The 107,836-nt window shown below is 32.0% G+C and overlaps 4 protein-coding genes across 10 annotated transcripts in view; 2 read left to right on the top strand and 2 right to left on the bottom strand.

Annotated features, from left to right (window-relative positions):
- Positions 1 to 3,430, bottom strand: part of LOC143085519 (elongation factor Tu-like) — a 6,665-nt gene extending 3,235 nt beyond the window's left edge. The window contains exon 1 of the mRNA XM_076261908.1: positions 2,981 to 3,430. Within this exon, the coding sequence (XP_076118023.1) occupies positions 2,981 to 3,383 (403 nt within the window). The 5' untranslated portion in view covers positions 3,384 to 3,430. The remainder of the gene's footprint in view (positions 1 to 2,980) is intronic.
- Positions 3,431 to 5,198: 1,768 nt separating this feature from the next.
- LOC143085498 (uncharacterized) lies at positions 5,199 to 25,875 on the top strand. 3 transcript variants are annotated; one of them, XM_076261889.1, is made up of 3 exons: positions 5,199 to 5,453; positions 18,582 to 19,894; positions 23,940 to 25,875. In XM_076261889.1, exon 3 carries the CDS (start codon positions 23,969 to 23,971, stop codon positions 25,736 to 25,738), a length of 1,770 nt encoding a protein of 589 aa, XP_076118004.1. In that variant the 5' UTR covers positions 5,199 to 5,453; positions 18,582 to 19,894; positions 23,940 to 23,968; the 3' UTR covers positions 25,739 to 25,875. The 3 variants fall into 3 exon arrangements, with proteins under 3 accessions (XP_076118004.1, XP_076118014.1, XP_076117998.1); XM_076261899.1 differs by having other exon boundaries at positions 23,940 to 24,077; XM_076261883.1 differs by lacking the exon at positions 18,582 to 19,894.
- A 3,728-nt stretch (positions 25,876 to 29,603) lies between these two features.
- LOC143085492 (quinone oxidoreductase-like protein 2) lies at positions 29,604 to 38,201 on the bottom strand. Its single transcript, XM_076261874.1, has 9 exons — positions 38,114 to 38,201; positions 36,899 to 37,007; positions 35,600 to 35,696; positions 34,993 to 35,117; positions 34,492 to 34,601; positions 33,392 to 33,473; positions 32,908 to 33,092; positions 30,812 to 31,040; positions 29,604 to 30,152 (listed from the first exon to the last, which is right to left on the bottom strand). Exons 1-9 carry the CDS (start codon positions 38,146 to 38,148, stop codon positions 30,066 to 30,068), a joined length of 1,059 nt encoding a protein of 352 aa, XP_076117989.1. The 5' UTR covers positions 38,149 to 38,201; the 3' UTR covers positions 29,604 to 30,065.
- Positions 38,202 to 43,401: 5,200 nt separating this feature from the next.
- LOC143085466 (FYVE, RhoGEF and PH domain-containing protein 2-like) lies at positions 43,402 to 107,219 on the top strand. Of its 5 annotated transcripts, XM_076261826.1 has the most exons (21): positions 43,402 to 43,670; positions 45,785 to 45,979; positions 69,321 to 69,482; positions 74,129 to 75,369; positions 77,499 to 77,606; positions 81,768 to 81,916; positions 82,871 to 83,027; positions 86,302 to 86,389; positions 87,402 to 87,452; positions 88,260 to 88,318; positions 88,917 to 89,063; positions 89,906 to 89,989; positions 90,718 to 90,750; positions 92,529 to 92,608; positions 95,705 to 95,738; positions 96,180 to 96,257; positions 97,414 to 97,542; positions 98,170 to 98,334; positions 98,953 to 99,081; positions 101,481 to 101,632; positions 104,176 to 107,219. In XM_076261826.1, the coding sequence occupies exons 1-21, from the start codon at positions 43,598 to 43,600 to the stop codon at positions 104,312 to 104,314; spliced, it is 3,453 nt and encodes a 1,150-aa protein (XP_076117941.1). In that variant the 5' UTR covers positions 43,402 to 43,597; the 3' UTR covers positions 104,315 to 107,219. The 5 variants fall into 5 exon arrangements, with proteins under 5 accessions (XP_076117941.1, XP_076117950.1, XP_076117967.1 ...); XM_076261835.1 differs by lacking the exon at positions 90,718 to 90,750; XM_076261852.1 differs by lacking the exons at positions 43,402 to 43,670; positions 45,785 to 45,979 and adding an exon at positions 47,005 to 47,476.
- The last annotated feature ends 617 nt before the right edge of the window (positions 107,220 to 107,836 follow it).

Here is a 107,836-nt window from a genome sequence, read left to right as displayed (position 1 = left end):
TACAAAGTATTAAACCTCCAGGTCTTACACCTTCTAAAATATAAAGCTTTTAAAGTCATAAGAAACCTCAAATCAAAAAAAAATAATGCATATATGTTTTTTTATAACTCAATGGATAGTTTTCATTATTACATTTGTTGCAATGAATTACATTGATTTCCCAGTTAGATAAAAACCGATAATTTCACATGTGAAATAAACGTGGTTATTTCACTCTCTGACGTCATACAACAATAGGCGTTGTCAAGACGTCGATAACGTCGGATCAAAACAAATTGTCAATGCGTAGGAAAAAGATATAGTTCCTTACATTTTCTACATTAATTTCATAAAAAAAAAAGCCATTTGCCAATGTAATAAAAAGAATAACTAATCGCCGTATTTGAATATCAAAAATAAGACAACTTGTGACCGAACGCCGCTATGGATTAAACTCGTGCTGCGCACTCGTTTAATCCATGCGTCGTTCGGTCACGCGTTGTCTTATTTTTTATATTCAAATACGGCGATTAGTTATACTATAATTATAAAACTTATGTACATATACTTTTTTCTGAAGAAAATCAGGGGCGTAGCAGAGGCACGACAGCACGTGCATCCACTTCGTTTTCACCAACAAAAAAAAAAAAAAGCAGAAGAGAGAGAGATGTGTTGGTCAATCGGAATCGGAGACTGTTGGTGTCTTTTCCGTCTATCCCGGATATTAGTTTGACAACCTAGTTACAAGTGTTGATGAAGCTGTTCATTCAGAAAAAGATCGTAGCTCCGAAGTTGCGTGCACATTGATTCGGCATGCAAAAAAAGAAATGGCAAAATAAAAATTTATAAATTGAATGTTAAAGGAAACACCTATGTTGTCACTTTTTTTAATTGATGAAATATCATTAAATAACGACATTTGGTAATTCAAAATAAATTTTTTTTTGGAGATTATGACAAAATCGGAAGGTTACTTGCATCTTTTACAAGATTTTTACTTTTGAATTTGTAATACTCAGTCTAAGATATGTAGTTTTGGAGCACATTTTACAGTGTACAGTTCATCAGTTTGGAATGAGGTGTACCAATCGGCATTAGAATTATCAGATCCCTTCCATATTGTTGAAAATATGCCGAGGCGATGTGGTTGACAGACTACCGGAGCCAATCACCCTGCAACCACGCCAAAACAGTATTGGAAAGTCTCATTATTTTTTGCGTTCATAGACCATATGATAAGGCAACTGGAGAGTGGAGTCGCGTCAATTTATCAGAACATCGCTTCTTTGTGCTGTATCTGCTTCATCGTGTTGTAGGAAATATCACAAACGAACAAATCTCAATATTGTCTGAAACATACGAAACTGACCTAGCATGTAATTTTGACGAATTCAATTGGAAGGTCGCTCGATGCCGAACACGTACGCTAGTTTATAACATCTCGCGAGTGCTTGATGGCCCTGAGATCTATCAGTCACGGTACTCTGTATGTAATTGAAAACAAATGTACGATCAACAATGAACAACGAAAGTTACATAGCATTACTGCATATTCATCGGGATTTCAGTGTGAATGTTGACAAAGTAATAGAGAAGTTTGTTTCTGCCCAGACCCGAAGAGCAGATTTTGGACAATTTTGAGTAAATTCTGTATCACAAATATGTGTTGTTTATGTATAACTATATTCAGAAGATTTATTAATAGTTTTACATTCAAAATTTTTTATCAACATACAGCTCCTCTTTTAACCGTCCTATGACCGAAAACCGAAAAAAAAAATTCTGCATAATAGGGTCCCAAAAATTTTTCGGGAGTTGCTTCCACATCGTTTCTTTCTAGCTACGCCCCTGAAAATTCTTTAATTTATTCCAGGAAGCAATTCCCCCCGACATATTTTCTGTATGCAAAGTGACCTCAGTGTGACCCATCTCGTAAAAATCCGGTGATCACAATACGCATGGATGTCCTTAAATAAACTATTATCTGAATTTCAAGTTAAACATGTGTTTGGTCAAAATGCAGAAATCGATGGGTCTCTGTGAAAACTGTTAAAATATTGAAAAATAAAGGTTGGCAGGTAGGTGAAACTTACATAAATGAAAAGATAAATGAAAAATGAACAGATCGATGCCCAATTTATATAATTCCAAGGCCGTCAGTTGGAACCAGAAGTGACGAAGCAGGGCATCTATTTTGGGTGGGCAAATATCCACTTTTTGATATGGGACGACTTCGACGTCCCACTGCCCCAGCCTGTCTGGCAAAACAGCCATTGGAGTAATCTCGGACTATTAGCTACTATGTTATCGAGACTGGACAGCGAGAACACAGAAGAGACAAAAGACAAACTACAAACAGTGGCACATTACATTGACAGAACAGGCAGATTTAATACTGCTGTTCCACAATCCCAATCTTAACCAGCGCATTTAATGAATGGCTATTATTTATTTTGAATTTATTGAACCATAAAACTAATTTTTGACTCTTCACATTGAATAATCCGCGAAGCGGATTATGTAAAACATGTAAAATGTGAAGAGTCAAAAATTAATTTTATGGGTCAATAAATTCAAAATAAGTTATTGCCATTCATTATATATAAATTTCTATGAAAATAAGGCTCAAAGAACTTTTTATATTTTTTATATTAGCAATAACAACGTACGTACACACATGTTGGCGTATGAATACACAACGTCAGAGTGGGCTTGTCGCCATAAAAATTGACAACACTGAAAATAAAACTAATACTTTTAACCAATCAGAAGACAGTAAATACACCAAATTTATTTATTCCAATTTAAAGTACAGAGAAGAAAATATGTCGAGGAAAAAATGTACCAGAGAGGAAAACTGCACATTGGGACAATTCGTGCCAACAGGCCTTAAGATTGAGGATTGAGGAATTTGTGGTAGGAGTTATTAAAGTTGTAATGCAATGGTTTGGTTGGAATTGTCCCCGTTATAACGTACACTAGATATTGCCACGGATTATACCTGTTATCATATTTTTAATGAAGTCTGCATGACCAGGACAATCAACATGACCATAATGACGTTTGTCCGTCTGATATTCTACACAAGCTGCATTTATGGTGATCCCTCTTCTTTTCTCCTCTGGTGAATGGTCGATTTCTTCATATCTTTTAAAGTCTGCTTTCTTTTCAGATGATAATATTTTTGTTATAGCCGCTGTCAGTGTAGTTTTACCATGATCCACGTGCCCGATAGTGCCGACGTTCATGTGCGGTTTGTCTCTTAGATATGTTTTTTTCTGACCAGGCTTTGTTGGAGGTTGTGCACGACATGTTGCCGTAAGTGATAGTGCTCTTTTGTGAGCATGAAACAGTTCATTACGTAAACATTGCACTTGAGTTCCATAAAACATTCGAGAAAGCATGGTGCCGGCCTGTTTTGTAACCTTCAAAAAAGTTATTTCCGGTGTAAAATATAACATTCAGAACCCAAATCCGTCGCGAACAGAACAATTTTTACGGTAATAAACGAACTTGTTGGACTTATTTTGCTTTCAATAAGTGAATGATTGATTGTTGTCATGTTGATTGTTGGTTGTTTCGCGCCGCATGAGCACAAAAAGGCTATATCGAGGCAAGAGCTTATTCGAATATATTTTTTCAATAAGTGAAAGTGGGTGACTGTTCTGTTCTGTTCTGGTTGAGAAAATCCCTCCTTCAAAGGAGCACTTCGCACAATGACGAATAAATAAAATATATATACCTAAAAAGACATACTAGGTACGCCTCGTGAGATGACTGTGACTGAAACATAGAATAATTGGGTAATGAAATACTGATGACTGTAATAAAGAAACAAGCTATGGATTGTAATTTGAGCAAAAGGTTAAAAAAAAAAATATCCATGGATAAAGAAAACTTGCCCTTTTAATAATTTAAAGCCGAACCATCTATGGCCGAACACACTGAGAAATGAAGATGAACTTGAATACAAATCATATATTAGTTGCAAGTCGTTCATTTTATTTGTAAATCATTTAAAATGCAAGCGCTTAAATAAGATTATTTCAAATCCTAGTTAGTTAAACTAAAAGAGCCTGAGGGACGAAAGATACCAAAAGGGACAGTCAAACTCATAAATCTAAAACATCATGGACAACGTCATGGCTAAAAATAAAAAAAGACACTAAAACAGACAAACAATAGTACACATGACACAACATAGAAAACTAAAGAATAAACAACAGGAAGCCGGCCACCAAAAAACTAGGGTGATCTCAGGTGCTCCTGAAGGGTAAGCAGATCCTGCTCCATATGACCCGTCGCAGTTCACAATTGGAAAGCTGAAATCATCTCTTTTGTCGTAAAGTTTTGTTTTCAACCGACCCTCATTGTCAATTTCTAGATGTAAGTCAAGATATGAGGCCGACTTGACTGTATCTGTAGTATCCTTTATCTCTAGCTCGATGGGAGTTCTTGACTATGCGTTCCACATAGTCACCAAATTTTGAATTATCTAGTGAAAGAACATCATCTATATAGCGGAAAGTCTAAGGTAGAGTTAAAGGACATTGCTAACTTTTTATCTTTCTTCCTAAGAAGTTCCTGCATGAAGTCAGCCTCATAATAATAAAGAAACAAGTCGGCAAGTAGTGGGGCACAGTTTGTTCCCATTGGAATGCCGACAGTCTGTTGAAAAACACGTCCTCCGAACGTAACAAATATGTTGTCAATCAAGAAATCAAGCATCTTGATAATATCAGTTTCAGAGAATTTTTTGTTTGAATCAGAGTCACTGTGATCCTTTACAAAGTAGGATTTATCCCTCCCTAAGACAATTAAGATACTTGTATCTACGTTGGCCATTCTTTCAATCATTCATTCTAACCTGAGACTTAGGGAGGGATAAATCCTATTAACAGTAGTCTCAGAACTAACAAAATGCGCAACATCGAAATAGTATAACACGAGGTGACATATTATATATGACATACATGCATATAGCAAAGGAAGTACACATTTAACTTGTTATGTTTCAAGATTTTCTAAATTCTTTTCAGTCAAAATCTTTGTTTTGATTGTTTCTCTACCTCATTCAAACTTTCCATCAAATGATGCGCTCAATGATCTGTCTTGCCCATGTACATTTCAGTAAATGTATTCATGGTTCAAAAACTTGGAGGATTGTGGCGGGAACTTGTCTTGTTTTACTATTGTGACGCAAATGTAATCAAATGCAATGTCTGCAATGGCGACGTCCAGGCTGGTTTTTATCAAAATTTTGATACTCCAGCTTATATCCGATGTAGAATCTAATTGTCTACATGGACAAATTTACATTTGTGATGGATACAAGGCGATGTTCAAAGACATGATAGTTTTAACAAAGGATTCCTCAATTTGTAGCCATAACTGCTATATATCAAAATCCTGCACTGACACGTGGTCCAGCTGGTCAAGAATGGATATAAGAACAAATGATTTTAATACCTTAGGTGAGTTTGTAAATTAATAACTTTCTCAATACTAGATATTACAGTGAAGGAAGTCATCCGATTTAGCATTTATTTCTCAGGCATTGTCATAAAATGAACGAATAGTTAATTTGCGTAGGTGCGTAGGTGCGTTTAGCGACTCGCTATTAATAAAAAGGATAGAATAAGTTTTTATCAAACATTGCCGTGCTTAACTTTAAAATGTCGTATTTATTTGATTAAGTGTCTTCTTTTAGTTTAGGTGTCCTAACTTATATTGTATAGATATACTAAACTAGCAAAAACCTAGCGTCTATTTACGTAATCATTATATATCATGTACTGTAGTACGCCGCTAGATTAAAACTGACGAGGAAAGGTAACACACGGCAACCGAAAGCTTTATTATAGTGAAGCCCAGGTGGTCGTGTGGTCGTGTGGTCTAGCGGGACGGCTACAGTGCTGGCGATTTGGTGTTACGATATCTCAGAAGCATGGGTTCGAATCCCGGCAAGGGAAGACGGAAGAACAAAAATATTTGCGAAAACAAATTTACAGATCTAACATTGTTGGGTTGATGTTATTGTTTAGACGAGTTGTGTATATATATATATATATATATCCTCCAACAACACTGCGAAGGACATCTCAAAACTCTCACTGGCGAGTTTAACACCCTTTTGAATAGCTGCAAAAGAGATCTAACATTTGACAATTGTGATGCTATCAACACTCGCCTCAAGGACATAACTACTATACAATCCAACAATTTAAGTGAAAGACAAAAACGAAAATTCCACCGGGATGGCATGGAATACATCCACCCTTCCTTACCATCAGAGAGAAAGACTAAACTAATTAGACGCTTTAAACGTAGACCTCAAAAGACTGATTCACCCTCCAACATCGTGGTCAGTCTTTCTCAACACCAGTTAACGGAATCGGAAACATCTCTTCTCTCTAGAGGCCTTAATTTCTGTCCTCTACCTGCTCCTGTCAATGACACCAATTTGTCGGAAGACCTTGACAATTTTGCTAGAAGTCTACGTATTAAGGAATATTTCGCGTCGAAGGAGGATAACATAATAAGCTCGGATAGGGACTCAGAAATCTCAGAAGACGAGAACAACTACAAAGGAGTGATCCGGTAAGGATCAATTTTGGCCTCAAATTTCAAGTTCATCTGACGAATGAATTTGACCTCTTTTTAAACACTTAAGTGTCTATTTCATTTGAATCAATTAGTTTATGTGAAAGATTTTAACTGATTTAGTCATTGAAAACGATCCGACTCAAGCTCAAATATGAAAAATCTACCAAAAATGTCGAAAAATGTCACTTTTTAGATAGTTTTTGTCAAAAATGAAAGTGGCCGCATCCGTGTTCATCCAAAATCTTTATATATGTTATGTATTATCATAAAATACAACTTACATTTCAATATTAAGGATGAACACGAATGAGGCCACTTTCGTTTTACACGAAAACCGTCTAAAATTTAGCTAAAATGATAGAATTGTGAAGATTTCAGTAATTTAGCGTGACTTAATGGTGCTAGTACTCGATATATGTGCATTGTATTGCCAAAAACAACCAATATTTATGTAGCAGAAGCATTCTACTGTCCAATATATATTTAAAAGTTTACATTTTAACAATTTTGTAAAACTGCTATATTTTGGGGCCAAAAAGGGGTCTTACCGGACTTACTCCTTTATTAAAAAGAGTTCTTGGATCCCTAAACCGAGCAAAAACGCTACCCTGGAATCATTTATTGATAACTTTAAATCGGACATTATTAGAAATACTAAAAATAACAATAAACCTTTTGACAATCTTACCAATGAAGAACGGACTGCACTGAAAAACTTACAATCTAACAACAATATCGTCATTAAACCGGCAGACAAAGGCAGTGTAGTGGTTGTCATGGATAAATCTGCCTATATTCAAGAGACTGAACGACAACTTGGCGATGCAAGGTTCTACCAAAAACTAGACTCTGATCCTACAACATCTTTTAGCAGAGAAATTACTAATAGTTTGGTAGAAATGCATGACGATGGTTTCATCGATGACAAAACTCTTGAATATTTGAAACCAGAAAATTCAAAACCGGGCAGATTTTATCTTTTACCTAAAATTCATAAGGCCAATAACCCAGGAAGACCTATAGTTTCAGCGAACGGTCATCCGACAGCAAAAATATCGGAATTTGTTGACTTCCATCTTCGTCAACATGTTGAAGACTTACCACCTCACATCAAAGATACAACCGATTATCTAAGAAAAATACAGGCCTTAAATCCACTCCCCTCCGACACGACTCTTGTTTCCATGGATGTCACCTCCCTCTACACTAATATTCCACATGCAGATGGCATCGATGCATGTAAAGAAGTTTGGAATTCCAGACCAGTGAAATATCCACCTACTGAATGCCTGGTCAAAATGCTCACGCTGGTACTTAAGAAAAACAACTTCACTTTTGATGGAGATCATTATTTGCAAGTAAATGGAACTGCCATGGGCACCAAAATGGCTCCGTCATATGCCAACATATTCATGGGAAAATTAGAGAAACAACTCCTTGAAACTTCCATCGAAAAACCGCTTTCCTGGTTTAGATTTATAGATGATGTGGATATGAAATGGAATAAAAGCGACGAGGATTTAGATACTTTTATCACTCATGCCAACAACATACATCCTAGTATCAAATTTACTCATGAGAAGTCTAAATCCAAAATCGCCTTCCTCGATACTTCAAGTTCGCTCACAGAGGACATCATATCTACAGATTTATATTCTAAACCTACTGACACTCATCAATATTTGTCCCCTAAAAGTTGCCATCCTGCTCATCTTACCAAGAGCATCCCATACAGTCAGGCGCTTAGAGTCAAGCGAATATGTTCCAACACAGAAACAACTTAAAGACAACTACGTAAACTTGAAACTCGCTTGAAGCAAAGGGGCTACAAACACAGAAATATCAAAAAAAGCTTTCAGAAAGCGGAGTCAATTCCGAGGAGTGAACTTTTGGAATACAAAGTTAAAAATAAAAATAAAAGGACTCCATGTGTTTTTACTTACCACCCATCTCTCAAAAACAGCTTTCAAATTGGTGTCATTCGTGAGCATTGGAAATCAGTTGAAAAGAATTCCAAACTATCCAAGATTTTTCCCGAGCCTCCAATGATAGCTTTTAGGCAACCTAGTAGTCTGCGGAACCTGCTGGTGCGGGCTGAAGTGTCTGATAATAGAAGTACTTCTGGAGAATGTCGTTCGTGTGAAGAAAAACAGATGCAGCATTCATCAACATTTCACAGTCCTCAATGGCCATAGGAGTGATATCTCTAAGAAGCCACTTCTCCCAGTTTCTCAGCACTTCAGACAGTCCGGTCACAAACCTGATAACTTTAACCGCATGAAAATTCTAGTGATTGAACAGAACATTCACTGGAGTGATGCCCAGCGACAGGTTCGGGAAAGCTTTTGGATAAAGGAACTTAATGTACATCATCCAAACGGCATCAATAAGAAATACTAACAGTTTTGTTTTTCACTCATTTTTATTGTTAATATACACAGTCACGTATATTGAATTATAGTGTTTTGTTTATATTATGATATTCAGGATTTTGGATTAAAATCAATCGACGAAAACTTACCTGTATTATTACTGATCTATTTTTACACCTTATACATTATGTATCATGTATAGTTAAAACTTGTGACACTCGAAGAAGGCCATTTGTTGAGCCGAAATATTTGTCAACACGATTTAATAACAACATTTTCGTATAATAACATCTTATATCAGTACCGTTGTGCAAATCTTTAGACTGATATATTTTTTTCCTTATCTGCATAGTATCGCCTATTCTAGACGATCCGGTACATAGTAAATTTGCTGGTTGGTCTTTTTTATAGACTTTTATATATATATATATGTTAAGTCATATAAGACTTAACCCTTAATTAAAACACAAACCCTAACCCTAACAGAATCCTTATCCGAAAGTACAGGGACACTAAACAATAAAAGAAGACACAATCACCGATAAATAAAACTTTGAAAATGAAATCAGAGATCTATTACGTTTTTTATTGACTGGCTAATTTTTGGCGATCAATAGTTATTGGCGAAAGAAGCCGGAGTGCCTGGAGCCGTAGAACCACCGACCTCACGGTGGGTATGGTTGTCCTGCGAGAGAACGTTCTGTGCTGGTGATTCGGTCCTGACGGGTGCTGGTGATCAATGAAAAAATGTAAACAAAGACGAAAATGATGATTTTTGACGTTTTCACTCATAAAAAATGGAAGAAAACAGTTGAGATTTTTCAATTTTGTTTCTTATGGGTTCATATGTAAACCATTAAAAAGTTGACCCTCTAAACTGTTTCAGTAAGCGTAACACAAAAGTGCTCATTTTCAGAAAATCAAGAACTGAAAAAATAAAACAAAAATGCTCATAGAGTCCTCTTTCCATACCGCAATCCACACGGCAAAACTATTTTGTGAAAAAAACATTGCAATTTATTAGCATTTTCTCAATTTATTCATGTCCTGATACTGTGCTGGTGGGTCCTGATACGGTGCTGGTGATTTTGGATAAGAAGTTGGTCATATTTGTAACAAATGTTACAAAATCAATAAAATTGGGCAGATAATTGTTGTCAATAGGATCTATGACTCCTATTTTAGCTCTTGTGCATCCATTTGGCTGTTTAATATGTGTTTTCAAATGATCGTAACTTGTATTACATAATTACATAAAAGGGCAACATCTTTCGTCCAATATCAATATATAGTATCTAAATTAAGAATAGTTTTATTAAGATATTAAATGCCCCTTACATTGATGCTTCAACAATGATCAAAGCCCATGCCGCATAGACATGTTTGTTAGCGCTCCGCATACCCCTCCCCACTTCCACCCAACCAACCCTCCTCATTTCCTCCTTCATTGTTACAGTGGTGTACCAACACAACAATTTATCACATAAAATAATAACACAAAGACACAGATTATTGAACAACGAATGCTCGCAGGTACTGAAAGCTAGTTCAAAGCCGCATTTTCAACTAATAGATAAACCATGTTCTCATATACAAAAATTCCAATCGTGTCGATTAAAAAAGTCTCAAAACTTAAGTTCACATTTTAAATTTTGATGAAGCAGAACTTTAAAAGTGTGCAGTAAATCTTGTGCTCACAACAGTTATTGTCATAATTATGTATACATAAGACTTATAAAGGAATTAAGAAGGTACCAAGAAATATTTTACAGTTCAATTTAATGATCATGAATGGAAGGAAATGGTACGGAAGATTACATAGGACAAAAAGAAATTGATAGTATTTTTTGGCGAAAGACTTAAACGCTTCTTTGCATTATATAGTACAGCTCTTCTATAAAAGCATGCAAAAAAAAAACTTTGATTGACTTGCTTGCTATGTTTGCTTGGATGTTTTGAGGTAGGCGGAGTTTCAATACATACTGGGATTTGATTGGACAAATACAAACTGACAGGAATTATAGTTAATGTTTATTGTCCAAACAAATTCTAGTATATAGTAAACAGACTACTTACCTGTCGTTTACAAACATCCAAACAATCATAGCAAGCAATTTGATCAATGGTTTGCTTTGCATATATTTATAGAAGAGCTGTAAATTTAAAAACAAAATTATTGTTGTCGTAGATGGTTAAATCCTCAACAAAATCTCAATAACTTTGATGGAACGAATAAAGGTTTTAAATCAAATTTTCGTGGACTTTTTAGCTTCCACCCTGACGAGGCATGTTAGCTGTTAGTATGCTGTTGCACCTGACGCACGGAAACTTTCACATTTCCATCTTCTTTTCTGAAATATTTTTCCCATGTCATACTTGACAGGATTGTTATCCTAGTAAAAGGTGTAACCAATGAATTGAACACAAGTTAAAAACTCCACAATACTATATAATTCATTTTATGTGTCAATTTGTTCGAAAAAAGTCGAAAAGAAGAGAGTTTTTTTAATGTCATGATTATCTGTCGCTTTCTAGATCTATGCTTAGCATTTATTTCAGATGACATGGACTCCTCACCCTGGTGACCCTGCTGCCTTTCATAACTTTATCCGTATACATATATTAATAGATAAACAAAAGGCTGCAACTGGTATTTTTGTATTTAAAATGATTCGTTGTAACGAGAATATTTGTGGTGAATGGAAACTGTGAGGTTCAATTGCTTATAAATGTTGCTGGACCCAGTTTCGTTATCTGATCTGAATTTTCTGAAATGTGCAAGGTAGATAGACATTGGCCTTTTGATTTTTTTACTCGGTAAGTTTTGCCCTAATTGCTTGAACTTTTACAATATTAAAGCCGATTTCAATGAGTGTGTAGATAAAGGGCCATTTATTTCAGATGACATGGATTCCTCACCCTGGTGACCCTGCTGCCTTTCATAACTTTATCCGTATACATATATTAATAGATAAACAAAAGGCGGCAACTGGTATTTTTATATTTAAAATGATTCTTTGGTTATCTTGCTTGCTGAACAGAAAAGTCATTGTTAGGTTATGTAAACTACCCTACTTTAAGAGTAGACTAGTCCGACAAATGACACATCTTTCTGTCTGTAGGACCAGGCTTCTTCGAAAGGAGGGTAGTATACCTTACCTAACAATGACTTCACGGTTTAGCTAACAAGCAAGCTAACCAAAGATATTACCTTTGCCTACATACTCAATGGAATCGGCTGTAATTAAAAACTCGAATACATTTTAACAGACAGTGGTCATGTTTGTTGATGAATATTGTTTTTCCTAGATTCACTCTTGAAAAATCATTTGGTAACATTTGATCAAGTAATTTCAGAAAAGGTCTTTTTGTAATTGCGGACGCCAAGACAATACATGAACCTCACACGACCCCTCGACACAGGTGAGCTTATATATGATCTTATAGCGATTCGGGTTGATAACCAGTTGAAATTAAGCCAGTTTTTTGTGTGTGTAGATTTGTATTGTTTTAAACTGTTATGACCTTTTAAAGTTAAATGTAGGTGTTTAATCTAAGAATTTCTTTTTTAAACTTTTATACTTGTTTTATACTCAATGGTAGTATGAAGCTAGGAGATATTTTATTTTTTGAAATTGAAGGCACAATTAACAAAGCAAACGGTTGTTTCAAATACTTTTAAATAGATCTTTATTAAGGATAATGTACCCTTGTGTTGATCCCATGCTAAACATAACAAAAATCTCTGTACAAAGGTTATCTCGTCTTCATTCTCTGACATATTCTAGTCTGCCCTTTCATAAAATAGTGAATGTTTTTTAGCGTTCTATCGAACTTTTGAAAAAATATACCTGATAACCGTTCAGACAAAAAAATTATGTTGAAAAAATCTTACAGATACAGCAAGTGATTCTTAATAGCTATAAGATACATTTTTCTTTTAAAATACAACTTTTAAATCTTACGAGAAACTATGACAAGCTTAAAACTTTCACTGTAATCTCGCTCTAACTTACCCCCCATCCCCCCTCCAAAAAAAACCCAAATAAACAAACCCGCAATACTATTGTCATTCTTATAGTCAGCACTAAATTGTTCACAAACAAATGTGTTTTAAGCTGCTAAAGACATATGATTCAAACGCTCAGAAAGCCCTTTGTTCTATATTTTTGCTCTCCATTTTTATGCAAAACCTTTTACATTTTTATTTTATGGGTTATTGTTGAAGGTCGTACGATGACGTATGGTTGTTAACACATACTTCCTTTGGTTTCTTATGGAAATTTGTCCATTGACAACAAACATACCACATCATCTACTTTATATAAGTATTGTATAATTTACAACGTATTTTGGTGATCTTGCAAAATGATCGTAATCCCGAAAATCGTAAACATATTTTCTTATCTTAAAAGGGTGCAAGAAGGGTTCCATTAACAGGCCAATAAATAAGATTACAGTTAATTTAAAAAATAATAAAAATATAGGGGTATGTTTTCTCTCATAATAACAGTAAACAGATTCACAACAATGTCAATTTCAAGAAAGCAGACAACAGTTAATTAGCCAATAACAGTACAGCATCAATGATCTTGAATATATGCCACTTTTAACTAAAATATAAAGGCACAGAACCAGGACATTGGAGCACAGAACCAGAACCGTTTTTCTTATCACCAGCACAGCGTCAGGACAATTCCGTTTAACGAACTTGCACGACTTTTGCAATATAATATTGTTGTAATATACTTTGCATGGTACTTAGGACGCATCAGAGAAAAATTAAGCAGCAAAACAGTCGTTTTATTGCCGTTCTGATACAATGTAAACAAACCCACCAGCACAGATTCAGGACCCACCAGCACCTGACAGGACCAAATCACCAGCACAGAACGTTCTCTCGCAGGACAACCATACCCACCGTGGACCTTTGCCAGGTAACTGACTGGGCAATTTTAGTAAATTAAGGTTGGCGTCAAACGCACCTGTCGCGTGTGTGGTCAATTGTTGTGAGGATTCAAAGTTGAACCGATGGTAAAGGTCTAGTTTAAACTCATTTAAATATCTTGTTTCGAAAGTACATAACAGACTTAATACCGCAGTCCCACTAGGCCACGATCGCACTATGATCTGAAAAAAATGCAAATTTCAATGATCGTAGTACGATCGTGTAGATCGCAGTAAGGTCGTATCACGGTCATGGTGAGGTCTTCAAGATCGTGATGAGCGTGGCCAACTTTGAACATGTTAAAAACAATTCTGGTGCTGTTGTGCCGAAATTAGGTCGTGGTAGAATCGTAGTGACAGCGCACTAAGATCGTAGTAAGATCGCAAAGGTCGCTGTACGCGTACCATCGTAGCGAGAGCGTGATTCTATTCGAGAGACTGAGCGACGATCTCACATCGACGTTATTACGACCTCACTACGACCATCACGTTCTCACTGCGACACAACTACGCTTCTACTACGACTATACCACGTTTACCCCACGCTGTTCAAGACCATAGTACGATTCTAGTACGACCGTGCCGTCCTCATCACGCCCTTCTTACGACATGACTACGTTTATACTACGACCATCATTTTCATTGTCATTTTCAAAAAAAATATCTCTCCAAGTTTTGTTTGTCTGTATGTAATTAGACTTTTTCCATTTTCTCTAACGGCTCAACCATGTTTCTCGTTTTTATATAGATTGGACCGTTGGCAGTTTTCCCGTTTGAATGGTTTTACACTAGTAATTTTTGGGGGTCTTTATAGCTTGCTGTTCGGTGTGATCCAAGGCTCCGTATTGAAAGCCGTACCTTGTCCTATAATGGTTTACTTTTATAAATTGTTTCTTGGATGGAAAGTTGTCTCATTGGCACTCATACCACATCTTCCTATATCTATTGGCACATTTGTGTCATCTCTGCTATCGTTCACTAAAATATCGTCGTTTGAGCTTTATGGACCAGCAATAGGTTTATAAAAAAAAATAGAAGATGTGATATGCCTGCAAATGAGACAACTCTTCACACGAGATCAAAATAACACACAAATTAACAACTATATGTCACCGTACGACCTTAAACAATAAGCAAAGCCAATAACGCATAGTCAGCTATAAAAGGACCCGAAATGACAATGTAAAACAATTCAAACGAGAAAACAAACGGCCTTATTTATGTACAAAAAAGAACGAAAAACAAAAAGGTAACACACATATAAACAAACGACAACCACTGAATTACAGGCTCCTGACTTGGGACAGGCACATAGATATTTACGTTGGATTGGTCGGTCCAACATCTCTGCTGGATCAGGATTCGTTACTATCAGAGCTCCCTTTGCCTCTACATCAACCCCATACCACCACGCCCACGTGTTCTAGTAGATTTTGGTGGCATGACTATTGTGTCCGCATAATCTACGTATTAATCAGAAATAGAAGGAATGGAACTGTATTGTTATGGAACACGATGGTGACGTTTTTGCTGAGAACGTTGTAAGATCGCGGTATGAACGTAGTATAATCGTGGTAAGAACGTGCTAAATCGCAGTAAAAGCGTGGTAAGATCGTGTTGCAATCGGATAACTCGTGGTATGGTTGTAGTGAGAACGTGATGAGTGTAGGAAGATCTTCGATAAGCGTAGTGAGGTCGCAGAATAAGCGCGGTGAGAACGTGGTATAATCGTAGCGGGGTCGTTGTAGAAGCGTGATAACGACGTAGCAGCATCGTGAAAGCAACGAAAATTTACATTTTCATGCCGCTCATACCGCGACCTCACCACGATCTGAATTTATTTTAGATCGCGTTAAGCGTGCCCGGTGCGATCGTGGTCTAGTGGGACTGGGGCTTTAGACATTAAATACGACGACTGAAAGGATATGTTTGATTTAGAGATTCAGAATATTGTATAAACGTTGAAAATATGTCAGTGATTTCGTCCATTGGTGTTTGGTGATAGAACCCTGTTTGAATCCCATGTGCAGTCCCCCGGAATGTAGAGCAATTCAAACGAGAAGACTAAAGTCCTAATTTATATAAAAAAAGAACGAAAAAGAAATATGTAACACATCAACAAATTAAACGGCAACGAATATATTAAAGTTATTTGTATCGTATGTATGCCAGGATGCCATATTGTCAGTGATTTCGTCCATTGGTGTTTGGTGATAGAACCCTGTTTTAATCCCATGTGCAGTCCCCCGGAATGTAGAGCAATTCAAACGAGAAGACTAAAGTCCTAATTTATATAAAAAAAGAACGAAAAAGAAATATGTAACACATCAACAAATTAAACGGCAACGAATATATTACAGTTATTTGTATCGTATGTATGCCAGGATGCCATATTGTCCTCTGAATATACATGTTTACTACAAGTCAATGATCAACTTGCCACTCGACTATAGAGCGATCTAGAGCGCTTTATCAGAGCAACACGAAATGTGTCAGATTTAGATTAGAATTCGCTAACCCTTCCGATGCATGCGCACCTCAGATCGTTGGAACGGTACAGGTTTAAATATGTTTGTTAGTTCGGGAGACTTTCAATCGGGGACAAAAAAAAAAAAAAAACCCAAAAAAAAACGTACAGTTCCGTTCCGCTACTGTGAAGATCGTCCACGGTTTCTGGTGGAGTTTGTGTTATTCAGTCTTAATTAATTTTCTTTGTTCTGTTTTTTGCCTTTTGGTCGTTTTCCGATTTTTGTCTTGGTATTTTCAAGGATTTGTATAGTAAGATGCCTATCTATGTTTATGATGATTGAAACCGGCTACAGTAACATGCAGAGGCGAGATTGATGGTTTCCGAAGATGCAAATTCGCATATAGCTATGATGACATAATTTGCAAGAATAAGATTTTTTTTAAATTTCTTTGACAATTGACTGAAAATAAAAAAATACAGAAGTTAACATACAAACACATTGTCAACTGTCGTTATACACATTGCTCAATTTAAGAATAAAGTCCTTAACCATTACAACATTGTCTATACGTGACAAAAATAAGAACAAAACTCGATGCATGTGTACAAAAAATCACGTTCCGATATCGTAAGTGACGAGTAGTAGTAGTAGTAATAGTAGCTAGTACCGAAGTCTCGCCGCGGAAGAGATATATACTGTTTTCACAAAAACGATGAAAATTCAGAATTTATGCAGTTTTCTATCTTTATTTCTGTTGTGGAAACATCGTGCGCAGCCAAGAAACAACAAAATAATTTAACTGAAGCTTTATCATTACTATTGACAAAATCTCACCAAATATAAAGTTGTTTCTTGGGTGCGCACATACTTTTCCAATCGAAAATATACTTAACAATTTGATGAAAAACAAGGAAAATCACAAAATTTTACAAAATATGCAAATTAAGGCATGATTTGTTGCCATGGTAACTTGTTTAATGTCCAAAATTATTTTGTTTTTCTGAATACCTTCTACCTGAGATACTTTTCAGTAATTTTAAAATATGTATGAAAACTTTTAAATTTGCAGTAATTTTTGGGCCACTGTGACTTGATTAAATGTGTGTTTTATTGACAATCATCCCACATCTGAAGATAGAGACTTAATCGCAAAAAAAAATACTTTTCTGTAAACTGTAATCAACTTGGATGTGTGTGTGTGTGTGTGTGTGTGTGTGTGTGTGTGTGTGTATGTTTCTCTCAAAAAATTGCAACTGCTTTGAAATTTGTCACGATTGCAATTAGTGTAATTAAATTAAACGGTTGTCTGTCAAACTTTTTACCAGATTGCTGTAGAAGAACCACAGTCAACTCATTAATAGTGTAAAGTGAGAGACAAAAACCCCCATATATATATTAAAATTAATAATGCGTGTATTTTTGAAAGAATTTTCCGTCTTCTTATCTTTAACTATTGGCGTTGCTTTGAGATAAAATGGGGTCTTAGTCAACGATACAGAAACTGATCGACAAAACATAATTTCCAATTACAAAATTGACATTGGTATGCCTTTAGGGACGACATCAAAAGTTCAATGAAGGATAAAAAACTTAATTCATATATTTTTTTCACTGACCCTCTATCCCTCTCTTAACTTAATTTAGGAAAAATTGATTTACCAAAAAGGATATATCGATGTCAATTTATACAAAACTTGCAGCAATTTGACCCCCACCCTTAACTATTTGAATTAAGTTTTTTTTTTTATCCTTCATTGTTTTTTTGATGTCGTCCCTTATTCGTTCAATTTTTTAAAAACAAAGAATTACAAATAAATCTTGCAAATAAAAATTTCGACACACAAACTACTAACTACTAATTATGCTTTGGCCATGGCCAAGTAATTATGAAATGAGCAATCGAAACTAAATGTGGTATCATCGACTGAAATTTAAAATGGTCTGAATGGGGTTTACAGAATAGAATACCATGGGCTTTATCTGCAGAAAAGTGTGACAGAACGAATAAAGAAAACAGAAAAAGGGAAAAGGGAAACACTGGAGAATAGCGAATAATGGGATGTTATAATATAAAGAATAGACAATAATGAGCAAAATTAATATAAGGAATTGAGAACAATACATAAAATGTAAAGGATACAGATATGTAGGACCATCCATTCACACCCATTTAAGATCTGATCACCAATTTTACTTTATAATATAGAAAGAAGATATCGAACTTGCCATAGTAAGACGATCGTTGAGCTTAGATTTCCAAGGAGAATACCAATCAGACAAAGAATTAAGAGAGGGATACGAAAGAAACTACAACAACAAAAAGGCGTTCCAATAAAAACTGCAATTATGATTAATCAGAGTCTAAAGAAGCTTGAAGATAAGTTTGTCTTAGCGATCGGAGAAAAGATAACTCTGTCTTGTGACACTCCTGAACTGGAGGCGATCAACAAGACATTTCCAAATTCAAAACATCAATGGATTTTCAATAATGTTGATCTTGAAATTGATAAGAAACGAATGAAACTTGAAGGACTCATGTTCGAAATAACACATTTTAATGCCAGTGACCAAGGACTATACGCCTGTCGAGTACATTATGCACCTAAACGGAGAAAGACAATTTATTTTGCAACAGTAGTATCTGAGAAGGTTGGTATACCAGTTCAGATCATGGAGACAAAAACTTTAAAACTTCATTGCCCAAGTTCTCCAATTGGTCGACTTTTTAAAAAATCTTTCCGCACTTGGTCGTTGAAAGGAAAAATGGTAAATGGGTATACCAGTATTCCAGCAAAGCGTAGAGCATTTGAAAGATTTCACAATGCCTCTGCTCTCAAACATGAAGGATCTTGGGTATGTCAGGTGACAGATCCGGCTACTGACAGACAGTGGGATCTTATTCGGTACGATGTAAGTGTTACAGCTCTTCCCCTACATGAAAGCGAAGTACATAAGTTTGTAATGACTCATCCAATATTAATAGCAACTCAGTCTCTTAGCGCTCTACTGTTTTTGGTGGCCATGTACATTTATTTTGTTCATGAGCCTAAGCAACCCGAAAAGCCTGACACAGATGAAGAGCAAGATGAAACCTCTAGTGAAACAGGATCAACTGATGAAAAGGATGGGAATGACAATGCGGAAGAAATTTATGGAAATAAAAGAGATTTTTCCGAAGAGGAAGACGAAGAGATGAATTTTGGTGAACAGAACTTCAACCATAATTACGTGGACAAAAATTTTGGAAATGGGACAGCCTTTCGTGATGATAGATATGGAGATAGCATTTCTGTTTACGAAGAGGATGAAAAAGAGATGAATTTCGGTGAACAGAACTTTGAAAATTATTATGTGGACGAAGAGTTTGGGGATTGTATACCCTTCCACGATGATAACAATGGAATCTGCATCGAAGAAATGTGGAATGAAGAAAGCGAAGATTCTGAATTAGATTTTGTCGAATCAGCAGAAATATATTCCGGTAGACGAGCCGCTCCGGAAAAGAAATTCTTTTAACTGGTGAGTGCTTCAAGTAAAGCCATATGTGTGCAGATTGTTCAATACGCAAGTTGCCACACAATATTTATTCAGTTCAGTAATCAAGCTCAAGGTCGTAACTGAGAAGACCAACACAATCAAAAACATTGCTTTTTGCGTTGAGATATACACCAAAAACCAACTGCATGGAATCTGATTAATAATTGAAGAAATTATGCTGTGCTTGCGCCAAGTATAAAAGCTCATTAGTTACTGTCCGCTTTAGTTCTAGTTTTAGAGCCTGACTTGTTGTATTTAGACTTTTTGCCAATTCTAAAAAAAAACAAAAAAAAAAACGTTTTGGTGACTTCAGATTGTAATTTATAGGTTTGCTGTCTAGTTGACCTTTACTTTACATCTCCGTTGGTTCATAATTTTATTTTTTATAGTTAACAAATGTGGCCACATATCAGTGCGGGTCATGAATAAATGGTTGTAATAAGATGGCATGTTTTTTTCCCCAGTGAGTTTATTCATGGTGGTCCCCTTCCAGATGATTTCTTAGCCTTTTCTATGTTTTTAAATTGGGTGCCATGTAGTCTGTGTTCCTTTATGACATACATATGGGATTTCAAATATGTGACAGAAGTTCAAAAAAGATATTGGTACTTCAATATTTTATTATCTAGTTTGGAAGAAGAATCTATTAAAATGTGAATACTTTTTCGTGTATTTTCAAAACTAAGATCCATACTAAAATATCAAACTTTATTTTATACTTTCAAATTTAAAGATTCCATCTTCGTTTGGTTCTAATTGGCTAGAATTTTGTTGTAAAAGATTGAAATATGAAAAGTTTACCAAAGATAAACTAAAAATTAAAACAGCAACTTATATAATTACATGACCCATTACGATAGATCAGCTAATATATGTAGAAACTGTGATATAACTTTAATTCTTATTGAGATGCGTATGTCTAGACTCACAAGGCCAGGTTGACGTCAAATGAAATAAACAGCTGCGCCATGAGCGCATGATACGCCCGACGTCTTGTGTGGAAGTTTTACGCAATAATCATAAATAGTTTCTGAGAAAGTTTTAAGCAATTACCATTTATTGCTTTTGAGACATGGCGGGACATGTGAACCCCCCCCCCCCCCCACCCCACCCTGTTCTTTTTTTACAAATATCACTAAAATAAAATTTTGAATCAAACCAAAAACTATACAGATCTTTAGATTAATATAACAAAGAAGTGTGTACAGTTTCAAGCAATAATCATAAATTGTTTTTGAGATACGGCGCGACATGTAAAAAAAACCCTCCCCTATTTTACAAAATACTCAATAACTCAAAAATAAAATTTTGAGTCATCACCAAAAAGTATACAGATCTTTAGATTAATATAACAAAGAAGTGTATAAAGTTTTAAGCAATAATCATAAATCGTTTTTGAGATACGGCAAGACATGTAAAAACCCCCTCCCCCTTTTTTACAAAATACTCAATAACTCAAAAAATGAAATTTTGAATCATCACCAAAAAGTATACAGATCTTTAGATTAATATAACAAAGAAGTGTGTAAAGTTTTAAGCAATAATCATAAATCGTTTTTTAGATACGGCGCGACATGTAAAAAACCCTCCCCCTTTTTTTACAAAATACTCAAGAACTCAAAAATGAAATTTTGAATCATCACCAAAAAGTATACAGATATAAAGATTAATATAACTAAGAAGTGTGTAAAGTTTTAAGCAATAATCAAGAATCGTTTTTTGAGATACGGTGCGACATGTGAAAAAAACACACCCCTGTTTTAGTTACAAAGTGCCGTAACTCGAAAAGTTTAAATCTTATTTTCACCAAAAAGTATACAGATCATTTGACCATCATAAAAAACAACTATATTAAGTTTCATGAAATTTAGATAAGTCGTTCTCAAGTTACGGTGCGGCATGTTTACGCCGGACAGACAGACGGACGGGCAGACGGACGGACGGACGGACACCGGACATTTGTATACCATAATACGTCCCGTCAAAATTTTGACGGGCGTATAAAAAGTAATAAAACTAGATTTGTAATTGTTAGCAATAACGGATGACACCCTTCCCCAATTGCCAGGTGAGCAGCAGCCATTTTGGAAATTCCTAAGTCAAAGACCCCATCTAAAGTTGTATATTAACATTTCTGTAAAGTTTCGTCAACTTTGGAGCATTTTGAAATTTTTGAAATTTTTGCAGTTTCCATGGTTACGGCGGCCATTTTGGAAATTCCAAAGACAAATACCATTTCTGTATATGCCAGTCAATATTTGTGTGAAGTATGAATCATTTTTGAGCATTTTAGTTTTTTTCATATTTTTGCTGTTTCCATGGCAACGTTGGCCATCTTGAAAATGCCATACCCCGATTGCAAATCTGCACATGCTGGTTAACATTCTGGTATAGTCCCATGACCATTGGTTCATCCAGTTCCAAGATATAAGCTGGACAAAAAAAGTGGAAGAATAAATAAAAATAATAAGAAAAAAAGAAACGTAGAATAACAATACGTCACCCCAACTCCGTTGAGGGTGCCATAATAAAAAGGTACATCTAATTGTTTGTCTACATGATTCTTGATTGATGAGAGAAGTCAATTACAATAGATTGTGTAGACTTAAAGACGAAAGAAACATGAAGCTCTGATATTTGACTGCATTTGAAGGGGATGATATTCCAGATGAATTTTTCTTTCCAAGTTTTTGTTTTGTAGAGAAACATATAAAACAATCACTTTTTGAACAATGGTGCAAATAGATGACATTGGGAGAATGTTTATTATAGTTCGTTTTTGTGTGTGTTACATTGTCGTTTGGTCTTTTGTTGCAATCTAGTGTTTCTGTTGTTTCGTTGTTTTCCTCTTGTATTTGATGTGTTTCCCTCAGTTTTGGTTTGTAGCCTGATTTTTTTTTCATTCGATTTGTAACTTACGAACAGCGGTATACTACTGTTGCCTTTATCTATAATTTTAGTATAATAATAAAAGACATAGCAGTGCTGTTATTTCCATGAACAGTAATTTAAAACTTGTTGACAGTTTATTTTATGAAGTACGTCAGAATAGGTAACGACAATTAATTCATTTTAAATTCACATTTACTTGCAGCCGGTACATATATAAATGCAAATAGTTTATTGTTCAGTGTATTTGGGTACTTCAAGGTGTTAAACTATCCATATAGACGGATTTGAACGTTGGTAGCTTATACTAAAAGATTTGTTTCAGTCTGATCGATAAATATAACTATTGAACAACGGTATATGCTAATATTAAACAAACACTTTAAACTATGCATACCATCAAAATATTTGAGAGTGAATAACATTCAGTAAAATGCTCATAAATTAAGGAGACGTCTTGATCTGTAAACTCTTTTATCAATCACGTATGATTCCAATGGTATATTTAAGTCGAATTTTTAAGATCATTGAGAAAACTTATTTTGGAAACCCTCCAATTGTAAAAAAATAAAAAATAAAAATTAACGACACCTCGACAAATTTCCAACAGACAATAATGTACCTGACGACACATTTTTTTTTAATCAAAAGGAGAACTGATATATGGCAACGATAGATCATTTTGTTTTGTCATATGAACATGCAATTAAAGTTTGGGCTTAGCTGAGTATACAGATTATATCTGGGAATAGTATATTAGTATATTATGTTCAAAACTAAATGAATGCAAATGTGAGAAATAATTTGATCTGCTAAGGTTTGTTTTAGTCGGATACAGTTTACGGATTTTGTTATTCGATGCGGGTTTATGCAGCATTATATGATTTGAAAGGGATTGCTCTATAAAACGGAATACTGAACATTTTATCACATTACCAAATAAAAAAAAAAAATCATCGTTAAAAAGCAGTAGAACCAAGGAATCTGAACATTCTGAGGTCCGCAAGTTTGACCAGGGTTTTGAAGGTAATTTATTTTAACTGTTTTAAGATCCGTTAGGAACTAAAAGTGGCAATGACATATGTAAGTAATTTACAACTTGTACATGAAAAATAAGATATGATTCTTATAATTTCAGAGAAAAGATTTAGATCATGCAACTCCGGTATGCAGCAAATTGTTGAATTACAGAGACACAACCAACTTAAAATTCCCTCTGAAACTATGAATCACACTGCAAGAAACAGAACTAAGAGATTCAAAATTAAAGACAAACTATCGAAGATTCATGCTGACATACCACTACCAAAGAAACTAAGAAAACTGATTAAAGCAGAGCTGAAAAATGCTACCCATGTTCGTTATAATAGAACTATTGGTGGCACTATGGAAATTACCTGCGAGAATGAAATAAGTAGGCAAATCAATAAATTTTATAAAAAATCGAAAGCTAAGTGGTTGCATAACAATGGAGCAATGAAAATAATAGCCGGTAGAATGTTCTTTCAGTTTGGTATATTACGCATAGAGCGGCTTGAACCTGAAGATCAGGGTACTTATGTCTGTCAGGTGGAGTATGAACCGGACGAATTTAAAACTGTGGCATTGTATACCTTAGTAACAGATCCTGGTATACAGGTTAGAGTCAAGGAGTCACTGGACTTCAGTGTACACTGTCCATCACAATCGCTTTATCACATGGTCAAACACACGAATAGAACATGGATTCATAACCATAATGTCACTGAGTACTCAACATCCATATTTAACAAATCAAGCGCACATTTTTACAATGCAAATAAAGAAATGGCGGGAAATTGGACTTGCGTAGTGTTTGATCCTATTAAAACTGTAGAATTTGACCTGATAACTTATCAAGTTCATGTTGATCCACCTCCAAGTACGTTTGAGGTATTGTATCAATATTTTAAAGATAATCCCACAATTTGCGGTGCCATAGGACTTCCTCTTTTATGCATCTTTTTAGTTTTTCTGGTAACCATTTTCTATTTTGTTGATAAACAGAAAGAAAAGAACAAAGAGAAACTTGACATGTTCAAGTCAAAATTGAAAGACATGGATTTGCAAAAACCAGGGGATGAAGTTGAACCTTATTACGACGATCCTGATGCAAGTCATCAATCATATAGGGATGACCCGAACATTGTTGGGGGTTATCCTTATCGCAACAAAGACCACGAGAACCCCATCGCAAGGTTGAGCGTGAAAACTCATACACATTATGGAGATGACTACATGAGGAATTTGCAAAATCCTGACGTTAATGGAAGTCGTATTTCATACCATAAGAACTCCAAAGCAGGATTACATATGAGAACTTTTTCACAATATCAAGATGATAACGTGAAACATTCACAGAATCCTGACGTTGATGCAAGTCCTAAATCATTCCATATGAACTCCATAGCAGGGTTAAACATAAGAACTCATTCACAATATCGAGATGACTACATGAATCATGTACAGGATCCTGATTTTGATGGAAGTCCCAAATCAATTCATAAGAACTCGATAGCGGGGTCAAACATGAAAACTCTTTCACAATATCGAGATGACTATATGAGAAATTTGCAGAATCCTGACGTTGATGCCATCCCTAAATCATACCACGATAACTTCATAGTAGGGTCAACTATGAGAACTATTTCGCAATATAGAAATGACTACACGAGACGTTTACAGAATCCTGATTTTGATACAAGCCGTAAATCATTTCACAAGAACTCGATAATAGCAGGATCAAACATGAGAACTCATTCTCAATATCGAGATGACTATATGAGACGTCCAGAAAATACCGATGTTGATTCAAGTCCAGAGACATACCATGACAATTTCATAGCAGGGTCAAACATGAGAACTTTTTCAGAATATCGGAATGACTACATGGAACATTTGCAGAATCCGGATGTTTAATGACTATACCGTCATAAAAATCAATCATCAGAACTATTGTGGCCTATAAGACAAGACGTTGGGCAATTTATTTCGTATTTATTAATGATTCAATTTGATGTACATCCATATGTTTAACACAGAAACATTTATTTCAATGTATTTTCTTTTTATACTAAACGGATTCTTCTATTTGGGGAGGGGTATTCAATAATAACTTTTACGGACACGATTTTTACTTACTTTTGTTATTTATACAAAATATGTAAATAATTGTGTGTAAATGTATGATCCTCATTTAATTTCTGCAAAAAAATGTTAAACAATTTAACAAAACCAGTGCCATATAAGTAAACATACATAAACATTGTGCTGATACAACAAAACCATTGCATCATTTTTTCAACCTGCAGTGTGTGGTGCTGATAGAACAAAACCAGTGTCATAAACATGCATTGTATGGTGCTGATAGTGATGCAACAAGACCAGTGCCGTATAGATAAACCTGCATTCGTTGTGCTGATAAAACAAAATTATTGTCAATTAAATGAACTCTTATTGCATGGTGCTTAAACAATAAGACCAGTGTATAATATATAAACCTTCATTACAAGGTGCTCAAAGAACAACACCAGTTCCATACATATAAACTATCATTATGTGATGCCGAAAGAACAATACCAGTGCAATACATATAAATACCTTCATTGCATGGTGCTGAAAGTATTAGACACGTGCCATTTATAAAAACCTTCTTCACAAGGTGTTCACAAGAACAATACAAGTGCCACATAATTATATAAACCTGCATTCGTGGTGCTAATAGAACAAGAACTGTACCATATATATAAACCTTCATTGTGTGGTGCTCAAAGATCAAGAACCACCAGTGACATGTATAGAGCTCTTTATTACATGGTGCTTATAGAACAAGAACAAGTGCAATACATAGAAATCGTAATTGCTTGGTGCTAATAGAACAAGAACCCATTGAAATATAAAAAACCTTCATTGCATGTTACTAATAAAACGAGAACAAGTGTCATATATAAAAATCTTCATTGAATGTTTTTTATAGAACGAGAATAAGTGCCATATATAGATTTTCATCTCATGGTTCAAATAGAAGAGCATATAACAAGAACCATTTGCCATATATAAAAATCTTCATTGCATGGTGCTAATAGAACAAGAACAAGTGCCATATATGGAAATTCTCACAGCAATGTGCTAGTAGAACAAGATCTTGAACCAGTAGCCATACATAGAAATCTTCATTGCATGGTGTTCATAGAACAAGAACAAGTGCCATATATAGAAAATCTTCATTGCATGGTGCTAATATAACAAAAAAGTGGCATATATAGAAATTCTCCTTGCAAAGTGCTAGTAGAACAAGATCTTGAACCAGTGCCATATATAGAAATATTCATTGCATGGTGCTAATAGAACAAGAACAAGCGCCATATATAGAAATCTTCATTGCATTGTATTAATAGAACAAGAACAAGTGCCATATATAGAAAATCTTCATTGCATGGTGCTAATAGAACAAGAACAAGTGCCATATATAGAAATCTTCATTGTATTGTATTAATAGAACAAGAACAAGTGCCATATATAGAAAATTTTCATTGCATGGTGCTAATAGAACAAGAACAAGTGCTATATATAGAAATATTCATTGCATGGTGCTAATAGACCAAGAACAAGTGCCATATACAGAAAATCTTCATTGCATGGTGCTAATAGAACAAGAACCATTGCCATATATAGAAATCTTCATTGTATGGTGCTTATAGAACAAGAACAAGTGCCTTATATAGAAATCGTCATGGCATGGTGCTAATAGAACAAGAACAAGTGCTTTGTATAGAAATCGCTATTGCATGGTGCTAATAGAACAAAGAAACAAAGTGCCATATATAGAAACATAGATTGCCTGATGGTCAAAGAACAAAAAACTGTCAAATATAAATAAATCTGCATTACATTGTGCTTACAAAAATAGACAAGTTCAGGGAAATAAACCTTCAATTCATGGTGAAAATAGAACATGATCAGTGCTATATAAATTGCCATGTATTACATTGTGCTGTTAGTCAAGAGACCCGTGCTGTATGAATAATTCTGAAAAGTACAAACAATAAATAGCATACACATGGTAGTTCCAAAGGGTCATGATTTAGAAATATATCAGATAAAAGAATGGTTTTGTCTGTATGTCTTCAGATTAAAGACTCGTTTAACTGGTATTATTTAATTATATCAGATTTTGACCATAAATGAAAAGTTTGAATACTGTTAGTTACAAAAAAAAGTTCACCAAGTTGAAATCATCCCTTCGTAAATTTTATGGACGCCATCATGAGTTGGTTGACCGTTATTAACAGTTTCACAAATGATATCGGATATGTTCTTTACGTCGTTACTACAATCCCCTTTCCTTTAATGAATGTGACCTACCGAATTAGACTATTTACCGGATTTGTTCACACAAGCAACACAACGGGTGCCACATGTGGTGCAGGATCTGCTTACCCTTCCGGAGCACCTGAGATCACCCCTAGATTTTCGTGGGGTTCGTGTTGTTTATTCTTTAGTTTTCAATGTTGTGTCATGTGTAGTATTGTTTGTCTGTTTGTCTTTTTCATTTTTAGCCATGGCGTTGTCAGTTTATTTTAGATTTATGAATTTGACTGTCCCTTTAGTATCTTTCGTCCCTCTTGTAGGTTTTACACAAGAAAAACTTACCGGTATATAAACTTAAATATAAACTTAAAAAAAAACCAAAATAGATGCACAATTTTTCAATCTATGTGCAAACACTGTGCAAAATTATAGAAGTTGAAGATATACTGCTTGGGTTTCATGGCAATTATACCACATCTTATTTTCATATAGCCATTTATAGGTATTGTCAATAGTATTCAATGACAACAATGACTAGATTCCATATATGGGGAAACTGTGAAAACTCATTCAAACTTGAAAATAGAAGGTCCATATCTTTGAGCTGTGTACCATCACTGAGCAAAGTTTGAAAAAATTGCAGAAAATCTGTTGGAGTTGCTTATGACAAATGAGATAACCTTGACAAAATTCAATGACAAACATGATTAAGTTCTACACATAAAAATCCTGAGCATTAAAAAAAACCAAATCTTTCCACAACAAAATTGGCACATCATCATTCTACATGCGATCACTGTGCAAAGACATGACAAAACTGGTACCATCTGCAGCATTAATGACAAAAAAAGTGTCGCAACGGGTAACCAAAGAAAATATAATTCAAATCTGTTCAAGATGAGAAGTGCATATCTTTTACGTGAGTGCAGTAAGATTGATACTGAAGGAAAACTAATGGAATTATGAATGATACAAACTAGAGACCCTCTATGTATTTGGATGGACAGATAGATCACCTGACAGATTGTAGGTAAAAAGAAAAACACTTTACTCATTTTTCTGATATTTTAATATGTAATAATCATAAAAAATCAACAAATTGTAAAAAATATATTTCTGTATATAATATATATATAAATCTATAACTGCATTATCATTCATTTTTCATTCAATGGGATCAAATGTATAATATCTATATTTCTCTAATTCTATGGCATTTCAAACAATCTGTTGTTTAAAAAAAATAATCAACGGGTGGTTGACAGTGATCTCAGAAGATGACTGGATGATTTTAAGGGTCATTACCTTTATCAGCTCACTGGATGAATCAAAATATGTCTTATTGAAATTGACATTTTTGTAGAATGAAGAAGGCACTTGAAGGGTATTTTCGTTTAACAAAAAATGATTTTTTTTTAATCATTAGAGAAACAGATTCTTATATAGTTACTCGTGTATTATCGTTTTTTTCCAATTTCGATAGATAAATTATAAATTTTTAAAGTCTTCACAAAGGCTCAGGCTCTATAATTAACAATTTAACTATCTCGATTGGATAAATCTGATAATCCACTGGTATCAATGTAAGAATCAATATTTATGTAATCTGGATCTATACAACAGCATACTATGATTCATAACAGTCTGAAAACAAGGCTTCCTACATTACATCAAAAAAGTTCTAGTAATGAATGACAAAGCTTGGAATAAAGCTAGTGTTACTTGTTTAAATTGTCTTTCATATTATTTTTATATAAAAAAGCATGATTTAGCGTAGATTCTGTTTACTGTGTTATACTTTGATTGATTAATTGATTGTTGGTTGTTTAACATCCAGTGGCAAATATTTCATGCATGTTCATGACAATGTTATACTTTAAAGATTTGCCACCAAGGACATAACATGACAAACTGTCCTTAATACATATAACATGTGTTATAAATTAGATTCTTGTCTGTCCATACTAATTACAACTTTTCCTGTCGATCCTCGTCCCATTACATACTGGAATGCCTCATTTATCTGTAAATATAATTGTAAAGACTTATAAATAAAGGCAACAGTAATATACCGTATTATCAGTCTTACCAAGCCTGTATCATTCTGCTCAGCTTTGTGAGGGTCAAATACTTTGACCTGGCCCTTACATCTATGAACAAGATTTATTACTAGCATTATAATGTTGAATCTTTGTTGATATGTTTAACTTGAATTTATCAAGTTCTCTTCTGGTTTGTTGGTGCAACAAAGGTGAATTATTGTTTCTGTCATGAAAAACACACAACTTTATATTGATAAATTTATTACCAGATTGCCTTCATATAAATAAAAGATCAGTTGATTGGCAAAATATACAAAATATAAATATGTTTACTGAAGTGTTGTCTACAGCAATTCAATATTTTTGTACTTCAATGTCACTAAAGCATGGCTAAAGGCAGGGCAGGTAGAAAGTTAACCCTTGGAATGAAACAAACGGACATGAATACAAAAGAAAACCAAATTTAAACAATCTTTTCAAAGTAGTTCTTTATAGCATACTGAATCAGAAAAATAACTCTTGAACACTATAACAATCTCAAAAAGCAATCTAGCTGAAACAAAATAATATTCAACAATACGTCGATCCCTGGTCATATACAATAATGGACTGATTTTTATCTAGTTCAATTATGCTATACCTTATTAAGTGGGAATTCTTTTCCAATATGTGGTGTTATATTTCCTAATCTTGTCTGTTCTAAAACATCTTCTACTGATTTTAGGAACACTGGTGTGTTCATAATTCTATATTCACCCCAAAACAAACCCATGGCTGATCCAGATTTCAACAGAAGAAGGTTGGCAGGAATACTGGGTATTTTTCCTGATGCATATCCTATAGTAAGAATTCTCCCTTCTCTAGCCAGACTGCAAATGAAATAATATCGTGAGGTATATATGTCTAATGTAATTCTCCATTCTCTAGTAAAACTATAAATAAAATAAAATATTGTGAAACATATCCAATAATTAGAATTCTTCCTTTCTCTAGTCAAAGTACAAATGAAATAAGACATTTTCTATTCTGTACCCTTACACTTAATAAGTTAAGAGTTTCATTAGTCCTGTTTAACTCTAGATCTAAAAGGTCTGTGTTTTTATGCCACATTTATGGGCATTATGTTTACTGGTTTGTGCGTCAATTTGTCTGTCCGTCCATCCATCCCTTCGTTTATTTGTTCATTTATTGATTTGTTTGTTCGTCCGTCCAATGGTCCGTCAGTCCCGTTTAAGATTTAAGTTTTTGGTCAAGGTAGTTTTTGATGAAGTTGAAGTCCGATCAACTTGAAACTTAGTACACATGTTCCTTGTGATATGATCTTTCTAATTTTAATGCTAAATGCGAGTTTTTACACCATTTTCACGGTCCATTGAACATAGAAAATGATAATGCAGATGGGACATCAGTGTACTAGGGACAAAGTCTTTTTTAATCTATTATACTTGATTTATAGAGTTATTTGCTTTTCTGAGCTAATTTTAAAAGTACTTATATGTATCATTTCCCCCCTCCTTTTCTAGAGCCAAAGAAGTTTGACCAAGTGCTTAAAAAACTAACCATTCCACATATGCATGTATATATCCAAAGGTAGGAACCCTTATAGTTATATGTTAACACCTTATATTATACTTGTCCTTATATCAATTTGGTATCTAGATTGTGGATCTTAAATAGTCTTATGAATTTTGTTTTTTTTTGTTCCTATAAGATGTAATAATTATTTTTCTCATACATCTATAATTTACCTTTTGACACAGTCTAAGAACATATCACCTCATACAGGATCAAAAACAACATCTACTCCATTTCAACCTGTAATATCTTTGACCATGTTCTGTAACTTCTCCTGTTTATAGTCTTTATATTTACCTTTTGACACAGTCTAAGAACATATCACCTCATACAGGATCAAACACAACATCTACTCCATCTCACCTGTGATATCTTTGATCCTGTTCCTAACTTCTCCTGTTTATAGTCTTTATATTTACCTTTTGACACAGTCTAAGAACATATCACCTCCTACAGGATCAAACACAACATCTACTCCATCTCCCCCTGTGATATCTTTGATCCTGTTCCGTAACTTCTCCTGTTTATAGTCTTTATATTTACTTTTTGACACAGTCTAAGAACATATCACCTCATACAGGATCAAACACAACATCTACTCCATTTCCACCTGTGATATCTTTGATCCTGTTCCTAACTTCTCCTGTTTATAGTCTTTATATTTACCTTATGACACAGTCTAAGAACATATCACCTCATACAGGATCAAAAACAACATCTACTCCATTTCCACCTGTGATATCTTTGATCCTGTTCCTAACTTCTCCTGTTTATAGTCTTTATATTTACCTTTTGACACAGTCTAAGAACATATCACCTTATACAGGATCAAAAACAACATCTACTCCATTTCCACCTGTAATATCTTTGATCATGTTCTGTAACTTCTCCTGTTTATAGTCTTTATATTTACCTTATGACACAGTCTAAGAACATATCACCTCATACAGGATCAAACACAACATCTACTCCATCTCCACCTGTGATATCTTTGAGCCTGTTCCTAACTTCTCCTGTTTATAGTCTTTTTTAGTTACCTTTTGACACAGTCTAAGAACATATCACCTCCTACAGGATCAAACACAACATCTACTCCATCTCCCCCTGTGATATCTTTGAGCCTGTTCCTAACTTCTCCTGTTTATAGTCTTTTTTAGTTACCTTTTGACACAGTCTAAGAACATATCACCTCCTACAGGATCAAACACAACATCTACTCCATCTCCCCCTGTGATATCTTTGATCCTGTTCCGTAACTTCTCCTGTTTATAGTCTATAACATCTGTAGCACCTTTAGATTTGGCAATATTTCCCTTCTCTGGGCCCCCACAGGCGGCTATAACATGCTACATGTAACGAGGAAAAACAATGTGTATGAAGAACAAGTATCGTTTTTTCATAAGTTATCAATACACTGTACTACTTTGATGGTCAGATCTTTTAGTATCTGTTTTGTGGAAACTGTCTGGAAAGTCCGACTTTCTTGTTTTAACTTGGTTAACTCAATAACTGTTTTTAAATAATCTTCAGAGCATAAGATATCAGATCAACATTTCAATGTTCCAAAATATCAGGTTGTGTGTCTCAGATTCTGGGAACAGGTCTTATTGTTTAGGTTTCATTAAACTACTGTAACTATGACTACCTTAGATTTGAAAACTTTACTGGCTATTTCTACTGCAGCTAAACCAGTTCCACCAGCTGCTGCTGTAACTAATACTGATTCTCTGAAAAAATTAAAGAAAAATAGGTTGGGGAGGATCATCATAAATAGGTACTTTCCTCATTTATGGGTTTTATACCCCAAAAGGAGTATCAATTTTTAGTGATAAAATATAAACTATGAATTAAACTAAAGATACGTAATTGTCTGATGGTGCAAATATTTAGGTAAAGGGGACCATTTTGCATAGACAGTATGACAGAAATATCATCAAGATAAAAGTGAACAGCCTTGAAAAAGTAAGAATTTTGGAGGTCATTATCTCTGTATTCAGTTCTCATTTGAACTATTGTTGTTAAGGGTAAAATGATGCCATTTATATGAATGTTTGCACCATGACAGCTATCATGACAAAACTTTATTTTTTATCACTACAAATTGATACCCAAGTTGTGGTATAATACCTATAAATGAAGATAGTACCTAGTCAACGTGTAAAATTCTGACCTTCTGCTCACTAATAATACCCCCTTAAGGAAATTTGTTAAAAGGAAGATACTGAGTGATTAATCTTGAAAATGTTGTTAGTCGAGAGCATTATCTCATAAGACTGAACACAAAATTTTAGGAAGCCACTTATTGCAGTTCCCTAGAGATGGTGGTAGAATATACATGTATAAGTATTTGGTAAACAGGAAGTTGATGACTGATGAATATGAAACTTCATTTTAGGGTATAGCAATATCAATCATTTTGTTCAGGAAGCTCTTTTAAAAGTTCTTAACTGTAGTTCCCTAGACGAATGTGAGGGAATTTTCATACATGGCAGTTATGTGGTAGAATATGCGTATTTGGTTAACAAGAAGTTGATGATCAATGAATCTGAAACTGCATTACACAGTATAGCATTATCACATGAAGATTGATCAAATTTTACAGGAAGCTCTTAATTGCATTTTCCTAGAAAAATTTGCTTGAAATGGGTCTAGATGTTACATAGAAAATTGTAGTTCAAAATTGACATATACAATAACAGATACCAAATGGAATGGCACTATGCAACTGAGCTAAAAGTGATTTACCCTTGTTGTAAATTTGCTTTCCTGGTAAGAGCTAAGTATGCTGTACCATAATTCACTACCAGGCCTGCCCCTGCCCTCAGATCTACTGAAGATGGTAGTTTCCATGTAAACTACAATTTTAAAAAACAAATGTTATTTTGCCATCTTCAATAAATTATTTAAAAAATTCTTTGGATTTTAATTCAGGCCTTTTGATCTAAACAACCAAGACAGAAAGGAATCAAAATTACTTCATTTTAAAATTATGTTTTATGTTTTTGATTAAAGAAAATATATGGATTTTCATTTTTAAAGTATACTTGAGAAAAGAAAAGTCGAAAAAAGAACTGCAATTTTATTTATTGTGCGGATGTACAGCTTAGTGATGATAAGAATTAACATGTTTAACGAGTTTCAAAAAATGATTTAAACAAAAAAAGGTAAATAACGGCAAACAAAAAGTAGTTTAACGGTTATAATGTCTCAAATGTCTTTAAATTAACCATAATACATTATACTAACAACTTCTGGTGCAATGCAATGTGTAGAAAATCCACCAGACATAATTAATGAAACCACTTTATCACCCTTCTTAAGTGTTTTCACATTTTTTCCAACCTCTTGAACAATACCAGTCACTTCAGTTCCTGAAATACAAATATAACAATATTTTCAACATTTCACAAATACTGCATGATTAAGCATTTTTCTATGTTCAATGAAAAAAAGAGTTTTCATTTTCTTTTGCAGAGGATCTAATTAAATCCCCTTAAATTTTTCACATACAAGAATAACATCTTAACATTTTTCACTATAATAGCTGTACAAAAGAATTAAAAAGTTAAAATCTTTTTCAAGTCTTCTATAAATAACATATGAAGTAGAACACTTTTGAAAGGAGAAATGAAACCAGTTCAATTATTTGATTATAACCCTAATTCAAAATGACCGTAAATTATGAGTGATATCCATTTTCATTTGTGAAATCATGTAAAATATTAGGGTATTTTGAAAAACCAATTTTCTTTCCTGAGCATAAGATAAATAATTTTAAATAATATTTCTTTTTTTATCTATTAACTCCTCAATCAATTATTAAGTTAGACATAGATTTCACTATGCTACGCACCTGGAGTAAATGGTACAGGAATACTGGACTGATATTTTCCTTGACACACGAGAATATCAGCAAAATTAATACCACAGTATTTTACAGAAAGCAACACCTATAAAATAGATATCTATATTATACAAGAGTCAAAGTCAAATCAACAATATGTGTCTTTTCATTTAACTGTGTCTTATGACTTTATCATACTTGTATCTGTGTTCTTTTCTCAGATCTGTGTCCCATGACGTCATAAAACCAATTTGTTATTATTCTAATATGACTCCTTTTTATCACGTACATTTTCACTCATGAGGTGGGACTTTGGACAGACAGACACATACAGAATAAGGTGGGTTTTTGTAAACATTCAACCCTCCTGCTTACCTGGGAATGTGGTGTAAAATCACAATTTAAGAACAAACTGTAAAAATCTGTTAGGAAGGGCTTGCCTCATAAAAAAGACACAGAGCAGAAATATTAACATACAAAACAAAAAGACAAATGAAAGAAAGTACAGATCTTAGACAGGGCATGACTTGTTAAAAAGGACACAAATTTGAGAATAAGAAGGGACATAGATTTTCCAGGTCTTTGACACAATAATAATATAGGATATGACACAGATCTGAGAAAAGGAAACAATTTGAGGCTGAATATAGACTTGATTAATCAGTTTAATTGAAGTCCGGAGCTGGCATGTCAGTTAACTGCTAGTAGTCTGATGTTATTTATGTATTATTGTCATTTTGTTTATTTTCTTTGGTTTCATTTTCTGACATCAGACTGGGACTTCTCTTGAACTGAATTTTAATGTGCGTATTGTTATGCGTTTACTTTTCTGCATTGGCTTGAGGTATAGGGGGAGGGTTGAGATCTCACAAACATGTTTAACCCCGCCACATTTTTGCGCCTGTCCCAAGTCAGGAGCCTTCGGCCTTTGTTAGTCTTGTATTATTTTAACTTTTAGTTTCTTGTGTACAATTTGGAGTTTAGTATGGCGTTCATTATCACTGAACCAGTATATATTTGTTAAGGGGCCAGCTGAACGACGCCTCCGGGTGCGAGAATTTCTCATTGCATTGAAGACCTGTTGGTGACCTTCTGCTGTTGTCTGCTCTATGGTCGGGTTGTTGTCTCTTTGGCACATTCCCCATTTCCATTCTCAATTTTATTTATTCTTCAATATATATATACAGTGATATATGTACAGGTACAAGATTTTTTATGATAATGATCAACATATCATTTCAAAAAGTACAAGATATAATCAATCGAATTGTTCTTTTCTTTTCTATGATGCCTTAACATCTTTATTACTTCATCATCAAAAGGAGATAACCCATGGTCTTTCTTCTGTTGGAATTCCAATGGTTTACAAATCTCTGTACAAACTGCTGCTGTAAACATTGTTCTTCTGGCTTCAGATCTAAATAAATATACATCAACATAAAATAGTGCTCACCTTGATATTTTCACAGATAATATACACAATATATTGATCTATTTTTACTTTATCTTATACATTTATGCCATGTCTAGTTATTTGCTTTCAAAACATTTGGAAACAGTTTTGAATTTTGAACAAAATATCAGCATGGAAATATTATAACTGTCAATGACTATGTTCAATATAAATTAAAATAAATGCAATGTCTCAATGCAATTGGTCATTTACACACAAGTTGACTACAAATAATCACATTAAGTTAGCTCAATAGAAGCTGCAAAATTACCATGGACATTTATACTTATAATTTTCATAATACAGTTTTTCTGCTGAGAATATACACATGTATATATCAAGGAACAAAAGGTTGTATATGTATTCATTACAATATTACAATTTTCATAGAATTATGAAACTGTTTGACCACAATACTGCATGTACTGTGAGTAAGTACGAATATAAAAAAGAAAATGTCATATGATTGCCAATGAGACAGACAACTCTTCACAAGAGACCAAATAACAAAAATAATTAACAACTGTAGGTCACCGTACAGTCATCATCTAAGCCCAGTATTGCATAGTCAGCTATTATAAAGGCCCAAAAATGACAAATTGTAAAACAATTTAATTCAAACAAGAAAACTAATAGCCTAATTCATGTACAAAAACAGAATGAAAAACAAATATGTATTACAGCAACAAACAACAACCACTAAATGACAGACTCCTGCCTTGGAACAGGAACATATACACCAAAAAATATGAAGGTGTTTCAGTATAACAATGTTAAAATGCAAAGCAGTTTCACATTATACACTTGGTTTAAATTCATTTGTGTTGCGCTTCTTATTTCCTCATATAACAAAAAATGTGCTAAAAGGAAAAACAAAAAAAAGAAGACCTGTAATACTGTTATCAGTTGTGTAGTTGGTCAAAGGTAATCAGGTTGTTAAAGTGAAAGTAGGTCACAAAATGACAATTATCTCTGATAGTGATCATAGTCATATCGAGTATTGCAAATGAATGAAATCGGGTGTTGTATGACCTCTTAAATTGGTTTAATATAACAAACATTATTCTTACATTATAACTTGGGTAAGACGAGCTAATCTCTGCATTTTAGATGTGATGTTAAAACAGCAATAGCAATGAACAGTCTAGAGGTATTCCGTCAACCGGAAATTCAAAAGAGAAAGTAGAAAACGTGGGAAAATAGAAAATAGAACTGTGTGTCTGTGCCTATAGAACTGTGTCTGTGCCTGTGGTTTCAAGTTGAATGTTATAAACATGATGATGAGAATATTCACTTATGAGGAACGAATATTTTCCGTCTGTAAACTGGTAAAAATCAGTGGGTAAATGCCTTAAACTGTTATATATATTTAAATCTATCGCTATTTCAGTGAATTTTTCCTTTGATAATTTATTGTGATAATTTTTCATATCATCTGATCATGCTACTCGCTTGAGATAGAAAATTATCACTAGAAACTAAGGAGGCACCAGGCTTTGCCAATGAAATTGACATGAAATTGAAAACGTCGTAATAGATAAAAAAGGGATAAACAGATTATCATTGGTCATCTCAACTCGAGAAATTGTCTAAAATGCAGGTTGCGGATTTAAGATATACCACTAGGGCATAAGCTTGAGAGAGTGATGTAATTTAATTTTATGATCAATGATAAAGGCAGGGTATCCAATTACAATACACAACATTCTTGTGTAAATAAACTTACACCTTAAAATAGAAATCTATCAATTTACATTAATCATAACATCTTGATAGGTTTATATAATACATACATTTTCCTATGAAAAGAGAAAGCTTACCAAACATTTGGATAAAACCTTCAATAAAACATAGATTCTCACCACTTACTCATACATGTACATATTAAGCATCAAGACTTGACACGGTTTTAATTTTAAGTGCCTTTTTCTTAGTTACACAATGTATATATGAACATCATTGTATATATTTTTGATTAACAGTATTTCTGGATTCTTTAGGTTAGTTCTATTGCATTTTTAGCAACTGGGTCCTTCTCAAAAGTCTAGTTTTTGATTGATGCTCCTTTAAATTTTTACTGCATTTATACGCTATGATATAAATATTTTTGAGTAACGTGTTGCGGGTGAAATAGGAATACCGAGCGTCTGTTGGTCCTTCGGTCATACCGTCTATCCGGCTTTTGTACAACTTTTGACAGTTTTTTTTATAAAACTTAAATCTATAAATAGGTTAAAAGGTTAATATCAGCAATATCTCTGACAAGTAAAAATGTGAACCTATTAAAACAAGTTTTGCCCCTTAGAAGTATTAATTTTTTAGAAAATGTCCTCATTATTTAGCGACCTCACGGATACAATTCTTATCAGATAAAGGGAAGCAAGTTATTTTGTAAATGTTTTTTGCACTAAATTATGTTCATGCAAGAAAAGGCATTATATACAATTATTTAAACCTTATAATTTCTTAATATAAGCCTCAAAGATGTTGAATGTCCACTGAAAGGAATTTAATTGTTTATGTAACTAGATTAATACAGAATAATATGTTCTATAGAACCTGTTCAGCCCATGTCAATACATTTTGTATTGCTTTCACTTAATTAGAATCAAAGTTTAGAACTATTAATAGCAATTAAGAAGTAGGATTAGCATTATAAGATACATGTATGTGTATTAAAATTATGATTATTAAGCAATATGATTTAATAAGAGTTCAACATAAAAAAAGGCAAGCAGGCTGGTTTGTCATGCTGAAGTTATGGGAATTGAAGCAGTCATATTTGACTCAAACCTCAGTGAAAAGATTATGATCATTATGAGTAGAGATAACTTGTATTTAGGCAAAAGGCTGAAAGTTGATCATCAGTGAAGAAGAGAGTTATTCATATCACATTGTTAACATGTTGTTTTGTTGTTCTGTTTTTCACCCTTCATGGCATTTAAATGAAAATTAACCAATATTATTTCATTTTACATGTAATGTTTCGCCCAATAGAATTGTTTTCTGAACAATTAAAAAAAGACTGCAATTTGTATAGAATAATTGTTCTGCATTTGATTAATACTCTCCATCACGAGAAATATCTTTTTTTTTATATTATACTTGAAACAGTAGGATTAGAGATTGAATTAAAAGTGGTATTTGGGTGGCCAGATACACTTAAACACACTAAGCTCAGACAATAACTGTTTATTAATTTGAACACAGATTTAACATGTGTATACATGATTTGCTGTTTTATTTCACAGGTTCTTGGTGGTTGTAATAACATTAACTGTTTTAAAGTCATCTGGTCTTCTATGTTGAGCACTTTACACAATCGTTGCACAACTGAACAAATAGTTACAAATTAACACTTGCACGGTATGAAAATGGCAGCCTTGATAATAGATTTTGCTTAAGACTAAATTAGATGGTACATGTACTTCTTGTACAATCAGCTTTCATTGTGTATGTTAAAATTGATTAATCATTTAAGATTATTTATTAAAAATTTTGCCCATTTATATACTCTTTTAATTTATTTTTTTACCTAATTTTCTCTATTCTTTATTTTTATGTTCCATTTATGGGCATTATGTTTTCTGGTCTGTGCATCCATCCTTTTGTTTGTCTGTCCGTCCATCTCTTCCTCTTCAGGTTAAAGTTTTTGGTTTAGGTAGTTTTGGATGAAGTAGAAGTCCAATCAACTTAAACTTTATATCTAATTTTAATGCCAAATTAGAGTTTTTACCCTATTTTCACAGTGTGATGAACATAGAAAATGATAGTGCGGATGGGGCATCCGTGTCTACTAGGGACACATTCTTGTGTCAGCCTTTTTTGATACGCCCTTTCATGGGACGTATTATGGTATACTATCTGTTCATCTGCTGTCAAAAATAACTCAAAAAAACTTTAACAAATTTACATTAAAGTTTGGTGACTTGTATACCTATTGACGTGAACTGTCCTTATAATTTTATAAAAAATTTTTTTTTTTTTCCCTAGTCATTGGATTTTATTTATGAAAAAAGAGGGATTTACAGTTTTTAGACATTAAATAAAAATGTTTGAGCAGCTTTTGTGAAACTTTTGGTGATTATTTTATTTCCATTTATTTATTTAGTTCCCTTGTGATTTAAAAAAAAAATTTTGGTTGTATTGCGCTATAAAGTTATGGAATGTAGTGGGGAAAAAAGGGGGGTCAACAGTTTTGAACAGAATCTCAAATGTGCTTTCAGTCTGCACGGTTAGCCACTAGTCCGATGCCCCAGACTAGTAAAATTTCATTTGCAAAACTTTGTTTGGACCAATAAGAAAAATGTCAGAATATTGGCCTTTGGACTAGAAGTTGACTGTGCTTTGAGCAGTTTTAATGAATCATTGATGACTGAATATATGTATATATATATATATATATATATATATCTATTAAAAAAACTCCCTTTAGTTTTTTTTTTTTTTTTTATAAATTTCTGATATGACATTGAGGAGTTATGGAACATTATTGTTTGAAAAAGCAACTGGCCTATCATGCGCTCATGGCACATTTCTTTATTCTGTAATATTGGCTCATAATTATCTATTCTGTAAACCCAACTCAGACCCAAATGCATTCCCCATATACATTTTAATTAGCTTATTGGGGAGTATACCACTCCTTAGCTAATACATGTAATACAAATATTCACTTTCATATATCCCCCAAATAAAATTGAATAAGCTTGTGTGGTAAAGATTTGGAATGAAAGGAGAAATTACTTCCATATACATGTACTGGTATCTGTGAAGTTTTCATTGAGTTTCAAATAGAATGGTATATTGATTAAAAACAGATAATTATATAATACTGTATAAATACTCAAAATTAAGAGACAAGTCAGAAGGCTTTTTAGAAAAATCAATCATACCAGTAAAACATTTGTCAGTTGTAAGGATTATAAATTAATCACAGTTGTTTATTAAGTAGAAGCCATCTGGATGTGCATATCAACAATGATAGCTTGAAGTATCTGCATAGAAGTACTATATTGTAAACAATGTTAACCACATCCTTCTATAAACAACATCAGCAGGCGGTCATGTAATTTGGTACCAAGGATTCAAAATAGTTTGAGTAGGACTAAAAACTGGTTTATTAATTACATGGTTATTTTATTTGTATATAAAGAATATTTCATCAAGAAGAAGTTTTAATTTTGATTTAAAAAAAAAAATACTTTCAATCAGTTTTACCTTCTCTACTATTCATTCAGCCATCTTGTTTGTAGCTCTTACCGACAAAAAAGAAAAAGGGATTTTTCTGTAACAAGGCCTATGTTTGGACATATTAAAACAGAATAAAAAGAAAATAATAGAGTTATTTCCCTTTAGAGGTAAATATTGTACACAACTCTGAGATTAAGCAGAAATGTAGGTATTTAACTTAAACCAACTCAGACAAACATAATGTATTAATTAAAAAAGGTGATATAGGTTTTGCAATCTTAACATACCATAGTAAATTTGTCTCTTTTTGCATATCATTTTGAATATTTAAGTAATCTTAGTAATTGCTAAATAAACAATTTCTGGCAGAGAACCAATAATTCTGGATCCCCCTCTTAGTTTTTATTGTTACATGTGGACAGATATTTGATGTTTTTTTTTAATATTAGCTAACACTAATTTCAAACAAGGTGTCAATAAAATCAATTAATCCAATAAAAGAAAAATGCTAGTTTTCAAAATTATTAGCAGGTATTTTCTTGAATCAAGATTCTGTCATAACTACAGTAGGCTATCTGATGGTTCTGTAGCCAATATCTTTCTCTTTCTGATTGGATAATTACACACATTATACTGTATTAATAACCTAATCAGTTTATGATATGATTGAAATATAATTGCTGCACGGGTGAAAAAAACATTTGGATGTTTTGCTGACTAATTATCGCTATCCTCTAACAAAAATAGATTGAAGAAAATAATGTGTTTTTCTAATTGAAGAAATATGGAAGAAAACTAAATCCTGTAAATAAAGAAACAAAATGCATTTAAGATAATTTTACAGATGATTGTAAAAGAGTGGAATATTTTCAAGTATTAGATTTTTAGACTCAAAAAGTTTGAAGAAAAGATGATTTCACCTGATAAGGATTTTATCTATTGATTCCCTTAATTAATTATGAGGATTATTTACTAAGGACTTTGAGGGTGTATGAAACTGATTTGTGTGTTACTATCATCGTTTCTCATCATGTTTATTTTTGCCCAACTTCCTTAATTTCCAAAACAACTTGACGTAAATCTAATGGAAACAGGAAGGCTTAAAATAAAAAAAAATAATAATCTAAAAAAAAGATCAAATGATGTCAAATAACTTAAACATTGGAATATCATAAAAAAGTGTTAGAAAATGAGAAAAGTGAATTTATAACACTTGTGATAAAAGTTTTATGGTTATATATTTGATTGAATCTAGTGGATTGAAATTTAAGCATTCCGAATTACGTAATGCATTAATAATAAGATTGTCAAATTTGATTCTTTGACCTTATTAAGTTAAGTTAAATCAAAACAAAATGTAAATGAATTGGATAATGGGCCAGAACATATCTTTATCTGATTTAGATGATCTGGACATAGGACTTGTCAAACAATGTAAGTACTTTAGTATTGTAATATTACATTTTTTTTACTTAAGAAATAATTCTATCATACCATGCTCTATGCTAATTTTAACATGGGTAGGCATTATATTTGTTAATATCTGAATTATTTCGATTCTAATAGGAATATTTTAAATTTGATTCTAATAGAAATATTTTGAACTTTTGTACTTCGAAGCAGACCTATAAGACGCTCGAAATGTCGTCATTTTTTTTGATAAACAAAAATGTTATAGAAAAATCAACAGTTTATCAATAAAAAAAGAACAAAAACTTATTTTAGAATGTTTTTATTTAATTTCCTAGCGAGCAACACCATAAAAAATGTCCATTTTGATCTCTGGCGTTGTCAAAATTCATCTTACGTTTGCAATTTCAATTGTGACGTGAATCACGTGCAGCCCATGTTCTATTCAAATTAGAACATGGCTTTGTACCCAAAGCTAAAGAATAACGTCATATTAGAATTCAAAATTTTTGTTAGTATACCTTTAAGTATAATGCATTCATTACCCTTAGCTTAAATGCAATATTTCTTGGATCAATGGTAACATATAATGACAAAAAAAACCTTATTGATTTTGAGGTCACTATTTTTTAAGGTCAATGTTAAAGTAACTAAATTGCAGGATATTGATTTCCTGATGCTAACCCAAATACTTTATAATATGATTTCAATACTACTTTGATTTATGGTCACATAGTATGACAGGAAGATACCTATTGATTTTGAGATCACTACATCTTCTGTCATGGTCAAAGTTACCAAAAATAAACTAAACTTAATGTAGAAAAGTGATTTTTTGATGGTAAATCAAATGTTGTTTTGGTTTTTTTTGGATTGCAAACTTACTTTTGTGTGGTCTCAGACTCTTGTTATGAGTGGAAGAGTTCTATTGATTGTGAGCTCACTACATCTAAGATCAACTAAAATTTTAAAATTTGTACATGAAAGTGTTTTTCTGGATGCCTTTTCAAGTATTAAAATTTGATAGTAATTTTACTGGGATATGTGGTCACATGCAATGAAAGAATTTTGATTTTTAAGGTGCTAGGTCTAAGGTCAAGGTCAAAAATACATTGTACTTTTAAAAACTATATTGTTTTTATACAATGTATGAAAGACCTAAATATTACTGTTTGAAATCATGATAATAAAGTCATAGGACTCATACCTATAAGTAAACAAAAATAAGTATACTACCACTTTAGACTCTTGCTGTTTGTATATGGTCCTTGAGTACCAGTATATGAGGTTGGTCACTTAAGGTTCTGTAGTTAGGATGTATTTCATACTGTTCAGGGACAGCAATGTTATTTTAACTAATACTCCCTGTCTTCCACTTTTCTTTATTTTTTACTCTAGTTCCACTTATATATATTATATTTTTCATATTTATAACTCAACATGTTTCCTTCGTTCATCAAATGATACAAGATTTATCTACTATACTGAAGGAGCCATGCAGCTGCTAGTTAAATGGTTAATTTGACTGATTTCTATGGAGCAGATCTCAACTAGCAAATTGCATCTTCAACAAATCACTCTCCCTTAGTAGATTGCTTGTAGTAGTGCTTCTGTTTAAAATGTTTTAATAAAAACAACTCGACTAAAAATGACAACTTGTCTTCCTATAGAATCTGTCATAAAAAAATATATACCTTAGTGTAAGCAGAAAGTGTGTATGGGGTTTACCCAGTTTGTAGTGAGCACAAACCCTCTTTACCAGTACCTATTGAAAATTAAATCGATTTCAAAACAGGGTTATTGTGTGCATTTTTGAAAGGAAAGACAAATATTTTGAGATTATTTATTGGGATTTCAGGAAAATCTACATTCATATGTATACTTTCTGAATTTCAAATTTATTCTTTTTTTCAGTGGCCTTCAGCAGATTAGACCAACATTCATTTATTTTTTAATCAGTATGACAGTTACCAATCACAGATCTTTTGAAGGTCATATTGCCACCTTTAACAATGAACTAAAACAAACATAATATAGTATTCTACTAAGAAATCTAATACAAAAGAATGGTGACAGTTTAAAATTTCCAATGTTGATTGTAAATTAATAAATTCTACATTATATATATTTTTTTTCAGATGAGGACCACATTATAGACATAAAGCCTGACGAAGAAAATCCAAGATGGAAGGTCAATATTGTTATATCTCAGGATATCTTGAAACCTTACATAAGACTTCGAACACGAAAAGGCGAACCTTTAGTCAAGGTCAAGGATTCTATATCATCTACCCTGGTAGACTTCACCGATTTTACAGAGTTATTCCTCACAGGTAAGTTTGATGGCAATTAGAACTAGATTTAAAAACTGAGATTTATTGAACTTGTTTGGAAGGAGTTTTCTTACTTCCCCTTCCCAAATATGAGTATAGCCATCTATACCTTTGGGTAGAAAAGCCTTTGAGTTTAGAAAAATACAACATTTTATAAACAGTAAATTTACACAAAAGGAGCATTATAACAAATGAATTTCATGTTAACCCAAAAGGGATGACGGCAAAAATCAATAGAATAGCTTTCTTTGAATTCCCTTTTGTTACATTTGAATTATGTATTTTCCTATCACTGTGTAAAAATTCATATTGCAACAAAATTCTCTACAGTCAAATAGTAATAAATTTAAAGATGTATTCATTATTAAGTCTTATATCTACACATGTATAGCTCTAACATGTCTCCAAAATGCATGTCCATGCATGTGACCAGTGTCCAATGAAGCAAAAATTATACAGCTTTCCCATTAACAAATTTTTCATTGATGGTGTGATGTCTTCCTATTGTTTTAAGGATAGCTTATGATTAAACAATAATTAAAAGGGGTGGGGGGGTAATAAAAAAGCCAAAAAAGTTTTTTTTTTTGTGATTTTAGGTAAAAATTATACCATTGATGTTCAGAAAAGTATGAATGTTCAAAAGTTGCATAAAATATATATGTATTTCATAAAAAAAACCAATTTGCATTTTAAAATTATTATACCTTTATAAGTTTGAAAAAATCCCTTTGATTGCATTTGTCTCTCTGCTTCTCTTGATAGTAAAAGTATTTTGAAATCTAGAAGATAGTGCTTAATTGATTATTTTTTTTAATTGATGAATTTTAATCAAATTGATTTAAAACAATCATTATAGAAGAATATTATTATTTTTCTCCTGGCCAGAATGATACTTCAACATACTTTATATGTTTACATAATAATTGCAATGACAATGGTGTGAAGAGAAGTGGCTATGGTTTATATATTCAATATATTTTCAATATATTTATATATATACCCTTGGGCATACTTCCTGGTTGCCTTTTATGTCCGGTGGAAATATATATATTAATCTCAAACCTCATTGTTTTGACTGGAACTATATCTAAACTAAAACTTATTATATTTGATGTTTTAATTAATAATGCGTAGAAAATTCAAAAGAAGAGTGCTTTTTTATTCTTTCAAATGACAGAACTTAGTGTTATTTTTTTTTTGAAACTTTCGCGTATTTTATATTCGTCCTAAGGATATTAGAGATGTTTGTGTATCATTCTAATGACATATTTATTTGACAATAATTACAACTCATTATGTCAACAGATTACAGTGTGTTTTGTAATATTTTTACATCATTTTTTGTTGACTAATTATTTTTTCTTGGCTTGTGGTTGTATGTCTTTTTTTTGAAAAATGTTGTGTTGGAGTAGACATTTTGTGAAAATGGACGTATATTTTATTCTGTCATGAAAAAAATGTGGAGGAAATTAAAACTTCGCAAGCACAAATCTGCAGGTAACATTTCTTAGAATATATTTATTTATTTATGTTAATTATGAAAAAGGAAATAGTTTTTAACTCCTGGAAATAAGAAGCGAAACAATTTAATCAGAGTTTCCTAGATTCTAGGAAAAAAGCTATGTTTGTTTGGTATATGTATTTTTGAATTTGATTACCTTCAGAAAGGAAATATTTCAGCAATGTTTTTTAGTAAATATGAGAACTTGGGTACCTTAACTACAATAAATTTTGCATAAATAATTCTCCTAAATGCATGACCTTCTTAAGGAAGAGTTTTAACAGAACAGTAGAATAAAAACAGACAGACCTGATTTATGAGAGTTTCTTTACGGGTAAAAATATGACTGGCATAAATGGTAAGAATGCTGAGATCTATCTACTGTCTGCATGGCTGGGTTTTTCATCAAATGACTCCTTATTGGAGTTATTGCTCTTTAATGCTGAATATCTTAAAAATTAAAATAAATAATATATTTAAACTTTAAAATGCAAAAATTATCAGAAATACAAGATCTACAATTAATTAAACATAGCAGTAGTTGTGGTTGGACTGCTTATTGGAATAATTTCTCTTCAATGACGATATTTACGATATATTTTTTTTGCATTTTTGTCTATTATCTTGAAAATTATAAAAGATATGTAGACATTTTAATAAGCAATAATGATATAAAGCAAGATCTACAAATAAGTCTTACTTTGAAGAAATTGCTAGTTGACTCGGTACAAGACATGTCTTAGTGTGTTTTGGGTAAAAACTAAAAAAGAAGAAGGATCTGTAAACAGGAAGAAATATCGACAACAAGAGATTTTTGTCATGTACATATATATATTACATTCGGTATCAGTCCTTTTGCGCCAATTACTGTTTTTCAGGGGTATCATTTGCACCAAATTTTGTTTTCCAAATGTATCAATTGTGCCAATATTCGGAACTCATTTGCGCCAATTTACCTGTACACATATCTATCATAAATATTAATGATTAATATATGTGTATTCTTATTTTTGGCTTAAAAAGTATCAAATGTTCGGAGATATATCACCATGAAGATGAGCATCTAGAGAGAAATGACTTAAAATGCATTAGACAGAATAATTAATAAACATATACCAATAGAAAAGAAAATAGAAGCTTTTGCTGATTATGTTTTAGCCACATATGTTGATGACACAGTGCTTTGTTCCCATTGTTCCCACCATGCGTATGGGCTTCATTATTATTAGGAATTATTATGAACTGTTTTATGCATTTCATCCTTCAATGTTTGTGTTTTTGGACAAAAAAGGGAAGTTACAAGCTACTACATACATTAAATTGGGAAGTACATATGCAGCAGCAGTAAGAAGATACGTTTTAGAAAAGGAAACATTTGCCATGTAAACTGCTTGTTCCAAGTCCCACCCTTACATTCTAGTCTGCTATGTTGGAAAGTGTCCATTATTGAAGATACATAAAGACCTTATTTGAGTGACACAATTAGCTCTTTAGAGTCTCTAGTTACACAAAACATTCACACATTTCAGCTTAAGCTTGTGTGTACATTTCTATTTTACTTAGAGTTGTTTCTAATCATTGTTGATGTGGTAGATTTTTAGCCCAGTATTTTTTGGTAATTACTGGTATTTTTTTTTTATGTATACATGTAGTTGGAAAACAGAATTTAAGCCCTGGGCTGCTATGTACAGCTTGTGATATGAGATTGTACATAATTTCATATCTCACTTTTTTGGTATATATTCTTGGGTTTACTTTGTAAAAGATTATCTATGTTTTTTTTAATCAGAGGTTTCTAAGTTTAAAAAGTACAATCTCAGTTAAGAGCAACTACCCTGAGATGTGGTGTATCCTAGAATCTTACTGGAGTTGAAAGACCATACTAGGATGATCTTTTGATCACTTTTAATTAGAAGTTTGAGATGGAAAAGATCAAGCCGCATAATCAAAGCAAAAGTTTACAAAATAGTCATAATATTGAATAATTCATAAATCAGGAACCACTGGATAAATAAGTTTCAACCTCATAATTCATTCTTTTTACCTCACATGGCCAGAAGGGCCAAGTGAGCTTTTCTCATCACTTGTCTTCCGTCCGTTGTCGTCGTCGTCGTCGTCCGTCGTGGTTGTTAACTTTTTACATTTTGAACTTCTTCTAATAACCACTGAATGGAATGAAACCAAACATAGCATGAATGTTCCTTATAAGGTGCTGACCAAGTGTTGTTACTTTGTAGCCAATCCATCATGCAAGATGGCTGCCAGCGAGGGACTTAGTTTAACATAGGACCCTATTGGAAATGCATACAAATGACTTCTTTTAGAGAACCACTGAATGGAATGAAACCAAACTTAGCATGAATGTTCCTTATGAAGTGCTGACCAAGTGTTGTTACTTTGTAGCCGATCCATCATCCAAGATGGCAGCCAGCGGGGGACTTAGTTTAACATAGGACACTATGGGAAATGCATACAAATGACTTCTTTTGGAGAACCACTGAATGGAATGAAACCAAACATAGTATGAATGTTCCTTATGAGGTGTTGACCAAGTGTTGTTACTTTGTAGCCAATCCATCATCCAAGATGGCCACCAAATGGGGACTTAGTTTAACATAGGACCCTATGGGAAATGCATACAAATGACTTCTTTTAGAGAACCACTGAATGGAATGAAACCAAACATAGCATGAATGTTCCTTATGAGGTGTTGACCAAGTGTTGTTACTTTGTAGCCAATCCATCATCCAAGATGGCCACCAACGGGGGACTTAGTTTAACATAGAACCCTATTGGAAATGCATACAAATGACTTCTTTTAGAGAACCACTGAATGGAATGAAACCAAACTTAGCATGAATGTTCCTTATGAAGTGCTGACCAAGTGTTGTTACTTTGTAGCCGATCCATCATCCAAGATGGCAGCCAGCGGGGGACTTAGTTTAACATAGGACACTATGGGAAATGCATACAAATGACTTCTTTTGGAGAACCACTGAATGGAATGAAACCAAACATAGTATGAATGTTCCTTATGAGGTGTTGACCAAGTGTTGTTACTTTGTAGCCAATCCATCATCCAAGATGGCCACCAAATGGGGACTTAGTTTAACATAGGACCCTATGGGAAATGCATACAAATGACTTCTTTTAGAGAACCACTGAATGGAATGAAACCAAACATAGCATGAATGTTCCTTATGAGGTGTTGACCAAGTGTTGTTACTTTGTAGCCAATCCATCATCCAAGATGGCCACCAACGGGGGACTTAGTTTAACATAGAACCCTATTGGAAATGCATACAAATGACTTCTTTTAGAGAACCACTGAATGGAATGAAACCAAACATAGCATGAATGTTCCTTATGAGGTGTTGACCAAGTGTTGTTACTTTGTAGCCAATCCATCATCCAAGATGGCCACCAACGGGGGACTTAGTTTAACATAGAACCCTATGGAAAATACATACAAATGACTTCTTTTAGAGAACCACTGAATGGAATGAAACCAAACATAGCATGAATGTTCCTTATGAGGTGTTGACCAAGTGTTGTTACTTTGTAGCCAATCCATCATCCAAGATGGCCACCAACGGGGGACTTAGTTTAACATAGAACCCTATGGAAAATACATACAAATTTCTTCTTTTAGCAATAGAGAACCACTGAATTGAATGAAACCAAACAGGATTGTTCCTTTCCTTTTGAGGTGCTGGCCAAGTGTTGTTGTAGCCAAATTTTATCTTTTTTTATATAATTTCAAAAACCCAAGAAAAGTCAGGTGAGCGATACAGGCTCTTGAGATCCTCTAGTTTTATTATGAGGTATATTCATGCTTATTTCAATTTTCAATATAAAAGTTTATATTAACTGTAATAAAAAATGAAGATTAAATATATACTTACATACTTGACAAATTATTTCAAGTGTATCAATTTTGTCAATTGAGGAACAATTGTTTTTTTGTTGATATTTTTTAAGAGTAATATTTGCTTTAAATACATATTTTAGTATAGAAAGTGAATACCTCATTGAACCCATTTATATTAGTGGTTTTCTTTTACAGACAAATAATTGGTATCTCACCAAAAATATTGAATACATAGTATAGATATAGGCTGATGCTGACCTAATTTAGATTTTTAATTAGGTTAGATGGGGTTGAGGAATTTGGCTTGTGTCTTCAAAATTATGAATTAAGAAAAATTGTATGATAACTTGAACAGACAATACCAATCATTAGACAGGGATGGTATATAAATATAAGTTGTTTGTTGATAGATTTGATATCTATAGATAATAATATAAACAACCTTCATTAAATATACAATACATAACGACTTTAATATCAGCTATTTCATATTTAGCAAAGTGCCATATAATCTGAAAATAAACTTCTGGTAGATAATGTTTATTATATTATATTGTAATTAATAGTGAAATCTTGTTGGAAAAGATTCGTGTTTTGAATATGTCCCTCAAGACCTCATAAGCCTCTGACTTACTGAGTTATCCAGTTTTATAATAATTTGAATTACCATGTTTTTTGGAATCTAAGACATCACACAAACTTCTGTAAGAAGAATTCATATGATTCTGAAGATAAGAATTAGGAGATGTGGTAATTAACTGCCAATGAGACAATTATATATTTTTAGTTCTGGGTATAGGTAGTTTACTTAAACACTGTTATAACATCAACTTGGAAATAGTGCCAAATTAGGGTTTTGACCTATATTTCATGGTTCACTGGACATGAAAATGTGAAAGTGCAAATGTGGCATTAGTGTTGCCTATGGACATTATATTCTTGTTTTAAATATTTTTGATGAAAGTAGAATTGACAATTTGTAAGAAAAAGGGATTTTACTAAAAGGTTTTGGGTATAATATACGAAGTACTTCATCAAGGGAACAAATACTCACTCTGGGCTAACACGATAGATTTTTAAATAGATAACTAGATTCTATAGATTGCATTACCTATTATGCAGTTCTCACATAATAGAATACTTGTAAAATGTTAATTCCATAATATATTTAAACTTATCTAAGTGTTGTAGATTTAGTGATAAGGAAGACATATATATTCAAGGACTTAATGAATTGTGATCTATATAACTTCCTGTTAAAATTTGTTTCTAAAGTTCTTTTAAATTGTTAAAAGTTAATGGATAGTTGGTTCTTTTTCCATATTGAAAATAAGAAATTTTATTGAAGTTGCAGATTTTTTTCTCAACAGGTTTGTCAATTATCTATTACATAGTACCCGGTATATATAACAGTTGTCATTGTTTATTTATTACTTTGGTTTTGTATCTAGGTCAGATTACAATATAATCTTATAAGGAAGTTTCACATGTTTAAGGCTCAGTGGGTCAGTTTTATGATCATATATTATTTGATGAGATTTTATATATATATAATTGATACGATTTTGAGAAAAATCCTGTTTAATTCATATAAAATATTTCAAAATGCGCATTAATTTCTGAATTTACAGTATTTTTTTTATAGTGGATTAGAAAACAAGTTATTGCAACTTATATTAATCCCTTTCCACTTTGCGGGTGCTATTGCTTCCTAATGTAGCGGCATTAGCCTGTGGATGTGGTATGACTGCAAATGAAACAACTGTTCACAAGAGACCAAATGACATTGAAATTAACAGCTTTAGGTCACAGTATGGCCTTCAACAATGAGCAAAGGTCATACCTCATTGAATTGTCAGCTATAAAAGGCCCCGAAGTGACAAATGCAAAACAATTCAAATGAGAAAACTAATGGCATGATAAGTTAATAATGTACTAAAAAACATAAGCTATGCATTTCAACAGATAGATTAAAATCAGATTCAGCTGGAACTGTTGAAGTGTGACGTTTCTGCAGTTTTTTCTGTTTGCCATATAGAAGTGCAATGATTTCAGAATAAATTATTGAAAATTTTAATTATTAGTACAATTCAATACAAACATTTTTCACTAAGTCACAAATTTTTGCGTGCCTTTATTATTGCGATTTTGTCATTTTAGACCAAAATACTATTTAAATTTTTGCGATGTTGAGGAAAATTCTGTTAAATTCACATATAAAAAATTTAAATGCAAGTTTAATTTATTGCGATTTTAACCCTGCCTCTTTTTTTTGCAATAATAAAAACATTGCAATAATTTGTGAATTTACAGTATTCTGTGGGAGTAATTTCACTATCATAAATAGTCTTACAGTATTTTACATAATGTGTCATTTCCTGAACATATTTTCTAATGGGAATACTTGTACATGTATTAATAAAAAATAAAAGTCACTTTTATCCTGTTATCCTTTATTTGTAACATAATTTATTTGTAATTTTGAAAAATGACTTTTTATAATAAAAGATTGATTGATTGATGGGGGATTAACATCTAACAGAAAATATTAAATACATTTGCAAGATTATAGTAAATAAAAGAAAATTATAGAAAAATGGTTTTTTCTAAATTTAATAATAGTGATGTATTCCATCATTCTAATTGTTTCTATGCCTTGTACAATTTTTTTGTTTTTTTTGTTGAGAAAATTAAATGTTATTTCTTTATACTGCTTATAAACAACTATTCCAGGTAAAATATTTTGGGTAATATCACTAAGTTTTGAATTTGAAGCCCATGAAGTAAAATTCTGTGAATCTGTTATACATTATATATAAAACTCTTAAGATATAATAAGAAATAAAATTATACGGTCAATGAAAATTGCACTTCAGTTGCAGTTTATATTATAGTTTTGGTAGGGCTTAAGTTTGAAGATTTTGTTTCAACACAATTGCAATTAATCCTTTTTACTCACAGGGGCAAGTTGGTGGTAGTTGATTTCTATATAGGGATGAATTTGTGGAAACTGGGGGCAAGTTTACAGTTTTGGAAGTAAATTATATCTTTTCCTAAGACACTTGAAAAAATGAAACTTTTTGTACATTTCTCCTTCTTAAAAAAACAATATTATTATTATAAATGGTAAATAAGTGTTATAATTAAGTACCTTATGAAAGAATCTTTCATTGTTACGTCAAAATTTTCTTTTGTAATATTATACAAAATAGGGGAGATAACTTTAAATATTATAAATTTTTAAGTATCAGGATTTAACTTATGACACAGAAATGATTAGTTCCTGTATCAAGATGCATGGACCGATATGTTATGTGTGAAAAAATCCAGAGTTATTTCAATCACAATGGATAATTCTGAAAATTCTGAGAAAGGTAAATAGGACAGAAGTGGCAGAATTTTATTTGTTTCTTTAAATACTGACTTAGTTTTTCATGTTTTCTTATACAATGGTCTTTTGTTGATGTATATTGAAAATTTTCATCTAGGAAGTAGTTCTTTTTTTTTTAAATGACTACTGTACACTAAATGTAGTTGTGATGATACAAAAGATAGAAAATTTGATATGACTTGTTTAAAAACAAAAAAAACTGTCACCGTAAAGTTCAGTGTTATGATTAAGAAAGAAATACAGTCAGTTTTCATATGTGTTCATTATTTTGCTCAATTATTAAAAAAGAATGTCAACATTGAAATCTGAAAGAAGGGTCAGTCACCATGTAGGATTATTTTTTTACTGATTCTTAAAGGGAAACTTCGCAAAAAAATCAAAAATTGATATTATGTTCATTCTGTATAAAAATGCTCAAATTCATAAATATTAAAGTTTTATTCCGCTAGATAAGCGATCACCATCGATTTTAAATTTAGAGTATCAATTCTCTGCGTTCGGCCATTTTGTCTTCTTTCTCGATTAATAACAACGATATGTCTATAAACCACAAAGGTACAAAACGACAGTAACCGATGTAGTCGTAATTGCGTGTCGATATCTTGTCACTCGTACGGTTGTTTTATCCGACTAACCAACTTGATACGGAAAATATTCTTATTATTTTTTTAATTACCATGGTCTGTTGTTTTTAAACTGTTAATATTGAAATTGGGTAAAAAGTCAAAGTTGAAATCATAAATAAGTGTTCCGTGAAAATTGTTTTCGAAAATCTAATTTGTTCATAATTCTTTAAAGTAATAAACTTTTTTCAAATAAATTCTGATCTTCCCTCATCTGATCACCAGCATGGCTAAAGGTATTACTTCCAAAGGTATTGTGAGGGGTGTGAGGTGACACGTCCAGGTATTCAAGCGATTTCCTGTCGGGCTTGCAAGTTCATGCATCGTTTCACTTATGCAGGTATTGATCAGTGCACGGCCGATAACTTATAACTTTCCATTTTGAACTATCAGATGTATAATATACAAGTCTGTCTTACTTGTCATTACTAAACTCATACGCTTGTTTATAAATAACATTTCTGGTGTAAAGAATATTATTCATAAAAATATATAAATAATACCCTAAAAAATAAGATTTAATGAAATTAAAATCTATTTAAATATTTTTTCCAAGGATAAATTTGGGAAAATGTAATATATACTCGTTGTCAATAGTGAAGGACAGAGTGGAACATACCAGAAATATTGATTTAAAAAATGAACGCACTTGTCGACGATTCGTTTATATACGACTGGGTAGAAAGTTACGGAACTATAGCGCAATTTAGAATATATACATGTATACATTGAACATAAGAAAAAAATATATTTTGAATAAATTGGGGTAAAAGTTTTGTAAATAGACTAGTCCACGTATGCCAACAGTATGTAATCATCGAATGTCGATAGACTATTGTATACCAAAAGAAGAAGAAGAGAACCAATTTGAATACAGGTCGATGTATAACTTGCTTTGGTTCATCGAAGTTTTGGACATAATAAAATCACAGATTTATATTTCTTATATTTCAATAAGATTGTTCTCGAACAAAGGAAGGAATTCGTCATCATAACTGTTATATATGCCACTGGACGGACACTAATTATAAAAATAAATTGCTTGTCCGCTAAATAGGGGTATTCTTGTCAGATAAAAGACTTTTAGTTATATTAAATAAATAGGGAAATATGACATTATATTGGTTCTGTCTTTTTTTTTAAACATCATTAAAAAGATGTGTGTCTAAGGTGAACGCCACAAGAACCCTGTAATACTAGTACGAGAGTATAGCATGTAAACATTCCTTCTCAATAATATGGTTGTATTGGAAATCTTTTCATACAGATTGACAACTCATGGTCCGATATGCATGTAATATTTGCCATATGACGCCCATAGTTCTTTCTACCATCATCATCTTATTCTTTAATATTGCTGTTAACATCGATGGTTCACACCCAAACAAAATGGGAGTGATGTACCTTCGGAGCTTCTCCGTGTTATAACTTGTGAATCTTAATATATAGACGAAATTTCGGTATTGAAATGAATCTACATCTCACAAACAGGATGTTTAAATAACGATTTTGAGTAATCCCCTAACGAACCAATATAAACGTATGGCAAGATACAACCATGATTGAAGGAATTTAGTTTTTGTCAGACGCAAGAACTCATCACTATCATAAACATATACGTATATATGCATGCAGTTTCAAATATCAAGAACAAGCGGTCGATGTCGATAGTCCGTTTTCTAACTGTTCAGAGTTAGACATGTCACTTGTTCATTCTTGGAAGCCTTCATATTCCCTGTCCAACGATTGGTACTCTTTCTGGTTGTGTTGACTATATATGCTTGTATGGTTATTCTGTTGTTTATCTGTACAACTGGTTGCATTTCCTCTCCTTTCCCAACAAACAAACTAACGAAACGCTACTAGTCTGCTTTCTCTGGAGCTCATCCTCAATGGCGCTTATACGTCAGGAAACTTACATGTATACTAATAATGATTGTTTCAAGAACAATGATGTAGGGACGAACTATTCTAATTTCGTCAATATCAGTTATGCATGACTAAAATATAAGTTTTATTACAACAACTGTATTTGGTCTCGAATGTATGTTAACTAATTAATGTGTTTTTATAGACAAGCTCAAATCCTCATCCAAATAATATAATTTATATGTAATAATCGTTTCCTACCACACCGAGATTTAATGCCAAGCGGTAGACATATTTTAGGTACTAATTAAGTAATTAAATGAACAATATTATTGATAACAATAATTAATCATTAATGTGCAAAGATTAAAAAACAACAGTAGTTTTTCTTTATTTGTACGTATTATATTCCGCTTTGGTAGAGTTATCTTCAAATAGTTTCAGATATTAGTTAATACATGGGTTTCAAAAGTCTAAATGTAAGTATTCTCGTACATTTTTTTGCCTAATAAAGACAATCAAAATGCTTTGGTAAAGCTATTTCTAATTTCTAAGTTCCCCTTTTTATGAGACATAAATCAAGGACAAGAGGTTTATATCATTTCATTCTGACACATGAATTAAGTTTCCCATCTTTAACCGAAAATTGTTTATTTCTTAGTAAATTAATTTATTTGAATTCAAATAAATAATAGCACCAACTATAATTAAATAATTCCACGGCGATCTATTTTCATTTGTCACCAACTTGAATATGTATTTTAAATGTGTGTATTAAATGCTCCCTTGTTTTATAATCCACTGATCCGAATAGACAGTCACACCTGGCAAGGTGTGCCCTAGAGGCGTGGTTAACATGATACCGAAGTGCAAATAACAATTTACCTTTCAACAAGCCATCTACAAGTTTTGCCCGGTTTTGACACAGAACCGTGAATACACACATCGTATAAACCTAGTCATAGCAGAGACAGTAAAAGGTCAATAAGAGTACACCAACATATTGTCTTTACAGATTATTGTACTTAAATTTGTTCACCTTATCAGTCCGAAAATGCATTAATTAAAAATAAATTTATAACATTTTGTTTTGTCTAAAAAATTAATTTGAATATATACGTTTAACATAGAAAATTTATCTCATGAATATGTACAATTGCACGTCTGTGCGTTTTATCTTCTTATTATCGGCTGGTTATTAGATAAAGCAGAAGTCATCGACGCGCTTACGATTACGTCAAAATATGATTAAAAACCAAGACTTTTAATGATTGTTTTTTAAATCCCGGCATGCAAAAACCAGGAGAAAACGTCACGACCTACAGGAAGTTGTTAATATTTTTTCATTGATTATTGAATTTCTCCTTTATTACTGCAATTATAGCGATAAAACTTTGTGAATATATATATTATGTCATAATGAACATATTTAAACCATAAGTAAAAAATCGCGAATTTTCCCTTTAATATAACAAAAAAAATCTTAAACTGGTGTGACAAGTATATTCATATTTTTCAAAATCTTGGAGGTGAAATCAAACAAACCTAAATAGTTTGTACAAAGTAACTATTACAGGGGGCTTGTCAGTCTATAAATATATATCAATTTCTTTTTATTGGTCATACACCGTTGTAGTCATCTCTTGTTAATTTCTTAAATATGAAAGAAATGCTAATACTTTAAAGGAGTCCATGCATTGTTAAATTTTTGTGTTGTGAAATAAGAAGAGAAATTTTGATAATTTCTTAATAAAAGAAATAGAGAAAGAAATTGTGGTTATTGCAAGCTTTGACTCAAGATACAATCATTCTTTATTTGCTTCATTTGAAGCACTTTTCTGGACTAACTGTTATCTAGAATGGCTAGTGCAAAAATTGTTTGACGCTTAATATTAGGAAACAGATTTGAAAATAACTAAGTCAACAAATTGTCAGGCTTAATGTGTAGATAATTTTGAAAATAAAGGATTTTATATTTGCCTCTTTTATGTTTTTCGTGTGTAGATTGTTTAGTGTTCATTAAAAGTCAGATTTTTATTGATATATAACTAAATCACTAGTACAAAGTTTATACATTATAATATCCTGATTCATAGTGTAGGACTTTGTTAAAGTGGCCATAACCTTTGTTACAAATTGTGTGAACTAAAGAACATGACCATAAAATATGTGATTCAGAAGCATGAATTGTGGTTAATGTAAAAACTATTGCTTTTTTTTTTTTAAATTTTGAAGCAGAAACAAATAGATTTTATGTTTTCTTACAATGTACAAGTACATATTACATAAACACCAGTAACTTTGTGAAATGGCCTATTGTATTTTATGATATGTGTTAACAATTTTTTGTTTTGAAGTTTTGTTTAAATGTAACAGAAAATACATAAGTCTCATGTCTTTGTATTGCCAAAACTTGACGTCTAAAATTGTCAATGTGCCTCTTTAAAGGCCATTGTAAACAATTCAAAATTATTTAAACCTCATAACCTTGTATATAAAAACAGTTTCTGCAGGCAATGAATGTGATTATATTCATATGGATAATATAAGATGTAGCCTTTAAGTTTTATCCCCTCTCAATACGGGACACTAAAGTAGATGTACATGTATTTAAATCCATAGACTTCTATTCATAGGTAAATTTTTCGTAGGTAGTATGAATAAATTTGAATTACCTATTTTAAATACCTATATTTACTACAAAATAGTGAGCGATGTAAATAAAACACAATGATACATACTTAAATGACATACATCACTTTTGTCAATGTTATTAAAGTGTCGACTTCCTGATTTTATGGACAACATCATTGGCACACATTCAGATTTCGTATTGTTTTGTTACTTTCTGCATATATTAGGAGTATATAGATGTCTTTGTACATAATTAAGGAATTTAGTTAACATTTATAAATGAATAAAGTGTATTACATGCATTTAAGGAATAATATTATAAACTGAAAAGTGAGTATCACTTCAAAATTATACTGCAACAATATTTTGAATATATGTATACATTTTCATTCGTAATTTCTTAAGTGCTTGTAAAAGTTAAACAGGAAAACAAAATTATTTTTAAATTGTTATAGAAGACAATATTTAAAAGTTCAGTCTGTGATCCAAACCTACAATAATTCTAGCCAACAAATAGATATCCGAGACTTTTTGGAGTAAATTGGAGTTACCAACCTGACCTAATTTCATATTGTTAGAAATGAATTGTAGAAATGTCTCTTTTTTTTTAGGACAGAAGAAACTATAAATGATAGATTAGTGGAATTTATATCTTCCACTAGTTGGGTAACCAGGTCCAACCTTCCTATTGAATCTTTTTTTTTGGCAAATTTATGGAAGCACTTACTGATATAAAGTTCAGTGTTTGATAGTAATTCAAACACTAGTTCGATGTCAAATTTGTTTTGTTTTTCAAAGTACCTTATACCTTAGTCAAGTTTTTAGTAATTTAAGAATATGTATGATAACTTTTTAATTTGCAGTAATTTTTGGGCCAAATAAGGGCCTTATTAATTTGCCCCTACTCCTTTGTATAAATGTTTCTATTATTTGTCTGAATTGTAGATGTTAGGACAAAATTTAATATTTATACAGATTTGAGATGTTATTGGATATACACCAATACGACATCAACCAGAAAAACAAAACAAGCCAAAAGAGATCTATTGGATAGCATACAGTCTTCAACAATTTAGACAGGCATCTATTCAATATGTCAAACTCTAAAATTCCTCAAATTTGTTCACTTGAAAAAATTATGTTTGCTTAGTATGAATGAAATAATATGACAGCATTATTAACATTATTTCATCCCTAAGACTGTTCAGTATAGTACCAGTATTCATACTTTTTGCATTTAGCTTTAGCTTTGAAGTACCGGTATGAATGAAATAACATGAATTTACAAAAACATTAAAATTGAGAATGGAAATGGGGAATATGTCAAAGAGACAACAACCAGACCAAAGAACAGATTTAAAGGCCACCAATGGGTCTTAGACGCAGCTTGAAAATCCCTCCCCCTCCCCCTTTTAGTCAAAAACATGAATACATTGGTGAGGGTGGTAAAGGGGGGTGCTTGCACGAAAAAAACGTGAAATAAGACATACTTTCACGTTGAACGTGAAATAATTTCTGTAATGAACGTTGCACGAAAAATAAATACTTTTATTTGAACCTTTTGTGACTGAGTCACTGTCTTCTTGTATATATTAACTCTTTATTTTACTTGATATTCCCGATTTTGTATACACATTTATGATATAATTGGTTTACGGCTTTTAAAAAAGTATTTCTTGACGATCCCTGCCAAGTGTTTGAATTTTATTTGAAAAATACCGAGCACGCAAAATAAGACTTTGAAAATCACGATGCACGTAAAATTGAATAAGCAGAACACGTTGAACGAGGCACCTGTCTTGCACTGAACGTCAAATAAAAAAGTAAAAACGCGTTGAACGTGAAATAAAAAACGGCGATCACGTTGCACGAAAATAACCCTTAACCACCCTCATTGGTTGTTGGGATTCAATATGAGTGATGCTGCTTTATTGGTTACCTTTTGCCTCACTGGAAAGTTGCTGTCACTGCTGAAGTTTAATATTTAATTCCAATGTTAGTTACCTCAAAAGACTATCAGTTCAAATTACTTTTATTAAAGAACTGGAATTGGATTGCCCTGACAAAGCAACTTTTTGTTATACCTAGTGTATATATATTTTGATGACAGTTTTTATGTTAAGTATTATATACAATATATTTCATATTTGATGACAGTACGTGTTTATGTTAAGTATCATATAAATTGAAATCAATGATATCTTATAAACTGACAACTTTATACCACAGCTGTTCATTTGAAGTTTTTTTTATTATGATGATCACCAATCATTTTTATAGTGATAGAGGAAGGAAATAATTTTATCTATTTAATCAAACTTTAGAAAATAAGTTCTTTTATTCCAGTTTTGAATGGTTGTATTATTAAAAGTATTTAAAAATAAATGTTGATTTTTAAAATTCACATACTCTGTAAAGGAACAGGAAGACTTTCATTTAAAAAAAAAAAAATTTTTATTAAGTACATTGTACTTCCAGATAAACAATATTTTAATAAATATATAGTCTAAGATTTTTATTCATATCATATAATACAGATTGTATTGCTCAATAAATGTGGGTTATGCAGCCATATTGTTTATTGAACAAACTTAATTATATATTTGCATGGGGGATGTATTCCTGCGTTTTACTTGTTTACCATTGTGCCAAAATTTCCATATTTTGGGGTTCCTCTTGAAAGCCTAAATAACTTTAGGGTTGTGTGTATAAAGCTATTTGCTTCCCATGAATAGTATTCATGTTTAGTGATACATGTATAAGATAAGAAGGCAAAAGTAGGGAAACAAGAATGTGTCCCTAGTACACAGATGCCCCATCCGCACTATCATTTTCTATGTTCAGTGGACTGTGAAAATGGGGTGAAAACTCTAATTTGGTGTTAAAATTAGAAAGATCATATCATAGGGAAAATGTAGTACTGCACTAAGTTTCAAGTCGATAATAGACTTCAACTTCATCAAAAATGACCTCAACCAAAAACTTTAACCTGAAGCGGGACAGACGGACAAATGGACAGACGTACGGAAAAACGCACACACCAGAAAACATAATGCCCATAAATGGGGCATAAAAAAGCAGGATTAGATAATTGTCCAGCTTAGCTCATTTTTTGTAAAAATCCAGCCTAAATCTTCAATTCAATATTAGATGTTGTAATGCAAAAGGATTGTAAATATTGTTAAACCATTAACTAAGCGTGCATATAACTATACAATTTTGGTCTGCTTCTAAATGTTCTTGTTGGCAATAGTATAGGTAACAAACAATCTTGTGGCTGATGTGTTAGAGTTGGACTAAGGCTTACTGTGGATTCATTTATTTTTGTGGGTATCAGTTTTCGTGGATCGAGGAAAACTTGAATTTTCATGGATATTTGATTTTATGGTTTTGCTCATCTCTGCATACCTAGCCTTTAGGAATTTTGTATTTCTTTGAATATTTGAATTTATGGTTCACCTGTTCCAACTAAACCCACAAAAATTGGTATCCAACAAATAATAATGAATCCACAGTATATAAAAAGTGATATTCTATCTGTTTTTTAAATTCCTTAATAAGAGCTTGGTCAGAAAAATTTCTCTCTCTGAACTTAGTTTTTATACTAGTTTTTGTTTGCATACTCATTTACACCAGACACAATACGATATATGTAGAATAATTGCATTTAATATTATGCATTATGCAATAAAAGGAAGTAGATATATTTTCAACAAAATGAACCATTGGGCATTGAACCAAATTAAGATCTATTTTTTCTTCATTTCCTTGATTTGACACATTCTTTGTTCAAGTTAGAAAATATTAGAAAAACAAAATTTCCCTGTATTAGACTCCATTAGGATTTTTACAGTCGACTGTGAGTATTTCTGTTAGTTCTTTTACACAATTTTTTTTTATTTCATAATTTCATTGTAAATAAACATAAAACTTGATTGATTGTGCGTGTCCAAGCGCTTTTCCTAATTTACCTTCAGCAGGAAAGCTCAAATCAAAACATTTGAAAGTCAAAGATGTATAAGACCTAAGCATGTGAAGATATATTTCCAAAAGGGACCTAGAAAATAGCCAAATTCATCTAAGGTCAACTTACCTTAGTTTCTTAAACATTTCTGAAATTTGTAATGAAGAATATAAGAAAAGTAGTTTAAAGAATCTTAAAAGTTAAATTCAGCCGTAAGCCATCATCTTTGGGTTGGCCTGTTAAAATGATTTTCTGAACTGAAGATTTTTACACAAGGATGTAAAAAATAAAGTAATTTGTTTTTCTATGCTGGAGAGTTATACATGTAATGACACGTCTGATATATTATAGTATACATATCACTAAAATTGGGACCATTATAGAATTTACATACTGTGAATTCATTCTGTTGGTACATATCAACTTTCATTGCCGGAGAAAATTTTACTATTTCAAGAGTACCTAATTTCTTAGTTTAAGTGTTTATCAATGAAATTAGAAAATATATTTCCACCAGTATCTGAATGTAGGATTTTCTCCTTTAGCCATGATGAATGCACTTAGATTGGTATGCCACAAATATTTCAAATCAATTGATGGGATAATGCTGTAGTCAGTAAGATTATTATACATGTAAAAAAGTAAAGTAGGATTGTTACTCTCCTTTGATTTGATGGACTGTAAGAAAGACTTTTTTAAGGAGAAGGTCACCTTGAGGAAGAGTATGTACAGTTTTTTCTCTCTCACTTTTTGTCAATATGGGGTAGCTTCTAGTTGTTGGAAAGTACTTTTGCAGTGGCGGATTCAGGGGGAGTGTTCCGGGGGTTGGAACCCCCCTTTTTTTTGGATGATCAATGCATTTGAATGGGGACATATAGTTGGAACCCCCCCCCCCCCTCTTTGTCCTTGGTTGGGAACCCCCTTTTTAAAATGGCTGGATCCACCCCTGCTCTTGTGTTTACTTATGATTTAGTCATAGAAGAGTTTAAATTCTTTGATAAAGTAAAAAATATGATGCTTGACTTATACACTGGTCCTCATAGGGACCCTTGTATGGTTATTTGTATTTTATCAGGATATTGTTAATATTATGTTAATGGTCATCTTGAGGGGAAAATTATTATTGGTGGAAAAACCAAATGTTATATAGTAAACTATATATCAGTCAAACTATGGCATACCAGAAGTTAGTCATGCATGACATGTTTCTGTCATACCCTGATGTAATACTACAACTTGTTCCCCAAGGCTTCCAACCCTGGTATTCAAAATAAACAAATAGTAATATTTCATTCAATGTTTCCTTAAAGTGCATTTTGAGTGCATATGATAATGAATGGAATCATAATATATGCATTTTCTAAAAATTGGTTTCATCAAATTGTTTTTATACTATTGACAATGACATCAATCATTAATGGCAAATTGGAATGTGGTCATTTACTAATGACGGACTTAACAGTCTGGACTTTATAGTATCTCATCTTCTGGTATGCCTGACTTTTTGTATGGATGATGGACTACATTTGATTACTGGTGTCATATGGAAAATTGAACCCCCTTAAAATTGAACTATTTTGGGTATGAGAAATAGAACCTGGGGTCAAAATACCATATGAAAAATTAAACCAATAGTTAGTTTTCCATAGTGGGAAATTATACCACCAAAATATAATTGATATGTTGCACCAACCAGGCCTTGTAATGACCTGAGGTTCGTTGAATAAGGAGATTTGAAATTGAGAAAGGAAAGTGATTAGTGGTTGCTGGTTATATGATAGATTGGTCTACCACTGATTTACTTAAGAATATCTCTACATCCCCTCAGGTTTATATCTCTGGTTATCTGATAGATTGGTCTACCACTGATTTACTTAAGAATATTTCTACATCCCCTCAGGTTTATATCTCTGGTTATCTGATAGATTGGTCTACCACTGATTTACTTAAGAATATCTCTACATCCCCTCAGGTTTATATCTCTGGTTATATGATAGATTGGTCTACCACTGATTTACTTAAGAATATCTCTACATCCCCTCAGGTTTATATCTCTGGTTATATGATAGATTGGTCTACCACTGATTTACTTAAGAATATCTCTACATCCCCTCAGGTTTATATCTCTGGTTATCTGATAGATTGGTCTACCACTGATTTACTTAAGAATATCTCTACATCCCCTCAGGTTTATATCTCTGAAACCTCAAGTTGTTTTAATTTTTTTAATCGCACAGATATAAGAAAGTACCAATAATTTAGGTAAATTTAACTGTAGGTGGAATCTATTTTAAAAGTAATTAGGTCAGGCTGCAAAAGAGAAAGAAAATTCATCAGAACATCCCGTTTTTTTTTTTTTTTTAGAAGGTGACACTTTGATTCATTTGTCCACATGTTAGCCAAGTTACCAAGTACACATAATTATCTAAGGGACATACATAATTATAAATCGTAAAAAAACAACTAAATCATTGTCATACAACAATGACATCACTTACAACACAGTAATATGTATCAGAGGTAGCTTGTGACCAATAAATCACGGGAAATACAGGTGTAGACTGACCTGTCGTTCAGGTAGGAAGTATTCTAATATCTTGGCTGGACACCTGTCCAAAAAAAAAATAAGTGGTTGTTTCTGTTGCTAGATAAAAAGGAAGATATTTCTTAGTATTTTGATACTGAATAAATCCTTTGATTTAGTACAAAAATTATGTGGGTTAAATTTTTTAGTGATACTTTAAGCTTGTCTTTAAAATGGGACAGATTTATAAAATGTAAAATGTATTGAAGTCTCCTCACTTGTTTTATGATAGGAAAGTTAATTTTAAATAGCACAAATATCTCTGTTGTTTGGATGAGTTTTAAACATCAGAATCAATTAAGCATTTGTTAAGTAAGCATTAGGAATTATAAATAATGGCATGGTATTGGGAAAGTGGCACTCGATGTTACCCGATTTTGTTACGTTAATAGGCAAAAATACTGTTTTAAATCTTCTCAAATTAGCACATACATATGGCAGGCCTTGCAGGCGTAAAACTTTTGAATAGGATGATCCTACTCAAACTCAGAAATCAACCAATCAAAATACTGGATTTGGTGTTCTGAGCACAAATTATGTACTCCCGAGTACATATAAAGTTTATAACTGAAAATCCATTAAATTTGGGCTTGTAAGTATTTGCCATGGTTAAGTTGTATATTTTTTAATAAGATGTTTACTTACATACAAACTATAACCATGATTACAAAAATAAGTGCAGATGGTAAGAGTCAATATGCATGCTTTTCAGTATTATGTAACTCTTAATTACAGCTGGTTCAAATTCATTAATATATAAAATTACAATTAAAGACTTCAGAAGTCAGAAAACATTATACTCAATTAACGGAACTATTTCTCAAACATCTGTTTTTCTGCATGTTGCACAGTAATAATATTTTAATTGCAAATTTTCTGTCCGTGGCATCAAAAGATAAATGAAAATCATCATATCTTGAATAATTAATAAGGGTAGTAGACAGAGTTGAAATACACAGTGATTATCTTCCTGGAATAAGCTTTTAGATAATTAGGTGTAATATTAATTAGCACATCCTGTTGATTTTACAGGTAATAATTACCTGGGGGCACTGAAGGGTAACGATACATCAGGTTGACAGATTTATATTTTATTTAGTGTTAATAATCATGGTTTTTGTGAATAATTATGTCAGATACAATATGACCATGTATTGATGACCTTATGATAGATGACCGTGTCCAGATAAGTTCTGTCCACTATTGTTCTGTACTAATCCAAAAGTGACACCTATTGTGAATTTTGTAATACACTTTATTTGTGATTCATATGTATTTCGCTTAAGGTAAATGTAAACGTTTTAAATTTATTTAATTTTACTAAGTCTATTTTTCTTCTTTCTTTTTTTGCTATATATATTTGATAAATTCATGAAATTTTGATTAAATACTTTTCCGTAAGACAGTCTATAATAAAACTGGTCAGCCAGCAAATGTTAATGATCATGTTTGTTAGGTAAACAGAAAAAAGTCACAGGATAAAAGTGATGGCAGTTTTACCTATGATGTTACAGTAAATGCTCATAAAAATATCTAACTTAAGTTGCTGTAAATTATATTTTCTTCCATGAACAGACAATGCTCGAGGAAAAACTAAAATTTTAATATCGCCTGGTTCAGTGGTTTTTTTTTTCAAGAAGATTAAAGTTAGATTTTGTATTGTTTTAAATTCAAATCTAAGGGCAACACATTAAAGTACATTTACAGATGTAAAAAATGTCCATGCAATTATTAAATCAATAATGAAAACACCCATCAAAGATTCATACACTAATTAAGATTGGTAAACGAACAGAAAGTCACAGGACAAAAAGTCACAGGACATAAAGTCACAAATTTGATAGGACAAAAAGTCATAGGACAAAAAGTCACAGGACAAAAAGTCACAGGACATAAAGTCACAAATTTGATAGGACAAAAATTCACAAATAATTTGTTGACAAATGTTTGAACATAGAAGAGAATATCTTGAAATGTTAACTTTTTTATACATATATTCATATTAAAGTTTAGGAAATTTATCATTTTACTTGAAAAATGAAGATTTATTTAATTCTAATCATGCAAAGGATATATTTCTTGGCACCATGAAGCATTTAAGTGCTAATCTACTTTGACATTTTGTTTTCTTAACAATTATTTGATCATCTTTGATATTTTTTTGATAAATTTTGCTCACAAAGTTTTGTTAATATACAATACTTCAAGAATAATACAAAAATGTTTTTGTAAAAATAAGCATTTTTTATTCAAAGAAAATAATCAGAAAAAATGAATTGTGACTTTTTGTCCTGTGACTTTTTGTCCTGTGACTTTTTGTCCTGTGACTTTCTGTCTGTGACTTTTTGTCCTGTGACTTTCTGTCCTACATTCTTAAGATTTACCATACATTTTGCCTGAACAGGCAGACTGTGTGTGCTCCCTCAAATGGGAAAAATATTGTTTTCTAACATTTAAAATCAAACAAATGTCACTCTAATTTACTTTTCCACAATTGATGCAAACTATGCAAATTAAAGACAAAACTACAGACACTTGTAAAACTCAGTTTTCAAAATTATAGTACCCCTTCCTTGCTGCAGCACTTTCACATGACAGATATTTGTTTATAAAATTAAAATTTAGAATGGAAATGAGGAATGTATCACAGAGACAACAAACCAATCAAGAAAAGAAAACATCTGAAGGCCACCAATGGGTCTTCCACACAAATCCAGCACCGAGAGTTGTGCTTCAGCTGGCCACTAAACAAAAATGTGTACTAGTTCAGTGATGATGGATGTTATACTAAATTTCTGCTTACATATACCATTGTATACATGCCATTAATATTTACTTTTTATTTCATTTATATATCATGTAACTTGAATTTATTTGTATCATACATGTTTCTTTATTTTGCAGGAGAAACTGAAAGCTTTCCAAAGCCATCATCTAAAGATGAGTTGAGGGCCTTTGATGATCAGATATTTGTCACTGGTACAAGATCTGTGCAAGTCAGTTTAAAAAAAGTTAACCGAACTAGATCTATTCCAGATTTATCTACATTGAGAAAAAAGGCAAAAGGTAAACAAGCCTTACATCTGAGCTAATGCCACCCAAAATATTGATATTACATGTACTATTAACACGACATTCCTGGTAGTATTTAGGTGAATTTACCTGAGAAAATTCTCAGAATATTATATAAAAGCCCTTCAGAAAATCTGTTCAGGTTATTTGACAAACACTCCAGTCCAGGATTTGCTAAATATATGGTTTTAAAAATAGATGTTCTATGAAAACTAAAAAAGTAGTTGATAATAAGTCATTAAACTTTGTTCGATACATGCAACCTCAGATTGTATGAAATGATATAAAAAAAGGTAACTGAAAAATCGTAATTTTTGTGGGAACCTGTAATCTTCTACTTCTATTACAAATACATTATATATTTATGGAATCCATGATATGGATAATTAATTTTCTGCTTTGACCTTTCCTGCAAACAATATATAGAATAGCAAATGGATATTGGAAAAGCCCTTAAAACATTTGTGCGCCACTGAATATTCAAATTTAAGGTTCCCAGTATCACCTATGAATTTCACGAAAAATGAATATTTAACCATTGACAAAATCTTGAGAACATGTTGCATTAAATTTTACTCTGATATTTATAAACATAAGTTTGTGATAAGGCTTTTTGTAGCATCAACTGTACATATGTAATTGAAATCAGGTTCAGCTTATTAGTTTTTTGTCTCACCTTGACAGAGTATAAAAGCAAGACATAGGTATGCTGTTTCGGCGGCAACAGCGTCAACAATGTATTAGTTTGTGATTAGGTCTAGTTTATGACAAGTGGTAGGTCAATCATATTTGTTATGCAGTTGTATAAGCATTGGCACATCTCATTTCCATGGAGATTATTTGGCTCTGCCTCCTCAGGCATGGTCTATTTACTTTGAAATTTTTGCTTATAAATGTATACAGATTTTAGTTTGTGATTAGGTCAGTTTTTGGGGAACCACAAGTGGTAGGTCAATGATATTTGGTATGCAGTTGTATAAGCATTGGCATATATCTCATTTCCATGGAGATCATTTAGCTCTGCCCCTTAGTCATGGTCTATTGACTTTGAGAATTTTCTAAGTTATCATGTATTAGTTTGTAATTAGGTCAGTTCAAGGGGAACCATTAGAGGTAGGTCAATGATATTTGGTATTCAGTTGTATAAGCATTGGTACATCTCATTTCCAGGTGGAAAATATTTCGCCTCGCCCCCTCAGTCACAGTCTAATATGACTTTGAAACTTATCTTAGTTTACATGTATTAGTTTGTGATTAGATCAGTTTAAGATGAACTACTTATGTTAAGCGAAGTTATTTGGTATGCAAATTTAGTGTCATTTGCAAGTATCGTTTCCATGGAGATTATAAAGCCCCATCCCCTCTTCATGGTTCATAGACTTGTGAAACTTTTACATAGTTTACAAGTTAATGTTTGTATTTAAGTTCGGGAACGACTTATAATAAGTCAATGGTATTTGGTATGCAGTTGTATTAATATTGGCACATCTCATTTACATGGAGATTGTTTAGCCATGTAACTCAGTCATGGTTCATTGACTTTGAATATTTGCATAACTTAATTGTGTAACTTAAATGTTAAAGTATTGCTATTTTGATTTCAACATTTGCATAATCAAAATTACAAAAAGGCGAGACATATCTCTGTGATAACAGTTCATTAAGTAGAGTACAAATGTCTGAATTACTGTTTGTGAATGATTTTAATTTTTACTTGTTAAACATCCAGTGGCAAGTATTTCATGAATATTCAAATTATATAAATAAAGCTACAATCAATTATTTAAAAAAATGGAACAAATATCAATCAAGATAATTAGGAATAAGTAGTAAGTAAAAGGGGCAACATCTAGTATAATCTTTAGTTGAAATGATTCCTAAGAATTATCTCTTTTGGAATATTCCTTCTATGTCAAAAAATAGGATCCTCCCACACACTCCCTTGTGATCAATGGATAAAAAGTATAATTTATCCGGTTATGTAAAAATCTATAACTCGTTAATTGTCGCATATATTGATGAATGAGACATACCTGAGTTATGTCGTTAATGATCACAGAGAGAAAAAAATTCCAATACCACCTTGACCTTTTGTGAGTCAGCATGCAAGTCCACAGAATGCATTGCTGTCATTGATTTTCTAAAAATTTATCATTTCACCGAAGAAAAACAAAAATGGATTACTGATCATGTGCATGTGGGGTAAGAAATTTTTAACAATTGCATTTGTTGTTTTTGATTTTTTTTACAAACGTCTGTGGGAATTTAGCTATTGATCCATGCATAAATTAGTTTTCTTAGGAAAAGGTCTGTTTAATTTCTTTATCTGCTAATTGGTTAACAGGAAGCTGAAGTTTTGACTCCCAACATGCCCTTCCGTAAAGATAAATTTGTGCAAAGGTGCATATTTTTATCAGCTAATTAGTTCTATATCAATAACTGCACAATATTTCAAACAATGGAAATAGGAATAATGATAAGAAGGTATTGATAAATTGAATGATATTGTAACCATGTTTCACATTTTTTTTTATCAATCAGGAAAGGAATCTTTACCTGTTGGTTCATGTTTTTTAGGGGGTAAAATTTCTGCAGAAAACCAGAAATTCTTCCAGATTCTTTAAAAATGTAAACATAATATTTATTTTTAATTTTAATTTATGTCTAAACAAAGAATTCATGACTTCCTTCTAGCATACTTTGCTAGAACATCTATTTGTTTTTTATACATCATGTATATCAAATATGAATTAGTTTCAAGCATGGAATTTTACTGAAAATAAATGAGGAAAATGAGCCAGTTATTTTAACCCTAAGTTTAAATTGCAACAATTTGTAACAAAATCGACTGCATTTCTATTATTCATTGCTATTATACAGCGTTATTAGTCTCAATTGAGAAAACCAATTACTGGAATACAAGTTTATATGTCTAACTGACAATAACTCGATTTGTCTACCAATTTACTCGATATATCTCCTCTAATAGCTATTGCCTAAAATAGTTCAATTTCTCATTACATGTTTGTCGCTATTTATTTAAAGGAGGACACCATTATTTATTCCATACACAAACTGAAAATTTCACAAGAAGACAGTGTTTACGAATCTACTAGATATATATCACCTCTAATAGCATTTACCTAAAATAGTTCAAATTCTCATTACAATTTGTCGCTATTTATTTAAGGAAGGACATCATTATTTATTCCATAAACAAAGTGAACATTTCACTACAAGACAGAGTATTATAATAAAGAGTATTGATTTTACAAGGCTAGCGAGTGTGAACTGTCATTCCTTCACATCATCGTCTGAATCACAAACTAATCAACTCATTGATTCTTCCATCAATCGGATTCATTGAAAAATATGTTTTAACGGTGACACCACAAATTCAATGAACGTGTGACGAGTTAAGATAATTTTGTTGCTCTTTTTATTACAAGAAGAATAATAGATGGAAGGAAGTCCAATAAATTGTATTGATTTATGAATTTGATTTTGAGGAAGATTTTATAATTGTCTTCAGTTCAATTGAGGAAATAATTGTACTCAAGAAAAATTTACTAGTTAAAAGATGTTTTGTAAAACACACAATATTTATTGTTTTATGGAAGATGTCGTGACACAATCTTTTGGACTAGATTCAGCAAATAAATACTAAATTTCCCTCAGAATATATATGCTAAGAAAATCTTGGAAAAAAATCTTCCTGATTTCTGAATGTAAAAGGAAATTATTAGTCTATTCACATAGAACTACTGACCTGTATCATATTGTTAACTCAAGAAGGATTTTATCATTCATTGCTGTATTGTTAAAGTGTGGGACAGGAGTTCAGTATGTATTGCATTTAGTTTTTGTTTTTAAAATTGACTTGGGATTTGTTTTACATTTTTAGACTTAATGGCCAGGTGTACTGATTTAATGTGATAATTTTATTTTTTAGTTTTACAAATGACATAATAGAAAAAAAACAATTTAAGATATTGGAAAATATACTAATATTATTAGTTATGTTTATGCTATTTTGATAAAATAAGTAGACTCAAATTTATATTGCCTATTTTATTCAAGATGTAAAGGAATATAAAGACGCATGCAAAATATCTTCCTTGTACATACATTAGGCGGCTGACTGTCTGTCTAAAGCAAAATTTTTCTGTTTTAATGGTTTAACATTAGTAATTTTTTTGGTTCCTTTATAGCTTTTTCGGTGTGAGCCAAGGCTCAATGTTGAAAGCTATACTTTGACCTATAATGGTTTACTTTTACAGATTGTGACTTGGATGGAGAGTTGTCTCATTGGCACTCATACCATATCCCCTTATTTATTTTTGTATTTTATATGTCATTTATGTACAACGCCATTGAATACATATTGTATATGTAGAAATAGGCGTTTAATTAAGTTTTCATGTTTCATGTTTCATGTTTCTTATATCTATTTACATAGTTGATTTTACAGATTTTATATATATTCGGTATGTTGGTTTAGAACAGCATACAATGACAATTTTTTATTATATATTTTTTAAATCAAGATTTTGACTAGATGATTTATAACACACCATGTGTTTATCATATCCATGCAATGAAAAGAAACATTTATAAATGTATGTTTTTATATTTTACAGCACCTTGTAGGCCAAAGTTCTTTGATCGACTTCTAAACACGGTAAAACTTTCCAAGAAATCCAAAAGTAGCAGTACTCTCAGTTCTCCTTCTGAACTTTTTGGCACCAGTTTTGATGAGGATGAAGAGGCAGATACCTTTATAAAGGAGAATGTCGTCAATCAGAATTCTATCGAGGAAATTACTCAAATAGAGGTTGATGGATTTCAACTTCATCAGTTAGAAGAAGGTATCAGGAACAAGGAACTTTCAAGTGAAACTTCAGATAAAAAGCTGGATGAATCTTCTAAAAAACTCAAAAGAAAATCAAAAGAAAAAAGATCCTCAAAAAGCAGAAATTCTGATAAATCTTTAACGGAAGAGGAGAAAAGTTCTCCAGAGAATAGAATCTCAGGATCTTCAGGAAAAAGTGTTGAACAATCAGAGAACAAAACTGAAACAGCAACAGACATTTGTAGTGAGAAAAATCAGCTTGAGAGAAGTTTATCTGAAGAATCACAACCGACTCCACTTAAAACATTTGAAAGATCTCTTTCTACAGAAGCATCTACTCAGTCTACACCCAGTTCTCCACAAACAAAGGGTATAGTTAGGGAAAGACTTGAGCGATTCCGACGTTTAAATGAGCGTGGAAACAGAGATCCTAGAATAAGGCGCTCAATGTCTGTCCCAAACTCACCAGACCTTCACAGACACAATATGTCAGCAAACGACGAGCATTGCATCCTATTTAAAAAAGTAGAGACTAAATTAAAGAAAGATCCTAATATGTCTGATGAGGAATCTGGTCAATTTGGAGGTGTTGCAGTTAAACCTGGCTATGTTAAAGCTTTAGTCTTTCAGATTAATAAGAATAAGACAAATAAAACTGAAGGTTTAAGTCTGTTATCTGAAAATGGAGATAAGATAATAGATTCAAAGAATGTGAATGGCGATTGTAATAGTGTTCAGAGTGATGTGTCACACACGACTTTTAACAACGAATCGGCAAGTAGTAGTAACAGGAACAGTATAAAATCCTCCGATTGTGGTGGTACATCTGATACCACCTCTAGTGGGCAGGATAAAACTGAGAATGAATCAGGATTTGTCTCAGAAGGAATATGTATGGATGCTGAAAAGTTATTTGACTCTAGTTGGTCCGAATCAGATGATGATTTCATGTCAGATAGTGATGAAGAGTCAGTAAAGCCAGGTGAAACAAGTAGTGCGACAACAGAATCTGATAATAAAGGTTTCACTGTAAGTTGTTAGTCTGTGTAGTAAACAAGTGTTGCTTGTCTTCTGATATATATAAAAACAGAAGATGTGGTATGATTGCCAATGAGACAACTCTCCACAAGAGACCAAAATGATACAGCAATTGACTCAGTAATATTCATCAGTTTATTGGAAGGGTCTCAGTGTCTAGGCAGTTTATCTTCTGTATCAATAGCCTGTTGACAATGGGGTTGTAAGTTTGAATCCTGCACACAACGCTGATGTGTTGAAGTACTATCTTCATTGACTACCAGTTTTACTGCCAAAAGTTGTGATATTTTCCTGGCACGAAGTCCTCCATCAATAAAAACTGACCACCACAATAAGTCAATACTGCTGAAAGTGGAGTTAAAAAGCAACACTAAATTATTCAATCTGTATTCTGAAATCAATAATTAGCATAAATCTACTGTAAAAAGTTTTACAAATTTAGGTCATCTCAGTTTCTGTAGTCTTCCTGGATGTTTTAAATGGATTCAAAGTTCACCTTGTTTAAAGTTCATTTATGTTTATTTGCTAGAATAGTGACCTTCAAAACTTTGGATTGCTTATGTCTGTTTTCTATGAATTTAATGCCCTGTTATCAGGCGATTGAAATAGATCTTTAAAATTTATAACATCAATTTCTCAAATTTATTACTGTAATAATGCATAAAGTTAAACACTTATATAAATATAAGCACATTTCACATTTTTATATGCAGTAAATTACATATAGGCAAGAAGTATAGAAGATCAATCTCTGTATATTTGGTCCTACCGATTGAATTACAACTGAACTTAGTCTTGTTTTTTTTTAAAAGTGAACCAGGAACTTGATCTGTTACTGGGTTGAGGTTCACAATTTCAATTTTTGAATAAAAGTAAAAGTTCAGTTATCAATGACTTGTTTGTTTTATCATGTTTTATCATTTGTTTAATTAGTGTGAAATATCAGCATTGATAGTGAAATGATATTAATATGAAAATGAAACCTATACAAGTATGTATATGTACCGGTAATAAATAACCTTTTGGACTTAATTACAAATTTATGGTTCAACAAGAAGAATATTTGTGTTAAAAGTACCATATTCACGGATTATCTCCCTTTTAAAGGATAATATTAAGTGTGTTAGTGGCATTTTGAAGAAAAGTTGTGCTGTAATTGTGCCTTACTATTATATTGGAAGAAGTGGGTTATACCTTGTGTGTTTTTTTGGCTTAAGGTGCCTTAGGTGCAAGAATGTTTTAGGAATAAATTGGATATTACGTAGCCATATAATTTCTCGATAAAAACAACCCTACAATTATGGAATAACAGTATCTTATGAACAGAACATTTGAGCATGGATAATAAAAAAAAAAACATTCACAGCGCAGAAAATATTATTCACAGAGATACATGGCTTTCTTTCAACGTCTCAAACTGTTGAGTGATTTATTTTAAAATTCCCAGTAATGAAAATGTGGATCACAGTTAACATTGATAATGGTAAACTTTTGATACTATCATTGTTTTTTTACTTAATATTATTTGGGGGGATACATTATATTAATTTTGTATGCCTTAATAATGAAAACAGTTTATAGATTACTTGTATAACATGCCTACAATAATGTGGAAGTTGTTACAGCAAAATGCATTGAGTGTGTACATGGTGCAGGTAAATGTAATATCTTTGGTTAGCTTGCTTGCTAGCTGGACTGTGAAGTCATTTTAAACATGTTAAAATCAGTTCGATATATTCCCCTCCTGTAATAGTAGACTAGTCAGACAGATAACCCATCAATCTGTCTGAAGAACTACTCTACTCTAAAAGGAGGGTAGATTGCCTGACCTAGTACAGGTTCAGATAGCAAGCAAGCTAACCAAATATATATAACCTTTACTGACACACTCGATGCATTTTGCTGTACATGGTCTTTCAGTTAATTTATATTATGGTTCCAAATTACACACGCACATAGTGAAAATTTCATTACCCTCTTTAAAATGTCTGTATCCTCTTCTCAATACACTTTTATACTAAATATAAAAATTAAGTATATAATCATGATAATTATTACAGAATGTAAACTGCTTTAATATCTGTTCAAGTTTGTAATAAAGATGACAACTATATTTTTAGGACAGTACAGAAGTTTCAGGACCTCCTAAAGACAAGATACAGCAGATTGTAGAGGAATTATTATCTACAGAGAAAGCTTATGTAGAGAGACTGAAATTATTAGATCAGGTAAATAACTTGAAGTGTTGAATCAAGGTCGTTAACCTTACTTTTAACTATCAGCATGATCAGTTAACCTCAGCAGTTACATTTTAGATCAGTTAGATTAGGCCATAAAAAAGAATAGGTTTGTTTGCCCTAACCCTACCTACCCAGAAAATAGCTGCCTACCCAAATTCTTTTATTGTCCTGATGTGAAATTATTTTTTTTTATTAAGATCGCCAAGTAGACTAATAAACATTTTGAAAGAAAGAAAAAAAATGAAAATGCCTACCTACCTACCCACTTTCCCAATGTATGGTCAGTATGGGTAGGGTTTGGGCAAACCAAAGTATTTTTAAGTGTGGCCTTATTGAAGCTATGAGATATAGGAATTTAAAGTATCCCTTGATCTCATTAGCTAGCTTGTTATAGACAGTTTTTTGTAAAAAAAGCATTTTGAATGAATCCAGTATCAGTGGCAGATCCAAGTTAGGGGTTCTGGGGGTTGAAACCCCCTCCCCCCTAATTTTTGGACGATCAATGCATTTGAATGGGAGCATATAGTTGGAACCCTCCTTTTACTCTGTGTTGGTATCCCCTCATTTTGAAATGGCTGGATCCACCACTGATTATGTTCATGTATAATGAAAATATAATGAAAATAACACTTTATCAGTTATGTGTGTTCTAAAGACTTTTTCAGATTCACCTCCATCTGGAATGCTCAAGCCTCTATAAGCCATTGATATATAAATAACTGAAGTTGTGACCAAAAGAGATCTAAAAAAAAATACTAGTAACTAATTTCAATAAAGGCCAGGGACTTAGCCTTAGTTTTTGTCCATTTTATTTAAGATTTACCATTGGAGAGTTTAAGAAAAGTATTTTATATATCATACATGAATAAATCTGACTTCATTGAGCAAATATAATTCTTGGAAAGTTTTACCTAGAAGTTAAAGAATCAAATACATTTTAATTTGATTATTTAATGCATGGAGCAGAAACAAGACGTAGCCAAATTTTCATCTTTAGAGAAGTAGTTTTAAAAAAGTGTAATTTTGATCTAATATACAACTTCCTGTTTTATTAAAAAGATTTTTGACACAGATCATTTTAGTGCACATATTGATAGTGAAATTATAATTTTAATCTCCATAATACAGACCAGATTATAATACATGATTTGTACAACTTCCTGAATTGAGGTCCAGACTTGGATTTGATCTGAATGGAAGAGAGTAAAAAGTAGAAATACAATCCTTAAGGAAATTAGTAATGTTAATCAAGTCGTAGGATGAATTATATAAAATTCCCTTGAAGTAAAACATTTTCTTTTGATGTATGTAATACTAGTTACATTTTATATCATACCTATTTGATTCCCTATCTTAATTATTTAGTATATTTATATATCCTTATAAATGTTAAGAAATAATATGAGATTGGAATATCTAAAAATAGCTTGCATGTAGTAGGATGATTTCCTGTTGTTATTTTCCTCTAATTTTTTTTTAAAGAACAATCCTTACAGAGGATAAACATGGCCATCATTTGGTTTTTGTTGACATAATTATATTTTCACCAGTATCAAGTCAGAAAAAGATTTCAAATTTTTATAAAGATTGCAATAAATTTCAAATTTCCAACAATAGCCTATAAACAACTTGTAGTGAAAGCTACTGGATTTTATGATTAAAAACCCATGCTATATTAAATCTCAGAATGGGGATTGTTGTTAGCGTGGTCTTAGTAGTTCCAACTACTGAATCCATAGCCTGTCATCAGTGAGGTCATAAGTTTGAACCTTGCACGTTGGACTCTAATCTTAATAGACTAGGAATGTCAGTTTTCCTGTCAATGTTCTGTGGTTCTCTTTGTACACTGTGGCTTTCCCCTTAAAACAATCCAAACAAACAAATCTGTCACTCAATCAGATGTCAGAACAACTTTTTGTAGTCATCTGAATTTTTAATGTTTTTTTCAACCTATGTAATTTTAAACTAGTGTATATGTTAACAAAGTTATGTCAAGTTAGAGAACTTATTCATTTTGAAAACTGGCTCTCATGTATAATTTCTTGTGCATGTAATTGGTTAAATCGGTATGAATTAAAATAATTATGTAACTTTTGAAAAAATTTCAGTTAATGCATTCAAAACTTTGGTAAAATTACGATCAAGTTATTTAAATCTAGCTTTTACTTTGAATATTTTTAAGTGCTTGAAGGTGAAAGTTTTTGAATAACTCTTGTTATGAATCTTGATTGGTAAAAAATTAAAGGTTATTTTGTCTTTATTCTAGTGTCTAAAGAATTCTGCTGAATAAAGCTCACTTTTAAAAATGGTCTTTTAACTAGTAGCTTTTTAATGAGATTTTTTCGAAAGTTACCCACAATTTAGGAATACATTGATAATAATGGTATTTTTGTTTTTTGATACTGATTTAATCAGAATGAATATCATGTGAGGCGGCTAAAGCAAGCTGATGAAGTCTGAATATCAATATTGCATTATTATTATTTTTTGTAATTTTTTGTAAATTTTACTGTAAATATGAAATTCTAAAGAAAAAGGAAAAATTAGTATTGCATCGAGGAAGTAGAATCATTGAAAAGGAAACTATGAATTACAGATAAGTTCAAGTCAAAGTTCAAATCAATTACTGATATTTGCTTAGTCTGAAAGAAGACAGACATAATATAAACAACTGTAAAAGAGATCACTTATGTATTAAATGAAGTTTATTTTTTATTAGATACTTAATTAAATGAAGACTTTCTTTAATTAAAAAACTTCAGGTTTAGAAACACTTGATGTCTAAAACACTAGTGGTATCTTTCAAAAATAAACTTGTAGTGAGGTGCTTCATCTCTTCATTAAAATATCTTAAAAACATAAAAAAAAATGTAAGTAGTTTAAGTTCTTGGATCTATTTCAATAAACTTTGTCTAAGGGGCATGCTTTTGGTTTATCTAACATTATTTTAAAATGTGTATTTTGTTCTGTTAACTTTTGAATTGAAAAAAGGGTTTGACAACTTGAATAACCTAAATTATATTTTTTTTACGTCCCTTCTAGCAGTTAGCAAATTGTTGGACGTCTCATCAATTTAAGTGAAATACAGACGACTATCAAATTAGTGTATTTTCCTGTACATTTCCTATGACACAATGGTTATGTTATTACATCACAGTCAGAGCTTATTGTTCAATGACTTGAGTTACTACATTTACACCAATTGACCTTGAGCCAACAGAGTAACTCAATCACAAACTACAACTTGAAATTGTCCTTTTAAATGAATGCCAAATTTAGATTTTGACCCAGATTCAATGGTTCATGGAAATGTGAAAGTGCAAGTGAGGTGTTGGATTCAGTGGACACATTTCTTGTTTTTATTCTGGTAATTGTGTTTAAAAAGTGGTTTGATTAATTGTTTTTTATGTCCAGCAGCTAATATTTCATACACATTAAAAATGCAATGAGGTTATTTGTAACACGCTATAAGTGTGTGAGATTTTTAAGGATTTTTCTATTTTGAACAGTTGCCTGCCTTCTTTGGATTTCATGTGTGTGAGATTGTTTAGGAATTTTCAGAATTATTAAGTTGTCTACCTTTGATAGTTTACCATCAATGCTATATTTTAACGGATAGAGATGGATATTTGTAAAACCTCAACTAATTACCAATTACTAAAAGAAATCCTAATTTGTTATCTATTGTTTACATTATTTAAAAGTTACATGAAAAGAAATGAAATTCATCATGTTCATACATTTTGTAATACCAAATGATGTTCTAACATAATTTCAGGTTTTTAAGGGTTACTGATATCTTTTTTAAATTTACCTCGAAGTTAGCCGGAAAATTATCTGGACAATTTAAAACCACTACCTCTCAAATTATTATTCAAAATTCTATTTGAAGTTTGTATATCTCATATGATTTTGTATGCCCCACCTAGTTGCATTATGTTTTTCAGTCTGTGCACTGTTACATAGAAAATGATAATGCCAGTGGGGCATTTGTGTACTATGGACACATTCTTGTTTTCTCCACAAATTAAATTGCAACATTTTTACGATTCATATCAATGCATTTGTTTTTATTTCTGACCATTGTCCTTAATACTATCATGAAAGTTAGAATTTGACAATATTATTAAAAATTATTATCTTTTTCAGACATTTCAGTTTCGTGTTGTACAAGAAAACAAGATCCACAATTTTCTTCCCGATGGAGTCATACCTCAGATGTTCTCTAATGTACAGAGTATTTATCAGTTCCATAATGATTTCTTATTACCTCAGATAAAAGATCGTGTTGAAAATTGGTAAGAAATATGTTATTGATAGATTTTATTTGTCCAAGTAATTCAAGAGGTAGTTGCCTCATGTTTTCACATCAAATCCCTTTCCCACAGTTCAGTGCCATTTAACCTTGCATCATGGTTACACACCAGTCACAAACTTATTTCCCTTGGATTAGTATAGAATATATTTTCGCTTGCTAAAAGTAGTAATGCATAATTTTCCTCCAAGAAACTGTTGCATAAGTCAAATTTTTAGGAATTTATTCTCCCTTTCAACCAATTAAGCAAGGATTATGTGTGGTAATCATTAAACTATTTGCTGAAAAGAAGATGTAGTAAACAAGAAAAAATATAAAAAATTGTATGTTTAAAATTGATTGCAAAAGTTGCATAAAGTACATTTCTAGGGTCACAACTAAAACATACATTTTTCATCAGTTGACTTAATGTACAGTACATTACTTAGAATTCTCATGTTAGTCATTCATTTTGACAACAACAATGGAGGGATATAAATTCACAAAATCTCACTATAAATTTAGAAGATCACCTTATGATAATGAAAATGTAACATTGTATATCAAATTTGATATCTTTACTTCATTTTTCACCACCACTAAAAAACATATTTTAATTTATTAAAAAGTATCACTCCTTTTAAGAACCACACTGAAGATAATACATGTGAATACATATAAAGACTACCACAAAGACCAACACATATTTTTTTCATGTTTCATAAAAACGATAAAAGTTGTCAAAATAACTAAGAGGAGATAATTCCAAATTTTGCAAACATGTCTATTTGTTTCAGGCTTATATCCAGTTAAAAATTAAACAAAGGAAAAAGGAACTCTCTATAAAAGAAGGTTGAGTGTAATTGAGAAAATTGAGAAAATGAAACATAAAAAATATACAGAGTCAGTTATACAGGCCTTGACATAATAAAAAAAAAAAATGTACTTTTTTTCTCAGGTCTCCAGAATCTAAAATTGGTGACATGATGAAACAGTATGCCCCACTGCTGAAAATGTACACAGAATATGTAAAAAATTTTGATAATGCTATGAATTTGATAACAGTTTGGTCAGAAAAGTCGCCCAAGTTTGCATCAATAGTAAAAGAAATACAGGTAAATTTGAAACCTTTATAACATTTCTCTGCATCCAACTAAGCAATCAGCAGTGCTATATCTTGGATATGCTGCTAATATTACATACCATGGATTTCAGTTTTAAATAACACAAATTTTAGAAGAACCTGGTATTGAGATCTTATAAAACATGTTTAACCCCACTGCATCTTTGCGCCTGTTCCATGTTAGGAGCCTCTTTCTTTTGTTAGCCGTGTATGTTTTTAATTTTAGTTCATTTATATGTTTTTGAGCTTAAAATGACATCCAGTTTCACTGGGAGAGATCCAATTGCGCCAAAAATGCGTCCTTTTGCATTTTGCAGCACAACTTTTTTCTTCAATGCTACGTTTGCACGCCACCTGTTTTAAAATTACATGGTAACATTTGCATCAAAAATAAATCATATGATTGCGCCAATTAGAAGAAATATGACTTCCCTTCTCCTTATTTCGAACTTGGAACCGGTAGTTTATACGGAAAATGTTGCTGCATGGATACTACCTAATTTAATGTATGTAGTAACTTGTACATGTAACTTCACTTTATTATAAAAAAAAAAACAACATTGAAGGGTGAAATGTATAAAACGGTTCATAATAATTCCTGTAGAATGCTTCTGCTCCATTACTGGTACATCTTGTGGTAGATAAGGTTTTAGCCGATACGGATGGTGGGAACAAAGCACTGTTTCATCAATATATATAAAACAATATCAGCAAAAGCTTCTATTTTCTTCACTTTTGGCAAATTTTGTATTAAATATTCAACAAGTTTTCTTCTCTCTGTACATGGACTGTCTAATGCATTTCAAGTCATTTCTCTCCAGATGCTCATCTTCATGGTGAAACATCTCCGAACATATGATACTTCAGCCAAAAATAAGAATAAATATTAATCATTAATATGTATGATAGATATGTGTACAGGTAAATGAGTTCCGAATATTGGCGCAAATGATACCCCTGAAAAACAGTAATTGGCGCAAACGGACTGCTGCTGTTTCACTGAACTAGTACACATTTTTGTTTAGGGGCCAGTAGAAGCCCGCCTCAGGGTGAGGGATTTTCTTGAGGTGTTGACGACCCATTGGTGGCCTTCAACTTCTGCTCTTTGGTCTGGTTGATTTCTCTTTGACACATTTTCCATTTTATTATTTTCATGGAAATTTAATTGTATTCAATTCATCGCATCTTATCTTAAAATTAAGTTTGGATTTAGTGATTTAGCATAGCTGAGGTGGAAGACCAACATATTGAGTTTTAATTTTTATGAGTAATTAAAACTTCTAAAAAATAAGTGTCAGAATTTAACAGTATAGTTATTTTCTTGTTCGTTTTATCCTTTTTGATAATTAAGACTTTTTGTTATTCTTAATTGAGTTTTCAAAAATTAAAATGTTGCTCTCAGGAAGGAAAATGTAAAGACTTGACCTTCAACTAATTAAATAAACCCATTTAAATATTATTTCTTCAAAGCAATCAGGATGTATGTGCTTAACATTACGTAACAAAATGATATAATGTAGTATTTTGTATATATATTGAAGGGTCATTGTACCTTCATATGATACTTGTTGTATGATATTCTGCGATGTATATCTATGATGTCCTTTTGATATGGTTATTCTCCACTTTGTATGATATGTTACATAGAATATTTTATGCCATATTTTATGACTGTTCCTTGATGCTTAGGTCACATGATATTGTATGGCTGCTTTATGGTGAGGTCACATGATATGTAATGACCATTTCTTGATGCTTCGGCCACATGATATTGTATGGCTGTTCCTTTATGGTGAGGTCACATGATATGTAATGACTGTTTCTTGATGCTTCGGTACATGATATTGTACGGCTGTTCCTTAATGGTGAGGTCACATGATATGTAATGACTGTTTCTTGATGCTTCGTTCACATGATATTGTATGACTGTTCCTTTATGGTGAGGTCACATGATATGTAATGACTGTTTCTTGATGCTGAGGTCACATAATATTGTATGACTGTTCCTTGATGCTTACATGATATCATATGACTGTTCATTGATGATTACATGATATCATATGACTGTTCCTAGATGCCCCTATGATATCATATGACTGTTCCTAGATGCCCCTATGATATCATATGACTGTTCCTAGATGCCCCTATGATATTGTATGACTGTTCCTTGATCTCATTTATATGATGTTTCATGAACCTTTCTTGATACTCATATGATATTTTTCATGTAGTAGTTTCATACAAAAGTTTTGCAATGTATGCATGTATGAGAGATTAATTCAGTACATTAAATGAAAATTTATATACAAATCAATAATGGATTAGTCAAGTCCATACACAAATTGTTCACTTTGACCTTTAAATAGTCTAAATAGACCGTGATTGAGTTTAGCTTTAGGTCTACAAATTAGAAAGGTGATGATAATTGCATCCAGTCAGAAATGCATAAACTATTTAAATTAATACTGATCGCAAATTGAAGACAGTTTCTCATACCTTGTATTTCATGAATTATAGGTTATTATTCTTATAAGAGGTGTTAGCTTGACTCTTGATATCTTCCGTTCTATAAAGGTACAGTAATACTTCAAAATAAATTTAAGAAGTAGTTAAAAATGCATCGGAGCACATATACATATACACATTCAAAACCATAGTTTATATGATTAAAAAAACTAAGTAAGATGTATAAGTGAAAAATAAGGTTTTCCTGTTCATAAAACCAGGTAGATATGTTTATTTATCTTACCTCCTATACATTTCTAGGAATATGATTGGTTAAAAGCGTCCTTGGGGAAACCGTGTATATTTAATATTAGGTTAGTTAGGAGGCGGGGCTTATTTCATACACGGTTAGTAGTGGATCATGTTAATGCTAACTGTATTGAAAACTTGCTCACTTTGATAGGTCACTAGTCTAAATTTTACACGTTAAGATAGTCTGTAAGATAAATTTGTTAAATAGTGTGCTAGTGACGTAATACGGTATATATGGGGTAAATAAATTCCATATGGGGATTCGAGCTTCGCTCTCACCCCATATGGAATTTACTGACCCCATATATACTGTATTAGGTCACTAGCACACTATGTAACTAATAGTATCTTGATCAGATCTTGATCAAAATATTATTTGCCAAGTCATATATGGGAGGGGAGATGTTCACAGTGGTCTTTATTTTTGTGTAGTTAATGTTTTTTACTCAGTAATAGTTTTACCCTGCAAGTCATTTTCTACATATATTTAATTTATATAATTATTCCAGATGACCCCTGAATGTGGTAGTTTAACATTGCAGCATCATATGTTAGGACCAGTTCAGAGAATTCCTCGTTATGAAATGTTGCTCAAAGGTATAATAAATGTATAGATATCTAAACTACAGAAAATTACTCTGAACAACATAAATTCCTTCACAGGCTTTGTGTTTTCAAGAATTCATAAATTTGCTCTAATGAATTTTAAATGAATTCTTTTCATCTAAATATGACTCCATTAGGTTGATGAACAAAATTAATTACCGATTATCTTAATTTCTTAAAAATTGACATTTTACTTTAATGGTTTATTCATTTGATGACAGTAAAAACACTTAGGAAATAACTTTTGTAGAAATGTGTCATATGGGAATAATTATCTGCTGAATGTGATTGGTCCTTTTATATCAGGTTAGCAAAAATACTGTAAAGGAGAAACTGTCACATGGCATATTTTCAACAAATTTGACATTAAACATAGAGTTCTTGTGGTATTAAATGCCACCAAATAGTTCACATATGGTAGCTATACATGTATCAAGCACTTTAAATAAAGAAATTTTAACAATGCTTTTGATAACTGCAAAAATTCAAAAGGTTTTGCAAAAAGAAAAAAATGCATTTGAAATTTTAATAGCCTTATTCAAATGTAAATAAGAATTTAGGACTTCAATAACTAAAATGTAGTCCTGCTATTTTCAATGGTAGCTTAAAGCAAGAAGTCTTAAGAAGGGGGAATAAGTAACCAGTGGTGGATCCAGAACTTTTCATAAGGGGGTCTGATCCAGTCATGCTTCTGTGATTCTCTATGTAATCAACCAAATTTTTCCCGCGAAAGCCCCCCCCCCCCCCCCTGGATCTGCCTATGGTTACTTGTCAAAGCACTTAAATGCTTGCAATTATTTACCAGTCAGAATATAGTTTATTTGTTACGTGGGAAAAGTTGGTGTCATCCTAAAGCAAATTTGGTCAAGTGCAGGCTTTTGATAAACCTACATCCTTTAATTTAAACGAATGATCTACAGATAAAAGACAATACATCTAAACAATAGTTCTATAACTATTGTTCTTCAACTCAATTGTACGTGTATATATATATATATTACAGATTATCTCCGACGTCTTCCAGAAGATGCAGCAGACAGAGAAGATGCTCAAGGTAAGGTCAAGGTCTTTCATTCAATCAACCCATAAACAAAATTATGTTTTTATACTCCCTTTTTAAAAAATTGGTGGTATACTGTTTTACCTCGGTCTGTTCGGCCCATTAATATTTTCTGTTGCATCTTTCTCAGGAACTACATTACAAAGAGTAGGAGCTCGCTGTTTCGCTTGTTTAAACAAGGATTGAACTATGTATTCCAATTCTATACAAGTATACCTTTTACTCTTTGAAATGGTAGACAAAAAGACTCAACAAGAAATTATTATATAATGCAAACAAAAAATTTCTCATCTCCAACTCTGTATCTATGTGTAAATAATAGAATAACTAATGGAAAAATTCAAATATATTAAAAATGTTCGCAAATGAACTGTTAAAAGCAAGCTTGCTGTTTGTTGTGAGCCAAGGCTCTGTATTGAAGACCATACTTTGACCTATAATGGTTTACTTTTACATATTGTGACTTGGATGAGAGAGTTGTCTCATTGGTACTCATACCACATCTTCTTATATCTATTAACATCACATTATTCTTTTGAATGTGCAGAGGGATGAAATCATATGGTGCAAAATGAGAAAACAGTTACTGAAGCCAGTGGTACCTGATGTGATTAATCATAACAAGTTAAAAACAGTCATATTCTTATAATTTCTATTGCAAATCATAAACAAAGAAAAGAAAAAGAAGAATGGATTATGGATACAACACATGTAACAAGTTCTTAGTCATTACAATTTCGATTGATGAATTATTGAAAGTTTACCAAGGAAACATTTGACATTCACTTACTTTCATTACAGTTGCTCTAGAATTGGTTACCACGGCAGCATGCCATTCTAATGAAGCCATGAAAAAGATTGTAAGTAGATATTTAATGTATAAGTTAATGTCGCAATGAAAATCTTGATATTGGATCATTATATTTAAAATCAATACAGGTCAAAGGCTGGGATAAGACAAAAGAAAACAATCTACATGATCTAAGGGTTGCATAGGACAAAGTAAAGTAAAATCACAAGTTTGTTGAAAAAAAGTTATTATTCTATTTCTCTATTTGTAATTATGCAAATAATATAGTATTAAGTTTGTTGTACATTGCATTATAAAACAATGTAGTTTTGACAAACTGAATCTTTTTCACTGTTAGCACAATAGATATAAGAAGATGTGATATGAGTGCCAATGAGACAACTCTCCATCCAAGTCACAATTTATAAACGTAATTTAAACCATTATAGGTCAAAGAACAGTCTTCAACACAGAGCCTTGGATCACACTGAACAACAAGCTATAACAGGCCCCAAAATGACTATAGTGTTAAACATTTCAAACGGGTAAACTAATGGTCTAATCTATATAAAAAAAGAAAAACACTTATGAACCACACCAACAAACAACAACAAGTCATCAAGAGAAAAGAAAACTACACAATATACAATTTTATGAATGTTTTGTAGGATAGTTTTAATAAATTATTGGAGATTATGAGAAAGATAGACACCAGTGAGAACTTGATAAGTCCTACAAGAGAGCTGGTACGAGAGGGCAGAATTATCAAGATATCTGCTCGGGGTGGAGAAAGACTGGAAAGATTCCTTTTTCTGGTAAGAAGTTGTATAAAAAATGTATTTATATTGGAACTATAACTGCCGCTATTTCTGATTCTTACAGTTAGAAATTACTGTGGAAGTCCGTAAACTTTTAGATGAATTTTATAGACCCATAAATAAAAATAAAATGACTCAGACATTAACAACTATAGGTCACCGTACGGCCTTCAACAATGAGCAAAGCCCATACCGCATAGTCAGCTATAACTGGCCCCAATAAGACAATGTAAAACAATTCAAACGAGAATATAATGGCCTTATTTATATAAAAAAATGAACGAAAAACAAATATGTAACACATACACAAAGGACAACCACTGAATTACAGGCTCCTGACTTGGGACAGGCACATACTTAAATAATGTGGCGGAGTTAAACATGTTAGAGGGATCCCAACCCTCTCCAAACCTGTGACAGTGGTAAAACAATACAACATAAGAACGAACTATAAAAATCAGTTGAAAAAGGCTTAACTCATCAGATGGACAAAAATATAAGTGGATGTGGCTGGCCACTTGTACATCCCAACAAACAAAGACACTAGGAACAGATCTGAGAGTACTCACAGTTATCTGACTGCTAGTTCAAAGCCACTAACAACTAATAAAACAACCAGTATATTTATGCATTTAGAGAATCAACTCAATTTTTACAGCAACTGTTGAATGTATGTGTTGTTTATCTTAATTAATTTTAAATCAAAATCTTGCATGAGTGTTTTTTTGGGGGTTTGTTTTTTTTTGGGGGGAAAAAGGGGGGAGACTTCAAATAAGTTAAAGCATATTTCCAAAACTTAAAAATTCTAAATATAATTTTTAAATGTTGTATGTTTTTAGTTCAATGATCTGATGTTGATTTGTTTTGAACCATTGCTGGGAAGTTATAAGATTAAATCACAGTTAGAAATGGATGGTATGGAGGTATGTATTCTACAATATAAATTTGAATCAAGTTTTATATAAAACGAAAACTGAATGCTAAAACTCTTGGGCATAGATTTTATTTATCTGGAATTTTGTATTTTTTATGGTTTTTAATTTTACTTGGTTCGTATTTTATTATAATTTTAATTTTACTTAGTGGACATTTAAATAAAGAACTGTTATTCATGTTTTTGTCATAATATGACTTGATACCTGAATATATCTGCAGTATATTCATAGCTCTACTCTCTACACCATACACTATACTCTGTCTATATACCATTCTCTCTTAGTACACCATTCCGAAATAACTGCACTATCATGCAGCAGTACTTGCTTAATGAATTTATAGCTAGTTGTGTTAAAAGTGATCTTTTCCAATGATATTTGTAATTTACAATCAAATTACTAAATGTAAAAACTCTCAATTTGTTAATTTAATAGCAATTTTTTAAAACTTACACCTTCAGATTGCAAGTCAAGCTTGACTTCTGGTTTATAATAAATAAATATTTAGAAGAAGAAAGACAAGAATATTGAATAAACAAAGTTAATTAGATATTTAAACAATGTAAGAATATTTAATTTATTTATATTCTGTGAATGCTAAATAGACTTTATTTTGTCCATGTAGTATTGTAGCATTAATTTGATTTTTCATTTCCATGAAATTTTAAAAAAGATTTATAGAATGCTTCTTGTATGTAAGTGTTGTGATTTTGTAGATTATGGAACGCACTGATAAATGTCTTCGTTGGGTAGGTTAGATAGCTTTGCAGTCCCTCGTTTACTTGTATCCCCTAATGGTTGTGGCTTAGCTTAGAATATATAGTTGCATAAGGCTTCATTTGAGTGCTACCTTATTCCTTGGTCCAAACCTTATTCCCAAATGTGAAATTTCTGTTAATAAATGTTACATCATTGATCAAGCTATTGTTTATGTCTATAACTCCATTTGTGTTGTCTATTAAATGTAAGTGTGATTTAATGTCTCAATTTGGGGAAAACTATAAAGAAAAAAACAGACAGAAGAAAAAAACATAGGATGTTGCACATAATAAAAACTAGATTTTATCTCACTGTGATAAATGTCAGAAAGCAAGACATTTTTTTTCTCTCTCTGTTGAGCTTTACGATGTGATATGTTTTAAATCTGACATTTTTGAATGGAATAAGTATGAAGGGAGATGTTGATTTTTGAGGCAATGCAGTTTATGTTAAAAACAAAATATGGTATAATGCTCATTAGTAGTGATTTGTGAATTTTGAATCAAAATTTTTGAAAATATCAAGATTTGCTGTAACGGGCATACTTGAGGCAACTGCTAAAGGCTAAAGGATATCAAACTTTCTTTTGGTTTTTTATTTTGCTGATTTGCTGTCTATCATTTAAATTAAATTATTTTTGTGTTGAACTTCCATTGCATATGAAGTACAGTCAAGGAAAATAACTAAATGATAAATATCATGTGTTAAAAATAAATGTCCAAGCTTTCTCCGTTTGCATCTTTGGTATATTAAATCCAATGATATAAAATATTTTCATTCCTTAGAGGAGGGAATATACAAACTTAAATTCAACTAAGATGATATAATAACCAGGCATAAACTAATTGTTTTTTGTTGAATTTTGACCTATCCGTTTGTAAACATCCATACCTGTAACTTGAATTGCATGTTGTTTAACCTGTATAATTACATATTTGGACATGGTACATATTGTACAATTAGTAAATCTTTAGCATGTTACACTATATAAGATTTTTTGCATGGATATAGTTGTCAGCATTATCATGGTAAATTGATTATGTGGACATTTCAAGTTAAAAGGTTGTCAAAATATGAAAATTCTGTTTATTTGTTCATATAATCATATAACTTTTGATATTGTGGGTTCATATGATCTTCAACACTAAAGTTGAATATCTGTACCTTGAATTAAATTTATTTTAATAACTGTGCTGTACTATTTAAAAGTTGCTTAAAAGACTAGAATTTTAAACTTGTTACATAAGATGTCATATTAGTCGCAGATTGATAAGACGTCGGAGGAATCTCAAAATAGTGTCATATAAAATGTATGAGGTGTAATCAGCAGCCTTCTAGAAATGTGAATTTGATCGAAACCGTTTTGAATCCCTTTTCAACAAGCAATCTCTTGTTTAGGATTAAAAAGCAAATTAAGTTTCAATTACCTTGTATAGGGACCCTGCCTTACTAAAAAAGCATGCTTGATTTATTATTATACCATTTTACTAACATTAAAATATTGATATGAACCAATAATTTGTTGTGTATATTAAGGATATCTGAGGAACAACATTGTAATGTTGTTTACCATGGCATCATGAAAAACTTACATGCCATTTGTGATTGGTAAAGCTGTCAAATGTTGTCATAGAGATATTACCAGTTGGCAAATGGAAATCAAACCTCAATTAAAAAAACCCAATGATAATGGTATAATTTTAACAAGTAATGTAATATCAAAGATCTTCCTTAGAAAGCGAGCTTATAATATACTTGTTTATTTCAGATATTAGAAGGAGAGAGTATAGATATTCCTAATACATTCTATGTTAAAAGTAGACAGAAAATAATACAGTTCTTAGATGAGTAAGTCATAGACCTTATATTATTGTACCGGTAATTAATTGATTCATTTAAAGTTGCTTAAAAGCAGTGAATTCATATGTTTATATAAAAATGATATGATTGTCGATGAGACAGCTGTCCACAATAGACCAAATGATACAGAAATTAACAACTTTAGCAGGGCTCACACTACTTCAGAATTATAGGGAGAAGTGACTTCTCTTTTTGAAACTGATAGGGAGAAGTGGTGAGATTTGAAAGAGAAGTGCTCATTCGCGCGGTGCGCTGCAATGTTTGGATTTTACAATAGTATAAAGGGCAATATGTAAATAATGTTCTTTTTATATTGTTCAATTCATATCTAAGTAAAAAAATTACAATTAAAGTTACATTTGAAATTAAAAGTTGTTTAAGCTTTACTAAAGTTCTTGTGAAAAACTACAAACTAAATATCTAGCACTTAAAAAAAAAAAAAAATTTAAAAATGTAAAGAAATTATTATATATCAATTACAATTTAATTTAAAATTATCTTGTGTATGAAATTCAGTGTTTCTAATAAAAAAATATAAAAGTTATTAAGCTGGGCCATAATATATTGATATTAGTATGATAGTCTCAGAGTTAAGCAACTTTAATCAATAGTTTGAAACAATCCATAAAAAATAAAGGGAATTATATACACCAATCAATTAGATCATGTAGATGTAACCAAAAGTCTCTTTATGCGTGTGGAATGCGTAATTTTTCCCTTTGGGATCAACATTCTTCTGTCAGCTGTTCCATTCGTGCGTCCGTAGTAATTATTGTAAAAGTACGGATTTCGGTCATAGCTGCTCCGGTTCAGATCCGTAGTTTAGAAATCGGTCAATGGCGGACGAATGCAAGAAAATTTACAAAAATAAACGATGTTTGACAAGTTATTTGGAAAGGAACATGACGTTTTTAATCCAATAAATGGATTAAAAATTTACTGGAGGCAACTTTTATCACGTTTGAATGAAGTAATAAACTTATTTTGCCGCCGAAATTTAGGTTGATGTACGTTTTCGAGTAACAAGCACCGGAACTTGCAGAAATGCACGAAGTGATAAAAAGTTGTATTTTTATCAAATAACCTGCTACACACTGCTTCAACCTCTTTTCTAAAGATAATGAATCGTTTATGTCTGAATTTCTTTAATTATCAATAAAAAACTGATGTTTCATCAACTTGGTAAAAATTGAAAATGTCCGATGACGGAAGCGACTGAAAGCGACTATCGTCATGGACAGGGCGACTTGTTTTCGCTTTTGGGGGTCGGGGAAAGCGAAGTGACGGTCGGGAAGGCGACTTCTTCGCCCAAGTCGCCTGGTAGCGTGAGCCCTGACTTTAGGTAACTGTAAGTTCTTCTATAATGAGCAAAGCCCATACATCACAGTCAGCTATAAAAGACCCCTAAATGGCAAATGTAAAACAATTCAAACGAGAAAACTAACAGACTAATTAAAGTATGAAGTAATGAACGAAAAGCAAATTTGTAAACTATGTTTATTATATTTGACATATTAAAACCTGTTATTTGTTTATGGGTCTTTATAGAATAAAATGCAATTATAATGTTATAATTTTCTGATGTGTCCTTCCTTGTACCAAGAAATAGGTTACAAAAATTAAGGAATCGTGATGGTACAATATATTGTACAATAAGATAATGGGAGATAACACATTTCTCTATCCTAGAGTTGTCTTTTGATTTTAACCAACAATTTCTTGTACAATTTACAGGTAAACCAAAGACTTTAAAATCAACATTTGATGCTTCTCAGCTAAGCATGAGCATTACAGAAAAATTATTGTTAACAAAGAGATAAAGTAATAGATGTTCTTTTTAGTCTTTGCTAAAAGTACACAGACTTAGGCCGTGTTCACACCAAACGCCATGTACAGTAAACATGTTTATAATTAGTTTAATGTTATGTACACGGGTTTCACATTAAATTTGTTCACATCTATACACCTTGTTTAATTACCTGTACATAAGATTTGTTCACATTTTTAAACTATATGTCATTTAAATGCTCATTACGTAGACTTGAATGAAATTTTTTGAACAGCTTTCCTAGCAGTTAGGGAACGATCATTTGACTTTAAAAAAAAAGGAGGGGATGGATTTTTTCTCGAAAAATATTCTAACCCCCAATTTGATAAAAGAAATAAAATAGTCTGGTCATACTGATGAAAGAAAATTTATTCTGAATCCAAGGTTTCCCCATTCATTATAGTGTTAAATTTTGAAAAGAAAAAAAATTGATTGCTAGCATCGAAAAAACTGACTAAAAACGTTCGTGCAAAAAAAAAATTCAGACTCAGAAAAAAAATATATATCCCCCTCTTTTTGAACTTAAATGGTTGCTCCTTTATGAAAGCAATTTTGATGATTTGCAGTAGTTTAAAGATACTAATGATGTCTTTAATACGCATTAGAAAACGTACGCTGCAGCAGCGTGCTTACAGACGAAGAAAAAGGATTGAGATTCTGCTTGGTTTGAATGGTATTTCTTCTCTAAGGAGTATTTTCTAAGTGTTTTTTAATGGATCTGAGATACTAAACAAACAATACAACATAAAGGATTTTTCTTATAACAAATTAATATATCAAGTTAAGACAAATATTTCTGTAAAGAACTTTATTAAAAATTGAGTTATATCAATGGGAACGTAATTATGTTTAGTTTATGTGTGAGTTACACTAACACAACACCAAGTTTAGGTCAATGTAAACACGGCCTTATACTGTATACCTTGGTAACTATACTTCTAACTTCAGACTGATTTTATTGTCTCTTAACTCCTCTGAAACCATACATTAGTAAATAGTTGTGATATGACATATAAATGTAGTGTTTTGTACTTCCTAAATATGTCTTTGAAACAATATTTTTCCACAGAAAACACTAATTTTTCAGAAAATATCCAAATTCGGAGACCGTTATCAATCTTATATGCTTTCTTGCATGTTCATTTGACATACTGACCATGAAGTTTTAAAACTCTCACTTGAGCAATTGTATAGTGATTTTTCTGGAATCTTTATGCACATTTAAAAAAAAATTATGATGTGTTTTTTATTTTCAGAAATTCCAATGGTGAGCCATCAGGTTGGTGTGAGGTATGTATCCCCATCTTATGTCTGGTATAAATAGAAATAAGAATAGATTGTTGGGTATTTGTCAATAAGACATCAACCCATTAATGAAAAAAAACAATAGACATTTAAAGATCAAAATAAGCTCTTCAACTGTAAACATATTTCTAATTTGAACTTCAATCATTTACTTTTCTAACGTTTATCAATTATACACTATATATAGAAAGTATAAAAAAAGCTATAGTGTTTACTGGGGATATCTGACTTTGTGGTTGAGCCAAAGTCTCCATACAGATCTATAGAAAATGTGTGCTTTGTTGGACATTTAAATTGAAGGTTTAACTATACACAAGAAATCCAGGAAAATTGGTATCCTACGAATGGGAACAAAGCCACATCAGTCTATATTAATTGTTTCAAAAGTATGCAATATATAATTCTTCACATTCATTTTAATTTCAGACCATAAGAAAAGCAATAGAAAAATATAAAAGACGACAGTCGTTAAAATCAACGGAAATTCAAAGAAATAGTAAAGGGGTAAGTTACCAAAAATATATAATACACTACTGTAAATTCTGAAATTATTGCATGAATTTATTATTGCGTTTTCTGAAAATTGTCCTAAATCCCAGATATATTATTGTGATTCCAAGAAGTTCTGCAAACAGGTATATATATATATCAGATATCATAATGTGAGTTCTTATTAAACAGGTATATATATATATCAGATATCATAATGCGAGTTCTTATTAAACAGGTATATATATATATCAGATATCATAATGTGAGTTCTTATTAAACAGGTATATATATATATCAGATATCATAATGCGAGTTCTTATTAAACAGGTATATATATATATCAGATATCATAATGTGAGTTCTTATTAAACAGGTATATATATATATCAGATATCATAATGCGAGTTCTTATTAAACAGGTATATATATATCAGATATCATAATGCGAGTTCTTATTATTGTGAAAGTCTTTCAGTTGAAAATGATTCGCAATAAGAAAAACTTAACTGTTATCAAAATATATAACTACACTTATATTGAATGAAGGGGAAAGATTCTTTTCAATGTGAAATGCAAAATTTTGTATAAATGTAATAATCCTCATGTCAATTTTTGTAAAAATGTAATTTTTTTTTTGGCCCCACCTATGATAATATGCCCCACCTACGATAGTAGAGGGGCATTATGTTTTCTGGTCTGTGTGTCCGTTCGTCCGTCCGTCTGTCCCGCTTCAAGGTAGTATTTGATGCAGTCCAATCAAATTGAAACTTAATACACATGTTCCTTATAATATGATCTTTCTAATTTTATTCTCAAATTAGACTTTTGACCCTTATTTCACGGTCCACTAAACTTAGAAAATGAAAGTGCCAGTTTCAGGTTAAAGTTTTTGTTCAAGGTAGTTTTTGATGAAGTTGAAGTCCAATCAACTTGAAACTTAGTACACATGTTCCCTATTGTATGATCTTTCTAATTATAATGCCAAATTAGATTTTTTACCCAATTTCATGGTCCATTGAACATGGAAAATGAAAGAAGTGGGGCATACATGTACTTTGGACACATTCTTGTTTAAGGTGATGCATATTCAAATCACAAATTTTTTTACTATGTATAAAGTAGTTTTTACCAGATAAAAAGACATAATTTATGAATGATTTTATTCCAGATGACCGATGTGGAGTTAGGAAAAGTTGCTCCTAAATGGATCAAAGATGATGAGGTCACAATGTGTATGAAATGTACTGCTAAATTTACAGCCCTTCGACGGCGACATCACTGTAGAGCTTGTGGTGACGTAAGTTAAACTCTGTATTCAGATGACATCACTAGAGGCACTTTGTCTTCAATGTCATCTTATTATTTTTAAGAATAGTAGTTTTCAGGCCAGATTTTTATGTTTTTGCCATTAACTTAAGCTATTTTGCAATACTATTTGTAATATTTTACCTCAAGGTCAAATAATTGTTTTTCATTCAAACATTTCAGGGCAAGAACTTTTGATTCTTACTGAAAACTTCTTTTTATTTGTATGACACAATCTTGAAATTTGATATTGTGGTGAAAAAGAAGAATGAAACAATTTTGGATTTTGCATTTGTGGCTGGCATATGAATTATCCAGTTCTAATAATAAATAGCAATTGTTGTTCTTATTCTCTCCATATCTGCTCAAAATTAGTCGACTGGGATATTTGTGTTTTATTTGACAAAATTATTGAAATTTGGTTAAATTCTATAAGTTAAACAAATTACATATGATATTATAAATATTTTAATGTAAAATTAAAATAAAATATTGAGAATGGAAATGGGGAATGTGTCAAAGAGACAACAACCCGACCATAGAGCAGACAACATTTTTACCATGTCATTATTTGAAATTTAATAATCAAACTTTAATAAAGCATATCTTTAACTTACAGGTTGTCTGTGGCAGGTGTTCGTCCAAAAAAGTGCCTTTGCGATATGACAACAATCATTTAAATCGTGTCTGTGATGACTGTTACCATCTCCTACGAAACGATGAGGAGGAACCAGTCACACCAACTCATGACAAATCATCAACCAAAAAGAAAAACATTTTACAGGTATATATAACACTAAGAATTGATATTGAACATGTGAAGTGTGTGTAGGGGTTTTATATCATGAATGAATTCAATATGTATGAATAAAAAGAGATATGGGGTATATGTCAATTAGGTGACACAAAAACAAAAACCTGCTAGAGTTAATATCCTTTTGGTTTCACCCCAACAAAGTCCAAAAGGTGAGACTATGGCATGATGTTTTGGACAGCTGCTGTGTTGACAATGTATAAGTTTGTGATTACTTCAATTTAAGGAGGAACCACAATTGATGGGTCAGTAAAATTTGGTATGCAGTTGTACAAGCATTTTCACATCTCATTTCCATGGAGATGATATGTTCAATTGCTTTGAATGTTTTGCATAGTTTACAAAATACTGTCATTCAAATTCGAATTTTTGCATTATACTTTAAAAATTACATAGAAGCAAGACACATCTTTTTACCACTGTCAATATTTGAAAAGTTATAGCTATAGTATTTTTCTAATAATTATTTTTTGTTTTTGTTTTATTTAAAATTGCTGTATAAAATGACCCCTTGAAATTGCATTTCCTTGTTTACATGATGAGAAATTGTTTTCCTTTCCAAATAATCACAAATATTTTATTTTTCAGATAAATGCCAGCGACCCCTCAGTACTCTCAGGATATTTACATACAAGTACAGATAAAGGGAAGAGCTGGCACAGGAGATGGGTGGCAGTCCATCATAACTTTGTCATGTATACTTTTAAGGCTCATCAGGTATTTATATTTTAATGCTTGGAATCTCATATATATAGTTAAACATTCCATCCTATTTTATTAGCCTTTTAGATTGAAATGGATAATGTACTAGAAAAAAGTATTAAAAAGGTCACCTCTCTTGAGCGGTCACTTTTGATACTTCCCATGAGTAGCTGCTTAACCCTGTCAACGCTACACAAAAAATAGAAAAAAGGCTGTTGCTGCTGCATTCTGTTTTGTGTTCATTCATTAGAACTTTTCAGACTGCTGTATCATTTTTATTATGAGAGATACAGATAAAGTTAGTGCATTAAAAATGCACCAGATAGCATTTATTTTTCATGTATTAGTTTGTGATTAGGTCACTTTATAAGGAACCACTAGTGGTAGGTCTATGATAATTGGTATACAGTTGCATAAGCATTGGCATATGTCATTTCCATGGAGATTATTTTGCCCCACCCCTTTTGTCATGGTCTATTGACTTTAAAATTTTTGCTTAGTTTTCATGTATTAGTTTGTGATTAGGTCAGTTTATGGAGAACCACTACTGCTAGGTCAATGATATTTTGTATGCAGTTGTATTAGCATTGGCACATCTAATTTCCAGGGAGATTATTTGGCCCCTCTCCCTCAGTTATGGTCTATTGACTTTAAAATTTTAATTATTTTTCATGTAGTAATTTGGGATTAGGTCAGTTTATGGAGAACCACTAGTGGTAGGTCTATGATAATTTGTATGCAGTTGCATGAGCATTGGCATATGTCATTTCCATGGCGATTATTTGGCCTGCCCCCTCAGTTATGGTTTATTGACTTTGAAATTTTTGCTTATTTTACATGTATTAGTTTTTATACTGCAATCAGCTAATTTTCATACCTGTCAATCTGTGATTCAATGATCCGGCGGGTGTCCCGGGTGATCCCTCAGAATTGTGAAAATCTCGGTTTACACCCGCAGAATACGGGTCAGTTGACAGGTATGAATTTTACTAACAGATAAAGCTATACGTATAAACGTTAACTTTATACGTCAATGACCTCAACTAACCTATAAGCCCCACCTACTTACCAGAACTACTGTATTTAATCAACAATGTCACGTCACAACCATGACAATGTGTAGTAACAATGGTCAAATTTTTATGAATTTAAACTTGTTATGTCTTCAAATTGATAATTTATATACCATGTTTATTAAATGTTATTAATTAAGTTCATTTTCCCTTTCTGATTCCTTAAAATTTTAAGGTCTTATCGCCTGGACTACGCTCATAGGGAAATACCACAAAATGGTACCCATGAGGGAAACACATTTTTTAAACAATATTTGTTACATATTTTTTCATTTTTTTTTTTATTTTTATCGATTTCAGTATAAAGACAATATAGGTATAGTGTCTTGAAATATGAAATATATTTGTATTTGGCACGAAACGGGAAAATGCTCGGTACGACCTTGCATTTCCCCTGTTTCTAAGCCTCATACAAATAAATTTCATATTTCAAGACACTATACATATATTGTCTAAATGGTTAGGCTTGTTAAAAGGGAACTACTTATGATAAGTCAATGGTATTTAGTATGTAGTTATATTAGCATTGGCACATCTTATTTCCACAGAGATTTTTTAGCCATGTACCTTCAGTCATGGTTCATTGACTTTGAATATTTGCAAAACTTTACATGTTTTAGTGTTGCTATTTTAATTTCAAAGTTTTCATTATCGAAATTACAAAAAAGCGAGACATATAATAAATAAGACACCAGTTGCTCGATTCTGTAGCGTATTGCAGCATACACAATGTACAATGTAAACGTGGTGCAAAAAAGTGGCTTTGTCCTCAAAATTTTCAGGCAACCTCCGTTGATTTCAACCCCAAACTGGACTTTCCATATCCTTGATTCATACGAGGAAAATTTAGAGAGGACCCAAATGAAAGCTGAATGGTTACAAGTCTGGATGTAAAATCCATTGTCATCGTGACATATGCCATGACCATCAGTAGCGGGCACATACATCATTGCAGCATATGCATATGCAGCATAGCGTTGAAAGCTTGTTTGACTGTAGTATCATTATGCCATGCCAAGTTTATCACTCTTTCCACAAATGTTTATTTATGGTATGATCCCTTTGTTATATCTAGTTTACTCTTTCTGTACATGATAAATCATGTTTTACACACAGATTATGATTATCTATTTTTGGATGCCTATGCTATTACAAGTTTACATCTCCCTGCACATGTTAACAGATTATTTTTATTTATTTAAGGATCCCTATGCTTTTACAAGTTTACCCTTCCCTGTACATGTTTTCAAACAGACTATGTTTATCTATTTTTGGATCCCTATGCTATAACAAGTTTACCTCTCCCTGCATATGCTAACAGATTATTTTTATCTATTTTAGGATCCCTATGCTATTACAAGTTTACCCCTCCCTGGACATGTGGTAGAGGATGTAGATAAAGTAGAACATCTGGATAGGGAGAACTTATTTAAAATATCACATAAAAGAACAAATCTTTATTTGTCATCAGAGACCACAGCAAGTAAAGAAAGGTAAATCAGACAACTTATATTTAAGGAATGACTGTAACATTTTTTCTGTCTATGAAGAAATAACATAAAAAATGTAGTGCACACTGAATAACCCGTTTAGCGGGTTATTTAACAGTGTGCACCACATTTTTTATGTTATTTTGAATAAACTGAAAATATATTACAGTTATTTCTTATAATTTAATTTTAAATTCCATTTTAAACTAGAGTAAACCATGAAAAAACATTGATGTTGTCACGGTCACATGTCTATGGGCTGATAAACAAAACGACGTCAGCCAATCAGAAGACGTGTTGCATCCAAAATTAAATTATATAGCTATAAGAAGTTGTGGTATGAGTGCTAATGAGTGCCATCCAGACACAATTTGTAAAAGTAAACCATTAAAGGTCAAATATGACTGATTATCAGTGCCAAAAGATAAGAAGATTGAAATGAATTTGTCAGTCATAATCAAGGTTTTTGAAAAGCAAAGAATGGATCTTAGTAGTTCATCTTCTGTATCACTAGCCTGGCAACACTTAGGCTGTGAGTTTGAATCCTAGAAAGTATTTAAGAGCACTGTTCAAAGGTTTTTGGGCTAGAACAGAATGTTAACCTCCGAATCCAGTTTATAAACAGCAATAAAATAGCCAATCTCATTTAAATATATTTACTGTGTCCATGCCTTGCTTACAAGGATCTGACAACACTATGTTTTAATTTCTGTTTTTGTAATAATTAAATCAATCTATGAAACTTCAACCTTTAAATTTGTATCTTTATGAAAAATTCAGAGAAGTCCCAAATGACCCTAAAACAAAGTACTGCTATAATGCCGGGTTGTCAGATCATTAAGTCTCCCAAACAAAGTTTGGAGACTTATTGTTTTTGCTCAGTTCTTATTATTTTTATTATTCTTCCTCTTCTTCTTCTTCTTCCGCCACTTTAAAAATGAACTTGTCCGCAGCGTTTCTCCAAAACCGCTTGTCAGATTTACTTAGGGTTTCATAGAATGGTAGACTAATATGTCTAGGTGAGCCATCAATCTTTAGTTTGTGCATTGGGGTCTATTAAGGGGTATTTTGGGGGGTAGGAAGGAGGGAGGGGTTTACTATAGAACCCTATGGGATTTTATTTTCTAAAATTTTCTAATGAATATAACTTGAAAACTGTAAGCGATAGATACATGCAGTCTTCAGAAATGATTATAGGACAATAAAACAAATCACATGAAATATAGGGGGAGTTCCTGGGGGGGTCATCCCCACCCCCTTCAATTTGAAAATATGCTTTTATCTTGTAAACGGTCCAGATCCCCACCCCTAAACCATATATATTCTTGAATGGGACGATAAAACAAATCAAATTAAATCAAAGGGAAGTCCCCAGGGGTCATCCCCACCCCGTTCAATTTGAGAATGTGATATTATCTTGTAAACGGTCCAGATCCCCACCCCTAAACCATATATATTCTTGTAGGGGACAATAAAACAAATGAAATGATATAAAAGGGAATTCCCTAGGGGGTCACCCCACCCCCTCTGGTTTGAAAACTTGTAAACGGTCAACATCCCCACCCCTAAACCATATATATTCTTGTTTGGGACAATAAAACTAATCAAATGAAATTAAAGGGAAGTTCCTGGGGTTCACCCCCACCCCGTTCAATTTTAGAATGTGCTATTATCTTGTAAACGGTCCAGATACCCACCCCTAAACCATATTTATTCTTGTAGGGGACAATAAACAAATGAAATGAAATAAAAGGGAAGTCCTGAGGGGGTGACCCCACCCTGTCTTGCTTAAAAACTTGTAAGCTGTCAACATCCCCACCCCTAAACCATATATATTCTTGTTGGGGACAATAAAACAAATGAAATGAAATAAAAGGGAAGTCCCTATGGGGTCACCCCACCCCCTCTTGTTGGAAAACTTGTAAACGGTCAACATCCCCACCCCTAAACCATATATATTCTTTTATTGGACAATAAAACAATCAAATAAAATTAAAGGGAAGTTCCTGTGGGTCACCCCCACCCCTTTCAATCTGAGAATGTGCTATTATCTTGTAAACGGTCCAGATCCCCACCTCTGAACCATATATATTCTTGTAGGGGACAATAAAACAAATGAAATGTAATACATGGGAAGTCCCGAGGGGGTCACCCCATCCCCTTTTGTTTGAAAACTTGTAAACGGTCAACATCACCACCCCTAAAAACCAGATATATTCTTGTATGGGACAATAAAACAAATCCAGCGTTATGCAGGTAAAGTACCTGGGGGTCACCATCACCCCCTCCTGTTTGAATACTTGTAAATGGTGGAGATATACACCCCTAAATCAAATCAAATGAATATGGGACCATATGAATGGCGAGTTATGGGAGCTTTGTTTGGGAGACTTCGTAACAGCATCCTGTTACAATTACTTCTTGTTTATAGTGAATTTCTAACAGATTGTTAAATAGCTGGTACTCTTAAAAATCAGCTAATATGTTTACTAGCAGTGTGTAAATATGTATTGACCAAAGTTGTAAAAATATTTTGTCTTTTATAGATGGATGCATGTATTGTCAAAAGTTGTAATGGCTGAAATTCCTGAAGATGTAGAAGACATTTCTAAAAGAGACTCGTCACATTCGTCATCTAGTAATGAATCTTTTGAGAACACTGAAAGTGAACAGTCACATTTGTAGCAGTAACTGTGTTTCATAATGTATCAGGGGTGTTTTGAAATGTTGGTTTTACATTGTTAAAAATATTGTAAAAGAAAATCACTTATATTTTATAAAGATCATGATCTCATTATTCATTGACTAACTCTGTCTCAAACTTGTAATCAAAATACTTATAACTATGTACTTAAAAACTGTTCAAGTTTTACAAAAGAAAGATATTCAGAAACATGTATCAATTATTTTAAAAGCATAGATGCTTTATATTGCCATAGAAACAGCCAGTGACGAAATATCAATTTATGTCAACATTTAATGAGAAGATTCTTTAACTTTAATACATTAAAGCTATTTTCCTGATGCATGTAGGTTTAAGGTTTGGTTGACTTTCTTGCTGTGTTTGTATAAATGTTTGCTCAAGCATTGTAATTAACCCTGCCTATTTATTGATTGCAAATGTCAATCTTAATTACAATGATTTACAATTCAATTCAATTCAATATTTTATTTACGTCTCACCTTATGTATAAAATTACACAATACATTTATAACAGATACATTTTGTATACATAAGCCAATCTGTACAGATTTATGAGAGACGATAATCACTTAAAAGAAATATGTATATGTACATAATAAATATTAAACATGAATGGTAAAATTACACAAACAAAGCAAGCCAACTTAACCTTTACACTACAAGCATTAGGAAAATAGGTCTAATTAGGACATTTCTAGAAACTTTGTTATTAATGAATTATATTTGACTTTACGGTAAATATGGAGCCAAATCTTTTGAAAAGTAAAACATTGTTTGACAAAATTTTAAGGGATAACCAGTGTGATTGTCTGTTATTGTTATTAGCTATATACTTAATGTGATACTGTTCTGTTGTTTTATAGATTATTATGATTTGTTTTGTTGTTATGAAATATTTTAGTGCTTTTAAATATTGTTTTATTATAATTATTATTATCCTTATACTGTAATTGGTTATGAAGCAAAATTATTTAAATGTTAACGATCTTATTCAATAATTAAAATTTCTATCATAAAAATGTCCAGTTGAATAGAATTAAAAAGATAATGTTTAAGGTCTTTTGTTTTACAGCAGAAAAAAAGTTTAAACTTTTGTCCATATATCAAGTGCATCATATTGAAAATGTCATTGTTACAAGAGTTGTGCCCTTAAATTGGATGTCCTCTTTTAGCAAAGTTGACAATTCTTCATTTACAATGTACTTTTATGAACAGAAGCATAACCAGTTAATGAAAAATATAGATGGGGACCTTGACTACCCATTAAGGTCTAGTATGGTCATCCAAAAATGTTGGTTTGACTAAAACATTTATACTGTAAAATATTTGACCATAAACTAGGGTAGGGATTTAGATTGTTTAAGTTTGTCCAGAATCCTCATAAAATTTCAATCAAATTATTTGGCAGTAAGTTTAACAGTTTATAAGACATGAATTATGCTTTGGAAAAAACTATGAATATTTTGAATTATTCTGTTGTTTGTATCACTAAATCAAAACTTTTGTTGATTGCTGATGTCTTAAATGACCATGATCCTCCAAAATAATACTTCCATGCTATAATGACACGGAAAAAATAATTACATGTGTTGGGAGTAATTTTCATTATAATTATAAAATGATGAAAAAGTGAACATGTTATTATATTTTTTAAACAAAATCTGTATGAATTGTAGTGAATAAACATAAACCATCATATTTGCCAGACATGACCTTAACTTGAAGGTCATTGACCAAAATGGTAGATTTGGATTAGGCGAAGAATAATTTTTTACAGAAATAATTTCAGACGTTTGATTGAAATCAAGTTTCTTATGGCCATTTTTGGAGGATCATGGTAGATTTAAGGCTCATTAAGTTTATAGTTATTTTACGTTGAATGTATTATTGTTTTATATTTATTTTGTTATGGAGTTTAGTGCTCTTGATGTACATTGTGTTCATTATTGTAAATTAATCTATTGTGTTTTTGTTCAGAAATTTGTATTTTTATAGAATTTAATAATTGGTTTAAATTTATCACATTGAGACCGAGCTGTTTTATACATGGCTTATTACTTATATTGCATCATAGAAAAACATAGTAGAATGAAAAGTACAAAATTTACTTCAAGTATGGTTTATCACCATCGAAACAAAATTATTTTTTCAATTGAAGACGGTATATATTACTTCTAACACTGCAATGAGTATGATATCAAAGATATTTCTCAAGGCATAAATTTAAAATTTGAAATTTAAAATGTGAGGCTTACTGAGTGTTTTAAATATTTGAAATTTAACTGTAGTGTAGAGAGAATTAAGTTATTATATGAGATTAAACAAACAATACAACTATTCAGGGAAAGTGTGATACTCATCCTAAGACTGAACATTTTTCAAATTTAAGAAGTATGGCTTGGGTTGTGTTCTAATTATTGATATTTTACCTTTTAAAAGTATGGAAGTATTACGCACAAGATTTCAATGGTGGAATATGGTTCTGTAATGTTATACCATACAAAGGCAAACTTTCATCTTTTTTTCCTCTGTGATTTCAAAAAAGATATGGTCTTTCTAAGTGACGTCAACAGTCATGGTGACCTTTCTTTTGGTAACGTCATATTGGCAGCTGAGATTAAAGCAAGAAAAATTGATCTCTTTTTGTTTAATTTTGACCATTGAAGAACTGAGATAATCTTAACCATATAACCATAAAAAGCCTATTTATAGCATATTTACAAACCATTGACAATCCATGTATCATCTATTGTGTACAGAGACTGATTGTAAACATCATATCATAATAATTGTTTATAAATATCATCAACTAATAATGGTGCTAAACTAATACCATGCTGAAACAATATGGTTTCAAAATAAAAAAAAAATATTTGTAATACCAAACTCCTTTTTTTGTCGAGCCTGCAACTTTTGTTGCAGAAAGCTTGACATAGGGATAGTGATCTGGCGGCGGCGGCGGCGGCGGCGGTGTTAGCTAACTTCTTAAAAGCTTTATATTTTAGAAGGTGGAAGACCTGGATGCTTCATACTTTGTATATAGATGCCTCATGTTACGAAGTTTCCGTCAGTCACATGTCCAATGTCCTTGACCTCATTTTCATGGTTCAGTGACCACTTGAAAAAAAAGTTCAGATTTTTTGTAATGTTGAATTCTCTCTTATTATAAGTAATAGGATAACTATATTTGATATGTGCGTACCTTGCAAGGTCCTCATGTCTGTCAGACAGTTTTCACTTGACCTCGACCTCATTTCATGGATCAGTGAACAAGGTTAAGTTTTGGTGGTCAAGTCCGTATCTCAGATACTATAAGCAATAGGGCTTGTATATTCGGTGTATGGAAGGACTGTAAGGTGTACATGTCCAACTGGCAGGTGTCATCTGACCTTGACCTCATTTTCATGGTTCAGTGGTTATAGTTAAATTTTTGTGTTTTGGTCTGTTTTTTTCATACTATATGCAATAGGTCTACTGTATATGTTGTATGGAATGATTGTAAG

This window comes from Mytilus galloprovincialis, chromosome 1 (assembly GCF_965363235.1).
Source record: "Mytilus galloprovincialis chromosome 1, xbMytGall1.hap1.1, whole genome shotgun sequence".
Classification (NCBI taxonomy): Eukaryota; Metazoa; Mollusca; class Bivalvia; order Mytilida; family Mytilidae; genus Mytilus; species Mytilus galloprovincialis.
This window is presented reverse-complemented; position numbering and strand designations above follow the sequence as displayed.

Coding starts and splice junctions, on each gene's coding strand:
- LOC143085492 (XM_076261874.1), bottom strand. CDS start 38,148: ATGCAGAGATTAGCTCGTCTTACCCAAGTTATAAT. Junction 34,602..34,992: donor ATTGCATTGCACCAGAAGTT/GTTAGTATAATG, acceptor TTAAAATTGTAG/TTTACATGGAAACTACCATC. Junction 33,474..34,491: donor AAAGCAAATTTACAACAAGG/GTAAATCACTTT, acceptor TAATTTTTTCAG/AGAATCAGTATTAGTTACAG.
- LOC143085466 (XM_076261826.1), top strand. CDS start 43,598: ATGAATTGGATAATGGGCCAGAACATATCTTTATCTGATTTAGATGAT. Junction 92,609..95,704: donor ATAATACAGTTCTTAGATGA/GTAAGTCATAGA, acceptor TTTTATTTTCAG/AAATTCCAATGGTGAGCCAT. Junction 98,335..98,952: donor AAAAGAAAAACATTTTACAG/GTATATATAACA, acceptor TTTATTTTTCAG/ATAAATGCCAGCGACCCCTC.
- LOC143085498 (XM_076261883.1), top strand. CDS start 5,207: ATGGCGACGTCCAGGCTGGTTTTTATCAAAATTTTGATACTCCAGCTT. Junction 5,454..23,939: donor AAATGATTTTAATACCTTAG/GTGAGTTTGTAA, acceptor TTATAATTTCAG/AGAAAAGATTTAGATCATGC.